Below are 136,611 nucleotides of genomic sequence, written 5' to 3'. Positions count from 1 at the left end.
ATTTCAGAAGAAGTATTAAATAGACTATAGCCTAATCAACAACAAATTGTAGAAATATATAACCATTAGGCCTGTATAAATCTACATCATATTAATAAAAAAAATAGTGCGAAATAGATATTAACTTGTTTACACAGGCTGGTTGTTTTTATTAAGGGGAATGTACCTAGGCTTTCATATGATTTGCATTAGGCCTATATAAATCTACATCATATTAATAAAAAAATAAATAGTGCGAAATAGATATTAACTTGTTTACACAGGCTGGTTGTTTTTATGAAGGGGAATGTACCTAGGTTTTCATATGATTTGATGTAGTAATTTGGTTTACGGCCATTGATGCTAGTTGTTTTTGCCCTTTTTACTGCAAAGGTGTATAAAATGGGCTGTTTCTTCTAAATTAAAACTAGTTTTTAATATTATTGGTCCCTTTTCCCACCAAAGTTACTTTTTAAAGTATGTCGGGTTGAGCAGAGCCCTTTAACGATGCACCCCTGTCAGAACTGAAAATGATTACCCCTTCCCCTTTTACAGGGAAAACTTGTCACTTTAGTTGTTTTAGAGGATATGTTTTTGTTTTGCTTTTTTATTCTAAATATCTAGTTTGATTATAAAATCAAATGCATTCTTTTGTACAAAGAGGGGGAAATCACATTTTTTTCTGTTTTTGTTGAAGGCAATAACACAAGGCCTTGAGTAGCAATGAGACATTGATCTGTATTCCATTTGATGGCCTCCTTTGTATGCGGAAGAGTTCTAGGTCTAAATTTAAAAACAACTGTTTGCTCAGTGAAGACAAAAGAGGTTCTCTCTCAATAGGTTGTGAACTGAAAACCCAATATTGCCCAGTAGCACATTCCATTCTACACCATCAGACAACCATAACTACCCCATAGTGATAATCAATTGTATTGGTTTCTGTAAAAATAAGAAAAGCCAGAGATAAAGTTTATTATGTAATTAATCAGGATGGGGATCTCCTTATAAGAAAAATGAGAAACATCGTACTAGTAGCAGTAATTTACACGTACATGTATTTGGGAATATCTGTAAAAGAGGTTGGATACATTACATCCATTTTTTATATTCTGGGGGGCATTTCATAAAACAAAATATTCAGTGGAAATCATTTACTATCTTTGTTTTATGAAATGCTCTACTCTAAGCCAATCAGATACAAGGATTTACAGTAGCTTATAACATCTAGCAGTAAAATAACATAATTTTTTTTTGTAAAACACTCCCCTGATGGTGATACGATTTTCTTTCTTATTCCGTTTGTTGAGGTATCACTATTCTCCTTGGAGGGTTTTAGTAAGAGATAAGAACCCTGTGCGGTGTAAAGTATTGATCAAATAACACTTTTTAATTGTCGTGTGGGTAGACCGTAGATGAGGTTTTCCATTAATATTCTGCTAGGAGTAGGAGATACACTCTGGCAGCTCCATTGTAGCGGTGTTTGCATGTACCACTTATTGATTGCAAACCCTAACATTGAAGATTCATCACAAAAGATCGCTTTTGAATGTGCTTCGTAATACTGACCCACATTCAAACAATGATAAGCATTGCTCGTGACTTACATGTACTAAAGAAATCTCAAGCAACATATTATACCATTGGAGAGGGGGGCAAGGAAGGACCTTGTTCTCAATGTTTGTTGAAAATTGGTTTCTCAACATATAAACTTTCAATGTCTGAGGCCTTTTATTTGTGGCAACGTTCTTATGGTATTAACTAAACATGGTTAAGCAGCAAATTAACATACAAGTTATCATGGTATTTTCAATAATGGCAAAATTACCATCATTGCTAGTCTTTATGAAATTTTTCTTACATGTCAAATATTCAATGATCTCAAGCACAGTCTTTCTATCGATTATTTTTTCAGATAGCCCTTAACGAGCTTGTGTTTTATTTTATAAAGTGGGACTTTCATAATTAATTTTGCTACTTCATTGGATACTATGTTATGCAAAACGTGCACTATTCCTGTTTCTCCTAAGTTGAAGTAGATTTCTATGGTTTCAGAAGATATGACTTTTCATGGGCTATAAACTTGCCTGTTATATTTATCATGGACATAGATTCTAAGTCTGTCTTGGGGGATGATAGGTGGTCCTATTCATAGTTTTTGTTGTATTGGTGATAAGTTTACAATCAAGTAACACCAAGCTGCGACGACGCTATTGAACGATTAAAGATATCATATAGCGAGAGTGGATGTAAAAGAACTCGGCCTATTCAGATAAGATTCACAAGACATTGGCCCGAATTCACAAAGGTGGTTTTTATAACCCACTGTTGAAACCATGGTTTATGCAGATTTCCTGTATAAATTGCACTTAATTGAGCGTGTATCGGGCGCATGTATAAATAATGTCCAATGCTGATGCGTGCTTTTATCATAGTGCGCCAAATTGACGCCTGTTGCCATGGTTATCCACGCTATTGAGTCCACTGTTTTTTATAATGAGTCCACTCTTCAAACAGTGGACTAATGAATAAAATAGCGTATCTACAACATGTAACCATGCTAACAGGCATCAATTTTGCGCACTGTGACAAAAGCGCACATCAGCATCGGACATTGTTGATATACGCGCTCAATTAGGCGTAATATATACAGGAAATCCGCATAAACCATGGATTCAACAGTGGGTTTTTTAAACCACCTTTGTGAATTCGGGCCATTGAGTTTAATCCTGAACAGGAGCAAAAAGTGAGTATGGTTAAAGTATAGTAATTTCATGTTCATGAAATAATAAATTTGTCTCCTCATCTCTGTGGGGGTCGTCAACAATAGTGAATATAGAGCATAACAAGTTTTAGGTTCCCTCTGAGCCACCTGATTGAAATTGGATTACAGGCAGAACATAAACTCATTTATCATGTTGAAGAAAAATTAGGTTTACATAATTCGCTAAAGGTAGTGAGAGAGCAATTTTTTAATGATGGATTGTTTCTTAATAAAATTCAGCATCCTGGATATTTTTTTACAGGAGAAAAGAAAAAGTTGTGTTTATTAAATGGGAAAAGGTTATAAATTAAAAAAAGAGAGAACTGCATTTTTTCTTGAAAAAAAGGAATGTTATCTAAAGAAAAAGATTTAGAAATGATAAACAAAATAGTAGTCCTATTCTTGCAGAATGAATAGATATTTCAGTGGTTTGTTATTCTTTTCTTCATATCGGTTGAAAGGGGTTGTTCAGATGACCATTTTTGTATCTTTCGACATTCCTTGATCCTCGATCCCACCGCACTCGAATGACACCTAGCAACCGTGCAGCCGTTGTCCACGTCCAGTTGCTATGAATTGACCACTTGAACGGTGACGCCAGGCTTCCTCTTAAAGGTCTCATCTTCACAGTTGGCGCCATGATGCTGTTGGAGTGTAACTTGTTGAGCAACCTGACCTGAATTCACGTTAAAAGGCAAGGCCTCCCTCCCCTTCTTTCTCCCTCTCTGGTCCCACATGTAGAATTCCCTGTATGCAAATGATGTGACTTTTTCTTCATTTTGCCTCCTCGTTTTTTACCCAGTCAGTGTGGATGGAAGGAATTTAATCCCATGTGCATGTTGCTTCTGTAAAATGTCAGTAATTACATCCAGTGAAAAAGGGCATTTCCGTTTCCTTTCCATGAAGAATTTTGTGGAATCTCTTCACAGTGACCCTTTTGCCTTACAGATGCCGTAGGGATAAAAAGGGACATAGTCATTACAGGTTTAGTTTCAGTTCTATACAGTTGAGGCCAAAAGTTTACATATGCCCATGGAATTCAGAGAAATTTGTTCATTTGCCAAACATCGTAAAATATGCTTTATCTTCAGAAATATAAATACTTCCATGACAAATTTGGTATCCAATGAAAGAGTATATAAGCTCTTTCACATGATCGGGTACCGTTGGGATTAAAGTACATTTCAGGTGGAATTTTCTTTGAAGAAAATAAAAAGTAATATTCAAGCCAAATGTATTGTTAGTTAGTCATTATATTTTCAAACATTGTTTCAAAGAAATATAAATGTCAAATCTATGATTAATATTACATTTTCTATCATGATATGTCACTACAGAACAAAAAAAGTGTTATCTGAAATGTTTTTGTTGAGAAGTAAATAGCACGAATATGAAATGTTTTTGTCAAGTTATTATTTTTAATTTGTCTAAAATCTGAAGATTTAGGGGGGGGGGAATGACACCTAAATATTTTTCAGCTCCTGATGACAAAGCAATGTGATAAAGGGGCATGACATACTCATTTGTTTGATATCATATTCATCATGATAGCACAAATAAGATACAGTAAATTGTAAGATGTTTGGTAAGTGTCAACTTTTCTTTGAATTTTCTCGGTGTATGTAAACTTCTGGCCTCAACTTTATCCTAGAATGGTGTAGATTAGTTGCGGATAATAGTTTCAGCATTGCTCATGTTCACCTTAGACTGTAATAACACTAGTTGATGAAGTATTGCCAAGGAAAAAAAAGCTGTTTGAAATCCCATATGCATGTAATACCTTCCATTTTTTAGTCAGTAAAACTAAAAAATAAAATGTTCATAACAGCCATTTACCAAATTACCTATTATGAAGTCCACTGTAAATGAAATTCTGATTGGAGAGATGATCTAAGAATTCATTGACATCTAAAGTAGATTGTAACCAACTGGAAACACAAAGGAAGGCAATTACTTGTTCCCAGCTACTCTCTACATGTAGGTCCATTTCAAAGAAAAACAAATTTTGAACAATAGGATTAATTCTCAGGGCTATCAAAAGTTTAAATGCAAATGACATTTTATGCAGTAATTCTGCCTATTGTACCAGTGAGGCAATCTACCTGGAGGGGATAAAAAAAGCAAGAGTGATTAAATGGAAAGACCTGTGTTTGACAGAGCTGATGGGATATGTCTTTCATATGTTAAGCAGGATTCAGATGGTTTATAAAAGAAAGTGCTGTTATTCCTGGCCAGGTAGAATGATAACAGGAAGGGCAAGGTAAGATATATCATACACAAGCCGTAAACATTAATTCACTGACGTGGAACATGTCATCTTAATTCTGCTAGGGCTCCGCTGTGGCTGGGTTTACACTTGAACCTTGCTTTGCAGTCTTAATGAATTTCAACTCTTTGTTCTCTTTTAACTTGCTTGTATTCCTCTGGTATGGTTAATAATCAATATTCATTCTTTGGTTGATAAAGAATTTTAAAGGTTATAAATGGACATGAAAAAATGCAATGCATGTCTTTGTTTTGAAGTGCAGAGAATTCCTGATCGAAATACTGTTCGCTTGTAATTTGGAATGTTTGATTGTTTTTTAAGTGCTGTTTTGTCGAACAGTTGCCTAGATCAGCCTACACTTGAACTGTAGATGCTTTTAGCATGCATGCTAGTCAGCGAAATTGGGCATATGCAACTGGGTATGTAGGCTATGTGCAGTATGTAACAGGAGGGGTAGTGACAAACGGGAGATAATTCATCGGCTGACTAATGATTAACTCTGTAGTGTAGACACACCATATCCAGCGATGAAACGATATTGCATGGCTGGTAGGCCATAAACAACATCAATATTTTTGCAACACCCCCATGCCATGCCTTCCCTGTAGGGCCATAAATCACCCACACTAGGACATCCACCAATGGCTCGGATGTAGTCTTTGAGGGTCAGCCTTTGGTAGCGCCCAACCTCTCAAGTTCATTGCCATCGACCGTGCATAGCCGGTGGCATCGGCCATTTACACGCCTTCATGACCTGAGCATCTAGACTAGTCAACGGGAATGGTAGATAGACATGTTTCATCTCTGTTCTTTATAATGTCACATCCCATTGCCTGGTTTCGCAGGTAAATGGGGACACTCCAAGGCACCATCACACCCACTCCATACTGGTCGGGGCCACGGTCATTGTCTTCGTTCAAACTCCACAATGTACTAACATGTCACTAACTTGTCGGGTTGAGCAAACAAAAAAGGTGGGCACATTGAATGTGTACATACAGGAGGATCTTATTGATATTGGGTTGAAAATAATTGCAAGAATGGTATCTCATCAAATAAATTGGTCACTATCTCTTTTGATCAAACAATGTAATATTGAATTTGTTGGTTGTAGTTGGACTTGAAGTACTTCAACCATGGATCTTCCATCATATCATTTAATTAATCACAGATGAAAGCTTGAAGAATGACCTGTGGTCTGTTTTATTATTGTTGTTAAAGGGCAAGTCCACCTCAGAAAAATGTTGATTTGAATCAATAGAGAAAAATCAGACAAGCACAACGCTGAAAATTTCATCAAAATCGGATGTGAAATAAGAAAGTTGTGGCATTTTGAAGTTTCGCTTATTTTCAACAAAATAGTTATATGAACGAGCCAGTTACATCCAAATGAGAGAGTCGATGATGTCACTCACTCACTGTTTCTTTTGTTTTTTATTGTTTTAATTATACAATATTTCAATTTTTACGAATTTGACGATTAGGACCTCCTTGCCTGAAGCACAAAATGTTGAAATAATGGAATTCCACGTGTTCAGGGAGGAATGAAACTTCATTTCACATGACAATGACAAGAAAATAAAAATATTTCATATTTCATATAATAAAATACAAAAGAAATAGTGAGTGAGTGATGTCATCAACTTTCATTTGGATGTAACTGGCTCGTTCACATAACTATATTTTTTTAAATAAGCGAAACTTTAAAATGCCATAACTTTCTTATTTTACATCCGATTTTGATGAAAATTTCAGTGATATGCTTGTTGAATTATTCTCTTTTTATTCAAATCAAGTTTTTGTTGGGGTGGACTTGTCCTTTAAAAAGCTACAAATGACTTTGATACGAAAGACAGGAATATGGCAAGCCAACAACTTTATTAAAGACAGGAATATAGCAAGCCATGATTGCCTCTCAGCCATTTTTCATCACTTTAACCTAAGTTAAAATATGCTGATTTTAACCATATAAACACACATATATTTTAAATTGCAAAGTGTATTATTTGCATGGATCCTAGTAGAACTATTCGTAATATCCATTAATATCTGCATTCAGTAATATTTGAAATGACATTGGAATAACAGTCTCATTTTGTTATACTTCAATAAAAAAAAATCAACTTTTAAATGCCATGCATATGTATGTTTATGATCAGCTTTGTGAAATTTCTCTGAGATCAGAGTAAGAAGTGGTTTTATTATGACAGAAGAAATATGTACTGGGTGGGTGGGTGTGTCATAAAGCTGTTCGTAAGATAAGAGAGACTTTAAGAACGACTGGTGAACCTTTCTGACACGCTAAATATCCACCAATGAACAATCAATGATGAATATCGTTTACCACAAGAAAAAGATCACCAGTCGCTCTTAACTTATGAACAGCTTTATGAAACGGCCCCATGAACCGACTGCGTATCGGGAACCCAATATTGTGGTATGCTACAGTCTCTGGTGTAAATTAAAACCAGAGATTATTATTCAAGCCAGTGGGTGTTCATTAGATTTTTCTTGATGAATTATGATCATGTTGAGATAATGTTTACCACACACTATGGTCGACATCATCATAATGCTAATGTTATTGCTCATCATACCACAAAAGAAATAGACATTTATGGAGAAAGGTGGGAGGAGAAAGTTATCTTCTTGATTGATGATTCCTCTTAACAAGAGAATGGGACAGAAAGTCAGTGAGGAATGATGAGCAATAAAATATTCAATCTATTATAAACATTGACATTCAGAAATTTTATTATGAATTTCATTTCACTTCAATAATCACTGCACTGGTACCATTTCTTATTCTTATTTGAAATAACAATTTCATTGTCATTACTGTTTAGGCCCAACATGATTTTATGATATTAGATCCTGATTTGTTTATATTTCAGGTGTTTATACATGTATGGGAATACGCATATGGTTTCAAATAATGATTTACCCATTCATGTCAAAATTTTGTAGATTCTGACATAAAAAGAAATTAGGGCCCTAGTAAGGGCATTTCTGAGCACATACTTTTTCATGTATAACTTCATACAGGGTATCAAAATTGATTATACTTTGTGTCAGGAAAGTACACAATATATATTACATTTAAACTATAAAGCATCCCCCACACACGTGCTCACACAATTTTTTTTAATAGAAATTTTCCAAGGTCATATTCTGTGCATTTTATTGCTCTTCTGTATGGAATTTTTAAGATTAAAAAAAATCAAGATTTCCATTTGTCTTTTTCCTATTTATTAGATTAAATTGTAAAAGGTTTTAGTCACAGTGAATTCTCACGTTTCTGCCATCGATAAACACTTGCTTGTCATGCAACCAGCACAAAAGTTTGACAAATTTTGTATCCATAAATTATTCTGACATGAGCTTTATTGGGGAGTTACTGATAGTGTATTCAGACTTGAGGAGGAAATTGAAAGGAGCAATATATTATTGAAATATTGACTATTGTAAAATGAACATAATGCATACTATAACTAGAAGTGTTATAGTATATTGATTTACTAAAACTTGGCATCTGAAAGTTTTGAGTGGCTTTTTCAAGAGTCAAGTTGCATCTGCCACTCCATACACAGGAGTAAATTAGGACTTGATTAGTATGAAAAAATGATGATGATCCTCATCATTTACATACATTACATTATTTCCAAAGACATTGCATTATTTCCAAAGACCGTGCATTATTTCCTAAGACCTTGATGTGGCTAGTTGATAGGATTGTGTATGCAGGAGATGGAGATGGTGTAATTTTACTAAGTAAAATACAGAGAAACTTGCATTAGTCTACCCTCCACAAATGGAATATTTGCCTCCAAAAAACTTGAAATAATTCTTTGAATCGGATGATGCAAACATGGGTGATCTTTTCTATTTCAAGTTCCTCCTTTATTAGACCAACAGATTTCTGTGGTCTCAACTCCCAAATGATTTAATTCTAAAAGACATACCACCCTTTGACACGGTAAAAAATATCATAATTTGAATTATGATTCCAGTGAAAAATAAGGCTAATGACCAATTTTTAACACGTGCGAAACCAAACTAAAATTGCGAACGCTATCACAATCACGTATTCAAATTCTACTCCGGAGGTGAATTCCAATTAAGTTTGACTAAAATTACAGTACAAATTTTCCGTGTGAAAGGTCCGATGATTCCAAAGACGAATTGCAATCATCATACAATCACGATTCAAGCTTCACGTGTGAAAAGGCCCATAGTTACCAATAATCATAAAGGTTTAAAAAAATATTGGATAAATCCACATTTTTTTAAATGCTAGTGTGAATGTACCAACTGTATTTTTTAACAGACAGTGGATATTATCTCGTATGACAGGGGACCTTTTTATGGTATCAAAAATAATCTTGAGCTGTCTCTTTCTAATGGATGGATCCACCAACCAGGCTGTTTATCAGATTACAAAGATGTTATATCATGATGGAGATACCCTTTTTGATTGATTTCACAATCTAAAGCTGAATTGCTAGCCATTTTCTCAGCCAAATCATTTTCTAATAGTCTGAATACTTCACAAGTACAAACATATTTTAATCATAAATACATTGTTAAGTTATGGATTTTATTGGTTTCATTTGAAACATTTTATTCTGCATGGGATAACTTTGTGCATAATACTCGAATGGCTTTTTGATTGTCACTGTATACTCTTTTTATGTGTGGTAAAACATGATTTTTCATCTAATTTCAATGAATACTACATATCTAACTGTCAACACCATTAGAGTCTCTTTATTTTAATAAATGATCTGGTATTAAAGCCAGCAGGCATGCATACATCCTTTACTATATGCCAAATATTTATGCTCTGTTAAGCTGCGTGACATACTAAATGTGCAGTTATAATTACATATGTAAATGCACAAACAGATAAAGTTTGACGCAGTACGTGACCACTTAATGGATTCTATAACACAACAGTAATACCCATCTAGCGTGTGACCCTCAGAGTTGCCAATTTACTGATGATTGACCCTGAAAGCTGTACATTGTAAATCAATCGCCATCTTTCAATTAGCATGTTATCTTAAATGAAGATTACTTGATTCAATATTGGCATTCTTGTGTTCAGGGAACATTAATGAAAGAGTATGAACCCATTCGGCCCTGTAACATAAAGCTTAGCAATTGATTGTAGGGCTTAGTACTATGATTGATCATCATACACAATAATACACAGTGCAATTAATCATAGAAATCAATCCTACAGTGTGATTAATCCTAAACTTTATTAGTTAGGGGCCCTGTTCACACTTTGTAACACAAAGCTAGTAGTTGATCGTAGAACAAACTTAAGTGATGGATGCATTAAAGTACAATGTACAATCAGTCTAAAAAAAAATTGAAATTTGCATGTTCCAGATATGCTTTCCTGAGAATAAAATTCATATCACGTTTTTACATCTACTTTGATGGCCATCATTATGAAACATGAAAATTCAGGTTCAAATGCAAATTTTATCTTAATCTGGGATTAAACTACATATTAAAGGCAGGCAAACAGGCTAAGTCTTGTTTGCCTCTGAGCAATCAGGGTTATTGATTGAATCAGACCCCCAAAATTCTCCTTGATCAAACCTAATATCTGCATTCATTTCGCAAACATTTCTTTGCCATTTCCTGGAGTAGTTGACCTGAAGATAAATTACCGTGCAATCCAACTCCCCATTGGACTTTGAAGTGCTTCCAAAACTCCAGCGACCATTGGTTATGAAAGTAATTTAGATGTGAGCCAGGATTATTCTTCAGAACAGCTCCTTGGCAGCCTGCCAGAATTATTCCATATAATACTTAATTTTAATGGGTCGCCACTAGCAACGAAGAGTTTTCTTTTTATCTTGTTTCATGATCGAGGGCCCCCAGAGGAAAGCTTACATCTCTGAATTCCATCTGTTCAACTTTTTTTTCTGTCTTTCGTATTCTTTCCTTCTCTTTCCTTCTCTCTCCGGAATATACACCATATAAATTCTGCAGATTTCGTCTCCTTTTTTCTCTCTTTTTTAGTCCATCATCCTCGTACTTGTTATTTCTCCTGAGGCAAAGGATACCGACCAGTAAATCTTTGCTATTATTGGTACAATAGCAGAGTGTATTTCCTTTGCCATTTACTGGGTATTCATGGATTTTAGCCCGCTTTACAGCCGATGCATGGTACTGTGTGGCTCTCACTCTATAAGCCAGGCTTCTCGGAGATGACGCAAATGAGTTCTGTAGCAGCTGCAGCTCAATCACGCCTAAACTCTTTCTCAATTAACCATATTTTCCCCCAGAAAACCCTTCCTGTATCTCATAATGTTCACCCTTTTGATCTTTTTCCTCCTTTTTCCCCCTTTTTTCCAGAGCTTACGTTAATAGTCAAGTTTATTCATGGGTCACTTACATTTCCAATGCCATATCGCATGGAAGTGTGCTTATTGTACGTGTGGGAATCGTTCGAAAAGGAATGAAAAGGAATAATTCATATCGAAGACCTATATAAATTGTGCTGATGTTATCAAGTATTTTCGTGGAAAGAAAGGAAATGATGGGGATCAACAGGTTACTTGAGAAAAGAAGGGCTACATTTCCTTGTCCTTGATGGAAGTTATATTAATGCTAAATAAGTTCCAAAGATTTTAAATTGTAAGTCTTTGAACATTCGTTTGTGACCTTTTAGCCCTTCCTTTCATGATCCTTTCTTTAGTTTTCACCTCTAGAGTTACTTCTTTGTTTTTACCTTTGGAGAGACGGCAGGAAAAAACAAACTTTTATTAAGATTATTGAGCATTAAAGAGAAGATTTGGTAAATTTCCAAGTCGTGGAAGCCTCTCCCATTTTCTTTATAAAGTAAATCAATTTAGGGTTTAAAGAAAGCAGTTGTATATTTCCTCTATGCTTAGTTTGGATTCTTTCTATCTCTTAACTTGCTTCCTACAAACTTCATCGAGATGTCTGCATTTCCCCCCGATCTGAACGATGGCAGGTCAAGTGCTGACAGCTGCATTGACTCTGCTTCAGCTACTGCGCACAAATTAAAAAGACGACACGTTCACTTGCGTGTGTTTTCAAGGGTCTTTGGAAATTTGTAATCGGATGGAGTGATTCTCATGACTCAAAATCTTAACAGTGTTTGACCACGTAGTAAAATGACAATGAGAAGTAATCAGCTGAGGTACTTTCATGGTGAAAATTTATGAGTTGGAAGACGAAATATAATTGACTTATTTTGGGGGGATACTATCAAAAGTTGAGAAAAATTGATCAAAATATAAAAGGTCACATTTAGCCATATCCAGGCTTGCAATAATAGAACCATTTAAAGTTTCCATAAATTGCTTGCAAAACCACCCTATAGAAATGAGTGTAACTGTTATTTGGCATTTTCAAAACATGTAGCTTGAATTGGTTGTTCATTTTATTTTAGAAAATAGAAAAAATAGCCTGTTTAATCCATCCTGCTCTTCGATAGTATAGGGCACAAATCTCTTTCACTAATTCTGTATGGGTCTGGATAAAACTATGCAGGATATGACTATGTGTGTTGTAAATAATAGTGCTTATTCAATATGGTACAAAAAACTTAAAATAAAAATTTTTGGTTTTATATAGGTGTTTGTCTGTCTTCTATTTCAAATTTATGTTTAAGGTGTGTGTTTATCCTTCCACATCACAGCGGAGGTGTAAGAATGAATGGGGCATTTAAAAAGTCCCACTGGGGACTATTCTTCCACCTCCTCCAAGTCTGTGTCCCTTGGACCTGATCTTGAATGGGTGAATATGAACCATTTAAACACTGTGGCCCTCCAGGCAGAACAAAGCGTTGGAGATCGAATGACCACTTGATTTCAGCCTCCAATGAAACGCGACCACTCCTGCCCATGCTTCAATTTCATCGGTCAACTCCCACAAAGCCCCCCTCGCTGCCGTGAAAATTCATCTGTTACGTGACTTTTGCGTGGAAATCGTAATTTATTAAACCCAGTTGGTCATCCATTTGTGTTTGCTGGTTTGCCAATAATGAGTACTTACCCACATTGCCGGCTCCCCTTTGCCTGTGACAGGTATTGATTGGGACTAGGAAAGAGATGAAAATGACCTAGCATAGACATAGATGGATGAATTATCAAATGATCACCAATTTGGCATTGGGTTTCAGTGTGGAGCTGTGAGCAACAGGAAATGAGATTGTAATGCCTCAACTTCTTAGCCAGCCTCGAGGAAGGTATTGACTGGAAATCATTTCAAAAGGAACATGCGAAGGTTCGATGACCTCCATGATATTTGCGTATTGAACATTTTGATAATCAACATGTCCATTCTTGTAGGCCAACATTGTATGTCCTCATCGTATTACCATCCATGGAGAAATGTTTCTGTTTTCCCCAGCTTCCCAAGTTCAACACACAGTCCCTAGTCGAATTAAAGTAATGAATTGTCTGGCATTGTGATTACTATTTTTCACCTTTTCTTTGTCTTTCCTGCATTATTCAATTGCAATATTAATCAATTTGAAATTGCATGGTTGTGTAGATTTTGTCGCAGATGGTACCGCATGCATGCCGACTAACACGCTACTGTCAATTGGAAAGTAGTGTGATGTATTGCATGCATTGACTCTGAACATTTCTTTATTCAAAAGGATTCATCATTATTTCTCTGACTATTCTCCTTCAGGTATCTTTTTCGTTGTCCCTTTAATACATTCATTCTGGCTTGAAATGAAAACAAAACAAATAGAAAACACTACAGAATAAACTAAAAGTGCTCTCACTGAAAACCATGAATGTTATGGATGAAAAAAAAAATCGCCTCATAATATCCTAATTCAAGGGTTGCAAGTCAATATCTTATCCAATATTAAACATGTGCGCTTCTACATCTATGTAGTTCTATGATTCATACAACGTCGTGATGATCTACATTTCATTGCTATGATTTATCATACAAAGTGTTTGGGAAAAAAGCAAAAAAAATATGCAACAACATGAATACCAAGTCTCTCATTAGCATGACAAATTTCTCCATGCAAAATGTATTTTTCATACGCATAGTTCAAGATGGAGGAAGAGTAGATTTTTTTTCATGTGAGCGGGAGCACTCCTGTTCATGCGCTTTATAATCATGTCCCAAAGGAGAGATTTGTTGAGTGGAATTGCGATGAATGTGGTATCTTGCATTCCTAAATCCCCTGCTTGCCCTCTTTGCTCTTCAAATAAATTGCAGCTTTAAGCAGTTTGATCTTTTCCATTTTTATATATTTTCTGTCTCTGCATGATCATTACTTCACTCAATAAGAGAATGCAGTTTCAGTTTTATTAAAATTTGTCATGGAAACATTCCCAGTACTTGAACTGATAGATACATGGGTGTGAGAGTTCAGATTTTTTTGGTTTTGATCTTCAGCTTAATTTCAGCTTTTTGGGGGCTTTCCTCTGTACAAAATGGTATGCAAGCTCTTCTATTTCAGACTCTTTCAACACTCACCAGCTTTTTCAGATCTTTTTATTTGTACAAATACAATTATAAGTCAATTTATTCTCTGTAGTATTAGTAGATATCTGAAAATGTATATTTTAAGACTATGTATTTATAAAACACAGTCAATGAGAGACCACACACAGTTCACTCCTCCTTTAAGATACATGAGTTTTACAAGCAAACTTTCCTAAGTTCTTTTCATACCGTAACGGTAATCTAAATGTACATCACTCCTCAATTATTGTTTTCCATCTTTGTTTCAAGCTCACATACATGCCTTCTTTTGAGACAATGCACGTGGTTCATAACTGTCTTGGCCTCTGCTGTGTTTAGTACATCACATAGTGTCTGCAATGTACCTTGATGTCAATGACTATGAAGATACAGCAGTGTTATCATGAGAATTTTCTTCTAGTTCTATTCATAATCTAAATGCACATCTCGGCTCTAATTGCTGTCTCTACGCTTTCAAGTACAAATCTCTCCTCTGCAAGGCATTGCATGTAGTTCTTATGGTAATAAACATGTGGTCGCAACGTCTACATCTACTGAAGATAGCTGAGCCAATTCCGTCCTGGAGATAACGCCAAGGTAGAGGCCTCATCCTGAGATAAATGTGATAGAGTATGTCATTTATCAAAAATAAAATGGGTCCTCTGCTTGTGAGTCATCTACCTAAATGGCAATTATTTCCAAACCACCCCCCCCATATCTGTCAATACATCAAGTTCGGAATAAGATTCATAGGTCTTTGATGTTCTTCTTCTTGAAGATGGGGTAATTTTGGTGGCTTTGACTGCTATACAACATATATTTCTTGGAAATGGAGTATCTGAATGCAATATTGACCCAAGTCCATGATAGATCATTTAGTGTAAATCAAGAAATATCAAACAATATTTGTATTAACCCAATAAGGATGTTTTTCATTCATTCAGGCACTTCTAGATAGAATTTCACAATATAGATTAATCACCAGATAGTGATGGGCTCATGTATAAAGCAACATCATCCCACATTTTACCGAATTCAGCCAAGAGATGGATAGGTAATACATAGATTCATATACTCAATTACATCTTGATGGTTATATTTGTTTCTTTCTTTGTTTCTGTTTGTTTGTTCATGACCTCCATAGTAAGTGCTGCTGTAGTCTTTTATTTTGTTCAACATATTTGGCAGAGTTAGAATTAAGATTGACTTCTTTCCTTGTGATAAATGGGGTGTATGATTAACAGACATATGAGGAGCAACTGACCGAATCCAAACTGTGAAATGCAGAGGACACCTACTGAAAGATGAGCCGCATCGCCCCTGTCTATTTCACTCTCTATCTCTCCAGGGCTGTGAGAACAGTGACATTTAATCCAACGTTTTCTTTATGGTAGGGGATCCTCCTTTAATTTGTTTATGACCTGCACGTTGCTGCAATAATGTTGTCTCATAGGTCAGGAAACGTCCTTGTCACACCCCGCTCTGTAAATTGGGGCACCCGCTTTATTAATGGACCCGAAAGCGTTTATGGGGAGCTGTCGGAGAGGAAGGCGCTCTTTAGGAGATTAAACATGTATCTAGGGCACGCAGATGGTCTGTTCAAATTAGAACAAATGTGACAGGTTTAGAGTGAGAGATCTTTAATGTTGGTTGCTAATTGTCCAGTTAAGCTTCTGATGGGTAAGCGGGAGAGATAAAGTAGGTCAACTGTTGGCTTTATAGAGCAGGGCACATGACGTACAGTATAATACTCAAGGTCTGCTGAGACAACATGTCGGGGCATGTTGAGATGAAAACTAGGACATCGGGGGCCACAGGACATCCCGTAATTCTAGCAGGCACTTGTACCTGACCTTAGTTGACCAACACACTTTTGCAGCGATTCCAGTTAAATGTTCTGTCATATATTGCTCATCATAGCGTCAGAGTTTTACCTTTTCAAATATTTATTTTGTTGCCAAAATACGAATAAAATTTTTTAAAAATCATTTAAACATTTTTCGCACATCCTTAAGACATTGTTCTTTTCTTGAGACCCTCCTGTGTTAAAATCCTGTGTTCAAGTGAGAAAATTGATCAATTATGGATTTTATTTACCGGGGCAATAGCCTTGCACATATCATCCAATCAGCCTTTATTTGCCATGATTTAGGTGTGGAGTGAAACTGGTTCAAGGGAAGCCATTCCATAATTGCTTCTGCTTTTTATAGACGGCCACAAGTCAAAATAATTGATTTACCCGGGGAGACAGCATAATAACTTCTCACCGTCCTTTTGAATCTCCTGGTTGCATTTCAAGTGCGATGTGCCAAGTATTACCATGACAGGTGCTTGGTTTCCTCAACTTGCCATGCAACTGTCATGAAGTGCTGTCAGCCATTTTATTTCACATCTTATATAATATCATGTGTGCAGGATAAGAGGAGATGGGGCTTTAAGATGATGCCACAAATAAACTATTTACCCCCCCCCCCCTCCCTGGACACTTCAGATTTGAAGACGAAAGAACAAGGATCATGATTAATAGGACCATTAGTTTGTACAAGTTAACCTGTTAAATACTGAATTCTATAATTTCCATAGGATTTGTACAGAGATCATCCAGCTCCAGTTGACACGGGTTAATAGCTTTGTAGCTCTTAGATGTTCTATCATGTTCCCTTGAATGCAGGAAATATTATTCAAGATGAATCAAGTGTTGTTATAATGAAAGTCATATCCATGAGATATTACATAAACACTTTCAAGAGGAGTGAAATGTGGATTTCTTGTATTAAGAAGACTAGTGTGTGGGCGAAGTTTATTGCCATCCAATAAATGTTTCCAGAATTGGATTTTTAGGACTTGAAAAAAGAAAATTTATGTTCTCTGTTATGAAAATAAGAAGAAATCATACATGAGCTTCATTGTTCAAGTCATACCCAGTGATGGGTCCTGAAACCTCAGGAAAGCAACATCATCAATGCCCTAGCACTTCTGAATTCAGATGCAGCATGCATTTGGCGTAACTGTGAAGTTGTGAAAATCATGGGGAGTTAAAATAAATTACCATGCCAAGCAAACATGCTTAATCTGTATGGAAGGCATTGGAGTCCACTTAAAGGTCAGATCCAATGCCGCTTATTTGATGATGTTGTTTGGTAGGAGCGGAGAGGGTAGATAGCTAGGCTTCTGGTGTTTGGCGCCAGCACCATGCCAGGGATTCAACACATTTAGAAATCGTACAGGAAATTTAATCCTTTCATAATGCATGCCTAATTCCAATTCCTTATTAAAGCGTAGTGTCCTTGAAGCAGAATAACATGCCAGCAACCCCTGGCTCCGTCGTCATTTTCGAACTCCATAAAGCAATGTTCTAGGAAACTTCATGGCTGAACGGTACAAAATTTTTCATAATGTTGAAGGAACATCCTGTTTAGTTTAGGGATTTATTTTTCTCACTTTGTGCAAATAATTGTAGAATAGGCCTATGTTTTAACATGATCATTCTTTTTATAGCTAAATATTGTTTTGTCAAACATAATCGAATCACAAATTTAGGTGTCATGGGACATAATGGAAAGTTAGAGTTTTTTCACTGGAATCATTGGGAATAGACTCTGGTCTCATTTAAGATGCTTTTGGTAATTTAGCAGGTGCGTGTAGTAACATTATTCTTTTGAGCGGGATTTTTGGTTTAATGGTTTGCAGGAAAATGCTATTTTCCGTTTATTGATCGAATGCATATGATCTCACATCTTACATTAGTGCTCCCCCCCCCTTTAGCTCATCCTTTTTTTTTTGCTGCAGGAGTGTTTCTTTTAATTTTGATCTGGGATTTTAATCTTTTTTTGTCATTTGTAATGTATTAATGTATCGCGCGGTGACCCCTTTCATAAGCATTGCTTCTCCAGGGTCTCCGAACCATCTATTTATTTGTTTGTTTTTTCTGATACTTTGTTGATACTGTATAGTGTACTGTTTTTATCCTTTTGATGGTTGAATAAATAAATGAATTGAATTGAATTGAAATGTCAGAGTTAGTGCGACATCAGCTTGTAATGCTCATTAATTAGCCCACAAAGGCACTTGGTAAGCCCCTCTTTGTGCATACCTGCACCACAAGTCCTTGTTGTGGTTCCTAACGGCATCATATGTCAACAAAATGGGAGGAAATTCACCCCTCGTTAACAGGGTAACCTCAAACTGCTTTCTTTTTAAAAAAAGATCTTGAATTTTCCTGTAGGCAGAGCTGAATTTGAGGCAATGTCACGACGTGGCCACGTTCCCACAGGTCACACTCAAGCCAACAAAAAGTGATGATAGTTTGGTTATGACGGATGCTGCTAGGAGTGTTCATAAATTCAGAATGAGAAACAAGGGAAAGGATGTACAGGACTTGGGTGGCATTGGTTCACATAGAAAGAACAAAACAGGAGAGAGTGGCAGAGAAAGAGAGAGCGAAAAAAAGATGGGGGTAGCGAAGATAGGATAAATGAATTAAGAATTCATATGCTTGACATTAAAGAGATAGATGGTTGGAAAAAAGATAGGGAAGGAGAGAGAAAGAGCGAAACTGAGATCTAGGAAAAGGGATTGTAAACATGCATATGCAAGATTGAATGCACCCCTGCCCATCTCTTCATGGAAACGCTAAATAATTCTGTCTTTCATGCCTTGCGCCAACGGGAAGTTGGCCTGTAGGTGGAAAATGTGTAGGAATCTGACACGTGGTGCATGGGCTCTGCTATCGAGCGAGAGGCAAGAACACAAGGCACAATGTTGTATGAGAGCCAGGGGCGTGCATCGCTCCTTTCTCAATTATTGTCAGCGTTTGGCACGTAGCCTGCCAGAACGACAAGCAGTTTTGCCAGTACCTAATGCAATATATCAGCATTTCTCTCTATCTTCTGCTCGCTGCCTTTCTGCTGCCAGCGAGCAATCTCAACCCTGCATTAGGCCATTTCCTCCCCTGAGTCGCTAATCCTGTAGTCCCATGTGTATGTCCTTTTTCAAAAGATCCCAGGGATGCTGGCTTTCTGCAGAGAGAAGATTCTGCTCTGAGGCAAAAGACAGTTCTGTCCATGTATCTCCCAGCCTAATAATCAGCCTTGCTCAAAAGAACTTCCTTTGAAGAAAATGTAGTTCATGAACATTCAATTAATTTTGTGACTGTAAATCTAAAATTAATGTATACACCTTAAAATGAATGCTTTGGAGTTTCATGCCCTCTCTCTCTTTCTCTTTTGGTATTGAAAAAAAATTGTATTTGAGTGCATCTCTCAAAATCAAATTCAATTATGCGCACATTTTATTTGGCAGTTACCGCAATCGTATTCCTAATGAAACAGATCAAAGACTTGGGGACTGGAACACAAAACTTAGCAATGATCGTAGAATATTTTTCTACGATTGATTCCATTGACTACAGTGTACAATCAATCATGAATATGAAGCGTACGATCAATGACTAACCTATGTGTTACAGGACCCTGTTCACAGTCACAAAACCGGATATCACGTGACGACACCAATATTCTGATAACCCAATTCTTTCTCAAGCATTATACATTACAAGCTCCAATCAATCATAATAAACCAGAATTATGAGGCTCTCATACACAGATTAATAAAAGTTCATCAAGGAGAAACCTGGCCCTCAACAGCATGTAGCAGTTGTAAAGATCATGGTCCCATTACACAAAGGTTAGCAATTAATCGTACGCTTGATTTTCATGATTGACTATACATTGTAGTCTATGCAATCAATCGTAGAAAAATGTTTTACGATCTTTGCTAACCTTTGCGTTACAGGCACCAGGCCTGTCAAAGGCCTTACCCACATACCTAACCCACACATGATCTTGTGCTTCACCTTCTCATATCGTGACGAAAACAGGAAGGAGACACACATTATATCTGGAAATGTTTTCCATCCATTTTGGAATTCCGTCACATTCACAGGGCCCTTAATCCTTGATATGCTAGACTTAATACAAAAGTTGACATTTCATTTTATGAAATTTGATCATTTTTTTTCTTCTGTTGAATGCTATATTGTCATATCATGGAGGTATGAACAATGATTACTATTTGCCTTAATGCTGTTTTACCACTGACAAAATATCTGGAAAGAGCTGTATCCCCCTCCCCCGTTCACCCAATCAAATTGATCCGGCAAATCAGCCCTTGTTATCGATTTCATGACCCCCACCTAACTGATTTTACTCAAACAATGGTGAAACATTTTTTTGAAGCAAACACCTCTAGATATGACTTGGCAGCCACATTCTTTGTATGTAATAGCCTAGATTTGTCTAATTTCCTGTTTATTGCTATTTGAGGAGAAAGAGTATATAAAATGGATGGGAGATGAGAGAAGATGCAATAGAAATGAGCAGAGAGAGAGACAGTGGGGAAGAGGAGAGAGAAAGGGCGAAAAAGGAGGAGAAAAAGTAAGAAGAAGAGAGAGTAGAGCGAGCAAGTTGAAGGACGGATAAGAGAAGATTGCTGAGATCGAGAGAGAGAGAAAGCAAGGAAGAGGAGGAATTATTTTGAGGATGAGGGACAGAGATAGTGAGCGAGAAAGGAGGATGAGGTATGAGAGAGAAAAAAGAGTGAACAACAGAACTCTCAAAAGGCAGGCTAGAATAAAATTTGTGGTTTTACATTTGCTCATCTTAAGCCGACCGATGATTGATATGTCTAAAACAATGGGACTAGGGATTTGTGCTTTGAAAAATACACGCTCTTTTGAAATCCATACCTAATCTTTATGTATGATATCTTTACCTGGAGGAACAACTTGTGGAAATGCATGTAGATGTTGGCTTCAGTACCATTTTTAACAATTTATTTGTCGTGAAGATGATTTTCACATCCATTCTGTCCAGTTTTGAAATAGGTGCCCCAGACATGCATGAATGCATGAGATATTCAATTGATCTTGTATTGTCTTGGGATTCAGATTAAGGGCTGATATAACAGAAAGGGTAGCATTTTTTGCCACTTATCAGGGCAATATCTGTTCAGTGGGAATGCATGATGGGTGTTTGTCATTTTCGAAAAGAACATATTTGCTCTTCATGGAATATAATGCAGACTGGGGTAGTGTTTCATGAAAAGTTCTATCTTGTATTTTCACACGAATGTTGTAAGCTACTATGAATCCTTGCATCTGATTGGCTGAGAGCTTATTAGACAGTGGAGATCACTGACAAAAGTTCTCGTGAAACACTCCACTGAATGATTGTTCATATTTAAAGTTCAAACACATGAGCATGAAAGCAACATTTCACTCTTCAGCTTTGTCAGCGATGTTCGCTGAAAGGTGTCATGTGATGCTGCAAATCGTTGCACCTGATTGGTTGAGAGTGAATTAGTCAGCGAAAAATCAATGACAATAGTTCTCGTGGAACACTCCACAGAATTGATAGCTGGTTTCAAACACGTGAGCATGAAAGCAACATGGGCACATTTTCCTCTAAGCCAATACTCATTCGTCACCGGCTAGGTCTACTCCCTGCTGCCTCCTATGTCTTGTTTGGCAAAGGTGCATGACCTGCTAATGTTTGAAGCAGATGTGTAACATTGGCTTTCGAACATGACAAGCAAACAGCAGTGGGAGGGGTACTATAGAAGAATGATGGAGAGCCTGCTCCAGATATCCTCGCAGAAGAGACAATGCACAGCATAAAAAGAAAGCTAATGAGCCTTTCTCTCCCATTATCAAGCCCCATTCAGAACAGCTAAATCGTTTGTATAAATAATGTAGTTACAAGTTATGACATTGGGCCCCTTTGGCCAAGAAAACTTGGACTAAAATCTATGGAATATTGAAATAAAAATTTGATCAACAGCTCTACTAGTTCTACTCTTGCTGCAGCATTTTGTGAAACTGGTTACGGCATAATTCAAGTAAAATTGTGCTGAACAAGCAGGGTCACATTTTGTTGCTGTGAATGTTGTGCCAAGCAGGTAGGACCGTCTATGAAAAATAAGTCGTTGAAAAACAATTTATTAAAAAACGTGTCATAATACTATTGCCTCAGTCCTACTTATTATTCAGGATGACTTCATATAGGCCTTCACGTTTAAAATATTTTGTGCTTTGAAGAAGCAATTAAAGACTTTTTTCTTCAGTAGATTTTGTAATGGGGCTAAATTTAAAGCATCTGCAATTCTGCATACAGGGAGTTTTGAACCCATTTCACCTGGAAACAAAACTATGCTACACCACTCAGTCATTCTTCCTATACAATGATATAATCTTCACTCTATTTGGGCCTATATTCATAATGTTAGCTAAGCTTTATAGATTTCTTTATTACACCTGTCTAGTTACTTAATCTCTTGTTGATCAAGCATCATTTTAGTTTGAATTTAAAGGTCAATTTTTCATATTTCTGAAGTGTTTCATCGGAGCTTAACAAAAAAGTGTGATATATGACAAAGGGTTAACTGGCTTTTGGGGATTTTAGTTTTGAATACCTCTAGTGTGAATGACCCCTTTGGCAGGCCGGAAATTTTGGGTGATCGATGTGGTCTGTCAATGCACTGACTGTCCAAGTGTGATACATTAGCCCCAAACTGAACCATCCCCTTCATTTCAGCTCCATTAGTTCATTAGCGTTGAGCCAGGCTAAATGTTTGGTGTCCCCTCACACCACGGGTTAATTTGCTTCCTCCTCAATCATTAGAGGAAGTATGTAGAATTTGAATGGGCCATTCTAAATCATCCATGTAATTTTCTGTTTCCATACACGTGTCCTCAGGGAGTCCATGTTTTGTTATGTTTTATGTATTGTGCAAGGTTAAAAGCCAATCATAAATTATTAATGTATACCATTATTATTATTGACTTAAAAAGAGGTTACCAGCCCCCCCCCCCCAGTTGGATGATATAGTTTGTTTTGTTTTTTGGAACCAAGGATTGTGTTCTATCATGGGCCTAAGAGAAGATCCATTGTTTTATCGACAGATTTTGTTTGTAAATGTGTTTCTGAATAAAAAAGCATTCCATTTTCTGAATACACACATAAATAATTAATTAAGATGCTTCAAGATATTACGGTACTCCATTTCAACCACACTTTTGTTTAGTATAAAAACTGAGTGTGACTTCGTACACCACTTTCAATTGGAAAAGGAAACGGAAATTGATTCAAGTCTTTGAAAATCTTCAACTTATAGATCGGTATATGTTTCTTGCAATCAAATCTATTGCATTTACATACATGTGACTGGAATAATAATATATCAGATGTACTTAGCTTTTGCCTTTTCTGATTTGCAGTTGCTGTTCATTTTTCATACTCAAGGCATCTTTACTTATCATTTTTCTTTTTATTCTCTTTTTCTTTCTCCAGGAAAGTCTCGAATGTCTGAATCCAGCCAGTGAGCAGAAAAAGCAAGAATCAAAGGTATTAATTTAAACCCTCTTTATATTGGGTAATCTGAAAATGATCTACTCAAATTTGAAAAGATGCATTATCAAACAAGAACATTAACAAAATCCTATTACAAGATAAACAGTTTCAACTCAAAATGAAGAAGAAAAAATATTTTCATGGTGATATAGAATCTATTCATTTTGAGAAGAATGTAGTCATTTCTTGATTGAAACTCGTTTAAAGGGGTAATTCAAGCTAAAACTAATAATATCTCAGTAAATAGAGAAAAGAAGACTGAATCATGGAAAATATCAACATCTTAATAAAAAAATAAAGTTCTTTATCAATATTTTGTGAGAACAGTTATACACATCCACATTGAATATACAGTTGGTGGGCTTGTGATATCATGTATTCATTTTCCTTCCTGATTTCAACTCAAATTTGAATCAGTTTTTAAAGTGTGAGATAAAGGTAGCACTCACAAAACTTGCCCCACAGATTTTAAAGGAACAAAGAAGAGTGTTATGAACAACTTCAAGTGAATAATTTGCACTTCATTGACAATTATTTGAATTTTCATTCAATCTTAGAATTAGCTACTATATGAATTGCTGCCATTATAATGAGGGCAGGGAGGAGGGAGAAGGGGCTATATATCCAGACAGATACCACAAAAAAGTGGAATAGTAGTCTTCATTTACCCACACAATGCATTTCATAGGAATACTGTCCTCTTGATTGTCAGATTTTGATATTTTCACCCACCCTCGAATATCAGCTTCTTCATTTTGTGTCATTGCTGCAATTATGATAAGAGCGCGGGGAGAGGGAAGAAAGGGACTCTATTGCCAGAGAGATGTCACATGGGAAAGCAATCTAACAAATAAGGCACTCAATCAAGCCAACAGCCTCAAATTGCCACAGTATGAAATATTATTAGCCCCCATCTAGCATCTACGTTTTATGCTAATGGTTCTCGGTCTGTAGAGGGATAGGCGATAGTTTTTCACATGTGGGTGATGAAATTATCTGTGCAGTGAGCATATCTAGAGAAATGAATTTACATAGCGGATGCATAAACTGTCAAATTAAGGATTGTGTTGTTAAAGATCTACTTTGCACAGGTGTATTTAAATTTATGGACCTGTTTCAGGAAATGATATGGGTATGGTAACTCTTCTGTAGAAACCGTGATGTGTTAAGCGGCCAAGCCATATTGCCGGGGTAGTTACCATAATTGCATTGCTGTCAAAATTTTTGTTTTTTTCTGAAACGGGCCCATGAAATTGATATAAACATTTTGTGTGGGAAATTTAAATCCTGGGCAATTGCAACCCTGGAACATAAGTGAAAATTTTGATGAGATTAATAATTAAGAGTCATGCCTGTAAAGAATTGTCACTTAATGTCCCTTTTTATTTCTTATTAATGTAGTTTGTGTACAAAACTTTTAAAGCTCATTGCTATGGGCAGTGTTGGAGGAGGGCTAGTATGAACTCATAGATTACCGTGTCACCCATTTTTTTTCATGGCGAAATGGTTACCGTCATCTGTGATGCTTTAACATTTACCAGTATATTGTTTCAATAGTGGGCAAGAGCCAGTGACTTCAGTATGTTACATTTACTAAATCCCCGTGGGTAAAGCCTGACATTTCCTCCGCTAACTTTTTCGTATGGACAAGGTAGCTGAGAGAGATAATGAGAGAGTGAGAATAAGAGCGAGAGAGTGGCAGTAAGAGACGGAGAGAGGGCAGCGGAGAGATGGACAAAAGAGACTGGAGTGAGAGTGGGTTATTAGTTGCTAATGATTTAATGAGATACAGTTGAAATTGCTTCATTGAGTTAATCAAATGTCCCTTGCATCAATTGTTATTTTTTATGCGAGGACAACCGGCCCCAAGTCTTTCTCTACACCTGTAAAAAGCCAGAGGATAATTTATTAAAACCACGGGCGCTTGGTGATAAATTCCCTTCGGGTTAAATTCAATAATTACTCTGCTTGATATCAGTTCACCTGTAGGTGTGCCTTTTGAATTTTTAATCGTTTTCATTTTGAAAAATGCATGAACGACACAAGTCGTCGTTGGTGCAATTGAAAGTTCGTGAGGTGTTTCATAAAGCTGTATTGCAAAGATACGCACAACTGGAATAAGTTTTAGGTGCGAAGACAGATATTGGGATACATCATTTGGCACAAGAAAGGGTCACCAGTCAATTGAAACAACACCCCCCCTCCAAGAAAATAAAAGAGAGAGAGACAAAAAAAGTGTTTTTCCTGAGTTATTGCATGTAAAGTCCCACCATTAGATATTTCAGAGTAACTGTCTATGTGTTTGTTGAGTGGAATGAAATACCATCATGTTCAACCAATGTTTGCTTCACCAAGTCAACCTACCGTGTTTTTGTGCAATATTTTCTTGACCTTTTGACACACCACATTTGTGCAAGCGAAAGGAGAGAACCGCACCCGTTTGTGTTTGTATATTATCTCTTCTTCCCCTTCACTAAACCAAGATTTGTTCTTAATTTTCAGCATTACTTCATGATTATATTCCTTTCCTTTCAAATTTATTGCCCGGGTGCATGTGTATTTGACTCTTCTGAATAGCTCTTGCAAAATATTTCTTCTGTCTTACCTCTGCTTTTTCTCTCACCCCTACCCCCACCCCATTTGTTTTTTCTCTGTCTTTTCCTGCCCCATTCTCCCTCTTCTCTAAAGCGTACATTATTATTCACTCTCTCCGTTCAGATGGCCAATGCCTAACCAATTCTCTGTCTTATTTTCTGACGTTCTATCTGTCTTATTTTCTGACGTTCTATCTGTCAACACTCTCTCCCCTCACTTCTCCTTCCTCAAACTTTCCTCCTTCTTTCTTCCCCTATTTGTCCCTTTGCCTACCTCTGTCTTTCTGTCTCTCTAAATTCTCCCTCCCCTCCTTTCTTAAACTTCCCTTCACTTTCTCTCTCTCCCCTTCTTTCTCTCTTTAGCCACCCCTGCTTACTTTAATTTCCAAGCTCTGGAAGAAAAGGTTGGTAAAAAGAAGGTGTTTGGGGATGGATCAATAGCAAGATGAATGTGCAAATTGATCGCCCTGAGAAAATGTTTTCACACGCTGATGTTACCCAAGAATTGATTGAAGTGTAGGGCTCCAAGTCTCTGCGGATGTGCCGTGCCCGGCTCTTCCCGCCGATGTTTCACCCTCTCTCACTTATGAGTCCCCAAAAGGAACAAATTTTATTCAGGATGTTGCAGCTCCTGGAATGGAAGGCATTTTAGATTGTTCCTTTATGTATTGCCATTGAACTTGGCACCAAATTTACTCCATTTACTGTCTTGACATTTGCATGTACATGAATGAAATTCCCCCGTAGTATGCTAACTTATGCTGTCATTAAATTTCATGGGATGGGAAAGGGGATCTTGATTTTCTCTCAAGCAGACTTATATTTAAAGGTTTTTGACAATGTACTTGCCTCTTAACCAATTTAGTCCATTTGTACTTTCTTTTTTTTGTATTTGATGGGTCACTTTAGTTGTACATGTACTTGTCTGTACGATTTGTTGGCAACAGGTGGGTCAGAGGAAGTCATGCTTGTTGTCTTTTCGTTAGAATTGTTTATTAAACAATTGATAACTTGGAATTCTCTGTTGAAAAGAATATCATTGAACTGTGATGCATTGCTTAAATTCCATCTTTTTCAAATCTTGGAAAAGCTTTTTCAAATTGTGGAAGTTTTTGCGACCAAATTTTGTCCACAATTGACTTTCATTTGATCTCTACAATGTGTGGTGAAAGTTGTTGCACACACTTTGTTTTAATTAATTTTCACTATGTCATGCTGACATGCATAAAAATCACCTGGAAATAATATGTATACCTAAATACCTCTTCCTGTTTATCCTTTTCCTTTATGTCCCAAAAAGATTACTAACGTTGACTTAATTTTTTAAAAGAAATTTTAAAAATTAGAAATAAAACTACAGTCGGTAAATTATCCAAATACACTGATCTTAGTTATTTTTCATATTCTTTTTATGAAAAGATACTGTAGCCGAAAATGAAAGAATATAATGCACTTGTATTAAAATCCACCATTCCACCTTTTTAGACACCCAGCATACTGTTCTTGTTACAAAGTGATTCTAGGAAATAAAAGTTCATTCATTCTAAAGCCTAGGATTTGAATCAATTCTTGTAAGATATCACATCTTCATATTTTTTTTTCAACATTTCTTGGAGAGGAGAGGATAGAGGCCTGCATATTTTTCCCGGCAATTACATTATGTGACATGCCTTGCTATTATTCCAATATGAGTGAAGTAATCTTGCGCTATTCTGGATCGAAACCAACCCCTCATCTTGTCTCGCATAGCTTTCTGGTTCACATGTCATCGGATACCTACATTCTGTGAGGGCTTCCTGTCCGACTCTCCTTTCCCTTCCCATCATGCAATGCAACTAAGGATCCTGTTCCATGAGCGAAAGATGCGATGGGGTGTTTCCGTATTCATTCATTTAACATAATTAAATCGTTAGTATTGGCAAATCTCTATGTTGCCTGATTTGAATTAATAGCTTCATCATAGTGATTCATGGCAAGAATTTTTTTTTTCATTAAAGGGATTAAAAGTCAAATATCAGAAATGTTTTCATATCTTCATTAGAAAGTACTTCGTATTTTTTTTCTTTGAAAGCAGCCTATTTTCTAATTGCCACATAATTCATCTTTGGCAAGTCATTTTTCATTATTAGCCTTTTCTTTGTTGGTTTCACTATGGAAGTGCTATTTGGTAAATCTCTTTCATTTCTTTTTTTCAAAGTGATCTGAAATATATATTCTAAAGAAAAAACAATGAATATCAAGTGTTTGATTCAGAAGTTGAAACTTGAGGCTAAATTGATTTTGAATAAAGCAGAGAAAAATATTTCAATATTGAAAAGATACCATGATGATTATACATTCTGCATGATACATCTTTTTTTTCTTCTTTTTTTTCTTTCTTCTCCAGTTAGTTATCCCTGTAGCTACAAAAACCGAATCAGAGTATAGAATTGACTTGACCCATTTCTAAGAGTGTTTTTAGATCATGTTGTTGTAAAGACGAGAAGGCACACCTTTGGTAGGTCGATATAAACCTGATAGATGTGATACCGAGTGGAGGGTCACTTCCTGGCTGGGGGCTGGGGAAGATTCTCCGAGAACTGACTCCATGTTTTCCCTTTTCTCCCGTGCTCCTCTGCTCTTTTTTGCTATACAAACATTATCTTCTGCATTCCTTCTTTTATTTACTCTCATTCTTGTCCTTCTCTTTTTGCCTTTGTTCCTATAATAGTGTGATATGTGGCTTCAGTTTTAATATGGTCTCATTTCTGACTTTCCTACTGTGCTTTCAGACTCCCTTGGTCACCTTCCTGGACTGATCCATTGTGGGGCTCATTGGAAATGTCCTTTGCCTCGTTCTCAGCCTGGGACATCTAGTTCTTGGTGTTGGCCTTGTAGGTCTGAAATCTTGAAGTGCTTGGCTTCAGGCCTGGTCCTGACCTTTCACACCCCACTCTTGGCCTTGACATCCACACCAACACTGGTGTCCACGTAACCTCATAAGAAATTGAGTGTAACAGGGACCCTTTGTGATATATTGTAATGCATGCTGCCTATCCTGTATATAAAGAAAAGGGGCCCTTTTACGACCACCTTTCAAAGTTTTGAGATGAGGAATCAGCATTTAGGTAGGCCGGGGGGGGGGGGCACTCAGTATATAATGCATAGTGGGTATGTGCCGCGGAGGGGACCCCCATTTTTACACTCAAATTTCCGTTCCAAGGCATAGCATTTTTGCCTTGTTGAGAAAAAGAACATAGAAAGCCGCTCCAAGGCATAACATTTTCTTCTTTTCGAGAAAAAAGAAGAGAGAAATCCGCTCCAAAGCATCGCATATTTTTCGTTACGCCGCTCCGATCGCATTGAATGAGCTGCAATTTTGGTGAAAAGCGGCTGCAGAGCTCCACCGGCGAAGGCCGCGCTATCTGCATCATGCACGTATGACCGTTCCATAGGGATGCATACGCACTCACACGCTGGTGATCCGTTCCAAGGACCCCCGTTTTCACAAACATTTGTCGTTCCGAAGCCCGTTCCGAGGACCCTCCTTTTTACAATAAGCCCGCTCCAAGGCCCCCGTTTTTTGTCTCGCCCGTGGCACACCACACCACTTTTTTGGTCGAGTGCCCCCCCACCCCCCCCCCCCCCCCCCCCGAGGTAGGCCCATACTTCGTATGATTTTTGAGATTCTATTTCCAGTCAAATTTCCACTGTCTCTTGTTTTTTCTTTACGTTTCTTCAAATTAGGTAACAATTTTGCTGCAAAATAGAAGGAAGGCAATCTTTTTTTCTTCTCTTCAACTACATGCACCCACCTCTATCTTTCATTTTTCATATTTTGTTGTGGTTTCCGTCTTGTATGGTTCTCTTTCTCTCTCTCCACCTATCCTGTTTTCTATCCCTCTTGTCTTTCTCTATATACAAATGCAGTCAGAGTGTCTCAAAGAGAAGATTGATCCTTGTTATTCTTGTGCATGAGTTATGAAAGGAATACTCTATCCGGAAGCATGATACCAGATCTAATACGAATCATACAGCTTGCTCTCCCATTTTCAGATAATTATCAAGCATTGGTTAAAAACATGTTTCGTGTGGTTTTCATGTATTGTATATGCATATGATAACCGCAAACGCATAAAAACTGTAATATACGAAAGGTGTTCTATTACTTATGCAGGCCATATAAGAGAAGTAATAATGTTCAGTTTCGTTTTAGTTACCAATTTATTGTGACCCCATTAGATGATGTATTATGTCAAGAATATTCATGAAGAAAATGCTTTAGTGTCTGCCATTCATCAAATAAATATGTTTTAAGGGCTTTGTTTAGAGAAATATTGCCTGAAGAATACACAAAGAAAGACTGTTACTCAATGCTGCGTTTTTTATTCTGTCGGAGATAGAAGTGCTCTTTTGTATTCTTCTCTTGCAGTTGTTGTTAAAAGATGGACAGATCGCCCCACCCCTGTCGTCTTACAATATTCTGTATCCATTTAAAGTAAATACTGGTACAATATACATATCATTAGATTGTATTGGAATTGATAATATTGTGATCAATTCCAATCAATTCTATTTATTATTCATTAAATTCCTACATAAAACAGATTGATACGGCAAATGATAAAGCAAGAAAAGTGTATGAAACAAAATGCAATATAAAAAAATGTAAACAGACAGCAATGGAACAATTACACATTATTTGACTTCATTGGTTTATAAAGAAACCTTTAATTTTGTTACATGTTGTTGCTCTGTATATTGTTTGGAATAAAATACATTAGCTTCCATATTTCACAAACTGTTGCATTATCCATTTCATCATTGTCATGATTATTTTATTACCTTTATGCATCTCATTGCATGGCATGTACCAGTTGCCGTGTGATATTTACTGTGGATGAAAGCAATAGACATGCAATGCTGATCAATAATGAATGATGCTATTGATACTCAATAAACATATCCAATAGATTGTCAGGAAAAATAAAACAAGTTAAGTATGAAACACTTATATAGATTTCTTTATCTAATATACCCCCTTTTGTCAGATACATTGAAATATGAAATAACTGATCTGTGACATCAAGAATGGTAGATTCTAGAGATACTATATAGGTGACTAGTTTCTGATATCGTATTTTCAAGAGCCTTTTCTATAATTCAATTTTTTCAATGATAAAAATAAGAATAATATAAAAATAACTGATCTGTGATATCAAGAATGGTAGATTCTAGGGATACTATATAGGTGACTAGTTCATGATTTTATATTTTCAATAACATTTTTAATAATTAAATTCTTTCAATGATGAAAATAAGAATAATAAAAATATAATAGTAATAGAAATATATTTTCAGTAATTCTAGTTCAATTGTGTTTTACCCCCTTATTAAAGGAGAGAGAACAACACTGTAAAATTAGAGTGTTAAAATTGACACCACTTGATGCCCATAGAGGACCACTCCCTGTAATTACAGCCTAGAGATTTAGCATAACACCAACAGACAAAAGAATGTGAAAGCAACATCCACGTATGTTGTAATTAACACCCATGTTGAATTAACACCAAAAATTAAGTCTGGATTGAACTGGCTATTGTATTCTTCCATGTCCACCAATCAACATTTTTTGTTGTTGTTGTGAAGTTTCATGTGTTAGAATGGGTATTACATTAAGATTGATGTTTTCTTGAAATGGGAGTTAAGCCCTTCAAGTTCTCAAAGTAATGGTTAAAGGGGAAGTTCACCCTGACAAAAAGTTTATTGTAAAAATAGAAAAAATAATAATAAATATTGCCGAAGGTTTGAGAAAAATTCATCAAATAATTAAAAAGTTATTAGAATTTCAATTATTTGATTTGTGACGTCATATGCGAGCAGCATTCCTACATAGCGAATGGTAAAAAATCAATGAAATGTCATTTTCTCAGAAAATTGAAAATGGTTTTCACTGTAACTATTGTATATCAATAGAAAAATCTTTTCACACCCGATCATGAAAAGAAAATAAAATTAAGCCATCAGGAACCATACAAAATTTGAATTTCATACATTTTATATTACATAACACATGGGGCAGCTGCTCGTTTATGACGTCACAAATCCAGAATTTTAAACTCTAATAACTTTCTTACTCTTTAACGGATTTTCCTCAAACCTTCACCAATAATTTTTACTATTTTTTCTGCTATTTTTACAACAAAAGTTTTCTTCAGGGTGAACTTCCCCTTTAATAGATGAAGCAATCATCAAGGGGTATATTAAGTATATTAACACAAGTTGCAAACAAATTCCAGCTCTAATTTTAAGGTTCCTTTATAATGAATAACATGGATCTAAAATCATCAAGCCAAACTGTACATACCCATTGGGATTAATCCTCTTATAAATATGCGTGGGAGCTTTCTCATTTCTCTTTCTGTTTGCCATTCACAAGTGCTATTTAAGGGGCCATTGTGAATGCCTATAAAGGTGTAGAAAGCCCGCCCTTCATTTATACAATGTTGTGTAATGTTCACAGGTTGATGATTCCACTACCTGTTTGGAATCTGCATTGAATTAATTAAAAAGAGGCCTCAGTTTGTTTTGGAGACCAGCACATCATAACACAAGGATTTGCAATTAATTAGAGATTTCAAATGATGGTTTTGATTGGCTAAATAAATTCAAGCAATTTACTTTGAGTAATATTTACTTTTACCAATTTTACCAATTAATTACAAATCTTTGTGTTGCAGGGCACTGGAGAATATATTTTCAGACTATTTAATTATCTATTGTGGGTCTTGAGGTCAAGACCAAAGGGTAAACTTGAAACCAAGATTGTCACTATTGACAGCTTAAACTACCCGTCAAATTATGAGCACTTGACTTCCTTTTTTTTTTAACCTTCATACAAAAAATGTGTTCAAAATCACTTGTTTGAGAGACGACATGGTAAAATGGAATTATGGCACTTTTTTTTCATTTTCTTTAAAATATAAAGTGGGGTTTGATGTTATTGAATCCTATCAACCCCCAAGCTGGGATTTTCAACATAAACATGTGATCAGTAATAATGAATTTGTGGTTGAAAGTAAGATTATTTATAGAAATGAATATGTAAATAAAAATGAACATATCAAGCACAACTAGGAGTTGACATATTATAAAGGGTTTGGGGATAACTCTTTAAAGTTTCATAATACCCCCCCCCCCTCTGCCAACTTTGTTATTGAAGAGTGTCAGGTGGAGATTCATCAATCAATGCACCTTTTTTTTCAAAGTAAATGCAACTTGTATAAAACTGGACCACGAACTGTATCCTTTTTACATACCATCATCTTAATATTGATTTACGAAGGTGTATCCCACTTACATCTTAAATATGTAATTTACACTCTTTCTTTGTGGGGGATACTGCTATTGTTTATACAGAGTACCTTATACTGTTACTTGAAATTATTTTCAAGGGTTCCATTAAGTCCTTGATTCAAACAGAAATTTGCCTGGTACTTATCCATGCTGAAAATTACGTGATTTGCATTAAAATAGTAAAATTTGAAAATTAAAAAATGTAAAATTTTGGGAAAAATGAGATGGAAAATAAAAGCATAAATGACAGTAACACAAAATAATGCAAGATTTAAGGATTTGATAACTTTGCTATTCATCGTAGTTTGGTGAAAAAAACCCCATCAATTTTACCCCCTTTTATTTGGATAGTATTATATTTTCATCCGGAATTACCATTTTAACTGCATTCTAGCTTAGAAAAGAAATGGTGATAAAATGTAGGCATTTATTTAAAGCAGCTCTTCCAAACCATCTAGTACATGAATGTCGCCGGAATGTCTGAATAAAGCTGACAGCACTAACAATGAAGCAATCATGACCTATTGTCTATATCTCTCATTGTCTCATTCTGATAAAGATGCGAAAAATAAATATGATGGTATGATAGAGAGAACACTGCTGTGCTCAATTTTTATGCCTCTGTGATAATCATAAAAGGTTCACCCACATGCAAATGATTATATTGTCTGTATACAACCAGAAGAGTAGAGTCGACTGCCTGCCACAAGGACTTAAATGACAGTGACAGTACATATTATTTGTTGCTTCTGTACATGTTTATATGTACATTGTCTAGTGATATGTATCACCATCAGTAGTACATTATATGTAGATACACCTGTCTAAATTCTTAACTTGTAGGTATCTTAATAATAATAACATTTCTATATAGCCCCATTTCTTGGAAAGGTATAAAGAGCATTACATTTAGAATTTGTAATGAAACAAAACATAAACATATATTTATCTAAATGTGAATGAAAAATTGAACTTTGAAAGACCAATTATCAATTAGTGATCATAATCCTGATTTAATAAACCCCAAGATATTCATACAATGATTTTGTGTATTACAAGAATCGGTTTTAGTATAGAGGGGCTGGTAATGGTATTGAGTGATATTGACCAATGCAACAGTGCATGACAAGAGCAAGAGAGCTGCTTTTTAAGGCTTACTTTTTCTAAGGCTTGTTTTTATTCATTTTTGTCTCACCTGCATAGCAGAGTGAGACTATAGGCGCCGCTTTTCCGACGGCGGCAGCGTCAACATCAAATCTTAACCTAAGGTTAAATTTTTGAAATGACATCAGAACTTAGAAAGTATATGGACCTAGTTCATGAAACTTGGCCATAAGGTTAATCAAGTATTACTGAACATCCTATTAGAGTTTCATTGGCCCAATCTAAGGAGAAACAGCATTGGAATAAAGGTCGTATAAACGCTGATTCTGTGATATTGTGATTCATGTTTGTGATTGTGAATCATGATTCAAATCATGATTCTGGCTTGATGTGGCATAAACGCAGCCTAGAGGTAACATACATAAGCCATTTTATTTTGCCCAGAAGTTGCCGTGCTATATATTTTTTTCTTAACCCCCCCCCCATTAAGAGAAAACCCCAATAGAGCATGTACAGTTGGAACCATTTAGGATACCATTCTTTTTCACAATACTCTCAATGATATAATGCTGAACAATGGGCTATTTGAAAGGAGATAAGGAATAGCTAAATCTTCTCAGATCATTGGCTCTGTATACTCAAAAGGCACTGCATAAAAAAATAATCAATGATGATTTTCGTGTTTTGGAGCATGTACAGGGGCGGGATGACAAGGTCTAAAGTTCATACGACGATAAATACTCCCGTTTTTGTCTTCTTTGTGTGACAGTGATCAGCTGACCTTCGTTTTCCTACCTCCTGCTGGTTATTATGCCGAAAAGAAAATTGCTCTTGGGTTGTTGGCAAGCAACATGGCAATACCATAACTGTGTCAAACTCCAGCAATACCTTGTGGTGATGAAGAAAGTGGTATGAATTTTCAAGCCCAACCCTCTCGTAGTAGGTCTTCTCCTTCATATGGTTTATTATTATTTGGTCTAATGCCAATTCGTCCACTTGCCAACTCGTCTTCCATCATTTGGTCTACCATCATTTGGTCTACCATCAGTTCGTCCAATATTCACATGGTCTGATTGCCATTTCGTCCACTCAACATTTAATCTAATAACCAGTTGGTCCAATAGCCATTTAGTCCATATATCTTTTGGTCTAATTATAATATGTGTTAACTGGGCAAAATGAATGAAAATAAAATGGATATTAGACCAACTGCTTAATAGACATAATGGTCATAGACAAACTGGAGATTGAACGAAGTGATGATTGGACGAAATGGTTGTCAGACGAAATGTTGATGAACGGAACGGCATTAGACTAAATGAAGGTAGACCATATGGTGAGTAGATGAGTGGGCAGTAGACGAAATGACAATTTACCCTTCATATACCACATCTCCTTTCATTATCAGTGAAGCAGCAGATTCAGATAGTGGATTTCATATAGTGTTTTCATATCCTCTCAATTCAATGCCCATAAATCACAAGAAATTATTCAGACCTAAAACTACCTGTTTCATATTCTGTGTTCTAGTGTGTACACATTCACATGAACCGGATAGGGTTCCCATATATTACCATAATCCTGCATTCCTTTACATAATATATCCATTCTTTTGCCTGATATCTATTCTAATTCTGATATCTATTCCAAGTTCTTTTAATATACCATCACACTGCAAAAACCCCTTCAACCTTAAAGAAATTTCTGAAAAATTTATTGTACATTTTGAAAAGTACCCACTACATTGTGAGTATCGGTATCAGCATAGGAAATATGTGAGGGGTGACTGTGCTAACCCTTCACTCTAGTAAAGGGTCTGAATTGCAGCCTACTCATGCCTCGTGTACTGAAGGCCCTCTCGCTGAATTGAAACGGCAAGTTTTGTATGTGCTAGTCTTTGCGTGGAGACATACTTGTTGATCAAAGTTTCAATCAGGGTCTGTGCCTGCAGACTAAGGGTGACCAGCTTCATCACCCTAAATCACAGCCAAAATCACATCCTAAAAAATTTCCCAAATGTAATGCTTCAAGGGAACTAACTACTCAAGAGTCACCCAAAGGTGTGCCAAAAACAATATCCAACAAGTTTTAGAAAATCATTATGTAGCAGAAGCAGAATAATAATATTTGTTTTTACAATATAATTGCTTCTTGTGCAGAAAGGTAGCCTTTGAAATGAACGAAACAGCCCCAAAAATTCAGCAATTACCTTAATGTGAGAAAAAATATCATCTCTAAAAATAGAAATGGTTTCCTACCCTGAATTGAATTAAGTACTTATATTCTTCCTCTGCTAAATCATTCTATTTTTTAGTTTTCAATAATTTGATGGCAAAAGAAGCTGCTGAAAACTGCTTATCTAAAAAAAGAGCCAATGGAGTAAAATAGAGAGTCAAAAGGGGCCTAAGCTTTCGATCCTAGCAGAATCTTCTTCGGAGGCAAAATAATTTAGCAGTTTACCTGCGATCCTTTCATCTGACAATGACAATGACATTTATTCCCATGTCACCCATAGCGTGGGTAATGGAGAAAACAATCGTACAAACGAGCAAAATCATCAATAGTATTTCATCAAGTAATTTGCAAATATAGTACATTTTATAAAAGTTTAAATAATAATTTAAAAAAATAAAATAAAATAAAAAATACAAATTTTAGCATTAAAAAATAATGTGATAATTATGGTTTACATAGTATATCCTTCAAAAATATGATTTAACACACAAAAAAGAAGAAAAATGCAAGTAACAACATCATGGTTGGCTATTCTACCACAGTTTAAAAGCTCAAAATATTATATTGCGAGCAAAGCAAAGTTTTTAGAAAATTTAGGCCTACAGTTGAAATAATTGATTAATGCCCTGAAGCTTAAAAAAACACAGCATTTAAATAATTAACATACTGTCTAACAGAAGGCATGTGATCGCATAAGCATATCATTGGCTGTTATACCACTATTCAATTCAAAGCTCAAAATATTGAATTTTGAGCATAACTTATGAATAGAAACAATGCATGATTTTCTTGCAAAATTTCACAAGGTTGCAATGGATGTCTGGTTTTTCACAATCAAATAGCTGATAGCTGATCTGACCTTTAATGTTTTATACCTCCATTTGTATTTTCTTCTGACATATCATACTTGGCATGTACGCTAGTGCTACCTGTATGACAGATCAATAGTAGCTTGCTATAATGATATTGATTATTGAGTGGGAGTATGATTTCAATCGAGTGTACAATTGGACCCCTCTCTTATGTAACCACAAGGTTTCTGGGAAACACACTTAAAATATTGGTTGAAATGTGATCCAAACGTTGATTAAAATATGAAATGACCAACTGTTGGCTAAAAAATTCCTGTTCATTTAGTTTTAATAAGGAGTTACTGTTTTTTTGTCAGACCTTTATAAGATGACGCACCCCATTGGCTGCTGCTAAAAATCAAAACTTATTGTTTTTAACCAACAGTTATGGGAGTTGGTTAAAATATGAACTGACCATAAACTGTTGGTAAAATAAAAATCCCACTTCATTTTGAAATAGTGTTTTGTTGATAGATTTATGTTTGAACCATTTTATTGGTTGGTTAAAACAATTTCTGGGAGTGTATGAGCCATATACTATCCTGTACTGTAGGCTGTACTTGTTCATTTTTTCATAAACTAATGAGTTTGCATTTTATGTTTTATCATGCTTGCTAGTGATATTGTCATCACCCATTGGGATTACTGAATGTCCAGATAAATTCACCTTTGCCGTTAAAAAAAAAAAATGATGAATTTCACAGCATAAAAAAATCTATTTGATGCAAGATGTCTATAAAGAGACTGAATTGAAATTTATAGCAATCATTTCTACCTTTTACAAATGTTTTCGGTACTAATAATCAGTAGCTCTAGGTTACAAAATACAAGTTTAGGTGTACACATTAAATAAAATGAAACATGCTTTAATTCATTTTCAGGTAGGCCGTAGCTATCTTTAGTTATTTTTTTTTACTGGATGTCTGCCACGTAGATCGTATGTTCCAGAAAGTTTTGTTGACATTTCCATAAACCACAGAATAATTAGCAGTATTAAGCACCATTAGCTAATTAAAATTTTGATAATTTGAGCTTGATCCAAATCACATGTATCATGTGATTTTCTCTGCTGGCACACACAAAAAAGGTCCTTGATATTATTAATTGTGTTTCCCTGTTAGAAAATAGAAACATGATATTAACATTAATACATGTAGAATGTTTCATTGGCCAAGGCTCAATATTTACAGGGTACCATTTGGCCCTTATCCAATTTGAAATGAAGACCCCCACCCCCAATAAAGATGATATGAAACAATGTGCTTGTAGGTCTTTGTGAAATTTCAGAAGAAACTCTTTAATACAGTCATGGACTTCCAACAAATTGCTCTGTTATGATGGCAGTTTTTCAATGTACCATTGAAAATTGTTTTCTGGTAGTTATTAAAGGTAAATGCTAGTTTTGGTAACGATATCAAAATGAGTTTGTACAGAATCCAATGAAATGACCACTAAAGTGTCTGTTTGTATAAATAAAACGCATGTGCCCAAAGGATTCTGGAAGAAATCGTGTAATTGCTGAGAAATCAGCAAATAAGCACGGGGATTCGGGTAGGGCGTCGGGCCCGACGCCCTAAGCAATAATTATACATTGTCCCACGTGCGCTTATCTGTGTTGGGGATTTTCGGTGTGAACATTTTTCAGCGTAGATTTCAAGATTTCACAAAGTCCAGTTAATGTAACTGTACCAGATCTAGATCCTCGATGATATACTGGCAATTAAGCCTTGTTTTACAGACTTTCTCATGATATCAGTGTTAACTGCAACTACTGGAATTTCTCTTTAAGCAACTAAAATTGTGATATTCAAGGAATGATTAAATAGGGCATAAAAGAAGCCCCTCACCCTTAATAATTGGATATTTGGGAGTGTTATGCCCTTCTACCAAATTGTGTTGACCAAGAGGTGAGAACTCCAGCAGATGCTGATAGGAATTTGAGCCCGTAATGGACCTGTTTGCTAATGCGTGCAAGCACATGTGGGGTCAGCGCTGACAGCAGGGATATGTGCTTGGCATTGCCATGCAGACCCAGTCTCACGAAAGCAAAACAAGCAGGCCCATTCCAAATCTTCTTCCCCGGCCACGTTCTCACTTCCAATAGCCCTCACATGACTTGGTAATTGGGGCTTGGAAGCGGGGTTGCTAAAGCCCCCCCCCCAAGATTTTCCTGGGGGTGCTACGTGTAATATTCTCCCTATGCAGCATGTCCTGGAATGATGTTAGGTTTGACAAAATGAAAAAATGTAACCATAATGACCTATATTTTGTATAGAAACCTTATTGTGCATGTGTTCTTGTCAACTTTGTCTGGACCATAATGACTTTTTTTTTTGAAGCCCTTTCCCTTTTTTTGTGAAACCCTTTTTTTTTGCTTGTCAAATTTACATCAGCACCCCCTGTAGAAAAAAAAATGTTCCCAGGGCTCTTGGAAGCGTCATGGTGTAGCGGTTTTTATTCTTTGTTCAAATCCCACTGCAGCCTAGCATCCTTTAGCACTCTCCACCCAGGTGTTAAGTATCCGGTAGGATTTAAACCCAAAGTTGTATGCCTAACTATTGAGTTTGGAAACTCATGTTGCAAATACTCCTCAGGGAGTGGAGAAAGTGTATACATTGTATGATGGCAAGCCAGGATCTGATGACCGGGAAAAGATATGAAAATGCAGTTGCGATGTATTTAAGTGCTATATAAAAGCACAATGTAACAATAACATCTCATCTGCACGATTGGCTTGTCCTCTGTCCAGAGAGGGCATCCGCTCCTGCTTCAAGAAGTGAGGATCCCTTTAATACTTGAGGCAATGGGAACGAACCCTCACCTTAATGCTATGAAATTCAAGTCATCACTATCAGAAATTGTTTGGCAGTGATGGATGCTACTCCTCATTTGTGGCCAATTTGTTTGACTTTTTTTTTCTGCCAAACACCGATCTTCCATCAGTAGTTCCCCTGTGACTTCCTCCAAAAAGATAGGTATCTACAAGATTCAAACTAAAAGAAGAGAGAAAATATTTGACTTTTTTGTAAAAGTCTTCAAACACTTTTAGACATAATTGATAGAGGTGAGTTTTATCAATTCATGTTTGTGATTGAAACAGCAGTGTGTAAGCCTATATGATTTGAAATGATCCATACAAAATTCATTCTGCAGTAAGATTTTCAATTTATTTCATTTTCAACAGAATAAAGTAAAGTGGTTGAAGTAATTACAATGAACTTTTACAGACAATATAAATTGAGGCATGTACAATATCTGAGATTGCAACGGTATTGAGCCCAAAATATCTGGAACCAAGTATATTTCCATTAAAAAAAGAGAGAAAATAAAAAGGAAAAAAATCAGAAAAAAAATTAAGTACATGCAAATTTAATTCTAAACAGAGCTTTAGCTGTCCATTTGCAATTTATAATTTTCAATAATGCCGTTTTCCGTGACAATCTTAGAAACCATTCTCCAACAAGAATTGCCAAAATATATTTGATATTTGATGCTTCAAGTTCACTTGTAGATCTATAGGCCTATGGGTTCTTTCTGTGTTTAGCCCCTTCATTTTCTTCTTTGATTTCTTTTTTATTTCATAATTATTTAGCCCCTTCATTTTCTTCTTTGATTTCTTTTTTATTTCATAATTATGCCATCATCATGTCGTTATTACCTCATCGTCAAATACGGTTTTATGATTTGGGAGTGCTTTGATATCCCAAAGTCTACAAGGCTTGCCATGCAACCGCATCAGCGTTAAGGGGTGCCCCTTTCCAATCTGCTAGAAAGCGTGTGTTTATGAGCTCTAATACTGCTAAGTGAGGGCATTTATTTGGATAGAAGGGTGGGAAAATAATCAGAGGCAAGGCTCTGTTGCCATTGTCTCCATTAAATAGTAGATTGTGCATTTGAGAGAGACATGCAATGGGGTCCCCACGTATTCATATGTATTGTCATTATCTTTGAAGTAGTACATTTGGACAGCGACACAACGTATGCTCTTGCGACATTTGCTCCTTTCTAGATTTCTAAAAACAAAAGGAATAAGAGTTAGGATTTTGAGTGTTTTTGGCCAGAATAATGTAAATATAAGGGTTTATTCCTTTTCTGAATTTAGGTTTTATGTTTGGCTTTGATAACATACAGATTATTCATCAGAGCACATTGTCACTGGAACAAATGTCATGGTACCAATTTGGACGGAATGTATCTGTATGACACCAACTATTTAAAAATGATGGTGATATTTGATAAACTAATTCCCTTGGCTGTAGACGTTGTTCTTGGAATTTCTACTTGGCATCAAACCGCAGTCAGTATACACATTGGCTTGTTTTATTGTGTATAAAGCCCAGCTTCTCTGTGATTATTATTATGAGATCTGCAAGTACGTGCAGAGGGCAGGGTACCTGAACTGTTGGAATAAGAAATTGGCTATTTGATAATATTTTTTAAGACAAATTTATGTCAAATGCAATGCCCCCCCCCGTGATATCTGACAACATTCTCGCATCTTCTCAAGAATTGACAAGGGAAAGGTGGTCTTGAAACTACATTTTGATAATAAATTAGTCAAAATGACTAGATTTGTAGTCAACTAGGTGCAACTGTCTAGTCATATATCAATTTACTATATTCTGGTCAGAATGATTTTTTTTAAGTCAGATTTGAAGAGATATACTAAAAATATGAAAGAAATACTTATTGCATCCAACTGACCCTTTTATAGTCATTTTAAGCTATTAAACTAGATTTTTTCTTTCACTTTTATAGAGTGTATGTACATTTGAAGATTTGAAGCATTCACAGATAATTTGTAGTGGGAGTTTGTCTCGACTATTTATGGTATTACCTGGTGAATATAAAGGCCATGTAATGTGTGAAAGTAGACATTACAAAGCTTTATAAAGTGTCAAACATATTGGCTTCTCCAGCTAATTGAACCAATGGGATTGGTTGGTAAATAATGCATGAAACGAAGGTATTGTGCTGAAAGCATTAGGCTACCTTTCCGACACCCTTGAGCTGTTACTCTCACATAAACAGGGGGCGACTATGCTACCTTGTACTTAGCACCAGTTCACACTCTAAAATTGAAAAAAGACACGTAAGGTTTATATTTTCTGCATGTGAACAGAGGTATCCTATTCTACCTGTGAACTAGGTACCCATTCTCACTCTGAATTCAAATTATTAAAGAAAAGAACAATTCTTCATTTGAATGAAAAGTAAGGCATTTGCAGTTTAAACCCCTTTCATAAACCCAATTATGAGGCTAATAGCAGCATGATTTGGTCGTAAAATTGGAGGAGGACCAGAGTTATCCGCATTATTTTGATGCTGCTATTATCGGCATAATAGCAGCATCGGGACAAGATTTTGAGTTTATGAACGCATTTCCAAATAATGCGGATAATTGCCATGGTGCGGTCACAAGGTCACCCTTTTCCAACACAACCGCATCGGAGGGGGCGTGTCCAGTTGTCATGACGATTATCCGCCTATTTCAGGACGGGCACTCGTAAAAATAATGCGGCTTATTTTCGGAGTTTGTGAACGCAATTATTATTGAATTATCTGCATTACTCTTAGGTGGCTAATTGGAGGATAGGTTTATTAAAAGGGTATAAGACTCAACAGTATTGGTAATTTTATTGATTGTCATAATGCCAGAAACTGTTTTTTTTTTCTAATTGAGAGGGTGGGGCTACTTTACACAGTCTAATGCCTAAATCTGCAACATTTGATAAGCCTTAGCTTTGCAGTGAATAGGATTTCCAGGTTTTTTTATTTATTGTACTGCTAGGGTCCTTTTTTTTAAGCATTTGGGGGCAAAATTGCCCCTAGACCCTGTTGGGTCACCCTTGCCAAAAGGATCACCAAGAACTGAACAAGCAAATACTTATTTTTACCTAGCAATTTGACTCATTTTTAGGGAGGAATAATGTAGTGTAATGTTTTTCCAAATATAATTTCATATTTATCTTTTTTTCAACTTCAGGTTGAACAGTCAAGGCCAAGAAGAACAGGGTGTCATAAATTCCAGGTAAAGATATATACCTCTCTACAGGGGATTTTTTTTCTGGAGGGGGGGTTCACAAATAGTTTAATGTGACTTAAGGTCATGCATAAGTGCCAAAATGCACATGATATGTAATGTCTATCTTATTGATAAATACGTGTCACTTGCATCCTCTGGACACAATCTAACCAATGTGCAACCTGGAATGATACAATTTTCATTTCCACTTTATTTGGGAAGTTCACCCTGCGGATGAGTTGGTTTTGATAAAAGCATGTCATATGTGTGCAGCGCCTTCATATACTATGCGATGTAACTTCAGAATTTTTAATGGTACATGATGAAAATATTTTCATTTAAATATAAGGGGGTGTGAAATTGTGTGTCTGATTATATATCCCCATATAAATGAAATTACTCTCAATTTTTTCTCTGAGAAAATGGCATTTTGGGAATTCCCCCGTCAACTGTGCGAAACACCCCATGATCATATCCGGGTCTAATATCATGACATATCATCTGGAGGAGAATAAAACACATGTATACTGGTCCCAGTAACACGTAGGTTTGCAAATATGAGAGAACAACCGTGATTGGTTCCTTGACAGTGTTTTGAACAGAGGGAACTTCCAGCAATGAATTTGATTGGCTAATTCCATTTCGTGATTGATTGCTATAAATCTTTGTGTAACACTCCATGATCAGATCCGGGTTCTAGTGTCACATGAAGCATCCTCTGCGGGGGACTTAAAGGGGAATGAATCCTTTGGAATAAGTAAGCTTTTGTCGAAACAGAAAAATCAAAGTAACAGATCTACGAAAAGTTTGAGAAAAATCGGACAAACAATGAGAAAGTTATGAGCATTTGAATATTGCAATCACTAATGCTATGGAGATTCTCCCATTGGCAATGCGAGAAGGATGTGTGATGTCACCTGTGAACAACTTTCCCTTTGATGGACTATAAAATACCCCGAAAATGTCTCTCTTTGCTTTTTCTTATGGTGATGCAAACTCTTTATCCATGATTTATTCTTTAGAAATATGTAATACATGCCCTCCTATAGATAAAACACATGATCTACTGATAAATGTGATAAAAGAGGCAATTTAAGTGAAATATACTAAAGTAATGGGGGAGTTGTTCACAGGTGACATTATGCATCTTTGTCACGTTGCCAATATAAGGATCTCCATAGCATTAGTGATCGCAATATTCAAACGCTCATAACCTTCTTATTATTTGTCCAATTTTTCTTAAAATATTGTTGATCTGTTTCTTTGATTTTTCTGTTTTCACACAAGCTATCTTGTTCTGAAGGTTTCATTCTCCTCTAACTCTTACTAGGCCCTGTATCACAAATGTTTGCATATGAAAGAACAATCGTGATTGGTTCCTGGTCGGTGTATTGCACAAAGGGAACTTCCAACAATGAATTTGATTCGCCATATCTGTTTTAGTGATTGATTGCCCACCTTTGAAGCAAAGGGCCTTGCTCTCATTACAGTCACTTTAAAGAAAAAATAGCAAAGTTATGGCATTTTTAAGATTCACATTTTTGTTTGAAATAGTTTGTTCCTGTATTTTTTATTTATACATACATGCCCTTGGAAGAGCAATACTGGATATTGAATACCTTGTATAAAGAGGATCGAATAAATCAATAAAATTCATACCTTTTTCCTAATTTATGACATGAAATGTAGAATATATCAAAGGCATTTGATGTTAATTACTGTGTATAACTTTATATAGCAGGTCAATGCAAATCCCAAGTGTGCCAAATTGAATGTGAGTACCTATATAAAATGGTGACTTTTCAAATAGGTCAGATATCTATGTACAATATCTATAAATTGCAGTTATCTTTGGTTATACTGCAATGCCTGTTATCCTTTACAATAACCAGAGAAGACCATTGTAAGCTTAATGATGGTATTTATCTCTCTATCTGTCCTTTGTCCAGAACAAGAAACTCCTACGTAGTATGGGCATGACGTCAACCTATTCTCCTGAGGAGTTTGTCGGTCTGACCACCATCGCATCATCACCATGTGAAAACAACAACCTGCCCCCACCTGCAGCATTCCTTTCATCGACATCGTCGTCCTCGTCGTCGTCATCACAGCAGTGGAGCATTATGATCACGCCCACATCGAGCCCCACCAAAGAAATGGAAGGTGTCATCAAAGAACCACGGAAGGTTGATGAGGTTATCAACGACAATGCCTGCTCATATTGCAGCGACGATGACCACCACGACGACATCAACGACGATGACAGTGATGCAGATACGATGACAGAGCGAGGAGCGGATAGATTTGTTTTGGATCCTTGCAACGAGCTTGATTTAGAACAAATTGAAAAGTACTGAAATGTTGCAGAGATAAAGACAAAGGGATGTTCATAGTGTACTGAGAATGAGAGAGAGAAAAGAGAGCAAGAGATAAAAAGAGGAAGAACAAGTATCCAGATTGGAGCCTGGAAGCAGGAAACAGATGGGTCGTCGTTTTTTCTTGGTGTTCTTTCTGATTGGCTGATTCAATAAAGCAAGGAGTATGGACTCTGCATGTGTGAGAAAAATACTGACAGTATTACGACTAACGCAATTTGGGCGTATCATTATTTTCTTCTCATTTGTCAAAGATATAAAAATGTCAGTCGGGAGCTTTTTTTCCTCGACGCAATTGAGACCAAATCGAATGATGTGATGATTAGAAGATGAAATGAAGAAAAATTGACTTTCAAACAAAATGCATTTTTGTAGGCCTACAGCTTTTGTAGAACAAGCATTGTAGTTCTTGAATTGTGTGAAGATTGGCAGTTCAAAATTTAACGAACATGACAGTCATTTTTTTTTACAAAAATCTTTTGTTTCATGTTCATAGTAACAACAGGAAAAGAAAGTGCTTTAATATTTTTAGAAACTGTCTGTATAATTGACAACAAGTGTTGCGATATTTTGCTGATTATCTGTGTGCCTATGCAAGACTTAACTAAACAGTTTGAAAGAAGAAAAAAGAAAGAAACGTAGGAAAATATATTTTCCTGAGGCATGCAGATGAAATGAAAGGAATAAAATTATGGTGCATGCTTTGCAATGGTCATATGGTATTCATTCAAATCTGGTATTACTTATGGTTCTTTTTTTTAAACATTGCTGAATTATATTGTGAAAAAAATATATTACTTCAACCTGCATTATGCAGTTTGTAGCGCTTAAGTGAGATATAGGGAAAAGACAGGCTGTTAACCAATCAAAGATGATTTCTCAAAATGACTGACGATATTTTAGATAATTGCATTTCCAGGACTAGAATCTAGAATTAGGAGGTTAAAGAATGAAACAGTTACAAGTGTTCAGAACTTCAGTTTTAAACACTGAAATTATTAGCCAGAATAATACATCACTTTGGTTTGCAAGTAAAATGCTTGCTTAAATAGCATAGCAATATACTATAAGATGTTAGTAATCGAGTCAAAAGTGATTTACTTAATCCATTTATTTCATTAACTGATTTGATATACACATTTAATCCAAGCAGTTTTAAAAAGCAGCCACTGTCTATCCCATCAGGCTCATGTTTTCCTCCGTAAACATTCAATCAATTTGATTTTAACCTGCAAATATGAGTTACTAGTAATGGGACTATGACATTCAATGAATTTGATTTCAATTTGCAAACATAAGTTACTTGCTGTGGGACTATGAGAGAGAAACCTTATGATTGGTACTGACTTTTGTCTATCATCTCTACCTCAGATTTTAGCTCTTTCACAATAAAAGAAAGGACTATCTTTCATTCAGACTGCTCTGATACTAGGGCAGCTTTTGTGTGTAGGCTGTGTGATTAGTCTCAGAGGGTTGTTTCACAAACACTTAGTTCCGACTTAAAGTCACACTTTTTAAGTTCCCAGTTGCATCATGCCATCAGAGGTGTAATCATTGATGCTGTCGTGTGTTGGATATCATGTGCGCATTGGCGCTTGAAGCGTGACTTTAAGATTTAAAGTCTTGGTGAAACTCCCCACAGAAACGTCTGTTTTTATGTCTTTGTAGATTCATTTTTCTAGGGTCTGATTCCAAAGACTTGAGTTTGTTCCATTTCTTTCCTTGAAAGGGAAAGTCTCTGATTCATTATTTGTGAATGAAATTTATACGTGTTAAAGCTGTAATTCAGTAAATGTAACCATAATATTTTGATCGATGGTATAATTGATGCATTTCTCCTTGTAATAATTTGATAATGTGTAAACAAGAGAGATTGTGTACAGATTAATGCAAAATAAGTTGATGCATGTCAAGAAGACATTAAGTTGATTTTTGTTTCTATTTGTAGCAAATGCCATTTAAAAGAAACTAGTGCAACCATTTTATAATAACTTACAATAGGTGAAGTGTGTAGATAGTCATACCAAATAGATTATATATTTGTTTTGTTTGTGAGTGCAAAGTCCTTTTTCTATCCCTTCTTAGGAGCTGTAATATGCTTCCTTGATAAATATTTTTTTTCCAAACAATGCTATTGCTTTTTTTATTATCCCTCGAGCAAGACACATTTTGTGTCCAGCCAATTTTGCAGTGTTACAGTACTATTCTTCATTATTGTATGTGTTATAATAGCTTCTTTTTGAGCTACGTTTGAAATATAGTGTGCAAAAAAAGTTTTTGTTTGTTTTTGAAAACATTAAATAAGTAATAATCAATAGTGAGAGACATGTATTATGTATTGTGTGGATGCAGGATGCATTTCGAGCCCATGATAATGATTAATTTGTAACATGTTCGGTGTACGACAGATGCTTATTGAACAATTGCTGAAGACGTTTATGTACCATCATATATGTTTTGTTACCATTTTTCATTCTTAAAAAAAAGCACTGTTTGGGTATTTAGTATATAATTACACATGTACACTAATAACAATCAACAATCATTTGTAATATACTTATATTGTGTGCTGTGTTTTGCACTAGTTTTTTCTCAGAATAAGATGCAATTTAAATTTAACCTTGAGTAAAGTAGCCCTTAGTAGATAATTGTGAGATAATTCTTTAAAAAAACACCAACAAATGAGATCAATATAATGTTATTGTGCATATTGCTATAAATGTCATTAGTGATAGCAGATACATGGTGTCATAGTTCATTTATACTTTAGCTGACTTACAAGCACATGTAACAGAATGAAGGCCTCATCTTATTATTTTCTTTGTGTCATTTTAGAGGCATAAAGACATTAACCTAAGTAATTGTGTAACATTGGCCCTTCTGTCTCTTCTTACCGATTGATGTTTTTTTGAAATATTTTGTATTTAGCCCGTCAGTCAGTGCATTTCGTGTGAGGGTGTGTGTGTTTCTCTCTCTCTTTTTGATTTTGAATAATGTTTTTTTTTTTGTGCCAGCCTGTCTTTGTTAGGTAACTTGCCAACTACCTAGTTTCCAGTAGTAGGGCAAATCCACATGGGGAAAAAGCAAAATATGCATAATCATGCAAAAATTTATTGTAGTTTGTTCTGAATACCTTCAACAGAAATTGAATGAAAGTATTCATATATGGGAAAGTCAACACTGATGTCATTCTAATTTGATGAGGTCAGAGAAATGAGAGACTTCAGACTTTTGTGATCAGTGACAATTGTGAGCCTTTTCCTTTTACACAGTATCATGAATTTGTATGGGTTGCCATTTTTCATGTTGCTGTATTCCATGAAGAATGAATAGACTTTTTGCATGCACTATGAAATAATTCAAAACTTCCGGCAAAAATGGCAATTTATGGAATTTCCAAGGAAGCTCACAAATGACACACACAAAAAACTAAATATGACTCCTATTTCTTTTGATGGACTTATATCGAAATTTCATTTATATATTACTCTTCTTTCTGTATTTATATTATACAGATGTCTGGGTTGATTATTCCTTCAATCAGCATTGGGGGAAATAAAAAAAATCTTCAGAATTATTTCTCTTGTAGTAAAAGAGAATGCAATTCCTCTGCAAGTGTACGCTAGAACTGTCCTACCCAAATGTTCTGGCCAGTGTGCACCGATGTGTATATGGCAAGCCATGTAAACATTAATTATATCCTATTTCCTGATAAGAAATAGGACGATAATGATATTAATAGCTTGCCATTGGTACGTTGGCATATGTTGGATGAAACATTGAGGTGTGACAGTGCCTATTTTCAATATTTAGCTTCCAATATCTAGGTATGGTACTGTTGAGTACTACTCATCAATGAAAAATTCAGAATCAGTATAGACTCCTAGGCCTTTTGATATCAATAACATCCATGTGGAATTGCCCGTTATGGTTGCGTCTGTAGTAGAGCCTTAACTCTTCAGGGTATTTTGTGAACCAAATCAAATACTTATTGTCGATGTTAGCCTTTCTTTCTTGTCCATATGAATGTGTGATGTAGATGTTTTTCTCACTTCTTTTAAACTCACTTCTTTTAATAACTTTTATATTGAGCCATACACAATTTCTTTATTGTTTCCAACAAAAAAAAGAACCCTGAATTTAATTTTTAATCTGTACATTTTTAGCGTGACTATGTAAAATGTGCAAATTACGAATACAATTTGTACCAAACTGGCTTTGTTTTACAGGAAAAAAATTATCCTGTTTTGTTTTTAACGTTTTTTTTTCTTATATACATTGGTTTTTATTGGGTTTCCCATATGTCATCAGAATAGCACTGATACAGAATTTACAATCAATGTGTACATTGGGTGATTCCAAGTGCGGTGTTGGCCTTGTTGTTAGTGTTGAAATTTGGATTGCTTCCCCTGGCTCGAAAACTTATTCAGAGTTTGCAAAACTGATCCAGTTCACATTATTAACACCTCAACAACTAGTGACTTACTTTTCAGGACCATCTTCAGGTGTTGTAATCGTGTAAAAATTTACATAACACTAACACCAAAAGGTCAACACCGTACTTTAAATCACCCATTGTAGTTTATATCAAGACACCTTTACTCAAACTTCCTGCTCCATGCACTGTTGATATGATATATCAGTGAGATTGAACTAGCGGTAACATGTGGATGTACAATACATAACTACATGTATAACAAAGACAGTGGGAGAATTGTAAATGCTGTGTTATTTCATATCTAATTTTAAAATGAAATATGGTGTAAATGTTTTGGATAGATATTTTTGTACGACAACAAACTACATAATATACACTAAGTGCATGAAAAGTTATAGACATACCATAGGCCTTCCCACCAGTAAATGTTGATATATATATCACCTGTTGACACAGTTTATTGAGCCATGTACATTAGTATTCTCCAAATTCTGAAATTCATTTGGAAGGAGTTTACATTAAGCATAAGACATTTTGGCATTAAAACGATGTCCCTTCCTTGCAAAATCCTGTTTTTGCTATCTTATTTTTTATTTTGAGTTTATGACCTTTTCACACTGAATCTGGTCATTTTTTTGGAGCGATGAAGTCTTTAAAAACATCCCTTTAATTTATCTTGCTTCATGGCTCATAAGTTACAAGTCTAAGATGAAGACGACATATTGCAAATCATAGATTTGGAAGGTTTTGGCCTATTTGAAAACATGCATGAATGGAATGAAATTGAATTCGAAGCTCTTACTTTTCTTTTTCATATGCATCATTTTTTTTTAGTATTCATCTAATGAAACATTCAAGTCACATTGCAAATAAGTGTGGCCAGACTTTTAGATACAGTTTTGAAACAAATTGACACTTCCCATTGTTCACACTTCACTCAGGGATAAATCTTAAAACAAGAAACAGATCGCTTTTTCTTTACAACAATGAAATTCATGATTTATTTACTATAAATTGAATTTCATGTATGCCACAATAAAAGTTTCATAAAGAAGCAAGCTACAATTAAAATACATAATTTTTAAAACATAAAAAGATGTTAATTATATAGATCAGTTCAAGCATCAGTTAGTCTTTTTAAAGAAATACTTTCAATATGCTCAGATCTAGCTTTCTAAAACCATCTATGTTTTAGGTATAGCTGTGTGGATGTTTTTTTTAACCATTTAAAGATTTTAAACAGGTTCTGTATGCTATATATCACTTTTTATGCCACATTGTGTTTTTCTTGCTAAAATGGGGATTTGTAATGGACTGTGGTGATTTGTGTTTTTTGTTTGATGTTTTTCTGGTGTGAAATCATATATACTGGTTTCTTGTTGACAGATTTTTAATGACAATTTTAGACCTTTATGCAGAGATAAACGGGTATAGTCATGTGATAATGAAATTTAGAAGATATTGTATGAAATTTAAAATACAAGGGCTTATATATTAAAAGAAAAGGATTTATGTTCATTGATTTCTCCTCAGAGACTGAAATGTGACTTTTTTTAGACAACCTTTTTGTTTATGTCGCTGTTATTTGTTTGATTGCAATTTTCATGAAATCATTTCAGGCAAAATAAAATCATATTGTAAAGTCTCTAAGAAACATGGGGAACCACAGCATAATTATACAAAATAAGCATTGAATATAACAGATAAATTGATTCTGTTCAGCTTTTCTAAATGAGTCTTCGGCACCATGAGTATACTCTGAAACAAGTAATTTTTATGGGGTTTTTTTTAATATATTTGCAAAGTCTGGGGTTAGAATTGTGGTATAATTGATAGGACTTATTTCCTCTTCATTTGCAAACTCATTTTATCGCACATAAGCAGCTGTTTTCTTTGTTATCCCTATACGAAGTCCGAGATTGTAACCCCTTAATTTTGACTATGTAAGGGTTAATCAATCAGGTCATTTTTACACTTCAAATTCGGGCAACTGATATACAGCATAGTGTGATTTTTTTTTCACCATCTTTTCAAAAATTAGTTATCTTGTGTTTTATGAGCCCTTCACACCCCTTCCTCTGGTGCTTTTTGTTTGCTATTTTAGACTTTAATTTTTTTATTTTTTTTCCATTAAAGACAGAGATGAAAAGTCTTCGTAGATCCTTAAAAAACAGAAAAGCCTTATAGAGAACATGAAAATGATAGGAAAGGTCGGATAGTACAAAGATGGATGTATATCAAGTGGAAACTGCCAAGATAACTTGTGAAGCGATTGACTGAATGTGAACCTGAGCCGATGAATTGAGTATAGTAATTAGATGAGGATTATGTATGATTTGTTTAAAACTATGTATTTGTAAGAAAATGATGTGTTGCTATTTTATATGCAAGTCTTTGATTTTCTCTGATTCCTTCCAAAATAACTTTTTCCCATTTGCTCATGGAATTTACAATGAAATGAAGTGACTTGTCTACCTTTTTCACTTTTTTTTCCAATGAAAATGGCCCAAGTTGTGTCTTGTATCTGATTAATATTGTCATGGATTTTGACTCACCCCTTTCTGTACACTTGTAGATTGGAAAAAGGGTTGACAAATTTTCCTCTTTTTTTTCATACACCATACGAGCATTCCATTTCTTTTAAATGTGACATTCATGAGTAGATACAGTTTCTTGTAGCTACAAATAACGTTTCTTTTTTTTTCCAGAATTTTTTGTGTATGAATTCGTAGCAGTATGTAGAAGAGACAGAGTTTAGAAGCAGATTGTGATTTAGGGTTATTTGATGAACTGAATGTAATGAAATATGAAGTATGATTGACATGACGAATGTAAATAGAATGGTTCTCTCTTCAGAGTTTGTACAAATGGTTTGTAAGCAAAAGGAGAAAAAATGAATTAATGGATAGAGACTGGTTGTATTATAAGAAGGAACGCCGAAAGACTTTGTAAATGCATTGAGCAAGTGTTTTTTTAGAAGCAAGAATTTGGATGGAATTTTTTATTGAAGAGATGAAATTTTTTTTAATGATGTGAATTTTTTCAAATTGAAATGAACTTAAAAATTTATCAGTGCGCTTAAAACAGATTTTATGGAAACTGGGAAGATTACAATTGCCGTTTATCTTTCACCCCCTTTCTACGAAACTCATGCCTGTATAAGGTGAATTATTGACACAACACATTCTTTATGTATCTCTCTCTCTCTCTTCCTATTTTTCTCACTTTTGTGAATCAACAACAAGGTTCATATATATCGTTGCCATGGGGAAAGGCTCTTTTTCTCATTATTGATGATGTGATTTTTTTGAAGTGAGGAACAAGGAGGTTTGCGATTGGCTCAGGATTACGTCTTTGTATTTTTGTGTGGACAACAATTAAAAAAAGATGCGTCTTCTTGAGAAAAAAAAAATGTTATGTCTTCCATTTGTAATATGTTTCATTATTGAGAGTGATAAGCAATTAAGAAAGAGAGGGGAAGAGTAGTAGAAATTGACTTGAGGTAAGGGAAAGTTTCATAAAAGAATTTGTGATTTCCACCTGATATGTTATAAGCTACAGCAAATTATTTCATCTGATTGACTTAGAGCAAATTAATCGGTGAAAATCACTGACGACCCTTTCTATGAAGCACTCCTCGGGTGCCTATAGGCACACTCTGATTTTGGGGAATAGAAAAGATAGATTTGTGCCCCTTGTACGACTTTGTTTCTCTTTGTAAGAGAGGGGGAAGATGATTAAAAAGAAGTGGGGAATAACTTGATATTATTTTTTGATGAAAGTTTTCTTTGATTTTTAACTGTCACTTATTCCTATTTATTAGTTTATATGACTGACAGGGAAATATGGAAAATGCGAGATAGTGGGAGATTGAGAGAGAGAGGGGGGGTAAAGAAAGGGGGATGAAGGAAAGAGAGAAGGGTAGGAAGGAGAGAGAGAGGAACGGAAGGGAACTTCAAGGGTAAAAGGAAAGAAAGAGGGAGTAGGTAGAAGAGGAGATGAATTCAAGTTTGTAGACGAAGAGAGGGGTGAGAAGAATCTAGAAATTAGTATAAAATGGGAAGAGGTATTAAAAAAGAATGCACTGTATACAAGGGCGCCGGAAGCTGGGGGGCAGGGGGGGCACTTGCCCCCCCCCCCCAAGAAAATTTTTGGGGGGCAAAACGAGATTTTGCCCCCCCCCCCAATGTGCCCCCCTAAAAGTAGAAAAATTATATTATTTAAGGACAAAAGTAACGATGAAGGCACTTTTCTGCCTAAGAATTGTCATTTCCATTGTCAAAAATGAAAAAATTTCGCCCCTGACGGGGCAATTACACATCATAGTAAGCCTTGCGTCTTTTGACGAATATCTCCCTCTGCGAAACATACCTTTGATAAGCCCCTTTTCCATCTTATTACAGTGTGATAACGTTTAACCTTTTAATGAATACATTTTAGACTAAAACCAAATGGCAAATTGAAAGTGGTTCAACAATGCTGTGTCGGCTAACAAACGTGCGGTCGCCCAGAAACGCTCAGACCGGGGTGGTGTTTCATCAATATTTTCGTCCGACAAGTTGTCAGATCTGACAACTTTCCTGTATTCTGATTGGTTGAGAAACATTGTTATCATAGCAACTGTCGGATAAAACGTCCGACATTAAGTCCTTTCATGAAATGCTCCCCGGACCCGATATCACCAACGCGCGTGAACGCTAGTTACTCGAGCAACATATGGAATCTGAAAATAGCTGTAAAACCGAAAAGTTTAAAGAGTTATAGAGGCTTGAGTAGTTGCTTATTGGATAAATGAGAAGATGCTAGCTTGAGTTTGCGAGTGGAGTGCAGAGCAGGAGTACTCATCTATCAACTAATCAAGCCTCTTCAAGTCTTCAACCTTTTCTGGTTTACTGTCTTTATCAGGACTACGCTCATTTGAATAAAAAATTACTCGACTATCAACTGTCCACTTCCTCCTATCAATTTCACTTCTTCCTCTATCCACTTTTTCGAAAACTCCACATGGTGTACCGTCAACCACATCTGCTACAATGTAATTGGTTTCTTCTAAATAATGTTACGTAATGTATATTATGAACTGCCGTAGTTTGCTAATTCATGATTACTTACAAATGAATGTTTCCTGGAATTTGATATTCATCATTTCCTAGTTATGGTCACATTTTCCCCAGAAAATATGTAAAGAAAAAAGAAGATTTTTAAGGGGTCATCCAAAAGTGATTCCCAGCCATACAAAACATGCCAAAGGAAACACATAAATCGAGTAATGGTTTAAATTTTCAGAAACGTTTAAAATTGTTAGACAATAATTAAGCAGGTCATATTTCTTTTTCCTCCAGTTACAAAATTATGAAACGTTTTGCCTATGCATGGATAATCAGGGACTGACTATCTCCAATGCTGAGGTCAGAAATGATTTGCATAAAATGGGGATTTAAGTGCTTATCGACGTCTGCCACGTCAGAACAGTATGACATTTTGAATTTAAAAAGACATTCATTAGAATGTATATTGTTTCTATTGTTACGCTTCTTCTGCTTAATACACTCCTTGAAACTTATGATGATTGTGCTCTCTCGCGTCGTCCGTGTATGTAAATGTACATAAATAAATATTTCTGAAAGGATAATGCATGAAAAATGTAATTTCTGGTATTTTTAGTCAATATAAGCGTATTACGTAATTTAGTTAATCAGACACAAAAACCACATTTTGCGCGTAGATTTTATAGGTTCTCATAAACTCTGAGTATAGTCTTTCGTAGTGAATTCTATGTTTAATTCTCAAGAAATTTATTTTTGAATTCTCTTAGAAACGCAACTTTTATACTCCATTTTTACACAAAGTCCTTACGGGGGGTCCAACCCCCTCTCCCGCTCGATCGCTTCTGTATCTCACGCTGTCGATTTTGCCCCCCCAAAAAAAAAAAACTGAAAGTGGTTCCGGCGCGCCTGACTGTATACACAGATAAACGATGATGGGTAAAACTATATTGCTACCTTTAGGACCAGGGCAGTGACGTATCAATTCATTATAACGCCTATGGGACAACAACTAAATTTACCGCCTCCTCCCCCCCCCCCATCTTAGCCACCTATCACGCGACTGCAGGTTTTTTTTTATCTCATTTCTGGTGTAATGGATTAACCGAAGCTCCCTAGCAAAGAAATTCAATTTCAATGTTTTAAAGATACATCGATATTGAACAGTAAAGATGACAAAGACTTTGACATTGAAATTGATGAACAATATTGTCTTTTTTTTCGAAATCTGAAAAATGATTGATAAAGTTCTTGACAAATACATTTTTTCCGTCACAACGTTAGATGTTTAACCGTTAACAGGTAAAATAAAATCTTGTGAGACCCAGATATATAACAAATATTTCCTCTGAGTGGCTGGGCGAAAAGACTGAGCTTCAGAATTTGAAACCCTAAAAAGTATTTGCCTTTGGTGCATTTAGCTTGTATAATAAATAGATTACAATTGTACCCCCCCCCCCTTTCCACCGTTTCTCTGTTTCAATACGCAGAGCCCGTCAAATTGCCGTCCTCAGATTCTGTAAAATGTTGAAATCATTTTACCCTGATCTATTAGATTTCAGAATTATTAGTGAAAGCATGCAAGAAAACGAACTGACCGAGCTTAATATTTTTATCCTTTACTGTTTCTATGATGAGTTTATCTTTAAGCTTGAGGATGGCTTACAAACCCTCTAAGTATAGTTACTCAATTTTCCTAAACCCCCCCCCCCCTATTTTCATGGCCCATTTTTGTAGGGGGTGCTGCGTGTATTATTCTCCAAAGGACCCCCTGGAATTCTGGTAGATGCGGAAAAATTGCTTGTCAACTCCTGTAGACCAAAATGACCCTTTTCGATTTTTTTTTTGGCTTTTTAGCTTTACATCAGCACCCGTTCCCAGGACCCTGCCTATTTTGCGTGTTAAAACGCAGCCCGATGCCTTTTACCTCTCCCTAGGACACGGGGATATCAAAAAATTTCCAGGGGGGGATGATAATAATAATAATAAACATACAATAACAAACTGGTCTTCATTACACCAAAATTTAGGTCATTTGTTCGAAAAAAAACACGTGTTCTTATTGGCGTATGCTTGACATATTCCTCTAAAAAACAGTATTTTGTGCCTCTAAAGTGGGGGGGGGGGGGTGGGCCGGAAGTGCCCCTACCTGGATCCGCCTCTGTCCTATAGGAAATATACTTTTTACCCTATTTTCTTCATGAATGCCTTGCTGATAATCTTCCCAGTTCGTAATAATTTTATTATTCTTATTCGTCTTCTATTTTCTTTTATTCAAGTAGGAGTGGGAGGGTTGTTTGTATTTTGATCAACATACTTAATATCTTATCAAAATTATACGCCTACCACGTGATACACTATTAAAGTTTTGTCCTACTATATTTGACCTTTTCACACGGACGCTTTTCCAGTTAAAATTTCCGGAAAGAAATTGCCACAATAATTTCATAACGTTTTTATCATCACGCCATTAACATAAATAATGAAATATCCCCCCGGGTGTTGATCTAGGGGATGGAGGAGGGGGGGGGGTATATCCCCCAATTATTCAGGAGGGCGGCACATATCTTCCAAAAGTAATTTATGGTCGAACATCATAATATTTATGACAAGAAATGATGATTATCAGGAAATACAATACAATCATGATGATGATATTAGTATTGATTGTCGTGTATACACATAATGACCATCATTTTTTTTCTTCTCGGAATCTTTTTATGTTTATTGTAATTGAATGGAAATATTTTTTCAGGAATTGTTAGAAAATGGGTGGAGAAATAAAATTCCACTATGAAATAGAATAACACGTTCGTGACATTATCTTTTCAATATTTACTCCTCCCCTCAACCAAGTGCGTGTCCCATTTATTTTACAAAAAAGTTTGAATGTCACTTCATTTTGTGAGCATGTTCTTTATCCAAGTTTATGATGTAAAATTAATGGAGAACAACCTAACCACAAGAAATGCCAATAAATATTGACATTTTTGGATGGATACAGGTAAAAAAAAGACAATAAAAAAGGGTTATCAACCAAAATTTTAGGGGCCGGGGGACACAATTTTTTTTGACAAGCAAAACTGGCGTACACGTGTGAGGCTTGGAAATCACGGACCCCCTAATATTTTCACAACCAAGAAGTTATCTTCAGTTTTATTAAATCAGGGTGGCCTCATCATTTATACAAAATGCTGTTCTCAAGGGCCCTGAGATAAAAATCAATAAAAAGAATATTTACAATAATATATCAATCGAAATGACATAGCTTTTTTTTTGGGGGGGGGATAAATTTTGCCTTTTACGCCAACTGACGTCTAAAAGTTTTGGAGTCGCTTCGCCACTGACTCCCCTAAAAAAATGATAAGAATAATAATTAATAAAAATAATAATAATAATAATAGTTATAATAAATTATGATAATAACAATAAATGATCGCATGATGATGATAAATAAATAAAGAGTAAAAAAATGAATAAATAGATAAATGAATAGATAAGTAAAATTACAAAAAAAAGAAAGAAAGAAAGGAAGGAAGAAAGAAAGAAAGAAAGAAAAATAAGAAAGAAGGATTCTTGAGTTGTCTTTATCATACTTATTCAATACAAGACTACAGTACCATTATCTTCGAGTGACATAATATAAATGAAAAAGACATAATGGACAAAATTTATCATGAAATAAACAATAATTAGGGCTTTTTATTTTGGGGGGGACACAGATTTTGCCCGGGACTCAGATTTTGGCACACTCAGCTGGCTAGCTAATCGCGATAATATTCGATACCGTTAAACGATCCTAAATTCAAAGATGGCGGAAGAAATTGTTGTCTGTTTCTAGGACGATCGAGAATAAGAAAAATTGAAAATTGCCATCTAAGGAACAAAATGCCACCGAAAAGACCATCTTCAGCTCGAAGGAACATCAAGCATGTCACCTTTTCACCATTTGTTAGGTATGTTAATCCTTTATTTACGACGATAATATAATATTTATTTTCAACAAGTCGCACACTGAGCTCAGTCCCACTTGTGTATTTTTATGTTTGTAAAATTGAACTTGTTTTCTGTGCAATTGAAATATGGAATGAAATTAATTAGATCTATGTTTAACTAGCCAGTTCAAACGAGTCTTTCTGTGTAGATCGAGATCTGATGAATATGCAAATAGTGAAACGATCGGATGATCCTTAAGACTGGGCAATATTTCATAATCATGATGACTCGTGTATGTCTTTTTTTGTCAAAAGACCAATGAGCTGAGGTCCAATTCCAAACATTACATGTATGGACCTCATAGGCGACAACAGCGCTATTTTGGGGTTAATTTTTTGTGGACTTAAATTTATTGTAATTTTCACAAAAGTACTAGCTAAATTTGAGACTTTTAATTTAATATTGATTTATTGAGATATAAACTTTAATGCAAATAACAAAAAATTGAAAGAAATGAAGGGGAACTTACATTTTGACGACTTTTTCCTGATTTTCTTGGCAGTTGCCCTTCACTTCTGACTCGCGATCGGACCTGATATGCAGATCACGTGATACGCGTTCTCGTCAGGTGATCGGTCGGTTATTCTTTTCGCCAGATGTTGATAATTATATATTTCATAACGCAGCGTTCATCGCAAATTTAGCTGAAAGAGATTGAAGTTGAACAGCGCAAGCTTTAATTTATTTCAGAAATAACGTTTGATTGCACAAGTTTCGCCTCGGACATATAGGATCATTTGGTCCCATATTGGCGTAACTACGGGGGGGGGGGGGGGGGGGGGGTGTCCCTACCACTACCGTCCACAAGCCAGCAATTATCTTTTTTCTCTTTTTTTAACCAAAATGCTTCCCCCCCCAGAAAAAAAAAGAACCAGGGTTAAAGAGAAAGATAATTATGATAGAGGAACACAAAATACTTTATTTTTTCAGCTTTTACTGCATCGACTTATAATCAAATATTAAATGGGGCTTAGAACATATTTTTAATAAGTCAATTAATAAAAATATTCCTCCTCGGGATTTGAGCTTTCATGAAATATCAATCTTTTTCATGATTACCGAAAATACTTCAAATGTCCAAAAAAAATTATCGGTGTATTAGCCGATACCTTGCGCCCGCCTTAATTATTATAACTTGAGATACTTTGCTTTAATTTAATGAATTCCTAAAAACATTAATTCTCAGATCATTTGTCGCAATCCAATGATTCGATTGGTAAGCTAATTGAATAATTATTATGATTCATGAATTGTTTAAAATGTGTCTCTCTATCAGTTTTGAATATTAAAAAAAATGTTAGCTCGTGCTTTTTGCTCGCAATATTTTGATTAGTAAGAAATTCTTGTGTATGCGAGTTTGATAATAAATAACTAGAGAGAAGGGGGGGTCCCTCAGCTACTTGTCCTTGCTTATTCCATATTTTTTTATTATGCTCGTGTTGTGAGTATTTCAAAGTCTTTTCTTTTTCTCACCCTTTTTATTGTCTCGGAGCTTCCCTCTATTTCTTTGCTACGATGTATAGCCCTTCCTACTTGTTTCAATTTTTTTATGTTCTCATTTCATTGAAAACATAATTATTAAACTGACGTAGAAGACTTTACAACAAAATTTTGATATTGTTTTTTCTTGTTTGTTTGGCTTTCTTTTTTCTTCTCCTCAGTCCTTTTTTTTCTTCTTAGTTTCCCTTTCCTTATTTTATCTTATTTCATTTCATGAGGCATCCGCCAACTTATATACAACAACAAACGTATTTAGAGGCGGATATCCAGTGAGGGGGCGTGGTGTGCCCCTCTAAAAAGAGGAAAATAGGAAGGAAAAAAAGTAGGAAGGAGAAAAAATAAGAAAAAAAAGACGATGATGGCAATTATGATGATGATGATGATGATGATAATGATGGTGGTAGTGGTGATAAAGATGAGAATGAAGTTGGTGACGATGATATGATGATGATGACTAGATGTAATTTTGTTATTTTGTCTTTAAAAAAATAATAGTGCAAAGGCGAAATCATTTAAAGTTTATTATGAAAAAAGCAGAAAAAAATAATTTGAAAAATTGTACGTATGCGTATGGAAAATCCATCCCCCACCAAAAAAGAAAAAAAAGTGAGATTTTGTTTTGTTATTTGTGACGGCGTAGGCCTATGCGAGCAGCTACTGTATGTGATATAATTATGGTAAAAAAAGTAAATGAAATGCCAAGAAATACATGATAATGACTTTTATTGTACATTCAGTATATCAGTAGATAAATTCATACTCGTTCCAAAAAAGAAAAAAGTGGGTATATTATGGACCATTAAAAATGGGCAGTTGCTCTATATATTATATTACATAGAATATATAGAGCAACTGCTCGTGTGTAGCGGTAAGTTATTCACCTGATCTACATAATTCATGCGGCGCACGACGCGTGCGCAATGTTTAATAATTATTGATGTGAATACAATGAATGTCATCAAAAACATAATCTCACAGATCAAATAATGCCAGCTCGACGCGCAAACTCAGAAAAAAAAAATATTTTCTGCCCTGATAATTTGATAACCCTAACCTAACCCAATTTCTAAGTATTTTTATCATAAACAGGATAACTATAGACAATGATTGAAATTAACTTTATATTCTTTTGCGAACAAAATGAATATGAAGGACAGCTTTTTGATAAAGAACACAGTTTTAGAGCGTGATTTATACCTTCAACCGCTAACATAGGCGGATCCAGGGGGGCTGAGGGGCCCGGGCCCCCCTATTGGCGGAGCAAAAAAAGAAAAAAAAAGAAAGGAAAAAAGAAAAGGAAGGGAAAAGAGAGGAGAAAAGAAGAAAGGCAAACGTAAGAGGAGAAACATGATTAAATGAAATAACATTAGGGGAAGACTTTGAAAATATTTTTTTTTTAATCTATTTGTTAGGATACAAAATTTTCGCTCGCGCTTCGCGCCTTATTGTCTTTTAGGGTATTTGCATACATCTTGCTCAATATGGAGCTTGAAATATCAAACTTTGAAGTCAATATACAAAACATATTTCAGCTGGGAAATTGAACTTTCATTATTTTGTTTCATTTACAAATTGATTTTAAAAAAGTGCTCTGTAAAAATGTCTGTGTTATGGTCTGAACATTATCATTTTCTGCTTGCGCTGCGCGCTCGCAAAATTTGAATTTTCAGGTACCTATTATTTTCCTGTATTCCATAAAGTTCTCAAAAAGTTCCCTATTCAGGTCAGATTGTTAAAACGTATCAGCTAGCGCCGCACGCTAGCATTTTGATTAGTCGGTTATGTATATCCCAATATTAATTCTAAATCAAACTAATTTGATGACAGTTTATCAAAAAATTCGACTCGCGATTTCTGCTCGCATTGATATGCTTATGCATAATTACAAAGTGCTTTAAATGTCCAGTTTTCAGGCCATAATATTAACACATTTCGCGCTCTCATGCTTAGGAAGAGAAATAGGAAGATGGTCATCATTTTCATATGATGACATAATGCCCTCATAGAATGTTCCGGTCCTATGTAAAAACTCAAAGTAATAATAATAAAATACATCAGCTCTTTTTGAACTGTGATCCATCACAATTCACAATTTTCCCACAAAGTGTTTGCATTACAGAGCTTAAATTCACCCTTTGTTATATCATATATTTTTAGCTCGCGCTTTGCGCTCTCTTTATTGATTTTCATGATAAGAAAGTTACTTAGAATACCCAAATTCTAGGTCGAAATCTAAAACACACGTTAATTCAGATACGCAGATTGTTCTCTATTTAAATCATTATCCAGTTTCAGATCACAATATCAAAAAGTGTCTACTCGCGGATAAATAACTTATCCTTTTCATGATAAAACATGAATAGTGTGTCCAGAATTTTTCCGCTCGCGCTTCGCGCTCGCATCAATAAAATACTTAGAGTCATTCCAAGATTACAAAAAGTGCTTAGCATTTCATTATTCAGGTAAAAAGGGTCAAAATTTTTCAGCTCGCGCTTCGCGCTCGCAATATTTGAATGTTGAAATTTGTAAAGTCTTCATGGCTAAATGCAAGCAGTCCATAACAGGTACAATTTTGAGCAGTTCAAAACGTATACACAAAATTTCTGCTCGCGCTCAGCGCTCGCATTATTAATGTAAGGAAGATCCCCACTTACTCATCCTTTTCATGATTTACAATACTAATTGAATAGAGTGTCTTGTTCAGCAGGTCTAAATCTCGAATTTTTTTGCTTACGCTTTGTGCTCGTATGTTTAATTATATACCTATTCAGTTAAGTTACAAAACGTCTAAGAATTTCCATTCCTTAGATAAAAATGTCAAAAAATTGCGGCTCGCGCTTCGCGCTCGTATTATTTGATTTTTTAAAATGTGTAACGTCTTCATGGCTAACTGCAAGCAAGTATCTAACAATACTTTTTCCATCACTTCATTTCTGCTCACTCTTTACGTTCGTAGTAATTATTAACTTGCATACACATCTTTTTTTTCAGGAAAACAAACATTTCCCAGAATGTTCAAAATTTTAGGAAAAAGTACATAAAATTCCCAAAAAAATTTAGCTCTCGCTTTCCGCTCGCATTATACAAATAAGGGTTATGGTATTATACATTTATGTTTCATAAGAATAAATCTAAAAAGTGACCATTTAGGACTACCCCTTCAAAGAAACAAAAAAGTCCCGGCAAAAATCATATTCGAGCGGCCAATCGGGGAAAATATGGCTGAAAAAAATTCCACCCCCCCCTATTGGCGAAGGCTGGATCCGCCCCTGGCTAAATCCTGTCACTGTCGGTATACATGAAGCAGTGATTCCTCCATCAGCTTACGGTAATAATTTTTGCAACACGAGCGCCAGTCCGAGAAATAGACAGGCATTTGCCCAAACGGACAACATGTCAACCTCTGCTAATTTCTTTTTGCACGGGCACATGAAATCTCGACGTAACCCATCACATTTCTCCCTATTTTCTCCTCCCTTTTATTTTCCATTAATTTTTCTTTCGTTCACTTTTTTTCTGTCCTCTTTTCCCATAATCTTTTTTACCCATCACATTTCTCCCTATTTTCTCCTCCCTTTTATTTTCTATTAATTTTTCTTTCGTTCACTTTTTTTCTGTCTTCTTTTCCCATAATTTTTTTTACCCATCACATTTCTCCCCATTTTCTCTTCCCTTTTATTTTTCATTAATTTTTCTTTCGTTCACTTTTTTCTGTCGCCTTTTCCCTTCTATTTTTTTTTCTCGTCTCACCGCTTTTCCTCATCCCCAGCCCTCGACGCCCATGCAGATTCGAAAAACAATATCAAGAGTATGTCTACTTGCAAGGGCGGAAATCTCTCCCCAAAGGTAGGGGGACCAGGGGCTGGAAAATTTGACAAGCAAAAAACAAACAAAAAAAGAAGGTTTATCACCCTCTAAAGAAGGTCATCTTGACCAAAAGAAATTTGACAAGCAAACAAGCAAAAAAAAGGGGGCATCCCAAAAGTAAGATCGTCTCTTCCAGTATTTCGATTTTGAACGAAATGACCAAAAATAGTAGGGGGACATTTCATAATGTGCCCCCTACTATTTTGGGTGAGGGGACATGTCCCCCGGCCCTGGGGTTTGCGCCCATGTGGGTGGGGGTGATGCGCCTCCCTATCGGGATCATATCACAGCGAGTATAGGCCTACACTCTTCCATATGGAAGAGTGTTTACTTGCTGTGATTTCGATCTCACACATATAAAAAAAATAGAACAGCTACGCCTTGAACACAGGCCAAAATGCCTAACGATTTCTCCGCGGCATTAACAACTCTCGTAAAGGGCGCTCCATTTATAAATAAAGTTGCATGAACAGGTGTCTATGGCGACAAAAATTAACGCGGAATTGTAGCCAGAAGCGTGGGAAATTGGCAGAAAATTCAAGAAAAGAACCGGTGAGTACCAATTTAACAGTAATCATATATTAAATAACATTCGTTGAATCATAAGAATAATTTTTTTTTTAGGAAAGAAAGCTTAGTTCTAAGTTAGGGCGGCCCAAATGCGCGTGAGTGGAGTCCCAGTTTCTTAACACGGGTAAGTATTGCGGTGTCGCCTAGAGTGGCAGCCGTCTGTTTCAAGGAGTTTTTAAACATTTAAAGAAAATTTTCTCCTCATACACAGACGGCTCGCTATCATGCAGCCACCATTAGGGGACTTGCAATGCAAAATCCCCCGTCGGGGCTTTTCAATTTTTGTCTTTAATTAATAAAAATTTTGAAAATTAACATGACCAAAATGCAAATTTATAGGGCCTATTCCCTTGTCTAAACTTGGCATTAACTGCCAACAAAACGGAGAAAAATGAAGTTAAAAAGAACATAAACAGTGACTTACCTCGGCTGTTGCGCAAATTCACTTCCCCGTTTTATCCAATCTTAAGTACATAAACATATGGCCATTGAGCTGAGTCCCCTGTAGTACTGTACAGATCACGCTTGTTCGGTCTCTGTATTTGGTGAGCTGAAGCCCGGGGGGACCACTTACATTGACGAGTGGATACCATGCGCGACCAAAAAAACACGTAAAAAGGATGTCTTTTTCACGATTGGGCACGTTACGTACGTAACGTGATAAGGGTGTCAAAAACACAAAAATAATGAAAAAAGGGTATCTATTTCGCTGGGAAAATTACGTGATTAGGGTCGAATTTGCGGGGATGATAAAACAAAGTTAAAATGTTTTATAAAGGATGTCTTTTTTGCCCCAACACTTCGTGTTTAGGGTCCGATTTGCGTGAGGTGTAGAAGGTGGGGTCGTACTAAACCAAATGAAGGTAAAGCCGACAACAGAAGGACCCGTAACAATAAAACATTCCTTTACTTGTTTAGGGGTTCATTTCAGGGAACATTTGCCAAGGGTATCGTTTTGTTTCCAATACTTGTTAAGGGTAGGGTTTCACACGCCAATACTTGTTAAGGGGTGCATTTTCAAAATATGGAAATTACGTGTTTAGGGTGCTTTTCGAGACCCCATGGTCGCGCATGGTATCCACTCGTGAATGGAAGTGGCCCCCCCGGGAGCTGAAGCCAACAAAGTTCAGGTGTTCAGCTGAACAACCAACAAAACAGAGACCGAAGCTTTAGGTCTATCAAAAGATTTGAGTTTGAGCTGCGAAATTCCGAAAAGTGTGATCCATATCCCGCGCGCTAACCCATGCCCAGTTGTTGTTGTACTGCCCAGCAGTAGAGGCACTTGTCAGAAAATTGGGATTGTCCCAGTTTACAGGGACTGTCTCAGTTTTCAAAGATTTTTCCACACAAGAAATTTAGGAAAGTTCATTCACTTGTAGTGCCGACATCAATTGAGTGCGCGCGCTAGTCAACGTAAACAGGTTTCGTAACAAGATCCGGCAAGTCATGAAAAATAGACGATGAACTGGGGGAATTGAGGTCACTGTATCTTTTTTTAGCACTATCAATCCCCGGATTTGCACTCTGCAGGGGTAAGTGAAATCCACATTTTATTTAGGGTTTTGAGCCCAAACTTATGTAAATGGGCTACAATATTGTTTTGACCCTATTGGCCAAAAATTGTGGGTTTTTTCAATACAATTTCACTTAAATATATTATAATATTAAAAGTAGAGGAGCGTTAATTCACAGTCTGTTATTGTCACCATCTTGCCGTCTTATCGTAGCCTAACTACAAGACACGTATAGAGAATGACAATATGAGCATTCCTTAGGAGACAATGATTGGAGGGGCACTGTATTGTTTGTGAACAATGCTGTGTCCCTCCAATGCTTTGTCTCCTCCAGGTCACGATCCGCCACTGGTGCCAGCCAATCAAGTCTGTGTTTACATTTGCAGTTCATGAACTGAAGTTAAGTAAGAATTGCTCACGATCATTCCATTTTGAATTGGGGGTGCTAATTGTTATCAAAAGTAATATCTCAACGCATTGAGAGGCTTTGAGAACGGAGCGGAGTCGTTGCACTTTTCATACTTGCCAACCTTAGAAGAAAAAAAAGAGGAATCCATTTTTCACGCAGAGTAACGAGCGTGTGACATTTTGCGCTGGAAGGGTGTGGGGGTACCCCCCTGCCACGGTTAGAAATTTTTGGAATTTTAGAACATGAAATGGGGGGCTTTCCTTCACTTTTGAAGTGCCTTTTACATGTCCACAAAGAAGAAAAATATCTTAATTTTGTCCCAAAGTAATGAAATATGAAACAGGAAAATCAACAGGATTCATTTCATGAAATTGTACCATATTTTTTTACTTCAAAAACATGTATTTCCATTACAATAATAACTGGATATTTCTCAGAATACTCCTTGTATTTCTAAATAATTTTGACTTTTTTTCACGAAAACAGACTAACAGTCTAAATAAATGCATATGTAACTTACACATGAACTTATTATGCAACTGCAAATGCACCGGTACGGCACTCACTAACCCAGGGAGCTCCGACCCGGGAAGCGGGCGGGCCGCGACTAGGCTCGGTACCGGTACTCAGTCACTGCACTCATGCACTGTCTGTATAACGATCGGAATCACAGTCACAACTCACATTCACAATCCAAACGACGCATTGGCGACGGTATCCAGTTTCCACACACTAAATTTGTAATTTTGGCTTCGAAATTTCACGGAAAACTATATCCTTTGGCCATTAATTCGACGATCGTTGAGCTGGATCTTACGTTTGCACACGTATGCACTTGCAGCGCGGTAACCCACGGAGCTCTGGCCCATCGGTAACCCGGCACAGACCGAAGCTCCCTGGGTTAGCAGCGAGGTATACTCGCGCTCGCGACGTCGCAGGATGCATTGTATTTGCATGTGTTGTCGCTCTAGCTGTGTTTGCACGCGCTTCTGCAATGTGCGCGCCATGTGAGATAGGCAAAGTGAAAACTACGTACAAGAGTGTGTTCAGTTAGTGGAAAAATAATGCTATTTGGGATATCGCGATATCCAGGTGTCCGCAAGCTTCAGATTGGTCTAACCTTCGCCCCAGCCGTTTTTTTCAATATTATCAAGATGTAAAAATTAATGAAAATCGGAATTATGGAGTTGATATTCGTAATGCGGAATTGGCAATAAAAAATCGGGATGATTCCGCCAAAATCGGAATGGTTGGCAAGTATGACTTTTGTGTACGTTCAATCAACGCACTATGTGCGCTTGCGCAATATGGTTGTGTACATGTAGTAAATGTATTGGATGCATCTGATTGGTTCACCCATCATTACTCTGCCATTCCTGGAAGTGCATATTCATGTTTTTGTTACTTAAAAATGGAGCAATTTCAGGAGAAGAGTTTTTTTTTTCATATTGAGAAGAAAAATTCTGGATACTCTCAAGTCTCAAGTCATACAAAGATTTGGTAAAAGAATTGAGCTTTTTTTTTCAAAATTGAAGGTGGAAGATTGCTGATTGTTTTCGATGGTGAAGTAACAGGAATACACATCGCAACACCCCCCCTCCTTTTGGCTCTTACAGTTTGTAAAGGAAAGATAAAGTTACACAATAGTACATGTGACAGGGGGAGTGGACTGTGTGTTATTAGTAAGTAGTCTTGAAATATACCTTTTTGAGACAACTATCGATAATTAATATGCCAAGAAGGCGACCAAGAAGCCAGTAGCAAAGAAACCAAAGGCTTTGAACTCCAGGAGAATAGAATAAGCCTACAAGTTTATAGAGAAAAGTTTCAGAGGGAAAGTACTTGTTTACGTACATGTACCTGGTAACATAATTATTATGGAAGGTTCAGGCTTTTGCTCATGCTGGCCCTGTTCTCTGGAATGATCTCCCCCTGGCAATCCGTGAATTCACTTGCATTGGCACCTTTAAACGTTACCTTAAGACTTGTCTATTCAGTGCTTCCTACTCTTAATTGTTCCTGAATCTATTACTATTATATTTGTACTTTTTCCTCTTTCTTTCTTGGATGGCTGCTGGGTTGTACCTTCTATATTCCTATAACGATTGTTTTTCTCTCTTTTTCAGCTGTGCCAGGCTCCGTCATGTCCAGTCCTTGTTGAGAAATCCAGGAGAGGTAGACTCGAGCAAACCAGATGCTATCCTCTGTATCTTAGGAATTGATAGCAGGTAGGCATACAACACTATCAAATACCGTTGTCATCATTATTGGAATGAAAGCCATCATTTTCTCATCATCTTATTCTTGGTTATCAAATACTTCATTTTTTTCTCGCATGCATAGCAGAGTGAGACTATAGGCGCCGCTTTTCCAATGGTGGCGTCGTCAACATTGAAATCTAAACATAAGGTTAAGTTTTTGAAATGTCATTATAACGTAGAAAGTAGATGTATATATACCTAGTTTATGAAACTTTAACACATGGCTAATCAAGTATTACTGAACATCCTGCTAGAGTTTCAGGTCACATGACCAAGGTCAAAGGTCATTTACATGTAGGGTCAATGAATTTCAGCCATGTTGGGGGGAATCAACATCAAAGTCTTAACTTGAGGTTAAGTTTTTGAAGTGTCATCATAACTTTGAAAGTTTATGGATCTACATGTAGTTCATGAAATGTGGATACATACAAGTAATCAACTCTCACTGATTGTCTTGCACAAATCTTAGGTCACATGATCAAGGTCAAATGTAATTTAGGGTCAATGAACAGAGTATTTTGTTATGATATGAATGGTGTATTTTTTGTGAATAATTATAGTCATTTTCAAAGTTAGCACTGATTCTACATGTATATTGAATCACGTAATGCAGGCAAGATTCCCAGAGGTGTTCCACTTGTATAGTTGCCAATATGTAAAACTTTATTTTCATTATCAGAATGTTATTCCATCAGCATCATCACCATAGTCATTGTCATCATTATCATCATCATCATCATCGTCATCATCCATGTGATTGTTATCATTGTCATCTTTTATCATTTTCATGATCATTGATATCATGATCTCTATGATCACCATCATTTTTCTATACATACATGTACAGGTACATACACTCATTGTCATCGTCTTTGCCATCATTATCATCACCATCATCTTTATCATTATCACCATGTTCATCATCATTGAATATGATGATTGGTATTAGATGTTCATCATCATTGAATATCATCATTGGTATTGAATATTCATCATCTTTGAATATCATTATTAGGATGAAATATTCATCATCATTGATTATTATTGCCATCATCACCGTCGTTCTCATCATCTTAACCGCTGTTATGTTTGTGAAAACGTGTACATGTATGTTATTCCAAAATTGTATTTGTTATTTTTATTTTTGGTATAAAATAGGTACAATGAAGGAAGCAGAGAGCTTAGCAACTACCTTCTGTTTGGATTCTTTGACACAAGACAGGCAGAACTTGAAAGGTTTGTACATGTATCTTTATTTGATATAATAGTTACATATATATAGCGCATCATACGTTAGTTTCCATAAAGCACTTTACATTGTAATTATAATTACCCCAGTCATAGGATCCATCACTGTTCCACACATAAAGTGCACCCTCTCCACTCCCTGGTGGAGTATTCTAGCCAGGCAACTCTTTTATTGGTGCACACATTCCAATCTACATGTAATCATATTGATTTTCACATCCTACCACCTACCTATTTAACACCTGGGTGGAGAGTGACAAACATGGATAAGTGCCTTGCCAAAGGACATTTGCGCTGGGCAGGATTTGAACCCTCGACCATTGGTTTAAGAGTCGAGTGACTGAACCACTTCACCATGACACCTCCACACTTAGCACAATACTTAAGATTTGATTTATTCAGATTCCACATTGTCGTAGATACTGACTGGCTTTGAGCAAGGAGTTTTAAGAGATGGAGTGAAAACGAAATGCTTATGAATTAAAGTAGCTTTCGATTTTTAAGAAGGACAAGAAATAAGACAGGTGCACTGCAGCCTTTGGTGGCGACCTGTTATGCTGCCAGTTTCATGGACAAGAAATAGCAATGTGTTTGCTCCTGATAATATGCGGACCAGAGGCAGCAAAAAGTAATTCATTTCAAAATCATTTTACGTTGAGAGATAATCAGTTTGAACGAATAAAAAATGCCCCATTCAGGCTAATAATCACATACATACATATACGTATGTATGGCCAAGAATACATTGTAACAGTAATATATACCGGTACATACATTTATAGCCTCTGCCTTATTCATACATTTAAGATTTATTCAATTTATTAATTGAGTAAAGTTCAATTTGAAATTGTATATGGCATGCACATGTATAGCACTATTAATAGCATGCACTGTGATATTAATACACAGCATGCATTGTGTGTAATGTTTTATGTACACAATGGATGTTAGATTGTATACAGCCAAGTGTATTTCCTCAATTTCTATAATGGCTCTTCTTTGTCATGTATCCTCATATTTCACTAATGGAAGAACTAAAATGAATTGAATGTGTTTGCATGCCCTGGAGCCAAATCTGATATGTATATTTTGGGTACCAGGGTACTTTTATTTGAGAGATGAAATGTAATCGTAAACGTATAGTATTCGATCAATTTGCAATAGATACACGCAGTATAAATTGGAAAACGAATTAAACAATGAGATACATGAACATGAGGCCATTGACTTTCAACACCCTTTTCCATTGCTTTGGTGTCTTGTACATGTACGTTTAAAGACGGACAAGGCATTCTACGTTTGTTTTTCTAAATAGATGATCAAGGTTCAACTTTAGTATATTATAAAAAATATAGAAGTAAGATTTTTTTATAAATTTAGAAAAGAAGTTATGGTGTATTTTTTTTATATGGTCAGTAGATATTCGGTCATTAATAAAAGCATATTTTGTTGGCAAGTTTAATTTTTTTTTTCCAGAGCCTTGATGTGTTATCCAGATGTAAAAATTTCTTCACACACTACATACGTTGTATAAGACTGTTTTGCTCACTATGCAAGTAATTTCAGGGAATCGCGGTATCATTCACTCACCATGTACATGTATGTGTCTTCAGATATTTACAATGAAATGAAATTTTTCTCTGAAACTCATTGGCCCGAATTCACAAAGGTGGATTTGGAAACCCACGGTTGAGTCCATGGTTTATGCAGATTTCCTGTATAAATTACGCTTATTTTACCGCTTATGTAAAAAAAAATGTGCAATGATGATGCGCGCTTTTGTCCCAGTGCGCCATATTCATGCCTGTTGCCATGGATATCTACGCTATTTTATTCATGAATCCACCGTTTTGAATTATCTAACCATGTTAACATGGGTCAATTTGGCGCACTGTGACAAAGTTTGCATCAGCATTGGATAATTTTTTATACACATGCCCAATATGTGCTAAATTGAGCATGATTTATACAGGAAATCTGCGTAAACCATGGATTCAACCATGGGTTTTCACTTTTCAAAACCACCTTTGAGAATTTGGGCCATTTTGTCTCGAGTGAATTGAAGGGTAGTTTGGGAATTTTGGTATACCCAGTGAACAGGAACAAGGAGTGAATGCATTATTTTGATACTACAGTGGTGGTGGTTGGTTGTATAAAAAATGCTACAAATATAAAAAAAGAAAATATCCTTCACCAGAAAAATCAGGGGGGGAGGGGATTTACAGGGCACATACCCCCTTTCCACCCCTCCCCCACCCCAGAAATCATGCCTTCAAATTGCAACAATTACGTATTGATCAGAGAGCCTCAAAAGGTCTATTTTTATTAAGTTTCACAACATTCCCAAATTTACCCATTTCTTAGAACTTTTGTTGGTTGAGCCTGTTGCAGTAAAACACTTTTTGTTTTGAACAGTGTTTACTTAAAGAGAATTGAGCATTGTTTTAACATGCAATTATCCTTTCTATAATTGTCTTGTAGTTCTGGTTTCGCAGAGGAAACAATTGATGGTAAGTTTAACAGCCAATATTTTCTCACTTTACACATACTGTACAAATGGTTTAACTAAGGGTGTGTTTATGCTTCCATTGCAAGGACAGAATCAGCGTTTTCAAACGTCGATTCAAAACGCCGATCGTAAACGTGGTTCTGGGAGTGCTGTTTATGCTTACTTTTCAGAGGCAAAATCACGATCTCCAGCTGGCTTCGCAGGAAAGCGAGGTCAAATTGGGCGCGCCTTTTTTTGAAAGTTTTTTTTCCGAGTGTTGTTATGTGGAGATAACATGGAGCAATGCGACTGTATTTGCCCGCGGATTTTCATCTCACCGGAAGCATGTACGAAATGACGTCATTTAAACACGTTTTCAATCGTGGTTCTGTTTATGTACTTCCCCAGAAAGCCTAATTCTGGTCAAACGACGTTTACAAACACACCTTTTTGCGTGTTTACGATCGGCGTTTTGAAACAGCGTTTAAATGAAAGTAAGCATGGACGCAACCGTGTTTTGGACTAATAACGTTTAGAAACGCTGATTGTGGCCTGAAAAGTGGAAGCATAAACACGGCCTTATTCCAATCGAATTTTGAAGCGTTGTTCTGTGTTTATTGAGAAATTGTCTAGGGTTCATTTTCTGAATATAACCCTGGGCAGACATGTACATTAAACAACAGGTTCAGATGAGAAACAAGAAATCCAAGAAACCTTGATAGAATATGAATAGATATTTGTCTACTCTACATGACACTATGATAAGAAAAATCCCTTTACTGTTCTATGGCACCCTATAGATAGCCAATGATTATTTATAAGAGCAGAGGTGTTTTTCAAAAAGATTTAAGTATGACTTAGAGTCGCAATCTGCTTAAATGCCTAGTTTTGTGTGGTATAAAATACATGACCGCATTGGTCACATCATGCCAAGAGGATGCGCACTATTGCGTATTGATCAATAACATTGCGGGTGGTATATGATGTCCGTGTCGCTATTAAAGTGCGTCATGCTTAAATCTTTGTGACCCCCCCTCCCCAGTATAATCTTCATATGTACAGTAGTACCTTCATGTATAGGCCTACCTTTTACAAGTATTTTGGTTTCATCTATATGTACCCAAGTGGTGTTTCATAAAGTTACACTCTAGTTTATGCATGACTTTTCATACACAATTGATGTTTTTGTAATAAAGTACCAACATTTTTCTGTTTTCTGGATCAAATTTTGAGTATTTGTAAACTACATTCAGACCTGTGCGTTTTTACAACAATTTTTGTCTACTACGAAGGTTGATTTCACCCTCAGCTTAATATCGTCGTGAATCTCATTTCGCACCCCAGAACAGACCACCAGGGCCCTGTCTTTTAAAGAGTTGCGATTGATCCAATCAACCACAGCTATGGAAAGCCAGCCAATATACATGTACATGTATAAATTGGTATTCATTCAAAATGTATTGTTAGTGTGTACATATATATTCATCATTGTCGTCCTCATGTATTTATTATTGTGCAAATTTGGGGAAGGAAAAATTATGACAATTATGGATTTCCATACAGATGAGATTGATTGAATCAACTCTTTGTAAGACAGGGCCCAGTTGTGCTTTAAAATGAACAGTTTCATGAAATGACCCCTGCCCCATCTTATAAAGAGTTATAATTGATTGGATCAAACTCAAGTTTATGGAAATCCATCATTGTCATAATTTTTGCTCTAGGAAATTTGCTCATTGTCCTTTGAAAACAAAGGGGAGCATACTGAATTATCACTAAAACAGTGAATATATGAATTAGGGTCATTCATGAAAAAATATTTTGAACAAACATGTATTTTAGATGTTGACGTGGCTGGCTTTCCATAGTTACGATTGATCGGATCAATCAGAACTGTTTGTATGGTACTACCCATGAGAGAATACCCAGTGGGGTATTTTCCATGATGGGCTTGGTGTGAAAGATCCTTACAAACACAAGTTACTTTGTAAATCCCAAAATTACCGTAAGTAACGGTGTATTAACCGCACCCGTGTATTAACTGCACCCCCAACTTTGGACTAAAAAAAAAAATTCTTATCACATTTACATGCATATTTGAGGTACGAAGTAACAAAAACTAAGTTTAAGATTTCAAAGTATCCAAAGAGATTACCGGTATGCGGAAATCTGCTGTTCTTGATCAATTCATCTACAAATGTTAGAAAGAAAGAACGGTCCCGACAATATTGGCCACTTAACACTCACCTCACAGTCACAGTGTACACGTACACACACACAGTACTGCCATTACATTGCAAACTACGATACAGTAGCAGTCATGCCAGTTCATCTTATAAAATTATTATCTGTGTCTTTCCCAGCGTAGGAGGAAGAAACATTCACATTTCTTGCATCACAACCTCACAATCACTTTCAGAAATTTGATGTCTTAGCATTAATTTTGGATACAGGATTACAGGAAGGTTCAAGAAACAAAGGAATTGACATTTTTTTCCAGTTATTTTTATGGCTTCGTGCCGTCTCTCTCGTGCGTGGTTTACATGGTATCTTATGAAAAGCAAACAGGAAGGAAAAAAACAAGCTGGCGCGAAACAGAACTTTGAATAGCACCAGCTTAAGTCGCACTATAACCATATTACAACGCAATCTCTAAGCTCACTCAACTCTCGCTCAGCGGTGCCAAAATATTACCGAGTATGCTTGGCGTCTCTTTTAACTTAGCTAGGGAACTTCACTACTAAAAAATATGTATTTTGACTGCGTTTGTTTTGGACAATATTTAATTAAGATCGTAATAATCGCTTCCCATTACCCGCGGCTCATACCCCTCTAAACGACAGTGCCTGGGCGGCTACGCCCGGCCACTCGATGTGTTGTGAACTGGCAGACATCGTACATGTACGGAAGGGGTTACGGCGGGCTGGCTCAAACCCATCACCGTGTATAAACCGCACCCCCGACTTTTGCTTCTATCCCGCCAAGAAAAAGGTGCGGTTAATACACCGTTACTTACGGTATAAATGGTAAAAGCAGAAAATGAGATTAACAGGTCACTCATATCGGAAAAATGTTGTCATTTCTTTTCTTTTGAAGGATCTCAGTAAGCAGGCCTGATGAATTGTGATCTACCACCACACGGTGAAAAAAAATGACTCATTGATTAAGCCTGTCTCTCTAACAACAAGTTGTTCAAACTTTTTAAACTTTTTTAAACAATAGTTGTTAGAGTGACAGGTGTGTGGTATCTAGCTCCGTGATGACTGATGGGGGCTATAGTGTGTTATGTCTCAATTGTTTTCAAATACTGTAATAGGGAGGGGGGGTTCAAGATTGTTTAGGATCAGTCTCATTTGGTATTTTGTTTATTATTGTAAAAAAGTGTTCCTTTTATATCAATGTAACTCTTTGTTTGGTCATTTGTTAAAAAACGTCGTTGATTGTGATCCTTTGTTTGGATATGGAATTGATATCATGTAATTGAAACTTGATGCCAATAAGGGGGGGAGGCAGTGGTAGCCTGCACAGTGATGTAGGCTGTAGTTTGTTACGCACTTTATACATGTATACCCCTTTCATAAACCTATCCTCCAATTAGCCGCCTAAGAGTAATGCGGATAATTCAATAAAAATTGCGTTCATAAACTCCGAAAATAAGCCGCATTATTTTTACGAGCGCCCGTCCTGAAAAAGGCGGATAATCGCCATGACAACTGGACACGCCCCCTCCGATGCGGTTGTGTTGGAAAAGGGTGACCTTGTGACCGCACCATGGCAATTATCCGCATTATTTGGAAATGCGTTCATAAACTCAAAATCTTGTCCCGATGCTGCTATTATGCGGATAATAGCAGCATCAAAATAATGCGGATAACTCTTGTCCTCCTCCAATTTTACGACCAAATTATGCTGCTATTAGCCACATAATTGGGTTTATGAAAGGGGTATTAGATATTTCTATCCTTTGGTTCAAATGATACCGGGGGATACAAGATCACCTATTGATTTTGACTGATGGTCCATTGATATCTGTAAAGGAGGGGGTCCAGGGGGGCGGGGAATCCATGGTAGTGATGTACAGTGAAGTTCATATATGCCTTCATCAAACAGCAGGAGGGGCTATCCAAGATCACTTTGCATAGGCCTAATGTGTTTTTTATCCATGGGTTCCAGTAATTGGGGGGGGGGGTAGCCAGGGCAGTAATGTTTTGTCTTTAATGCCTCGATTGGTTCAAATAGGGTGGGGTGGGTTCCAAGAGTGCCCAGTCTAATAGCATTTGATCTGTTCCATTGATTCTAATACCAGACCTTGGGATCAACCACCTCCATCAATACCATATGGAATGCACACACCATTTAATCATCTTTCAATCGTACTCGTACATGATATATCTCCATCTCTGCCGTCCTTAACCTTGCTACATGTACAAGTAATAATTTCTCAACATGCTTGGCTGATACTTGCCCTCTAATGACAGCCTGATAGCATCAGTGAATGACCTATCCTGAACCGCTAGTTGGGCCTTTGTCTCAATGTGGTGTTCAGACGATGGATTTACACTACATGGAGATGTATGAGTAACGGTTGGAATAGGATTTTCGTCTGAACTGAAGTTGATTATATTGCATCAACTTACCATGAATTGAAATCCTCATGTTTAACAGGCAATCAAATTATATTACATATCTATGTACCATAGGCCTAAGAATTCACTCAAGTCAGTTCGCCTGGTTGCTTTCCACATTCTCTTATTTCTTAATTTCTGCTACATATCAAAACACTATCTATTTGGAAGTTGGATAACTAAAAATGTGCTGTATGCACACCTACATGTAAAACAGTTAAGAATCCTAGCAAATACACACAGCTGGGTCATGATCATTGTTGTTATCTTGGGTTTTAAGGCGCGTACCATTCAGATATGAATTTTAACGCCAATCCAAGACTATTAGGGTAGTCTAATTTCCAGTCATTTTGAAGTGCAGGCTGTGCTTGGGCAAGGTTTGATGGCTGAAAATTATAAAAATCAATCAAAATTGTTGTAATGATTGAAAAAATATGTGAAGTGAATGCTGATGAAAAAAAAATTGTTGTTAATACTTTATGCATTTGGGCCCCATCACATCATCTATCACTCTGATATGTGCCCTGTTACAATTCAGTTTAGTTTCACACATCAAATGCTTGATAGATGATGGCAAATCATGTGAAATTTATGTTCATTTTAAATGGGAGCTTAAAGGAGAATGAAACCTTTGGAACAAGATAGCTTGTGTGAAAACAGAAAAATCAAAGAAACAGATCAACCAAAGTTTGAGAAAAATCGGACAAATAATGAGAAAGTTATGAGCATTTGAATATTGCGATCACTAATGCTATGGAGATCCTCAAATTGGCAATGCGACAAAGATGTGTGATGTCACTTGTAAACAACTCTCCCCATTACTTTAGTACATATTTCACTTTAAAATTACCTCTTTTATCACATCTATCAGTAGACCATGTGTTCTTTCTCTAGGAGGGCATGTAATACAGATTTTTAAAGAACACATCATGGATAAAGAGTTTGTATCACCATGAGAAAAAGCAGAAAGAGACATTTTGAGGGTAATTTATAATCCATCAAAGGGAAAGTTGTTCACACGTGACATCACACAACCTTGTCGCATTGCCCATGGGAGGATCTCCATAGCATTAGTGATTGAAATATTGAAATGCATAGCTTTCTCATTATTTGTCAGATTTTTCTCAAATTTTCTTTGTTCTTAATCTTCGATTTTTCTGTTTCGACACAAGCCTACTTATTCCAAAGGTTCCATTCCCCTTTAATGAAAAAAAAAATCAGAATTCTATTTTACTTCATAGTTGGGATCCTTGATGTAATCATGTATATAGATGTCTAATATTACAGTCTAGTGATTTCACACGTGAAATGATTGGAGGGTATCCATTAAGCGCAGTCAAACCAAGGATTGTCTCTGTTGATGCTAAAGGGATTGGAGGAACTCCTACATGTACACGTACCTCAGATCAAGTTGATTGAAACACCCCCCCCCCAAAATCCTCAAAGTTAAAGTATAAAAACACATGATATTTTGGCATTTTTCATGATAAGCTTTGAAAGCTTAATTGTTGTCCATTTTATATTTAATTCAATTCTTTATTTCATTTCCATTCAAAACATAATACAAAATAATATAAATCATGATACAAAATAATGTAAATGTGGAATTGTTGATGAAATATGTTGCTTATTAAACAGAGGTGTGGTTTAATGTAAGTATTGTTACCTGTACAGGTATTTCAACTGACTTCTTATTTAAGAAAACAGCTGCATGCAGCAAAAAAAATACATAATACTATTGTTTAAATTTTTTGTGGAGCTTCTTTTCACAACTTTCATGTAATGCCAATATCTGTAACATTTGATGAGCTTTAACATTGCTGGGAATTGGGATTTTCCATTACCACTTTTGAGCATATCAGAGGCGAAATCACCCGAGCCCTTGTAATTTTTTTGCCGTGGCTGCACGTCAAAAAGCATTACTAGACTGAAAATTTTAGGGGGATTCCGCAGAAATGTCTTTTGTTATTCAGGGTGAGTAGATTTTTGGTCAGCCAAAATGAAATTTGGACCACCAAAATCCTGTTCTTGAATGTGAAATGGGTACTGCATGTAGAGATTGAAATATGGAGCCGATATAAAAGAGAGAAGATGCCTCATTATGCTCAGAAATCGGGGAGATAAATTGGCCGTGTTGATGGTCTCATTTCGCTGTGCCAAATGGGAGAAGGACAGTCCAACTAGAGCGAGGGTGTGGATGAGGTCCTTCACCTGTAAAATAACTCATGGTCTGCGGGGCGATTGTAGAGGCTGATGCACTCTTGGGGTTGGCTTCTGATTTCTCCGGGGACCCATCCACAATTAGAGAAAGAAACATGCCACAACCTGAGATAATCATTACGCCAAGCTTGAGTACTTACCACCATCGGAGGTGTTCACACAGAGGCGTGATTCATCATTTCTAATCATTTTTTTTTATATTTGCTTCAAGTATGTATGTTTTGTCTGTAGTTCTGGATATTGGTAAAAAATTGTTATAAAAGATCTGTCATGTGATAACAAGGGTTCAAACCTTGGTCATATCCATGTACTATCATAATAATTAAAATCATGATAATCATCATTGTTATTGTCATATCATCATGATTATCATCAACATTGTTATCACTATCATCATTGTTGTCATAATCAACAATTCACCATCCTCATCATCATCCTCATCATAGTCATCATCATCATCATTACCATCATCATTACCATCATCATCATTATCTTCATCATCTTCATCATATCATCATCATTGTCACCATCATAGTCATCATAATCATTGTCACCATCGTAATATCATTAGCATCATCATTCATGTAATTATAAAAAAAGAATGCTATCACAAATAATCTGTTCATATCTAATTTAGATGTAGAATTTGTAATAAAGAATTCTTTAGATTCAGACTCTGATCTTCATTGAATTGGGCTGAGGTGCTCACATTTAGAATTTATCCACCTTATTTTACGTTGTTTTCAGTTTTCTGTAGTAGTAGTGAATGAAATCTTGTTTTTTGTGTTGGGCTATATTTTCATACCCCCGCCAAACAAAGTTTGAAGGGGTTAGGAATCAGTGTATGATCGGGCAGTTGGTCAGTTAGGCAATTTGGTCATTGCAAATCTTGCGGATCAAAGTACATGTACTTCCTCAGTTTTAACCAATTCTCACAAAATTTTGCAAACATAATGGTGTTGGAGGCAAGATTTGCAAAACACATTTTTCATATGTGTTGGAAATGCAGTCGCCATGGTAACAATATTATAGAAAAAAATAAGGTAGAAATCTTGCAGTTGAATTATTCTCCTACTAGTAGGAGAAGTTGAAAAGAGAATATGACTATTATGTACATATATGGCAGTGAGTCCAAACTTTGCACATGTCCATACTTCGCGGATAGTCATTATCTAAAAAACTAGCCAATATCTTTAAAATCTGACATCATCAACGTGAAAAGCGACCTAAAGTTACCCTTCGGTGAAAGTTTCTTTCGGATGAGGTCAGTATTCATGAAAATATTGGCAAAAGATCAGCAAATTTGTCACCACTAGCGCCCGTTTTGAAGAAATCAACAAGCATCACGATATCACCATTTTGCAAGCAGAAATCATCAAAAATGTGAGTTAAATGTTGTACTAACTGATTCTATAGCATTTTGTCATCAATCTGTTATGACTTTTTTACTTTTTGAGCTTGAGTTTTTGTTTAAATCTCCACAAAAGCTTTGGTGCACGAAGTTAGGTCACACTTTTTCTGAACAGTTTTCCAGCACAGCCGCATTTTGAGATTGCGATACCGGCGAAACCCTTGACCTACTTTACATTTTCATCCATGATTTTATAGTTTAGGACCTTGCCGTCATTGTGGTAACTATTTCTGGAATTGGTTTTGTAGAAATTGAATATTTTGTGAAAAAAATTAAGCCTGATGAAAATTTTTGAAAAGTGCGCGAAGTTTGGACACCCCATCATATAAGTGAGTGAGTGTAGGGTTTTCCAAAACAAATTACTACTACCATCCAGATCTAGACTAACTACAACTATGCCTACATTATACTGTAATCAAAGGACTTAGAGAGAGTGGTCAATTGATTTTATTATTCCCTTGTGTGATGACCGGTCATTAGAAAGTGCTAACGACCAGTCATTAGCATTTTCTGATGTAAACTTATACTGTTATTTCATCTGGGTTTCAATATTTGTTTCAAGCAGTGATTTGTTTCAAGGCATTGATTGATGCTATTTGAGAGTTTTATGATGGATAGACCCTTTTGTAAGTAAGGCGATGATCTACTTGCATGTATAATCTCATCAGAATTAGAGCATGTTAAGCATCAGCCCATAAAATACAGGTCATAACCAAAGATTGAGGCTGGACAGGTGACTAGACATTAAAATTCCCCCAGGGTATGATGATTAGTCATTAGAAAGTGTTAACGACCAGTCATTAGTATTTTCTGATGACTGGCTAGTTAATGGAAATATTTTGTCAGTTGACCCAAGATCTATATTTGATGTGTGATTTATAAGTTTGTAAACTGTAGAAATTCTAATCCATGAGACAATAGTTCTTGCTATCATTTTAGCGGCTTTCATAGATCTTTAAGAACATTTGGGATGAAAATTTGAAGCAAATGCCATCATTACATTGGACCTTTATATTGAATCGTAAATTTTAGATTTTATGAATTACAGTAAATTATGCTTAATTTATTTCATTATGTAAATGTATTTTGAGAAAAAGGACCAATGATAAATGCATGCCTGAATTCGTCACAGGATGTTTACTTCATGTTGGTTGCTGTAGTTTGAGTCCACTGTTCAAATAAATTGGAAAAAAGAGAGGGCTTCTTAATAAATTCATTAAAAGGCCAAGCCCTCCTAAAAGGAGTTGAGTTGAATATGGTATGGTGGAATTAAGGTGCCACGCACGTAAAACATTCCCCATACAGGACTTGTGTTTTAAAATAGCACTTTTAAAAATATCAGTAGAAATGAACGTGAAATTAGAGGGTTGAATGTTTACTACCATTGGATAGGATATGTATCTAGTATCTGACATATCTGACTAGAAAAGGGTATTGTGGCCAGCTCATTTTTAAAATAATTTGCCATTTATGAAGATGACTATGACAGGATCAAATTATCAACTGAAACAGTAAAATAGCCCTCATTCTTCCACCAGTCAAAAATAGTTCTTAAGTCATTGATATACTGTATCTTACTAATTTGGGCAAAGGGAATTCAGTAGTTATTATTTCTAGAATCAGTGTTAGATTTTCAATCATATTCATACACTTTTGTCAATCAGCAATATCAAAATGAAAAAATAATGAATGGGTTGGGTAGAATGAATGTCTTTAACCTTCCTGTTTATTATTAGGCTCATGGCACCTCCAAGCAGAAGTGGACATTTTCCAAAAATTTATATTGGCTCTATTTCAAATGTGGATCAAAATTTTCTATCTAAAATCATATGGAATTTCATAAATACAAAAGGGCAACATAATTAGCCACAAAAAGTTTTTCTTACGCTCCTCCTTATAGGAGAATCTGAACCATTTAAAAATATATACATGTGACTACATATATATATATTTTTTTTACTTAATTTCAATTTATCTGAAAACTATTGTTTGTTTTGTAAAATTTTCTTTTGGATAAGCTGAAGGGCATCACTTTACATCATATGAAAGAAAATTTTCAAATATAAGTTCCGGGAAGGGATATAGAATGTCAAATTTGTGGTGCCGGACTATTATGTGATGTGACCGATCTAAGAAAGAAACTTGGAGTTGCTTCCCAAATTTAAATGTCTTATTTGAAACTTCTATATGTAAGTCATGTTTTGCACATATGGAAATTGGTAAATGTGCTTTGATTTGAAAGAACTATTAAAAAGTAATCAGTCACTTTTTGCCATGTCCTTTTTGTGTACATGTACATGTAAAAATGCGACTGACTGATTTTTGCGACGTCATGGCATCCATAATCATTGGCGGCGGAAGCCAAAAAATTTTCCGGGGGGGTCCACCAGAAATTTTGGGATGGACACAGGTGAAAAATTTGACGAGCAAAAAAAATAAAAAAAGGTCATCAACCTAAATTTTAGGGGGGGACCACAAACATTTTAGCGGGGGTCCACGTGAATTTAGGGGGGGACGTAGGAAACAAAATTGACAAGCCCCCCCCTGCTTCTGCCGCCTACATGTATGTCCATAATGTACAGCATACAAACTTTGTGTATGTATTGTTTTAAACAGTGTATATGTCAAGATAAATTGGCAATATAAACTTGAGAGAAAGACTCCCCCCCTTTAAAATCTGACAGCACCAAGTATTAGAATCGATATGTAAAAGTGTAATGCGAATTACTGTGGAATCGCCCAAAAAGTATTTGTTGAAATTCACATCGAATTCGCATGCCAAAGTTTATATTAACATTCTTGAAAGTGTTTGCTTCATTTCTCAAAACATTTAAAATGCATCACATTGCATCATAGATGAAAATTAGGGTTGTGATGATTTCACTATACTGTTGCTTCCTTTTTAAAAATCGTATTATAAACTTGACGGTGTACACACTCTACTTTTAACATCTAGAAGTGCCATTGTTGATTTAGGGAAAGTGTTCAAAATGAGCTTTTATTATAATTTCTTGAATATACGCTTTCAGATCATGTGGAAACACTCCCTGCAATTCAAATCAATATGTCAAGTATGATTGATGAAGCACGTTATCAGTATCATAACATAATATTAAACCCAATATTGTGCCCTAAATAGCGGGAATCAATCATCTCTATGACTCTCACATTGTACATACATTTACATTGCATGTAAAAATTCAAGGATCGATGACTTATGTTCTACTGAATGTATGAATACAATACATGTACATGTGTTTGGAATTGATTCTAATTAGTTGGATTTTTTTTTCATCTGAAAGATGAAGAAGTTGAATACAATGAAAGGAGGTTTTAACAGATTTGTGCTGGAACTGCTAAAATTCTCTCTATCGTGCTTTCAAAAACAAAGCAAGCCCTTTTGATTACAAGATCAAAAGTTTGTCTAATAAATTAATACTTAGCTGAAAGCATTGACTGTTTTATTGACTTGGCATGCTTTTCGAATGAAGTGTACTTGAAAGAGGATTTATTGTAAAATGACTCTCGTATAGGGTTGATTAAACTTTGTTGAATGCTTTGGATAGTATAAAAAAAAATTCATTAATTTTTCTTTGTGAAACAATTCCATTTCCACATGGTTATGAAATGAGAGTAAAAGTAATTTCGTAAAGATAAATTCCAGTTGTGGTAACAATCTCAAAATGACTTTTTACAGAATCCAATATAATGACCACCCCAGTGTCTGTTTATATGAATAAAAAAATATGTGCCGAAGGATTCTGAAAGAAATTGCTGAGAAATAAGCAAAATGAGCGCTGATTCGGGCACTTCGGTCTGGTCTTTATTCCAGCAATATAATATACACTGTCCCACGTGTGCCTATCTGTGTTGGCGAACTTCAGTGCGATTGTTTTTCAGCTTATATTTTATGATTTTACCAAGTTCAGTTTATGTAACTGTACCATATCTAGATCAACGATTATATAGTAACACTTAACCTTGGTTTTAAAGTCTTTCTCACGAAATCAGTGGTTTACTGCAACTACTGTCATTTAGCTTTAAGTGCTTATTTCCACTCTGCAGATTGCATTAGGTGCTAAACTCTTGAATACACTGTAATATGTCTCCAATTTTTGTAGAAATTAGAGTTGAGTGCACTCATAAAATGATATTTCATGTATACTTTCAATGCAATCTTTTGTTCAAGGAATTTAGAATTTCTTGTAGTTTGCTTATGTATGCCCCTGGCAATTTCCACTTGATTTGAAAGAAAGTGTCTGCTGAACAAACTCTCTGATAGTCAAGATTTTATTGTTTTCCTCGAGAGTACATTTTACATAGTAATGGATCCTTTGAGAGCCAAATTCAAAATTTGTAATTGAAATATGCAGTTTTTGCACAAATGCACAAGTGTTCCCCCCCCATTCGAAAGCCACAGCATATATTTTTGTCTCACCTGCATAGCAGAGTGAGACTACAGGCGCCGCTTTTCCTACGGCGGTGGCGACTTAGAGAATATATGGACCTAGTTCATGAAATTTATACAAAAGGTTAATCAAGTATCACTGAACATCCTGCATGAGTTTCACGTCACATGACCAAGGTCAAAGGTCATTTAGCATGACGAAAAACTTCCATGTGAGAACACTATACCCCAGTTCCCCTTCTCATCAATTCTCTTCTCCAGCCGTAACTGCCTCAAGAAAGCAATTTAAGTATCAAAACACCTGTTTCTTGACGTTGGTCCGAAGATAAAACAACCTGGCATACAGTCACAGCAGGGGGCCACACACGATGGGATGCATGCGCAGCGCTGAGTGCGGTCCCAGTAAGCATGCCGTCATTTTTATTCGATTACTTTCCTTATTCCGAGGTCGATTTTCTTCGTTCGAAATTGAAAATGGACTAACATTGGGTTACTGAATACAATATGCCTTTGAATACGTGATTAAATATGGAATACAATAATTTCATTCCGAAGGCCCTACTACAGGCAGAGAAGTCTTACGTAATAGCGCAGCTGTTGTTTATCTTTTCATCCTTTGCTCAACGCTCATATACTGGCCTGTGGGTGTGAAATTGAGACAGTGGGGATTACCCTTGGATTACTTGGCCAAACGCGGTTGATAACGGCTTGGAAATTAGTTTTAGGAGATCCAAATGGAAAATGGGGAACAACACCGCAGTTCGGATTGCGAACTGCGGTATTGTTTCAAAGGGAAGTTTGACGTATTGGGGTCAATGAACTTTGGCCGAATTGGGGGTATCTGTTGAATTACCATCATAACTTTGAAAGTGTGTTGGTCTAGTTCATAAAACTTGGACATAAGAGTAATCAAGTATCACTGAACATCCTGTGCACATTTAGGTCACATGACCAAGGTCAAAGGTCAATGATCTTTGGCCATAATGGGGGTATCTGTTGAATTACCATCATAACTTTGAAAGTTGATGGATCTGACTTGTGAAACTTGGACATAAGAGTAATCAACTATCACTGAACATCCTGTGCGAGTTTCAGGTCACATGATCAATGTCTAAGGTCATGTAAGGTCATTGAACTTTGGCCAATATGTTGGGGGTATTTGTTGAATTACCATCATATCTCTGTAAGTGTATTGGTCTAGTTCATAAAACGTGGAAATAAGAGTAACCAAGTATCACTGAACATCTTGTGCGAGTTATAATAGTTTTCAAAATCAGCACTGCTTCTATATTGAATCGCGTGATGCAGGTGAGACCACCAGAGGCATTCCACTTGTTGATGGGAATATGTCATTAATACACAAGTGAGGACCTTTTTTTTTGCTTGTCAAATTTTAAAAAATGTGCTCCCCCTTTTGGAAAATCCTGGATCCGCCCCTGCATTTTAACATGGTATGTACATGTTGCGTTGAAATTAATTAATTTTGACCTGTATATTTATTACCTGCATGTGCATGGGTAATGAGCTAAATGTGCCCCGTGCAATTAATTTTGATAAATAATAATGTGTATAGATAATTGTCCCCATTTATTGAATATAGGCTTGTCTGCAAACGAGGCACATTCTCCATTCCCTGAGGTACATTCCTGTATTGCTCACATATTGTGATACATTTCTCTTCATTGGAGAACGGTTCTAATTGATATCACAGTATATGACACACACAATGTTCTTATTTTTTCATGAAAAGTAAAATCAAGTCATTCATGTTGATGCTATGTACCTGTGTATCTGAGATCAGAGATACCAAAATGTACATACATGTAGGTATTGTCAACATTTTCATGAACTGTCCCAAAACGTTTAAAACATTTTTTTATTGTTGAAAATTTAAGCTTTTGATTTTTGGCTTTGTTGAAGAGTTAATAGTGTGCAATGGATTTTAATCCTTGAGTAAAGGCTGCTTGCGCTAAAGATTTGCTTGTGAAATATAATTTTCTTATTTTAAAAAAATCCATTTTGGCCTCTTAAGACACTTGGTGGAACTGGTGATGATATGTGTTTAGAGCTCTACGATTAAGGCTGCCTTTATGCAGCCTCATATTATGAAATGATTCATCATCATCATATTATTTTTTTAATTGGTCATGAATTGTAATTTTCCCACTTTATTTTTGTTTATAGATCTGATGTTTGTGATCAAGAAGAACAGTGTTCACATTTACTGCAATCCAACCAACTACTATTACATCCTGCCTTATGTAGCACATTGGCCTGGATTAAGGTTTCATCTTATGACAGAATCTGAGGTCAGTTTTGACTTAATGTATTTTTGTTTTATTTATTTTTATTTATTTATTTTTCATTTATTTATTCATTTACTTACTTGTTTGTTTGTCTATCTATCTACATGTATCTATCTATCTATCTATCTGTCTATCTATCTATCTATCTATCTATCTGTTCGTCTGTCTGTCTGTCTGTGTATCTATCTCTATCTATCTATCCATCCATCTATTTATTTTTTGATTAATTTCTTTATTCATTCATGTATTATTATTGAATTTTTCATTCATATATTTCTTAAATAATTAATTAATTCATATATCTTGCTTTTGAAATCTGATTTGGCATGCTGGTATAAAATACTCCAGAAATCCCCAGATTACTGACATTTAGCTTTTTGCCACATTGGTGTCCTGCATTTATTTTCATTCTCTTGCTTAACAAATCTTCATAAATCTTGTCTGTTTAACAGTATGATGAGGAAGAAGCCGCCGAGGAATTCAAGATTGTTAGTTTCTTGGATATGGTCAGAGGCTGTGCTCTTGTTGGTGTTCCTTACTTTGCTAAAGGTAAAAAAGACCAACAAATTTTCTTTCTCTTTCTCTGTAAAATAAAAAAGAAATGAATTATTTATATACTGTGCAACTGTAAGCCAGTTTTTCACCATATATTTTCACCAGATATTTTCTTGATTTTGTATTGAGTCATCATATTCATGAGTGTTTTTTTTTTCTACTATAGTCCGACCTCTCTTATCCGGCCTCCCCTTATCCGGATCTCTCTATTATCCGGACGCACACTTGCCGAGATTTTTTTTTTTTTTTTTTAATCTAGTACAGGTACGTGATGAAATGAGATTTCAATCTAAACTCAATCCTATACATAAACCCACTCTGGTTACATATATTTCCCAACATAGTCACCCTACACCAAACATATTTTTCATGAAAATATCTCACCCAAATCACCAAAAGAACTTTAGGAATGATAATTTCCAGTAAATCAGGGTGCAGCGCAAACATTTCATCACGTTTCTCTTTTTGCTTCGCGGGAAAGACAGCACATGTCTTGCTAGATAACTTTAGGCCTCAATACGGACAGCGCCATCTATCATGTTTGAGCCTACAGTCAGTGGAACAATGGCTGACATTGCGAAGCTGCGATACCCGCCTTGATGATCTAATTTTTAAACTTGGTTTCATCGAGTCATTCACTTTCTTTGGAAGTATGCTCGATGTTTACCTCAGTCCTTTTAGCAGGTAAATTATCCAAGAGTTTTGGCCATCGATCGATTTCATTTCAATAAAAAACACTGCCTATAATTTGCACTGACTCTGCAGTGAATATTGTCTTTACCGTACGCCCACTACAACAGTGCAGTGTAGCTACCGCTGGTGGCCTGGGGAGGCAGCCGGCAGCGCAGCTGCGTGTATTTAATATTGGGTCTCCCAGATCCGGATAAATCCCTTATCCGGATTGGTGCTGGTCCCAACGTGTCCGGATAAGAGAGGTCGGACTGTAATTTGATTTTGCTTTCATTAATTATGCAGCAGTGGCATAATGATGTGGAAATTTTTTATAGTGATTTTTTACTTGGGAAATTAGCAGAAATAAAACCACCTCGAAATTAAGCTCATACTCAGGCGCAGCATACGTAGCCATAAAGTGCTCACTATTTTTGCATTTCCTTTCCATAGTCTTTATAATTCTGTAATGAATGTATAGTCACAGATTTTGATCATCTGGAGCCCTGTAACATGAAGGATAGCGATTAACCGCTAATTTGGAAGAACGATTCTGATTGGTTCCCAGTTGCTTCTACCAAGCAAAATGCGCATACAACAATGATTGTGATAGGCCAATACATTTAATAGCGATTAATCGCTATAAACCTTTGTGTTACAGACCCCCGGGCATTGCCTGCATGGAAACATTTTATTTTACAACTTTATTCCGACTTTCACATATTAGATAGGTCTGTCATCAATCATTTTGGTAAATTATATATTTCAGCTTTATGATGACTTTTCGGGTATATACATGTATTGCATCGATCACCAATCATATTTGTTTACTAATTGCTCCCGGGGGGGGGGCCACTTACATTGACGAGTGGATACCACGCGCGACAAAAAAAAACATGTAAAAAGGATGTCTTTTTCACGATAGGGCACGTTACGTACGTAACGTGATAAGGGTGTCAAAAACACAAAAATAATGAAAAAAGGGTATCTATTTCGCTAGAAAAATTACGTGTTTAGGGTCAAATTTGCGGGGATGATAAAACAAAATTAAAATGTTTTATAAAGGATGTCCTTTTTGCCCCAACACTTCGTGTTTAGGGTCCGATTTGCGGGAGGTGTATATAGAAGGTGGGGTCGTAATAAACCAAATGAGGTAAAGCCGACAGCCGAAGGACCAGTAATAATAAACATTCCTGTACTTGTTTAGGGGTTCATTTCATGGAATATTTGCCATGAGTATCGTTTTGTTTCCAATACTTGTTAAGGGTAGTTTTTCACACGCCAATACTTGTTAAGGGGTGCATTTTCAAAATATGGAAATTACGTGTTTAGGGTGCTTTTCGAGACCCCTTGGTTGCGCATGGTATCCACTCGTCAATGGAAGTGGCCCCCCCCCCGGGTAATTGTTGAACATTGATAAGTTTGAAATAAAGGATATGTTCTTTTTGAAATATGGGTGAATAACATGAGGAGATGTATGCAATTAGAGAAAGTCAGAGGAGGCCCTGAGCATTTCATACTCTTTTACCTAGAGAATAATATGTGTGGGTAAATTGTGATGTGAGAAATTTGTTGATGCATACCATCATAGCATGAAAGTTTTAAGTTAAGTGTTTTGAACAGTTTTTACATGGATAGGAACAAACATGCATGAATTACATGCATTTCCTGTTTTTCACCCAAATCAAATTAAATTAATTAAACAATAAAAGGTGTTCATTACATCATTAATGATTCATTGGATGTAGCATCTCCTCTCAGTTTTAAAAAGGAAAGGTCCATTTGATGAAATTAGCATTCCAGCTCAATATAAAATTCTTGTTTTTATTTCATTACCAGAAATATGAAAAAAATATGCCCCTAAGAAATAGGAACTTGTGTAAATTTTATGTTTACCTGCTAAAAATGAATACATTGTACAGAGCTGCCAAGTAGTATGGATTTTCAGTATTTAGTACTGAAAAAATGAGAATACTGATGGTTTCACGCAAAATACTGATTTCTCAAGTTTGAGTTTTATGTGTTGTCCTATGGTATTTCTTTGAAAATACTGATTTCCTCGCCAAAATAATGATTTTGAGCTTTAAAAATACTAAAATGTTCTTGTTGAGGTTGGCAGCTCTGATTGTAATTTGCTCGAAAACTTTATTGAATGTTTCACATATAAAGCTTCATCAAATAACTATAAATCTGCTTGTTTTCCCTATATAGTGATTTTCTAAGAATTCATTTTCTCAAGATTCTTTATTGGTTTCTTGAAAATAAGAGACAAATGTTAGAGGCATATCTTGGAAAGTTTAATTGATGTTGGATTTGAATTGGAACTGTTTGAGTTCTCAACAAGGGACGATTAATAGGTCACAGAGGACGTCTGGAATATCACTTATTATGGTAGTTTGACTAATAATGGTCTGCCAGGGTATTGGCACTGGAACGAGGCTTTGTTTCCTTATATACTTCATATGTGTAGGTAAAAAAAAAATGGGGTTATATAGCCGCCATAAATTGTAATTTACAGACACATGGCCAAGGTTCATTTCAGTAATGAAGCCATGTATTATACAGTGAGTCCCACAAAAATGAAATCGAGATTTATCGATGATTTATCATAACTTAATCACAAATACAATAGACAAATGACCTACATGTACCATTGTAAAGCTTAGAATCTCCTCTTTTGTCTGAAATTACATAGATTATTTCTCATTCACGCATGAGTGAGCAAAAACAATTTGGAGAGGGGATACCAAAAAGTCACTTGATGGGCTGTATCTGGGTTTCAAAAAGAAAACCACACTTTTAAAAAGTTCAATATCTGTTCTTGAATTTGATACCTCAATTACAGAAAATGGTTAAGAAATAACAAAGTTCTGGTTATTTAAAAAATGGCTTGATTTTCAATAATTTCATAAAATGAAGAGGTTTTACAGGCTAGCGTTCAAACTCACTCGACACTCCGTTTTGTTGACAATCAGCCATGCATTAAGTCTTTTGTTAACCATGTGAAAGCTTCTGTGGGAAACCAGTGAAAACACGTTTATTGAATGAAATTATGGAAATGAAAGCGTTGTTTCAAGGGAACATAACTTTTTCACCTCTTGACCATTAATTGTGATAAAGGTATCAAATAAAAGAGCAGATATTGAAATTTGTAGTCATGTCACTTTCTTTTTGAAATTCAGATACCCCCGCCAAATGAGTTTTTGGTATCCTTTCTTCAAATTGTTTTTGCTCACTCATGCATGAATGAGGACTAATCTAAGTAATATCACTTGGAAGAGGAGATTCTAAGCTTTACAATGGTAGGTCATTTGTCTATTGTATTTGTGATTAAGTTATGATAAATTATCGCTTTAATAATCTCGGTTTTGTTTTTTCTTGGACACACTGTATATGTGCGACTTGTAAGGACAACCTGGAAGGAATTTGTTCATCATTTCTTTCCAAAATCTTTCCATATTCGTATACATTGTAATGTCCACTTTTAAACATTTTACACATTTTCTGAAATAAATTCCACAGAAATTTGTGGTCGTGTTGGCAACATCAAGGTTTTTTATTGACTATGAAATTAAACAATTCCTATTTATCATAAATATATACATGTATTACATAAACCCAGCAAAAGCAAAAAAAAAATGTCTCAGAACTTTCATCATACATTCTTGTATTTCATACATGTGCATGTACCCTTTTTGACAAGCCATCAGGGAAAACCCTGTTGTGGAAATATTATGATTGCCCTCGGCACTATATTACCTCTCCCAGGCATTGAAACGCTGAAGTCAAACGATATACGAGTTCATTTCTAGGCATTGAAACGTTAAGTGAAACGATATATGGGTTCATTTTGAAGGGGAATGGAGCTACTTAGTGGCCTTACACTGCCATTGATTCTCTTGTACTTTACAGGTCACTGTCAGCCCTTCAACCCGATGTTTGTGGAGAAATGGCCTATTGTACAAGCATACGGATTAGAAGGATATGCAACGTAAGAAGATTAGCCAGTAGCATGGCCCGTCCATTCTCCCTGTTTATGCTTTCTTGTAACCCCCCCCCCCTATTTAATCATGATCGATTGGATGTGTTTTGATGTTGAAGTTTGGAGGAAATTGCATCCTTTGGCGGAAAAGGGGAAAGTGCATTGGTGGTATATGAACGAGGGGGGCAGAGTGACTAACACTCCCCTCTCCTAAAAATGATTTTCATATAATTACATGATGAATTATGACATCAATTTCACCCTCTGACTTTATGTTCCTGTAGTAAGTGGGTATGTCGCTCGTAATCGTCTCAAAACATGTAGTAGTAAAGGTCATCAGTCAAATTTTTCTTTTTCAATTTCATGATAATTTATAGGCCTTAATATGTGTATTTGTTTGTGCAGTTTGGGTAATCACCACCCCTACAGTTTGAACAAATATGCAATTGTAATTAGTGAATATACAGAATTCTAATTTATAGGTGTGTGTTTTACATTATGTCACACACTTAAAATCTAAATCAATCCACTCCCTGAACTTACAGAATTCTGATTTATAGGTGTGTGTTTTACATAATGTGACACACTTTATATTTAAATCAATCTGCTCCCTGTGTTTTATATGGTTTGAAAAAGAAATTTTTCCAGCAAACAATTTCTTATTTATGTGATAAAATTTTGTATGATAAAAAGTATGAATAAAAATTTTATGAACATACATTTGATACCCTTTTCACTAATTCAAAATATTAATTTCAGTCACTTCTAATAATGTTGCAATAAGAACAGGGCCCTGTAAAATAGGGTGATTTTATTTAATGTTCCTTTCACACCACTTCCAATTATTTTAATGTTATAGTATGAACAGGGACCCATAACACAGAATTATGCAGATTACAAAGAAAACAATGAAAAAAAACCCCCAAAACAATGATCTAAATCTTCCTTTCAAGTAACTTCCAATTATTTGATATTGCAATATGAACAGAGTCCTGTAACAAAAAGAGTTATGATCAATTACAAATTAAAAAAAAAAGAATCTGATTGGCTCATTGGTTGGCTCACTGAAGGATATGCACATGCCAAGCTATCTTTTGATAAGAGGGGGGGGGGGCATTTCATAAAGCTGTTTGTAAGTTAAGAGTGATTTTACGTACGACAGGTGATCCTTTCTTGTGGTAAATGATATTCACCATTAAATTTTCATTGGTGGTTATTTTGCGCCTGAGAAACGATCGCCAGTTGTTCTTAACTTGTGAACGGCTTTATGAATCACCTACCTGGACTCTGTCTTACAAAAAGTTGCTATAGATTTTTTTTTTATCAAACTCAAATTGCGATAAAGCTAGAATTACTATCTCTTAACGGCACAAATTGAGATCAATCGCAATTGGAGTTTGAGTTGAATCTATCACAAGTCTTGGGGTGATTCATAAAGCTGTTTGTAATTTAAGAGCAACTAAAAGAATGACTGGTGATCCTTTCTTATGTGCTAAATCATCACCAATGAACATTAAGTGGTGAATATCATTATCCACAAGAAAGGATCACCAGTCATTCTTAAAGTCACTCTTAACAACTTTATGAAACACTCCCTTCGTAAGGTGGAATCCTGGGGGCCATTTCATAAAGCTGTTTGTAAGTTAAGAGCGACTGGTGAACCTTTCTTACGCTCTTAAACCATCGCCAATAAATATCCATTTTCCACATGAAAGGATCACCAGTCGCCAGTGGCGTACCTAGGATTTTCCTCGGGGGGGGGGGCAAAAACGTCCGCCAAAAAATTTGACAAGTAAAAAAAAAAAGGTCTTCAAGCTTGTCAGTGGGGCAATATAAAGGTCTTCAAGCTCGTCAGGGGGGCAAAAAGGTCTTTCAATCTCGTCAGGGGGGGGGGCAGGGATACGTCCTTTGCATGGGTTGTGGCTCGTCAAGGGGGGGGGAAGACTGCCCAGTAGGTATGCTAGTGGCAGTCGCTCTTACGAACAGCTTCATGAAACGCCCACCTGTGGCCTGTTTCATCAAGATTTACAACTGTCGTAACTTTGCCATTTTGGCAACTACCATGGAATCAGCGCTCATCACCAATCAAAATCAAGGTTGCCTTGATAGTTGCCATAATGGCAAAGTTACAACAGTTGTAACTCTTTATGAAACGGGCCCCTGGTGGGTGTTTCATAAAGCTGTTCGTAAGTTAAGAGCGATTTTAAGAATGACTGGTGATCCTTTCTTATGATAAATGGTATACTCATTGGCAATGGTTTAGGGCGTAAGAAAGGATCACCAGTTGTTCTTAAAGTCGCTCTTAACTTACGAACAGCTTTATGAAACGGCCCCCAGGTCTAATCTTTATTGCCTGTCCTTAAAAAAAAAGCATTTAAAGATGATTCCCCCCCTTGTATTCTAGTTCAGCCAGCATATTTGATTGCATCATGCTTGCTCGATATGCTTGTTTCTTTTATTAACTATGATCATTTTTCATTTGATATACAGGGGAGGATTCTTCACTATGATGCATGAGGTAAGCCGTTAATGTAGGAAAATTAGGCCACTGGATTGCCGATTAGTCATTTACATTTCGGAAATTCATGGTATACAGCATAACCTATCCTGGTTTGCAGTATATGAATAGCTGTCATTAAATTCTATATTTTTGCTATCATATGATTGGTATACATGTATATTAGCTTCTTCGTCATTACGAAACTAGTAATGTTGCTTTCATATACATGTATGTTTCGCTTTGATTTTCTTTCTTCTTCACTCTCCTCAAATTTATCAGCTGTCGTGATTTATACTCCATGTTGCATGTACTATAAAGTCTTGTGCACTTCAGCCAGTGGGCTTCGCCAATGATTATCTCAATGAATATCATTGTTATTATTGTATGGACTTGATAATACTCAAATGTTACTGTTTATATTTGAAGTGAATTTAATGAACTAAAAAAATATTGATCTAACTAAACATTCATCTTATTAATTAGTTATGTTAGATTTCACTGTCATGTTATTCTCTAAATTTACAATGTGACTATATATGAAATTTTTTTATTCAATAATTGATTTGTTTGATTGATTGATTTGATGTATTTGATTTATTGACAGGTTATTGACATTAGTAGTCCTCTTGCATCTGTTTATGACATTGTTGACCCTGTTGCCTTGGAAACCATCGTGACCAATCAACTACCCCTCTTTGAGCGTCAGTGGTCATCTTTGCTGACAAATGTGGATGTTTCCTAGTAAGATTTTAGCTTTTTTTTCCAGATTGAATTAGAAATAATAATAGGCATTTATATAGCACCATCTATCTAGAAATATTCTATTCCGAGGCGCGTTATTATTATTACAGTGGCTTTAGCTCGAGCTGCCTTTCAGCGCTCATGCATTCAAGGAATTAATCCTGCCGGGTACCCATTCACCTCACCTGGGTTGAGTGCAGCACAATGTGGATAAATTTCTTGCTGAAGGAAATCAAGCCATGGCTGGGATTCGAACCCACGACCCTCTGTTTCAAAGTCAGAAGACTAATCCACTAGGCCACAACGCTCCACATAACGTAATATAATACAACATAATACTGTATGCTTAATTTGCACAATATAATCTCATGAAACAGAAAATGATGAGATAAAAATATGATATATATCTTATTATACAAATAATGAATGTTTATGAGTGCAATGGACAGAAAACTTCATGAGATGAAAGATGAAATGATCCATTCAATGAGGTGTAGCCGAGTTGATTGGATCATTCATTTCATCTTTCACCGACTGGAGTATTTTGTCCATTGCACGAATGGAAATAACATTCATTATTTGGTTTATATGACACCTTAAAGAGATTCTTGTTCATATGAATTTAATGAATTTCGATGCAAAATATACTTGTGTGAGCTCGGTCTAATGATTGTCAAACACGAGTGGTTTTACTTGTAGTGCCTGCAGTCTCTGTGCGCGTACAATGGACAAAAGCGTATGGATCCAAAATGGCACGGTTGATGACGTCATTGTAGAATGGGCTAAATGATTGATATCAAACAACCAATCAAATGACAAGGATCTATCTAGGTGTCATATAAATGATGATAACGATATATATAAAGATGATGATATGTATATTCTTCATGAAAATGGATGGAATGTCAATTGGAAGAAAAATGAATGTTTAATTGAATGAGTGAATAATTGTTTTCTCTTCTGCATCGGAAAGGGGACAGTCATCTTTATTTCATCTGTCAATGATAATAACTTAATAAACTACAGAGCTAGTATGTGTATGCAATGTACATTTTGATTATATATTCTAATTATTTTCACAGTAAAGCTAAAGCCTTTTCAACACTTCTCGAGGGGATGGTAGGAGAGGTAAGATCTTTGTGCAGAGATTTGTCAAAGGACAAGTCCACCCCACCAAAAAGTTGATTTGAATAAAATGAGAAAAATCCAACAAGCATAGCACTGAAAATTTCATCAAAACCAGATGTAAAATTAGAGTTATGATATTTTTAAGTTTCGCTTAATTTCACAAAACAGTTACATGCACATACCGGTTGGTATGCAAATGAGGGAATTGATGACATCACTCATTCACTATTTCTTTTGTATTTTATCATTTGAAATATGAAATATTCTAATTTTCTCTCCATTGTCATGTGAAACAAAGTTTTATTTCTCCCTAAACCTGTAGAATTACCATTGTTTAACATTTATGGTTCAGTCAAGTTGGTCCTTACAGTCAAATCTGTAAAAATATTGTATGATTCAAACAATAAAAAACAAAAGAAATAGTAAGTGATGAACATCATCTGTTCTCTCATTTGAATGTGACTAAATTGTGAATATAACTATTTTTTGAAAAATAAGCGTAACTTCAAAATGTCGTAATTTTCTTATTTTATATTGGATTTTGATAAAAATTTTCAGCATTATGCTTGTCTGATTTTTCTTAAGTGATCAACATTTTTCTGAGTTGGACTTCACCTTTAATACTTTTAAGTTTTGAAAAATTATTTATTTTGGTAGAACCCAAAACTTGACTGTCTTTTCAATCCACATTCATTTGGCACTTAACAATCACTCTTTTTTTCTACTTAATGTGAAGTGCATGTATGTAATGAAGCTTTTGACATCAAATTGTCAAGGTTTCCTCTTGAAACATCACTGCATGCACTGGCAGCACGGTTGAGCCCCATAACTCAGATTTATGCAAACCTCCACAAAATTACTCAATCCCTTTAAGAGAGAGACAGAGATAGAGAAACAAATTATTTCTTAAAATGATCTTGGTGTATGGAGTAGGAGAGACAAAAAATACCCTCTTGTCAACCTTGTATTCCTAACACACTGAAAAAACTTTTATGTTTGTGTATTTTGTTATCTTTCTCTGTCTGTATTTCATCGCTATTGGATTATGCTGGTATTAATTTAGCCTCAGTATATTTCTGTTTTCCTACATCTGGATGCAGAAACATGTTGATGTTTCTAGCTCTTGGAATATGAATATGTATATTACAGTGTATGTGACTTGGATTCATTCTCTTGGAATTAACCTGAAAATCACTTAATCCCTGCAAAGTTCTCTTTTAATCTTTTTTGCTGCTAGAAATCAAATGCACTTGAATATGGTAAGGCATGAAAAGACAACCCTAGAAAATTGATGATAATAGATAAAGGGAATAAGAAAAAAAATCAAAATAAGATAAAGTTGAAGTAGATATAAAATGAATAAAAGATAAAAATATGAAAATAAAAATAAAGAAAGATAAATAGATTATTAAAAATTACAGAAACATTTTACAAAACAAGAGTTGAATGTGTTTGGAAGTGTGCAAAGAAAAATCTGAGTTGATTTGCAACTTTCATACGTAAAATTTAAGAGATAATATTTATCTACAATATTTCTTCATTTTGATCATAATATCAATTTCTGTCGTATCTGTAGCCACTTAAGAGTTACTACAGCCATGGGAAGGTGTCCAACTCAAGCAACAATGAAGGGTAAGAGAGTTGAATTACTAGGTTGAACATCATATCGGTTTGACTTTGACAAAAAGTTTGTTGTAAATGTAGCAGAAATTATAAATGATATTGGTGAAGATTTGAGGAAAATCCATCAAAGATTAAAAGAGTTATTGGGATTTCGATTATTTTATTTGTGACATCATATGCGAGCAGCTTCCCTGTATTTCGTGTAGTGAAAACAAAATCAATCAAATTTTATTTTTTTAAATGATTGAAAATGTTTTTTATTGTACTTTTAGTATACCAACTGACAAATTATATAACACCTGCTTTTTATAGAAAAAAAATATTAGTTGTAATGAACCATTGATAATTCAATTCAGTTCAATCCAATAATGATTTTATTTTCAAAATTTCAGGAGGTTGCAGCCAGTTGGCTGATATTTGCTTCCCTTTATAAATAAAAAAATCACATTGTTTATAGTTGATTAAGGATTACTGAATCAAAAGATCAATTATACCATTATCTTTTTGTTTCATTTTTACTAGTCAATAAACCAATAAGTCTCAATAGGGTGACTAGTTGTCTTTGCAAACACCTCACTCCAGGAAAAACATCTATTTTTGCAGTATAGAAGGTGTATTTTTGTGCTAGTCTTGTCACAAGATCTACTTGTTGATCAACGCTTCAATCAGGGTCTGTGCCAGCAGACTATTGAGAGACTGAGCGTAGGTGGAGACAGATTAGGGTCTATGGGAAAATGTGTGTTATAGCATAATCAGCCAGTCTTGAATGGGTTTGACTAACCTGCATGGGCCCCGTCTTACAAAGAGTTACGATTGATCCAATCAATCATAACTCTATGGAAATGCATCAGTGGCATAATTTTTTTCTACAGGAAATTTGCACAATGTCCTTTTCAAACAAGGAGAAGCACAGTGAATTTTCAAGAAAACAATGAATGCATGCATATACATTGTAGATAGAAAAATATTTTGAACAAACATGCATAATGGATGTTGATGTTGCTGGCCGTCTATAGTTGTGATTGATCGGATCAATCACAACTCTTTGTAAGATGGGGCCCAGGGGGGTGTTTCACAAAGATTTAAGTATGACTTAGAGAGTCATGCTCAAACGCCCTAGTTGCGTGCGGTATAAAAGGCATGACCGTATTGGTCAGATCATGCCAATAGGACGCATACTACTGTGTATTGATCAATAAGGTTGCGTGTTGCAAATCATGTACGCGTCAACATTTAAGTGTGACTCCTACTTCAGTCTTTGTGAAATACCCTCCCCAGAAGTAATTAACCTGGGATATAAGGGGGGGGGCGATAACATCACCTTCATGTGACAATAATTTTATTCATTTAGGAAACAGGTAATGTAGTTGTTAGTCCTAGAACCTCTTGTTTATATTTTTCTTTCTTCCCTTTTCGTCCGCCATCTTTTTATTTCCTTGTTGTTTTCACTGAATAGTATTTAAAAAAAATTGCGGCAGAGGAATTGGAGGGGGGGGGTGCAGTTGCCCCTTGTGAAGATGCCCAGCCACGCAGCCATTACCCCCCCCTCCCAGTAGCACCGCCCTTTCGATAAACTGATGATTAAATCAATCATGTGATTGTTATATTCCATTGTCCAGGCAATCTGGTAGGAAGCCGTACGTCCTGTTTGGTCAGAACTCAATGAAAGCTCATATGAAAGTAACCCAAGAGGGTGGGTTTCTACCAGGTAAAACTCTTCACATATCGGGTGTAGGGGACACTCCAGCTAAACATATGGTAAGTACATTATTGAATCTGATGTAGTATGAAACCCTCACCCTTTTCAATGAAATGAAATACAGGAGAGAAAAAATTGGTAAATCTTCAGTCCAGGTGATGGTGTCACTATGAAGCATAATGCGGTAAGCTGGTATATCCATGTATATCAAAAACTTAAAAGCGATTAGGAGAGCTACGAGGATGCTCTATCTCGAAGCATTGCAGTGTAGCGGCTCTGCCTCTTGCCCTGTAACCAGAGGCTTGTGTGTTAAAATCCCACCGCAGCCTCGCATCCTCAAACAAGGCATCAATCCAAACTTGACCACTCTCCGCCCTGGTGTTAAAGAGGTATCTGGTAGGATGCGAAAGCTTATGTAGCGTGCCTAGCATTTGAGTCCCGAAACTCTTGTTGGAATGCTTCTCAGGGACTGGAGAAAGTTCTTAAATTGTGTACACGGTACATTTGAAAAACAGTACATTTGTAAAACATTTAGAAACATTCTGTTGTATTGAGTGCTCTATAAAACTTTCTTTGCATTGAAAGAGTTCTCTACAGTAATTGGAATATGGTTTTCAGGCATTATGAAGTTTAATTACCATTCCCATAGTTCTAAAATACAGCCTTTTCCGACCTGTCAAACAAATTTGTAAATGTAGAGATACACAGTTTTAACAACCCACCAAAGATATATCTATATTGATGTATGAAAATCAACTAGAACATACTGAACCTAGTTTCTGGAAATGGCTGGGAATTATACCCTCTATTTGTTTTGATGATGGAAGTGAAAGTATATTATATCAAGTACTATCTTCCTTTAAAATGAGAATAATGTTTGTGACCCCTGGAAATACCCTTTTTTTCAGGGTACTGTCAGTCTTTGTTAGTGTTGTGAAAGAGATGAATTTAATTTGTTAAAAGACATTTGTTTTGACTGGATGAGTAGTAATAGTGTACAAATATACCGGGTTTGAGAAAGTATAGTGGAAATATTTTTGTCCGAGGTTGGTTCGGCAATTACTATTGCTGAATGAACAGAGGATAAAATATTTCCACTACACTTTTGAAAGAAACGCCCGGTATATTTGTTTTATATCCCTTCCATAATTAAAGTTTGAGCGAAAATTATTGATAATCTAGTCCTGATTGGCCCATCTCCATGATCTGGACAAAATCTAGATCAGCTTAGCTCTAATTTAATCAAAGTTGGCTAATCATTCTAAGCTAGCCTGTTCCTAAATAGACGGTGCGCGGCTACCGTAAGGGATATGATAATATTATACAAATAATGCATGCAGCCCAGTGCGTTAGTGGAAATGCAGAGCACGCGAGGTTTCTTTAGATAGATGCCGCACTGTGCATGTGCCGCTTGCGGCGAGTGCCCAGTGTGCACCATCTGAAGAAACCGAGCTTTTTCTGCATTTACTTTTATGCACGACAGAGCAAGTGCATTATTTGTTTTATTAAACAGCAACACAGAAACAAATTCTTAAAAAGTTACAATACAGTTTTGTTGGACTTCTCCAAGGACTTCTACCGCACTGGTTTCCTTGAGCGTGCAATGTCAATTTTCGTTGCGCACTTTTTGCACTGCCGTGCAGTGCACAAAAAATTGAAAGTCATGTGACGCATGTTGGCAAATCGCGATGCTTGAAATAATACACCTATTTTATAAACTCTATCAGTTCCTAGCAGTGTTACCTGACTGGTGTTTCATAAAGCTAATTGTATTACAAACAATTTTATGAAAGACTGGTGACATTTTCTTAGGAGGTGGTTCAACATCATTGCAAATTTACAGGGGTGTGAGGGCTCAGATTTTTAGCTGATTTCAGATTATGTTTGTTTTGATTTTCAGCTTAATTTCAGCTTATTTCTGGCTTTCCTCCAAAAAGTATGGGAGCTCTTTCCATTGCAAACCTTTTCAACACTTTCAGCTTTTTATTTGTGACCACTCACACCCCTGAATTTAGTGTATACCATTTATCACAAGACAGGATCACCAATTGCACAAAAATTCCCTCATAAGGTATGAACAGCATTATTAACCCCCAACAGGTCTCAGTGCTAGGAACTGATAACTCATATAGCTTTATTATACAGATAAACAGAAAGCTGAGGAGGAATTTCAGAAGAAAGGGAGAGAAAAAAAGATCAAGAAATAGTCATGGATGATGAGTGAACTTTGATATTCAACAATATTATCTAAATAACATCATTGTTCGGTTGACATATATTCGGCATAGTTTTGGGATATTACGGTGTAACAGGAATGACAATTTTGAATGATAATATACAGTGCGTCCCAGAATAAACGAAACCGAGATTTAGCGACCATTTATCATAACTTAATCATAAATAAAATAGATAAATGACCTACCAATTTAAAGCTTAGAATCTCCTCTTTCATCTGATACTACTTCGATTATTTCTTATTCACGCATGAGTGAGCAAAAACAATTTGAAGAAAGGATACCAAAAACTCATTTGGCGAGGGGTGTCTGGGTTTCAAAAAGAAAACCACATTTCTGAAAAGTTAAATATCTGCTCTTTAATTTGGTACCTCAATTACAGAAAATGGTCAAGAAATAAAAAAGTTCTAGTCATTTAAAATAAGGCTTGTATTTCCATAATTTCATGAGATAAACATGTTTTCCCCAGTTTCCCACAGAAGCTTTCGCATGGTGAACAAAAGATTTAATGCATGGCTGATCGTCAACAAAACGGAGTGTTGAGTGAGTTTGAAAGCTAGCCTGGAGAACCTCTTCATTTTATGAAATTATTGAAATTCAAGCCTTATTTCAAATGACCAGAACTTTGTTATTTCTTGACCATTTTCTGTAATTTAGGTATCAAATTAAAGAGCAGATATGGAACTTTCCAGAAATGTGGTTTTCTTTTTGAAACCCAGATACCCCCCGCCAAATGAGTTTTTGATATCCTTTCTTCAAATTGTATTTGCTCACTCATGCGTGAATAAGAAATAATCTAAGTAATATCAGATGATAGGTTATTTGTATATTTTATTTATGATTAAGTAATGATAAATGATCGCTAAATCTTGGTTTCGTTTTTTCTGGGACGCACTGTATATGTATGAAAGATTTGTTTTCGCTTTTTATTTGATGCCTAGGCTTTGTTGTTTACCTATTTAATGATGGAAAGTGTTTGCACATTTTGTTCCAGTGCTCAAAAATTCAGCAGCTACCGGTATATTTAATGCTTGGATGACTTACACATTACAGTATAGCACTGCATTGTATTATTGTGCCCATCAAACTTTCAATATGATTCTTGTTTTCCTATGTAGATTTGTCAGTTGGTTGCACCCAGAAGCCCTCTGTGCTGTGCTCGAACCTACTTCACATCCAGCGGGCACGCCCCCTACCCCATCACAGGGGGTTCTGCTCAGGCACCACGCCCACCAAAGACAGATATTGAGTGAGTTATCATTGGTCAATCTAGTTATCTCATGATCTGTATTGTCACACATAGATTCTAGTAAAGTCTCTAAATACTATTTGAAAATAAACTTATCTAGGAGTACTGTAAGAAATGGGAAGGGTAATTGTAGACACATGAAAGTGAGCCAAATAAAAAGGAGAGAGTCTGTTTTTCTTGATGTAACCCCTTTCCTTGTAAAAATAAAATGAGTAGAAAACTTCAGTTTTCAACATTTTTGAAAATTTATATTTTTTTAGAAAGTAGCTTGTTGGAACATCATCCATATTGTGAGTGGACTATACAAGAGTCTGACCATTCCAGGAGGTCCATCTTATGTGTCTTGTGCATGTGCATTACTTATTATGGAACAAATTCCCCTCACAAGCTACAAAAAAGTGAATAATATTTCTCAGAGTTTTTGTATCATTCTTATAAAGACTCCCAAAACCCAACAACCCACCCCACCTTCTAAGAAATCCTGATGCACCCCAATTTTCTCCCTCTTTTACAGCAAACAAACATTTTTGTATGTGTCCAAGTCTGATGTCTAGACGTTCCCTGTGTAGAATATCTCTAGATATGTTGAAGTCATTTGCACCAAAGCTTTGTATACTGTTTATTGTTAAGTAGGTCTTAATAAGAATAATACAAACAACTCTTGAGTTTACATTTGTAAAAATGGAGCCCCTCAAATAGTCATCTATTAAAATAGCCTGAATTGATCTGTAATAAAGTTTCATACCTATGACGTATGCAGATAATATGAGCACCTGAGTTTGCTTTCAATTTCTGATTTACAGACTTCTCGAGAGACTATATAAGGTCGTGATTGGTTCTGTTTTGGCATCAATTAATGAGTATTGCAAGACAACTAGCTACTCAAAGGTAACTAGCTTTACTTTATAGTTCCATTATGTAAAACAGTATCATATGCTGATGCCTTAAAGAAATTAAAAGAAACTGTTTTTGCAGTACTTTGTTTCTTTCTATAAAAAAGATAATGAAATTTTAGTCTTTAAAAAAAATTTGTATTATAATGGATTTTGTTCATTTTTATTGAAAATCAGGTTGTTATTGAAATGTCTTATCAAAGAGAATAGACATAGACTTAGTCGTCTTTACTCCTAAACTGTATATAGAGGTATTAATCATTATGTCAATTTTGAAATTTCCCATTGCATCTACCTGTAAATTTGTCATAGCAATTCTGTGGATGCCAATGCAAAGTCCATTGATTTGTTGTAGCCAAGGTGCTCTGTCTTCTCTCTATAATGATAGTGAATGTGCCCCCCCTCTACAGGTACGCAGCTTTTATAGGGTCAAAATTAATCTTTTGTTCCTCAAATTGGCAACAGCCTTTATTTCTTGAAAATTAATTTCTATACCTAAAATAGATTAATATGATATGAGTCAAATAAATGAAAACAAAGTGAAATTTAACAAAAACTTGCAATTTTTTATTTTAATAAAGTGATTATTGTCATCACTTTGCCAATTTAGAGTGTATAATGATTAGCTTCATTTAAATTGCTTTTATTAGGAATGGCACCACATGATGTAATGTGCATGGTATCAATGTTTTCAATACATTTTTCTCTTTTTGATTATATTGAATGTATCATTACTAGTTTCCAGGATAAAGGTAAACTATCTTTATGGGTTGAAATGAATTTCAACCCACCTTTAATGTGTTACTGGAATCCATGTGAGATAAACAGGCATCTTGCAGGAATTTTTTGCCTTATAACGCAGAGCATATAACAGCTTCTGTGCTAATACTGTGGTAATTCTGCATTCAATATAGAGCCCTTAGAGACTTCTAATAGAGTAAACATTAAGCACTATACGTAACACTTATAAACAAGGTAGGTCTCATTAATCGTCAATTATTATAAACCCGGAATGAATCTGTCCTCTGTATTTATATCTAACCAGGCTGAAGCATGTTGTTTGTCCTCACTGAAGGAAGGATTTACAGAGGAACACCTCAAACTAGGACCTGGCTTCCTCACAAACAAGTAAGATTTTACTCTAGTTCTTTAATACCTGAGCATTTTCATAAAATAATAAACCTTTTTGTACATCTGACCACCAATTGTCTACACTCTTACTTAAGAACGGATTAAACCATGATCCAATGCTTCCTACTCTTAATTGTTCCTGAATCTATTATTAATGTATTTGTACTTTTCAATCTCTTCCTTTCTTTCACTGCGCCTTGGGCACTCTGCTGAGTGGGTTTGGCACATTACAAATCCCATATACTGTTATAATTATTATTATTTAAGAGTGCTATAATTTTTTATAGGAATTTGATTTAAAAAAAGACAAATTTATGGAAAGTTCTGTATATACAGGATTTGACATTCATACTTAATAGAATGGGATGCCTTGGAAGAACGATGCCATTTTGTGAATGCCACTGAAATGGGCTAGACTCCCTAGAAAATCTTTCTACATTTTCATTTGTTTTACTTATGATTTGTACAGAAAATCAAACATGGAATTACTTGCCTATGAATGGCATGTTCTTTATATTGAAATATGACTACACGAATGATGACTCTTTTAGTGTACCATATTCTGATTAAAATCATGTGTTCTATTTATAGGTAAATGCCAGTTTTGGTAACAATATCAAAATGAGTTCGTACGGAATCCAATGAAATCACCACCAAAGTGTCTGTTTGTATGAATAAAAAAAAAAGTGCCAAAGGATTCTGGAAGAAATTGTGTAATTGCTGAGAAATTAGCAATTACACAATTAGCACAGGATTAGGGTCAACCGTCGGGCCGACATTCAAAGCAATAATAATACACTGTCGAACATGCGCTTATCTCTGTGTTGGTGATCTCCAGTGTGAATATTTTTCAGCGTAGATTTCAAGATTTCACTCAGTTCAGTTTATGTAACTGTACCAGATCTAGATCCTTGATGATGTACTGACAATTAAGGCTGGTTTTACAGACTTTCTCATGAAATCATTGTTTACTACAACTACTGGTATTTCTCTTTAACGAATGTTGTGAACCCCCTTTCCACTTAGGGGCCAGTACATACATGTGGGTTTAACATTTGATACATTTTATTTTTATAGTTACCACATAGCATTGGGTTTGAAGATTAAGGCAATGAAATCGCCTGGCTTTTCTTCATGTACTTGTACAAATTCATTGATTTTTTCTGCTTTTGGAGGCTGACATAATGCATGTTTATTTTTGCAATCGGAACTGCTTGCAGTATCTACTCTATATCATGATCTAATTAGGCTGAAGAATGTGCATTGAACAGTCATAGTATTCCTTCCTCATTTAAATGTTTGGAAATAGATGTAAAATCATGTAAGAAACTTGAGTTGAATGTATCTAGGGAGATATTTCATGAGCACAATAGGAGGAAAAGTGGCTGTAGTGCTAAACTGCTGATTTGTCTATTGCCAACTCCTCCACTCATCACATGGTCTACCTTCATTAAGTCTAAAACCATTTGGTCCATCAACATGTCATCTAACAACCATTTGGTCCAATCATCATTCGTCTAATCACCAGTTGGTCTATGACCATTTCATCTCATAACCAGTTGGTCTCATACCCATTTTATTTTCCTTCAATTTGCCCAATTAACACATAGTCCAATTACACCAAATGTTATGTAGACTAAATGGCTATAGGACCAACTGATTATTAGACAGAATGGTGAGTGGATGAAATGGCAATTAGACCATGTGGATAGTGGACGAACTGATGGTAGACAAAATGATAGTAGACGACTTGGTAAATGGACAAATTGGAATAATAAACCTGCCATTAGCACAATATGAGGAAATGTGGCTGTAGTGACCTCCCAATCTCACCATTGGAATTGAAGAAAACTCTGCTGACTCTGCAAACCTTACCATAGCCTGGGTGACACTGGCTGAAAGTATACAGTCACAAAAGGGCTGTTCATGTTCTATGCTTCTTCTTTTTATTCATCATATCATGTGTCATGGTTTCTGTATCTATTCTTAGAGCCAACATTGACTTTACCCTAGAAGCCCTCACCCAAGAAGGAAACACCATAGAGCTCAGAGATGACAAGGTTCCCCTCATCAAACTGGTAAGACCCTTAACCGTTGTAGGACAGGATTCAATCTAAGAGCTTGGGTTTATCATAGAGATGTCAGTTTGACTTTTAAGTCATGCTTAAGTGCCAATGCACATAAAGAACACTGGATCTTCTTGATATATAGGCAGTAGGCACAAAGCCCCTATAGCATGATCTGACCAATACGTTTATGTGTCTCATACTGCAGGCAACTTAGAATTCAAGTGTGGTTTATAGTCAGACTTAAATTTTTGTTGAACTTCCCTCCCCCATGATTTTTAACATTACTATTCTTTTTTTAAACAAATAAAGTTTATGTATACTCTCACTGCTAAATTGCCATGATGAATTGTTTATCTTTAAATATTTCACCCAATTAGATATTTTTCTGTTGGAAAATTGACCAATTTGACGGAACAATAGACTCCACCAAAGCTATTGAATCTTTCACTCTACTGCCATCTTTTTCAAAATTCCAGACACATTTTAGTAGTTGGAGCTATCTTTTCTATAATTCTAGACACCAATACATTTTTTTCTAAGAATTTTTAGATAAGGAACTACTCAGAAGTCTTAATGTCAACCTTAGTTTATGTAAGCTTAAGATATTCATCTGTAAGCTAGAGACCAAATCACTCAGCCTATGCAGCTTAATCCTTTACTATTTTCAACAGCATACAAATGCATTTCGGATTTCGGGGTGTAGACAACTCCTGTTTGGGATAGATTTGACATTTTGTTGGATTCATAAGAAGCCCTTTTGAATTATTCATTTTCCTGAGGGGTTTTCCCAATAACTAGGATAATTCCTGATAAAGGTTTTCTTCCAAATTAAAGGTTGTACAGGGATAATCATAAGAAATCAATGTTTAAAAGTTATCTGTGCTATTAAGAGTTCTCAAGAGTAAGTCACGTAATTCTATACATGTGGGTATTTAAGAAAAGTCCAGGTAAATTTCAAAGGGTATACTTTCTGTATTAAAATCGATAGAGGAATATTTTTACATCAATATTATGAATGATGAATGTTGAATACCAGTGATACTGATTCCCCCACTCCCTGCCTCTCAAAATGAAGGAAACTATATAGCACTGGTTGGGGACTCATTCAAATTATTCATGGAGAATGTTTATAAATCTGAATGTATCCGTCCACCACAGATGGCTGTCAGAGGCATCATGTTTTCAGTATGTCCATTTGTCTGTCTTTCCATCACATTTTAGTTCCCTATTAAAGTCCTTTCTAATTTTAATACTATTGTTAAGCTTGGATACATTAATTCAAGTGTCATTGGCTGTGCATGCATTTCCTTGGTGTTTAGCACCATTAGGTGGTGTTTCCAGATAGCTAACTTTCAAGTCCTTTCCAACTCTAACGCCATTGTTAAAATTACAGTCATTTCAGGTGTCTAGTAGTATATAATCTTCCAAAGTGTTGATTACTCCAAGATTGTGATTCCTGATAGCTCCCTATAAAATTTCTTCCCAATTCTATAATATAAAAAACATAATTAAACTTCATTTATCATTCTAGCATTGGTTTTGCATACTCTCCCTTGGTGTTAAGCAACATAAAGTCGGTATTTCCAGATAACTCGCTATCAAGCCACTTTTCAATCCTAACACCTTTGTTGCACTTCATGCCTTATTATCAGGTGTCATTGGTGGTGTATGATATTCCCAGTGTTGAGCACCCTAATAACAGCCTAGGATCTGTAGTGTTTGCTGAAAGCTTCTTGGACTCTGCCATTCCAGTGCTACAGAAAGGTAGGCTAGTTAAATGGATGTAAATCAATTCTGTAACTTATCTACAAGCCAGGGTAGAAAACGGTTTTACATGTATTTTGAGGGGCTTTTTTTTCTCGTACAGTATGTCTATTGCTGAAATTTTAGGGGCCATTTCTTTCATTTCAAGTGCTGCTTATCTGTGCAGCAAGGAATTATGCTGTAAAAGCATTTTTTTTTCCTGTTAGTAGAAAATTGATTTTTCTAAACTTTCTGAAATATTGTTAATGGCAGTTCTTGGGGTGACTTAAAAAAAGATGGTAAATCCAAGGCGGCCATCTTGGGAATATGATTGGTGATTTGAGCTGTCATGTGGGCAAAATCGTGTGTTGCTTTCCAACGCTGCTATTGACCATATACCTTTTTGTGGTTTGAAAACTATTAGCTGAATTATATACAGTACCCGTCAACAATTTTAATGCACTTGTTACAAGAATTGATTATTTGCTTTTCAGTTATCAGATATTTTCTTTTCCAACATTCTGGTATCAAACAAAAGAATATACTTCATCCCCACCAGCTGACTTTATATTAACCGTAGATAGACTAGGCTATTTTGCCACCTAAGAAGCAGGGGGGGGGGCTGAATTTAATTTCAGCCCTCCCGACTGATCTCGGCGGTCAATTGCGTGATTGCAAAGAAAATTGTCAAGGGCGTTACCCATGGCATAATCTACAAAAAAAATTTCATTGCTAATTAATTATGCTAATTTATGCATAAAATCAAAAGTTTGCTCTAATTAACTAAATAATGCCCCTAAAATGCTAATTTTCAGGTCACAGACTCTTTATAGGAATCTGATCAATTTTCCTTTAAAAAATTTCAACACAACATTTATTTTCTAAAGTATTTTATTGTTTTCTTTGTGTATTTTCTTGTTTTTCCACTTTTTTTTCGATAGAAATTGTCAGGCACTTATTTTGACCATAAACAAGATGAAATTAATTGATTTTAATCAGCAAAGGAGAAATAATGATACATTTATGGAATTTGGCTAAAATTTGTACACAAATTAACATTTTTGAGCAATTTTAGGTCTGCATGCACTTACGAAATGTTGTGTAATTTCGGAACCATGTTCATGGAGGTCACAATTTTGGTCTCAAGTTGCATGAGACTTGAAAGTTGAAAGTAAAAAGTCAGTGAGCGACTCGGTCAAAAAATTCTGCGCAGCAGATTTATAGTGAAAAATGTCAGGGGGAGGGGCTGAATCAGCCCCCCCTAGTCTTACTAGGGTTAAAGCCCATTTTAGGAGGCAAATCATGTGTGAAAAGGCAATCGACCTCCAATATGGTATAAAAGTTTGTTGATGATTTTGGGATTTGTGCTGGCACATCGTCAATTTTAATGTGTTTCTGGAGCTAAAACTCTTTATATTCTGATGAAGGTTATATACTCAGGAAATTATCATTACCTATGCAGAAAACAAACTTTGAAAGTTAAGAAGAAGTGGAATCATGGCAAATTTCTTTCCAAATGAATTCTTGAAATAAATCATCATGTCGAATGTTTTTATCCTCATAAACATTGATTTTTTTTTTAATTTAGATATTTATTCTTAATTGTGAATTTAGCCATGCTCATTATATGAATCAAAATCAAAGTGAGAGTAAACTAGCATACAAACAAAGCTCTGGGATTAATAATAATAATTCATAATTGAACTTGCTTATATAGCGCCTAACATAATTGTCAGAAGTCTCTAAGCGCTCTACAGTATATGCAGCATAATTACCCTGGCTTTAGCAGTGCAGCTGTTACGCGCGCTGCGTTTCAAGGAATAAATAATAGCAATATTGTGCATATAGTTGGTCACCTACAGTACTGTTTGATACTTTATTTATGTATATAAATTATGTTCACCATATTTTGCGCAAAAACAATTTTAAAAGGTCATGCATATGTTTTGCAATTTTGTAACACGCACATTTATTAATTAATAATGAATGCAATGAATAAGTTTAATCTCTCTGCAAATGTATTGATACATAAAGTCATTGTTTCTAGATGAAATACTTACAGCATGTATTACCCAGTGGATTGAAATATTGTGCATGTTTTTGCCCTTAAGCACTGGTTTTAGTCATTCTAGAATGAGCAAAACAAATGTGGTTGTGCAGCTGAATCTGATATCGATTAACATGTTTTATCTAATCTACTATATCTATTGTTCAGATGGAAGCATCGAAATGAATGCAGAGTGTCTAATTCTGACGAGGCACCTCCCCCGCACTGTCACTTGGGCTGTAAGTACTCAAATTAACCATAATGTTTGAATCTATGGGTTGTTTTAAATGCTATCACCATTCTTGATGGGTAGCACTTTCAATCACTGGTGGCGATCACTACCAAATAATTCACACATTACCACTTGCAACGGATGGTGCCATCAATAACCAGTGGGGATCAGTAACATTTCATTCATACTTTCATTCAAATTGTGATGAATTTTTCAGGCAAAAGCCTGAATTCAGGCTCTGGCAATTTATATTTTAGGCCATGGTTATAGCATTTTTGTGTGCAAAATATTGTATTCTAGGTGATTTTCAGGCCCTCTGATCAATTCCAACTGGCATCCCTGTAGAACTTTTCATTTCTTGTGATGGGTAACACACTTAACGCTCTGCGTGAGGTTGTTTAAGATATACACTGTGTTCGGATTCTCCTCCGCTTACCGGACATTCCTTGAGGATCTGTGTGTGGCTGTGTAATTGTTCCAGCAATTTAAAACGTTGATGCTATTTTTCTGTAGCTTATTTGTGATTGAACCAATCAGGCATGCCCTTGGAAGACATGTGTAACAAACTGGGAAGTTTGCTTGATCCCATCTCATTTTCATTGGTCTTTCTTTGGCCAGTTTGTCACTTTGGATTTTGAAACCAATCGATGTGAGGGGCTATAGCGCCTCTCTGTAATTGAACCAATCTCTTACTTATTGACATGTGCTTAGTAAAGATTATTGAAGCTAGCCTGTGTTAAAATATTGTTTGTTTTGACACAGTGGAATGTGTGCACTGCCGATGTAAAGTTTAATTAGTTTCTTTTGGAACCCTGTTTATGTATGTGAAATATGAAATAAACATTCTGGATACTTATATTCATATGATGTATATTCCTGTTTGGGGTCCTCTTTCCAGTTCTCGACCATAAATCAGCTATTTTTAATGCTCTTCGTGTATGTATTTCGCATCCCACTTTTGATAAGAATTTCTTGTTTTCTCTATAGGCGGACATGAAGCCATCTGACATTGAGAATAATATCAGTCTTTACACCAAGGTGAGAATAAGTTGTAAAAATCATTGGAAAAATCAAATGATTCATTCGTCAATCATTGATGATGATGAAAATTATTTGTAAAAAATCATTGGAAAATCAAATGATTCCTTCTTCAATCCTTGATGATGATGGGATTATTTGTAAAAATCATTGGAAAATCAAATGTTTCATTCTTCAATCATTGATGATGATGAGAATTATTTGGGAAAGATCATTGGAAAATGAGAATTATACATTCATCAACCACCGGTGATGTAATGAAATGTGGTTCTAGGGTGAAATAGGTGTTAATTAAGCATACCCAAAGTGATATCAAATGCCTGATGACCCGAGAGGGGTAGATTGAACAGTACTGTTGAAAGCTACAGTGAACAACAATTGAATTGACATAGGATAGAAATTAAAAAGAAATATTTCCTGTTTACTTTTTAAGTGATAAAAACTGATACTATAGATCTTGAGCTCGTACATACATATGTGTTTCGTTAAATGATATCCTTCGTAATGATTTTAAGAATAGCTGGATTCATGCTAAAGTAATGAAAAACACATGACATTTTACTTCATGGCATCATTTTCTCCAATAACTTTCCCTCTCACAATTCTACCATTTGGTATCTTTATCTCTAAAAATTAACTTTATCTTTCTCCATATTTCATCTGGATTTATTTCAGAATCCTGAGAGTCCATTCGGCAGTGTGCTATTGCATGGTGTGAACTGTACGATGCTCGGCAGTGTGGAGCTATCAGCACCCAGTGATGGTAAATATAGCAATGCGTAATCATGGAATTTATTATCATGTTTATATCATCTTGCACTTGCCATGTAAAAGATTATGCATTCGGCTTCTGGCTGTTAACAAATTCTTCAGTAAACCATTACCATTAAATTACAAGAAGACAAAAGATATCACAAATACTTTCCTTTTTCACAATTACAGTGGTTTATCTGTTTTGGGTAAGCTTTTGTGATTGTGAAAAAAAAATTAATTTCTGCGTCATCCCTCCTACTATACGAACCTTTCAGTGACAAAGAATGTGCTTTAGACTGTAAAAATGGCAGCCTCAAATATGAACCTACATATTGAGTAGAGAATGCACGTAAATAGAGCTGGATCAATCCACCCATTACAGAAATGTTGCCATAAAAGATACATTTTCAATGTCTGTTGCACTTTTCAAATGGCAAATGATCACACTGGAGGATTCATTGTTGAGGTTCTGAGAATAAAATGCTGAGTGTAGATCCTAGAATTTATCTTTAGATGCAGACTATGGATTAGCTCTGATTTGGAAAAAAAAAACATAACTTGATAACTTTTCCATGAATTATGAAGCATATTGCATTCCTGTCAGCTTATATAGCCAAATTATTGCTTTTTTTAAGTATTTGGCAAATCCATTAAGTGTGTGTGTCCAACTGCATATATGTGGGACATTCCATAAACCATCTGTCTTCATTTTCTAGTTTATGTGAAAAGTAAAAATACTCTGAAATTATTTTATGAAGGGACATAAAAATTAAGAAATATGGGGTTGGACGGAGAAAAGAGTTGACTATTTAAAGGAAGTAGCGTGATATGCTACATTTCGAAAACGAAATATGACTTCTGTATTTTGTTAATTAAATCATGCTTTATGTTTTTTTATGTTTATGAATAGGTGTGCTATATGTCTTTGAGAAAGGTATCATCTTCAGTCATCCACGCAATGGCCTGACAATACTACCTAAGTCATACTATGAAGAACTCCACTTCTATGATGGGGTAAGTTACAATGTATATGCATCACGTAGCTCAATTTAAAACATTGTAGTTATAAACGCATTCATGTTCATTCGAGACAGAAGTGGTATGTTGATTTGTTTAGAGCTTAATTTTAACAGACATGAATTGTTCTAATTGGATGCTTCTCTAAACCATCTATCCATGGCTCCACTTCTGCTAAGATCCATGTTGTTAATGTTATCCACATTCATCCTTGTGCATTGTATGTTGTTTTTAAGGGATTTGAAAGTAAGTGAACTTGAATTCAAATTTGAATTATTATCCCATCTTTCCAGGATTTATCCAGTGTGTTAGCATGTTTAGTGATGACCTACTGACATTTGTTACAGTGTTGTCAATCTTTTTCTCCATTGTTGATTGTATTCTCTCATGTATCCAATGTTCATTCAGTGTGTTAGCATGTTTGATGATCACATAGAGACATTCTTTACTTTGTTGATCCCATTCTCCATTGCATTCTCTCACTTTACAGGTTCATCCAGTTTGTTAGCATGTTTAATGATCACCTGCCGACATTTATAACAATTTTTTTTTTTCAATACTTTTGCCCCAATGGGCAAGTGTTTAGAAAAAAAATGAACACGTTTACAGAAGTCAAATCATATACATCATTCAAACAAATGTTTCAACATACTCCATTTCAAATTAAAATCTTTCCTTTTTCCATTCAAATTATAAATGTAACATTCATCTAAATAATAAGTTTGTATTACCTGTAATGTATTTATTACAATGTTGTCAATCTCATTTTCTATTGTTGATTATATTCTCGCACTCATCCAAGGGTTATCCAGTGTGTTAGCACGTCTGATGGTCACCTGTAGACATTCCTTACAGTGATGTTGATCTAATTCTCTGCTGTTGATTACATTCTGTCTCCTTATCAGGGTTCATCCGGTGTGTTCGATGATCACATACAACATTCCTTACACTGTTGTTGATCTCATTCTCTGTTGTTGATTGCATTCTCTCACCTTTCCAGGGTTCATCCAGTGTGTGAGCATGTTTGATGATCACCTACAGACATTCTTTTCAAGTTGTTGATCTTATTCTCTGTTGTTGATTGCACCCTCTCACCTTTCTATGGTTCATCCAGTGTGTTGATCACCTGCAGACATTCTTTACATGATGTTCTCATTCTCTGTTGTTGATTGCATTCTCTCACCTATCCAGTGTTCATTCAGTGCTTCAGACATTCATCACAGTGGTGTTAATTGCATTCTCCCCCTTTCCAGGGTTCATCCAGTGAGTTAGCATGTTTGATGATCACTTACAGATATTATTTATATGTTGTTGATTGCATTCTCTCACCTTTCCAGGATTCATCCAGTGAGTTAGCATGTTTGATGATCACCTACAGATATTATTTATATGTTGTTGATTGCATTCTCTCAACTTTCCAGGATTCATCCAGTGTATTAGCATGTTTAATGATCACCTACAGACATTCTTTAAGTTGTTGATCTCATTCTCTGTTGTTGGTTGCATTCTCTCACCTTTCCAGGGTTCATCCAGTGTGTTAGCATGTTTGATGATCACCTACAGACATTCCTTACACTGTTGTTAATGTCATTATTTGTTGTTGATTGCATTCTTCCCCTTTCCAGGGATCATCCAGTGTTTGATGATCACCCACAGACATTCCTTACAGTGTTGTTGATCTCATTCTCTGTTTTTGATTGCATTCTCTTACATTTCCAGGGTTCATCCAGTGTGTTAGCTTGTTTGATGATCACCTACAGACATTCCTTACAGTACTATCAACCATTACAGAATCACAATGCCGGAGACATGGTCATGTTTGCCTTCCCACCAAAGACTAATGCGTACAGAATGCTCTATAAAGAAGTGAGTGTTTGGGTCAGTTATTAAAACTTGTTTGGTTTTAGATGGACAGCAATATTGACCTAGTTTCATTTAACATACTGTTGTTACCACTGGTTTTAAAAATTGCATTCTTTAATATAATATTTGATGACATGATAATTTTCTTTCACCAAAGATTAAATATTTTATGAAGCTCTTAAAATACTTGGCCATTCCTTCTTAAAATATTGATGTCAGTCATTGGCAACATGCAGTACTTCATGAATCCCATAGAGCTACAATTTATCTTGCATGGTTAGAGTGATATTGTATTTTTCTGTTGAAAAAAATGCTAAAAAGACATGATTTGAAGGTCCAAGGACCAAGACTGAGCATCTTTATAACAATTGCAGTATAATCATGATAAAGGCATATAAAATTATAATAAATAAAAACAAAGAAACTTTGGTCATATTGAGATAGGCAAATACAACATATGATACAACAAAGAAACCGGTATTCTACATGAATAATTTCCCATTTACTAGGTGATCGGAAGATGGCAACAGGAAAATCAATCACCGGTCCTGAAGCAGTTAGATGCCATGCCTGAGTATTATACCAATACGTAAGTAAGATTTTGGATGTTGTTTGAAGGTTTGCATGGTGGCATGTACAATTGCTGATGTGGTTTACGGTACACCATGTGGAGTGTTATAGAAACAGTGGATAGAAGACAAGAAATGGATAGGCGAGAAAGTGGAGATTTGAGAGAAGAGTATTCTTTCTTGAAAGTAGTCCTGAAAAGGAATGTATAAACCAGAAGAGATTGATGAGTTGAGAACAGCTTGAGTAGTAGAGCTGATGAGGCGATGCTGGCTTGAGTCTACGAGTAGAGATGATGATTAGTAGAGAGACTCTACTCTCAAATCTCCACTTTCTCGCCTATCCACTTCTCTTCTTCTATCCACTGTTTCTATAACACTCCACATGGTGTACCGTAAACCACATCAGCAAAAGTAAGATTTTATTTTTCAATTCAAAATTTATTTCAATCAATCAATCATAAAAATACAGGTATATACAGATTAGATACAAACATGGGATCGGAGCCCCTGGAGGTTTTCATTTAAAAAAAATGTGGGTGGGGCACCACCATGATACAAGTAAATACAAATCAATATAAGACATACATAAAGAGTAAACAACAAATAACATTGAAATACAATTCCAAAAACAATGGGCTAATATAGGAGAATAAACAAACAAACAAAATAATAACATACAGTGTGCTATTGGCAGGATTTTCATACTGAGAGAAAAATTCAACGTTCAGAAGTTTTTAAAACTTATTTAGAGTTTCACTTAGCTTAGAATCATTATTCAAATCATTCCATAGATTGGTTACGTAGAGAATTTTGTGAGTAATTTTAGTTTTTGGAAGATATTGGGTAAAATAAACTGACTGACTCGTAAAGTATGAATGGTAAGGATCTTCATTATTGATGGATATTTGAGCGCTCCCCTTGTCTCAACCGTTTCTGTTGGGACTGGTTTGATTTTAGCAGAAATTATGTCATGAAAAATCTAATCATATTTGGTTGAGAACCAAATGTTGTTTTTCATCATAAAATTTTGACATGATGTTAAATATCAAACCTTAAAGCAACCAAACAGAACTTTGGAAGCATGATCACCATGCTGGATTTCTTAATTTTCTTGCTTGAAATTAGAGGCCTGTCATGGGGGCCGTTTCATAAAGCTGTTCGTAAGTTAAGAGCGACTTTAAGAACGACTGGTGATCCTTTCTTACGCGCTAAACCATCATCTGTGGTGTATACCATTTACCAAAAAAAGGATCACCAGTCGTTCTTAAAGTCGCTCTTATCTTATGAACATCTTTATGAAACACCCACCTGATGTTGCTCTCTGTTCTTTGCCCTCTGTTCTCATCCTGAGATGAGGATATGTTTCCATCTTGGGGGTGAAGACAGAAGAATCGGCAGTAGTTAACAAATATGGCGGTTCCCTCAAAGAAAGCAATGGTGCTGTAACGAAATGAGGCCGACAATGGGAAGCACTTCCCTGTTGGAAAAAAAAGAGAAAACAATTGCCCCCCAAAATGTGCCCTCCCCGCTTGGATACATGCCCTTAATCACGGTCTTGGTTGAACACTCTGCTGAGTAATTACCATGCCATAAACACACCGTTAGCTTTTTTATGGTCCGAATAGGGTTGTCTCCAGCAGGTTATTATTCTAAAGTATAGTTATCAATATTCCATCCATTTGTGCTAATTAATGCACTTTCCTGTTTTTGAGAAATAGTGGAACCTGCTCTAATGACCACCTGTATAGAACAACCACCTGTCTAAAAAGACCATAATTATTCTATTTCACTTGAATCTATCCCCATTGGAATGTGTATTATTGAGACTTGTCCATAAAGACCATCATGTCATAAGGACATTTATTCTGGTCTCCCTTAATGGGTAGTCCAAGTTATATACAGGTTTGTCTATATAATCTAGAATAGGCCATTTATTGTGGATATATTTTTATGTTTGACTGGAGATTTTTTTTTTGTTTAGATACAATGAATTACAGCATAACTTTGTGACAGATGCGAGACTGCAGAAACAAGTACCATCTCTGACCCAGGCCAGTGTCTACCTATCCACTCTCAATAGGTGAGTGTCCAGGAATGCCTCAAAACTGTTATTGTACCAGTTTATGCTGAAACAACTTTGCCTCAAAAAAATTTTTCGCTAGAAAATCATCTAAGTCTCAAAAAATTTTGTAAGATTTCTATCTATTGTTTCACATCTGCAGTGTGTTTTTGTCTCACCTGCATAGCAGAGTGAGACTATAGGCGCCGCTTTTCCGACGGCGACGGCGGCGGCGTCAACATCAAAAACTAAACCAGAGGTTAAGTTTTAAAAATGTCATCATAACTTAGAAAATATATGGACCTAGTTCATTAAACTTGGACATAAGATTAAACAAGTATCACCAAACATCCTGCATGAGTTTAACGTCACATGACCAAGGTCAAAGGTCATTTAGGGTCAATGAACTTTGGCCGAATTGGGGGTATCTGTTGAATTACAATCAAAACTTTAAAAGTTTTTGATCTGATTCATGAAACTTAGACATAATAGTAATCAAGTATCACTGAACATCCTGTGCAAGTTTCGGGTCACATGATCAAGGTCAAAGATCATTTAGGGTCAATGAACTTTGGCCAAATTGTGGGTATTTGCTAAATTACCATCATAACTTTGAAAGTATGTTGGTCTAGTTCATAAAACTTGGACATAAGAGTAATCAAGTATCACTGAACATCCTGTGCACATTTTAGGTCACATGACCAAGGTCAAAGGTCAATGAACTTTGGCCATAATGGGGGTATCTGTTGAATTACCATCATAACTTTGCAACTTTATTGATCTGACTTTTGAAACTTGGACATAAGAGTAATTAAGTATCACTGAATATCCTGTGCAAGTTTCAGGTCACATGATCAAGGTCAAAGGTCATGTGAGGTCAATGAATTTTGGCCACATTGCGGGTATTTGTTGAATTACCATCCTATCTCTGTAAGTGTATTGGTCTAGTTCATTAAACGTGGAAATAAGAGTAACCAAGTATCACTGAACATCTTGTGCGAGTTATAGTAGTTTTCAAAGTCAGCACTGCTGCTATGTTCAATCGCGTGATGCAGGTGAGACGGCCAGAGGCATTCCACTTGTTTTTTTTAACAATACTTGTCTCTATGACTTCATTTTGCCTACCTTGTCTCGCAATTTTAGCTAAATTTGTGGTGGGCATTGTATATTGTGTATGGAGTGCATATCATCTCTAATGCATATAGAGTATGATTCGAATGTCATGTGTCAATTAAGTGTCTGAGATATACTCAGAAGAGATAAAGACCAGGGCAGAAGAGATAAAGACCAGGGCAGGGGAGCATTTCATGCAAGCAGTTGTCGGATGTTTTATCCGACAAGTCCCATTTTATCAAACAGTAACCATAGTAACAATGCTTCCTAGCCAATCAACATCAAGACAAGTTTCAGGTCTGACAACTTGTCGGACAAAAATGATGATGAAACGCGCCCCAGGACCGAAACTAAGACAAAGACACTTGTGTAAAAAAAAATATTTGTATTGACAGAGACAAGTTATGGCCGTAAAATCATTGCCTCAAGACTTATCTTAGTAAATGAATAAAGATGCTTTAATAGGAGAAATTACTTTTTGTAAACAAAGATGATTGAGGGTATTTGAATTCCAGTTCATCGTGACTTAGCCGTGAACCAGAATAGCCTGGTGGTTGAGTCGCTGCCCGGAAAGCAGTAGATGGCAGGTTCGAACCCCACTGGTTCCAATTTTTTCTGACTTATGATTGTCATTACAGATCGAGCATGCGATCTCAAACACATAGGAGTAATGCCCAAAATTTGTTTACAAAAAGACTTGATGGTGAGAAATGCTTTACTGCACTACACACCGACAGACTGAAGTAATTGAGTCAGATAAACTTATTAAAATTGAGCTCATGATATTTCTCTTTGAGCCAGCTGCAGAGACAGTAGCATTTAACATATACCATTAATTGTCCGGAAAGTTGCAGCCTCCTTGGTCATGGCTCTTCGTTTTTGATCGGGACTCTCCGGCCAATTTCTGTCCCCTCCCCCTCCTGCCTCTGACCTTTAAATGCTGTTGGGATGGGTTCCCTGACAATTGCTCCGATAGAAAATCTGTACGTTAAGCCAAACATAAAAACCTAACCTCCAAAACTAAATAAACCAACATCCTTTTCTTTACATTATTCTGAACCAAAGACTCTCTCATTTAACTCTAACCCTATGCCTTCTGAGATATTCAGATCGAAGCTGTTGTCGCAGGAGCAAATGACGTGTCACCGTCGGGATAAGCCTGCCCTTCCGATTCTGCAGGAACTAGACTCCATAATCTTTGCTTTTTCTAGCTCCTGCCATGTTATTTACTAGTTTAATCAATGTTGTACGTTCTGTCCTTATATGTAACAATTATGTATTTCTTTTGTGAAGCCCCTCAATTGTCTACAGTCTACTGTTGACTATACAATTAGTATTTTGCTGAAATTCCTTCTCTCTATTTTTTCCTAGGCGCTTAGAAACATGTTTTGTGATAAGCACCATACAAATATTGTAAATTATTATTATTCTTTGATTTTGATGGTTTTTAAAGTGGAATAGAATTATGAAAAAATGAAAAATTAATATGAATTTTCTCATTTCAGTTTTCTGACTCACCTGTCAGTAAGCAGTGTTGACCCTGACCCCGTCCATGAGGCTGATCTACCCTCCATCCTCGACCCAACCACTGAACAGTCTCAGAATAGCTCTGATGCAGATGAGGTAAGATACTGTCGCACTTGTTTTAGTCGCGACCAGAGTAGAAGGACACTTGTCTATAAAAACGACATATTTGGCTTTTCCTGAATTGTCAATAGTTATGTTCTGTGCATTTCCCAAGATGAGCAAAGGTGCTTACAAGCACCAAAGCTTATTATTATTATTTAACATCCTATCCAAGGGATGGAGTGTTTTCTACTGTAACATAGCCTGCATCTATGGAACAGGGGACATGAACCCACCACCCTTTGTTCGACAAGCAGACGCTTTAAGGCCACTGCACACCTTACCACTGTTTGCGATCCGATTTTGGAATAAATCGCATTTTGCTCATTTTCTGAAAATGTGAATGGAACATATCATTTCATTTGAGGTTAGAATTAATCGAAAGAATACTAATATAACCATTTTGAAAGATTGCAAGCCTTTATTTTGGAGTAAAGGCCAAATTAGTTTCAAATCTTAGCCAATAGTACGACTGCTATGACGTCATTACGACGAGATATTAGTTTTGCTTTTATTCTAAGAACGATGATAGCATAGTCACAGATTTGAACATAGGTATTTGTACGATGATTTCGAACATTGCACAGTAAGATATTGCATGTCTCAATATTAGCATCAGATTCTGCTATGTTTAATTCCAAAATTGAGTCGCAGACTAATCGTAAGGTGTGCGGTCGCCTTTACCGACTGAGGCAACTTCATTTATGCTCCTGATCACTCTTTCCATGCCCTTCCTTCTCTCTAGGTTGTGATCACATTGTTGACTGGTATTACAGGAAGCCACAAGGAGACCCTATGTACAACCCTCACCAACCTAGCCAAAGATTATAACAGGTAGGTACAGCTTACCCTAAACTAAGTTAGATGGAGTGAACAATGTACATCATGTTTTTCAAAGGCTCCAGGACATGTGCCCAGCCACAATTGTTCAGCTGCAAATTCCACACATTAAATGATCAGCTTCAACCCTGGATTGAAGTCATTTAACACCATACCCTATCCTAAACCTGAACTGCATTGTCCCGATTTCGCTGATGTCACAACCCCCCACAGAGATATGGGGAGTATGAGCAAAATGGCGACCTCCATGGGTCTTTCGAATATCAAAATATTGATAACTTTGACTTGGCATATCATGGAAAATAGGAAACTGTTCTGCCTCATTTTAATTTTATTTCAATTAGTGAAATGTCAGATAATAAATCTTTCCTTTCATTTTCCTTTGTTACACTTTTGAGGGCAAATTTAATACTAATTTTAATTCAATACTATGTAGTAATATATTGGGCAGTGGCGAGCTCATCTGAAGGTGGCCAATAATTCACATTATTGGCATGATGGTGTGTCTTTGTTTACATCACTCTGAATGATATCATCACATGCTTCTAAAATACTGACGTGATCTTGTGTTTTTTTTCCTCTTGGACATATAGATTTATGCAAAAGAGAGAGTACTGAGGTGATTCTGGATCTGAACCTTAAAAGAAAAAGGATTAATTTCTTTTTCAGGAATCTGATATTTATATGACTTCTTCAAAGAAATTTATAATACTTTGTGGCACATATGAAATTATGACTTTTTTGTCAAAAAGATGACTTTTGAACTTCTGAACTACTGCTTTTTACTTTTAAAGGTTGGCAGCTCTGTGTATGTATTATTATTGATTTTATTTTCCATAGATGGGCCGTTCTGAGAGCACCGTTTGGCGTCCCTCATGCGTACAAGAAGGACCAGCTGGAGGCTTCATTGACAAACATCGTGACAGCAGCAAGGCGACAGAAGGCATCTATCAGGGCTTCCACAGGAGGGAGAAAGAAAATGAGAGTGCTCATCATGACACCGGGGTAAGCAATATCAATTTGCTCTGGGAAAATCTGTATTAAAGACCAAAATCAAACTGTACTGCTTATTTTGGTAGCCCTCGCAGTAAGCCTTTGAGAGGGCAAGGCATTTTTTGGAAATCATTTTATAACCACTGTTAGCAGCAAAGCAGGTGTCATATAATTCAGCTATAAGTTATTATATTGTCTGCTTAAAAGTGCCATTTCATTAAGATTAAAACATCACTGATGCTGTTGTGTGTTTCAAGTTATCTTTTCATTGATAGTTTTACCAAACACTTGCTTAAAGCAGTCTTCTCTAAAGTTGAATATTCACCCAAATTATAGTGGGTCTTTTTTCAGCTTATAATAGGTTGTGCAAAGAATGTGTTATTTACTTTGTCTCAGTCTGATTTTGCCCGAGTTGAACTGATTGTATGTTGTTGAGTTTGTTTAGCAAGAAATTCATCCATATTGTGCTGTACTTGACCCGGATGAAGTAAACTGGTCACCTGCCAGGCATTATTTACTCCTTAAAATCCTTGTGTGCCTGCTGCAAGATGACCAGCCTGGCTAAAGTCAGAGTGATGATGACAACAGCACCTAGAGCACTCACCAGGGCGGATATTTGTGCTCTGTAATTTGCATTATTATCATTATTGCTGTTGCTGTTATTGTTATTATATTATATTGTTTTCAGGTTCACAGATACAGTCTCAGTGGTGTCGGCCATCTTGAATCACCCCAACCCTGACATTAGAGGATCACTGAAGATAGGGGCTGTAACAACCTGCATTGATCCACTCCAAGCCTTCATGGAACACAGGTATGCTATTAGATTACAGAGTATAGTCCCATTGCCTGAAAACTGTGCTAGTGAAGTATCAAACAGAAATTCCAGGAAAATATACATGTAATCCTTTTTTTTATGGGGGTTGGGGTTCCCTGCCCCAAGGAATCTATTCAAAGAATTTAATTTGATATTTTTCTTTTTTATTGATAATGTTATTAGCTGTTCACTTTGTTCTCATTATACTTGTGATCTATGAAGTTGTGTTCAGTATTCCCAATATGATAACTCTGTGATATATTTTGCCATTCATTAAAAAGAATATTTGTGTAAATTTGCAAAAGATAATTAATCACAATATCATAGTGCTGTGATTTATTTTGCAATCTATATGAATAATCATTTAATACAATGGCCTGCATTCTGCATTCCGCTTTAACTTGGATGTTATTAATTTAATACGTATCCCAATTAAACTGAATGATCAATTTATCCACAGATTTTGAGTTTTTGTCCTTATCAAAAGACGGGGAAAACATAGCCCAGTAACAACAGGAGGCATCCAGTGTAAACAATTTTTTTTTACACTTTCAACTTAACTTAATTGTAACCCTGACTTAGCCCATAGTTAAAGTTAACCAGAGTTTCGAATCCGGGACAATTTGCTAACATGGTGATGTATCTATCAAGCTGATTTATTCTCTTTGATTATATTTGTTTCAGAATGACGTTTCCTTTGTTGCTAGATCAGTGTGCTCAAGGATGGGTTAATAACATCCTCCTGACTAGCTGTACAGAGGGACCAGTGAGTATGATTCAATTTCAGCTTTAAGATAATTTTTGAGGCGTTCTCTGGATTTTAATCATCTTTTTGGTCATTGTTATTATTGTCAACATCGTTATGACTGTCAGTTTACACATCACCACTATCATCATTTTTCCAATCAATGATATCCATGATGAAGTAGATGATGATGACTGTTATCATTCTTATCTCTTTCATCATCATCCTTATCATTTTCATATTCATCACTAGCAACATTAGGATATTTTTTGTTAGGGGGGCAAGACTGGCAAAACTAGTCATGATATGTATTGAATAAAAAGGGCAATCATAATACACTACCATGCTTCCGTTTATTTTTTTTCCTCTTTCTCTTTTTCACTACTCTGCGGGGGGAGGGGGGGTGAGGAGGCAGTAGCTCTCACCCTCTGCCTTCTGCCCTTCCGTGCATCATCCAACTGTCACTTATGTCACCTTCATCTTCATCATCATCGTCATCATTTCCATTATCATCATCTTCATCTCCATTGTCCTCATTATCATTGTCATCATCTCATCATCATCGTCATCATCTCATCATCATCAACATCATTATCACCATCATCTCCATCTCCATCATCAACATCATCATCATCTTCATCATTATCATCATTGCCATCATAATTATCATTCTCATCATCACCACCACCATCATCATCATCGTAATTGCCATCATCATTATCATCATCATTACTATCACCATCATTATCATCATCATCATCAATATTACTATCATCATCATCAACATTTTATGATCGTCACTACTGTATCAATTTATCTCATATTTTCTTGGCTGAAAGAGATGAGATTCGATAGGTGTGTGAGTGAATTGCATTGATTTTCCAGCTTTTCCATGAAATATATTGTATTATGTTTTCTTAGCACCCAGAGCTCATGTTCATTCAGGAACTAATGCGCAAGGTCAATTCAGATGTGGCCTTCATCCTTGCCAACTATGGAGAAATCTCAAGGTAAAAAAAAACCTGAAGAATTCTTTCCACGTAGGGAAGGTCTGGGATGTCAGTGAATTTGAAAACGATATCATCCCATTGAAGATTGAGGTACACAGCTTCCACAAGTCAAAAATCAATTGGTCCTCAAATTGGCATCTTTCATTGGATTGCCATTCATTCTCGTAATTTGAAAAACATTTATGGATTTAACATGAGTGAAAATTAATGATATTAGTGATGTAGTGGGGGCATCGTGGTCTAGTGGTTCTGAGTCTAGCCTTTCAATCTGGAGGTCTAGGATTTGAATCCCAGCCAGTGAGTTTTTTCCCATCAGCAAGAAAGTTTTCCACATTGTGCTGCTTTCAACCCAGTTGAGGTATAAAGTGGGGAGAGCTGAGAGCAATTTCTTCCTCAAATGCATGAAAGTATCTATTCATTGTCATAATGTAAACAAATTAAATATGGATGCTAAAGCCATGATAACTATGGTGGCATTATTTATAGTGCTTCGATACTTTGATGAAGTAAAGTTACCCTCTACAGCACTACTGTCCTTTGGCAAGGCATTTATGTACATTTGCCTCTCTCCATCTACGTTTAGTTAATGGGTAGAAGGTAGGAAGGAACTTATAGAGGGTCGATTGTCGCTGGAGCAAATTTCATGGAATCCTATCTGAGCAAGTATAATAATCATGATTATTAATGAAAAAGTTATGATTATCCGTACTATTTGTTATTGTTTCAGGAGCGGAGATGCTGAGTTGATTTTGTCTGAGACAGCTTTCATGGAACCCAGTAAAGTCAGGGCAAGGCATCTTCTCATTCCACAATGGTATGTGAATGAAATCATTGCTGTTATTGGGTGATTTCAAGTTCAGTGTTGATGTTGAGAGTGAAAAAAGGCTGCTGAACCGAGCTGGGTTCAGAGGAACTATATTGATTGCTTTATCGATAGCACATGACGTCACGCCTCTGCGCTGTTATATCATCTCAACTTCACGCGATAAGTCTCGACGACGAAAATGACATTGGAGAGAAATGCATTATGTTCTCATTTTACAGAATACAAATGCTTTAATTAATTTAAGAATTAAACAAAAGAGTAAACATTATTCTTCATCAAAATATATAAAGCTCAAATGATTTGTACTCATCTTTACTGTAAAAGCTCATTTTATGGGGATGTTTCATCGTGTTCACCACCTGTTGCTCCTTACTCAGCAATTACACATTTCTTTCCAGAGCCATTTGCCACATATTTTTTTAATTTATACGTACAAGCACTTGGGTAGTAATTTATTAGATTCTCTTCGAATTCATTTTGAGGTTGTTACCACTAGTCCACAACTGATATTTATCTTTAAGGGGGACCATATTGGCCCGAATTCACAAAGGTGGTTTTGAAAACCCATAGTTAAGTCCATGGTTTTTGCAGATTTCCTGGATAAATTACGCTTATTTCATTGTGTATATTAAAAAATTCCAGTGCTGATGTGCGCCTTGTCAGAGTGCACTAAATTGACGCCTGTTACTGTGGTTATCTACGCTATTTTATTCATGAGTCCACTCTTCAAACAGTGGACTCATGAATAAAATAGCATTGCTAATCATTGTAACAGGCGTCAATTTGGCGCACTGTGACGAAAGTGCGCATCAGCATTGGAAATCTTTATACACGCGCCTGATACACCGTAAATTAAGCGTGATTTAGACAGGAAATCTGTATAAACTATGGACTCAACCGTGGGTTTTCAAAACACCTATGTGACTTCGGGCCAATGGGTTACTTTTTTTGTTTCCCTTCAAATGTGATAATGAACTATTCAACACACATAATTTCGGGATTGGAAGTGCAATATTTAGTCACATTTTAATTTATGCAAAACACCATGCTCCTCCAGGTCATCACCAGAGTTCAGAAGACAGTTGACCCCCATCATGACGGAGGTCAGCTTGAAGTTTAGCCAGCCACTGGACCGGTCAAGGCTCTTGACCAAGATCAGAAGCCTGCGGTCATCCCTCGTGTCCAGTCCGTTCAAGGGCAACATCTACCACATCGAAGCTAGGACAAGATTCAATGGTATGAAATTATGTTTTAGTAAAGAAATGAAGGAGAGAAAATATGAGTACCGGTACTTGAAATAAATAAAATAATTGAATTAATGGATAAATTGATTCTGATTTGATTCAGTGTTTCACATTCCACAAACAAACAGATATGTTGAGCAAGTGAGAACAAAATGATAAAAATTACATTTACTGTTTTACAAAGTAATACAGTGACGTCAGATATGAGGAAGCTATTAAAAAGCATAGCTTGTAAGCATAGGTTCCCAGTCATGGATAGATTGGCAGATGGATAGATGATGGATGGATGGAAGGATGATAAAAACACATCAGTAAGCAAATAGAATACCGCCGAAAAGAACATCTCCTGATGGCTTTCAAATAAGCACCAATGTGATATAAAAGTGTAATATTGGAAAAGAGATACATTGCTTTTCTAGATTTTTGGTGTTTATATCTTTTCAACCTATTACAGCTTTAAAGAGAAGCTACCTAGATGTTGCATTTGCCATGATAAAATAGTAAATTGCCAATTTGTCTAGTGCCAACTCCTCCACTCATCACATGGTCTCCTTTCATTTCGTCTAATGCCATTCCGTCCATCAACATTTCATCTAACAACCATTTGGTCCAAAATGATCACTTTATCTAATCATCAGTTCGTCTGAGACCATGTCGTCTCATAACTAGTTGGTCTAATGTCCATCTTATTTTCAATCATTTTGCACAATTAACACTTAGTCCATTCTTTTCATGGACAAGCAGTGATAATAGTCTTACTTTCATTTCCCCCTATCCTGCTCTCACAGAATTGCAGCTCATAATGAGCACAAAATTAATTTTCAGTCTTGTTCATATATAATGTTATCAGCGATATTTTGCTGGTGATAATCAACTAACTTTGAAATTTGACCGGCAATAATGGTTACCCTACCCATAACCCTACTTAACCATTCTATTTAATTATTTTAATTTCTTGATTTATTCCTGTTTTTTTAGAATCAAACCAGTTGATGGAACTTACCTTCTCCACTCTGAGCGGCCATCTGACCGAGTGCCCCGCCCCTGAGCTACCTGCTGCCAGACCCCCTAGCGGTACACCCAGGGCTCCCCTCCCACCGGGGGCAGCCACCAACGGTCCCCCCACCGAGGCTGGAGGGGATAACAACGGTCATGAGGGTCCCCAGCATTGCTTCATGTTCACTGGCTGTGGTTTGAAGGAGGATGACCTCAAGGACTGGCTAAGGGCTTGTGCAACACCAGTGAGTAACATGTTGACATGATGATGTTGATGATGATGTTCATGATGATGATGTCGATGATGATGTTGATGATGATGTTGATGATGATTGATGATGATGGTGGTGGTGGTGATGATGTTGATGATGCTGATGATGATGATGATGTTAATGATGATGATGATGGTGGTGGTGGTGATGATGATGAATTTTGATAATAATAGGCATTTATATAGCATCATCTATCTAGAAACAATGTTCATTATTATTACTATTACTTCAGCTTAAGCTCGAGCTGCTTTCTAATGTTCAGTTTATTCAAAGACTTAAGCCTGGTGGGTACCCATACATCTTACCTGGGTTGAGGGCAGCACAATGTGAATAAATTTCTTGCTGAAAGAGAACATTTAAATTGAGTGTGTTTCATGTCATTTCCTTTATGTTAATTTCATGTTATCTTTCTCAATCACTGAGTAATTTATTGTATATTTTTTTTCTCAGAAACCAACTCCCAAAGCTTTGAAAACCAAATCATCTCTGAATGCAGCGGAGAAGAAACAGATACACGTAAGTCTTATCGATAAATCACAATAACACGTTTTTGCAACAATAATGCATCCTCTGTCATGTGCTAAAGATTTTATACTATTAAACTCAACTTTTTTTTTTTCTTCTTTTCAATTAATTATATGAAAGCTATATAAGTTTGTATCTCTTTCTAAATCTTGTGAAGCTTTAGATTTCATGGCCATAGTAATGTTTCAGTGGTATCTTTTTCTTCCCTTAAAAGTTGATTATTTTTAAAACGAAAATTTTGATCATCATGTTGATGTGCTTTAAAAGAATGTTTTCATAGAAAACAACTAATTTTGCTTTATATATTTATTTGTGCTGTATGATAATAACTTTTGTATATCTTTATAACAATTACATGTCTTATTTGATTATCAGGTATACAGATGTAACACAAAAGTTTAACAGAAAACTGATCTATTAGTATTTTTTGTAGTTAAAATTTATAGTCATTCAACACAGTATTGTGTAATCATATTTTAAGTATAAATGAAGTTTTTGAAATTTCATTCTGTTATTCCTTATAGGAGAAGCACCATCTAGCCTCCCTGCCAGCTGGCTGGTTCTACAACGGTAGTCAATATGTCAGCATGACTGGAGAGAAGACTAACACTCACCCAGGTTAGTCAATATTTAATCTGTAAGCCTGCATAAACGTCAGAATACAGTCGTCAACAGTTTAAATGTTTTATTACTTTCCTTGGTAAAAATGAGACTTGGCAAGAGAATATCTCTTTGATACATTTTCCTTACATTGCTCTAAGAAACCTTGCTTTGTACATTTTTTTCCATTAGCAGTTACCTTGAGAAAGTATTTGTTTTGATAGTCAAATAGTCAGAAGGGAAAAATTACACTAATTTGATTTTTCAAACACTTTGGGAATGATACTCACCCCCCTCCCCCCTTCAAGAAAATTTGTGCTATAACCCAATCCATAGCCCATAACCTTTTTTATAGTCATTCAACCCCCCCCCCCAAAAAAAAAAAAAAATAAATATTAAATGAATAATAAATAAAATAGGTTAATTGACCCCAATTTTCCTAAATTTTTTCTTGATTAAAAAATAAAATTGTAACACATGGTGAAATAGCTTTATTTCTATATCTTGCCTATGGGCAATTCCATAAAATAGTCACGACCCTTTTTGTATGTCCAACCCCCATTTTTCTAAATTCTTATTTCACTTTATAAAGTGACCAAGTAATGGTCCTTTGAGAACATTACAGACTGTCAAAAGAACAAGAAATCAGAGACAGAAATTTCATGAAGGTCCCACATATAGGGGGTAGGATGTACATATTTCTTGGAATTGCCCCCTCGGGAAGGGAGATTTAATTTTGATTGTCATGAAAGTGAACCCTCCTCTCTCACTCTGTCTCATCCTTTCTTTCACTCTCTATACATACTTACCTACCTACTTTATTAAAAATCATTACAGAAATGGACAAGTTCATATCAGAGTTTGTGGAGAAGAGCAACATTGCAATCAAGGAATATAATGATGGCATAGCTGCTCAGGAATACAGGGATCTCTTCCAGTGAATAACAGTGTATGTCTTCAGGAACTTACCTCATCAGTTATCAAGGGGGTGTTTCACAATGATTCAAGTGTGACTTAGAGTCGGATTTAAATTCCCAGTTGCGTACGGCATAGAAGACATCACCACAGTTGTCAGATGATGCACAAGGGACATGCAATGCCGCGTATCCTTCAATCAGAATACGAGTTGCATATCATGTGCACGTCAGCATTTAAATGCGACTTAAGTCATACTTAAATCTTTGTGAAACAGCCCCCCCCCCCCGGCCTAATTAAGAAAAAAAATACTAAAAAATATTGAAGGTGCGATGAAAATTCATAAAGATTAAGACAGTTACTGGAATTTCAAGTTTTTGATTTGTGACGTCATAAACGAGCAGCTGCCCAATATGTTATGTAATATAAGATGCATAAATTTCATTTTTAATGGTTTGTGACATCTTATAATTTATTTCTTTTAGGAGCTGTTGTAAAATCATTTGTATATTGATATGTGATATGTAGGAAAGCTGCTCTCATATGACGTCACAAATAAAAAAAAATTAAAGTTCTAATAATCTTTTTAATTCTTTGGTGGATTTTCCTCAAACCTTTTTATCTGCTATTTTTACAATAAACTTTTTGTAAGAGTGAACTTCCCCTTTAATATGCATCCAGAATGGTTTGTCAGGGGGAAGGTTCTTTTTTTGTTGTTGTACTTGAAAAAAAATCTGAAAAATATGAAACATGAGGTTCCTTCATTTAGAGTTGAGCCTTGCGTACACTATACGATTCGTTGCGATCTGAATTTCAAAGAATTTTGCAACATTTGATATGAACATTTCAACCCATAAAATCTGAGCGATCAGAGTTCAAAATATTGGAAGGATTATGCTAAAATTGAAATTCAGTCTAGTTCGAGCCTCGGAGTTCCAAATCTTAATGCCATCATCTTCGCGCATGCGAATTGAAGCCAGTTTGGACATTACTCTTTTCACAGTGCTTGCCGCAAAGGAAAATTATGATTTTGTTATTCCTAACAATTTCAAATAAATATAATTTTGCTTCTTGAACTTTGAAATTTAGTGCAAAATTTATTTGACTGAAAAATTGTGTTGCATCGAGTTGCATAGTGTGCGCTGGGCTTTACAACTGTAGTACTTTGCCATAATGGCAGTTACTATGGTAACTGGGCTCAGCAGCCAATCATAATCAAGGTTTCCATGGTACATGTAGTTGCAATAATGACAAGGCTTCCACAGCTGGAACTCTCCACAAAACAGGACAGATTGAGAAATTTCATCATCTCTTTACCTAATATCTTGTTAACTCCGGTTAATACGTAAAATGGAAATATGCATTTGGGATACCCTTAGTTCCTTTGCCACGTCATGTTTCTATAAAATAACCTTTGCCACATGGTTTGCTGATGTGTACCTTTAAAGACGTTCTATATATTCATGAAACAATTGAAATTAATTGGAATTGATTGAAAAGTTTTATCACCTCCATACCTGTAAACTCCATCTATACATGAACTAGGATATGTCATTCAGGGCAGGGGTGAGAAGAGTTCAAATTACATGCTTTTCGGGCATAAGAATGAATAAAAAATATCTCCCCTAAGTCAGTGGGGAAAGCCTTCGTGGATATATTTGTCCATGCCAATTTCAGCCATTTTGATTTGGGGATCATGTGTCTTGCACTAAATTTGCTCAATGTCCTTGGAAATCCAAGAGAAGCAAACTGAATTGTCAAGACAACAGTGAATACCGGTATGTGAATGTACGTCAATTGGAACAAACATGTATTTTAGATGTTGATGGCTTTCCATAGTTGCTATTGATCGGATCAATCACAACTCTTTGTAAGACGGGCCCCAGAGATTTGATACAGTCTAAATTGAGCTGTCAGTTGTAAAATTACTAGAAATTTGAAGTTGATAATGATTGCAATTTTTTTTTTTGCAACACCCCTTAATAAGAAGTGCAGCTTGAGGTGGTGTAGGTGATTTGTTCCCAGAATGACAACCGTTTTTGCCGTTTGATTTCACATGTATGTTTTAAACACTTCATTATTAAAAGCACATTCTCAAGTACAGCATTCAAGGTACATGTACATTATTTGCATGCAAATGGTGTAAATCATTCGGACTGTATAAACTGTTGATCACTTGTGTGTTATTTTTTTACATTGTTTCCTACATTGCTTTTGATCTTGAAATTATTGCCTGCCAGCTTGTAGGCCAGGTAAAGCAAATGATGACGTCTTACCTGAATTATGTTCATCACGACATTCAATGTTATTGCTGCCATTATCAGGATCATCAGTATACAAATAGTACACCTGTATTTGGCCAAAAACTGTGCCATGCACACTGTGCAAGACAACTGCTACCCATCCCTCTCATATCTCCGCATGTATCTCAAAAACATTTTTTTTTTGTCAATTCATCGTCCTTAGAGTATACCCCCGAGTGGCCACTTACATTGACAAGTGGATACCACGCGCGAACAAAAAAACACGTAAAAAGGATGTCTTTTTCATGATAGGGCACGTTACGTACGTAACGTGATAAGGGTGTAAAAAACACAAAAATAATGAAAAAAGGGTATCTATTTCGCTAGGAAAATTACGTGTTTAGGGTCGAATTTGTGGGGATGATAAAACAAAATTCAAATGTTTTATAAAGGATGTCCTTTTTGCCCCAACACTTTGTGTTTAGAGTCCGATTTGCGCGAGGTGTAGAAGGTGGGGTCGTACTTAACCAAATAAGGTAAAGCCGACGACCGAAGGACCCGTAACAATAAAACATTCCTGTACTTGTTTAGGGGTTCATTTCAGGGAATATTTGCCAAGAGTATCGTTTTGTTTCCAATACTTGTTAAGGGTAGGGTTTCACACGCCAATACTTGTTAAGGGGTGCATTTTCAGAATATGGAAATTACGTGTTTAGGGTGCTTTTCGAGACCCCATGGTCGCGCATGGTATCCACTTGTGAATGGAAGTGGCCCCCCCCCCCCCCCCCCCCGGGAGCATAATGGCTTTCGCTAAAAAAGTACATGTATACAAAATAGACTGCATTGGTTTTATTTTTCTGCCCTTCTGAATTTAGGGCTCTTATCTTCAGAAAATCTAAAGCAAGTTTGCAAGCACGATGCGAGTTTGGAGAATACCCGTCATTCTGGCAAGTTTCCATGTCACAGGATTAGTATTGCAAGTGTGGAGCTGCCTACTGGCTGAATAACGAAGAATGCGTTTCCACATAGAAGTGTTTCAGTTTCATTCTCAGTGGTGCTTTAAGAATGAATCAAGACGAGTCACCGCTGAGAAACAGAAAATAATCAACATTCTCACAAGGTCCGAATTTAGAGTTTTGTAAGATCATGCACATTTTGTAGTATAATCATAGATATCATTTTGAATAGCTTTGTCACCAAAAATAAAGTCATAAAATTTGTGACTTTACCATCCAGAAAATATTTCCATGTGCTAAATTCTAAAGTGCTTTGAATTTTCACAAAATAGTTTTGAAGTTCTGTTGTGTTAGATAGAAAATAGTTAATAT

The 136,611-nt window shown here is 35.9% G+C and overlaps 2 protein-coding genes across 2 annotated transcripts; both read left to right on the top strand.

The window, feature by feature from the left end:
* Positions 1–23,820: 23,820 nt before the first annotated feature.
* Positions 23,821–54,246, top strand: LOC121425133. The gene is made up of 3 exons (XM_041621125.1): positions 23,821–23,893; positions 44,005–44,049; positions 45,993–54,246. The coding sequence occupies exon 3, from the start codon at positions 46,014–46,016 to the stop codon at positions 46,398–46,400; it is 387 nt and encodes a 128-aa protein (XP_041477059.1). The 5' UTR covers positions 23,821–23,893; positions 44,005–44,049; positions 45,993–46,013; the 3' UTR covers positions 46,401–54,246.
* A 5,448-nt stretch (positions 54,247–59,694) lies between these two features.
* On the top strand, positions 59,695–133,435 carry LOC121425069 (uncharacterized protein C20orf194-like). The gene is made up of 36 exons (XM_041621029.1): positions 59,695–59,857; positions 69,884–69,985; positions 71,177–71,254; positions 73,748–73,776; positions 88,603–88,727; positions 89,177–89,273; positions 93,861–93,939; positions 96,421–96,448; positions 97,035–97,171; positions 98,254–98,299; positions 99,876–99,931; positions 101,542–101,680; positions 104,974–105,104; positions 105,908–105,992; positions 107,043–107,125; positions 109,119–109,206; positions 110,850–110,961; positions 113,156–113,226; positions 114,207–114,257; positions 114,933–115,020; positions 115,921–116,024; positions 117,747–117,893; positions 118,400–118,479; positions 120,441–120,539; positions 123,137–123,254; positions 124,003–124,091; positions 124,938–125,102; positions 125,779–125,904; positions 126,592–126,673; positions 127,574–127,662; positions 128,390–128,476; positions 129,546–129,724; positions 130,711–130,973; positions 131,451–131,516; positions 132,050–132,143; positions 132,963–133,435. The coding sequence occupies exons 1-36, from the start codon at positions 59,790–59,792 to the stop codon at positions 133,064–133,066; spliced, it is 3,585 nt and encodes a 1,194-aa protein (XP_041476963.1). The 5' UTR covers positions 59,695–59,789; the 3' UTR covers positions 133,067–133,435.
* Positions 133,436–136,611: the final 3,176 nt, after the last annotated feature.

Source organism: Lytechinus variegatus, chromosome 12 (genome assembly GCF_018143015.1).
Source record: "Lytechinus variegatus isolate NC3 chromosome 12, Lvar_3.0, whole genome shotgun sequence".
Classification (NCBI taxonomy): domain Eukaryota; kingdom Metazoa; phylum Echinodermata; class Echinoidea; order Temnopleuroida; family Toxopneustidae; genus Lytechinus; species Lytechinus variegatus.
This window is presented reverse-complemented; position numbering and strand designations above follow the sequence as displayed.

Bases quoted from the DNA above. Each gene is read 5' to 3' on its own strand.
- LOC121425069 (XM_041621029.1), top strand. From the start codon at position 59,790: ATGCCACCGAAAAGACCATCTTCAGCTCGAAGGAACATCAAGCATGTC. The intron at 101,681-104,973 runs GTAAGTACATTA...TTTCCTATGTAG, and splicing joins ACACTCCAGCTAAACATATG to ATTTGTCAGTTGGTTGCACC. The intron at 105,105-105,907 runs GTGAGTTATCAT...TCTGATTTACAG, and splicing joins CCACCAAAGACAGATATTGA to ACTTCTCGAGAGACTATATA.
- LOC121425133 (XM_041621125.1), top strand. From the start codon at position 46,014: ATGGGCATGACGTCAACCTATTCTCCTGAGGAGTTTGTCGGTCTGACC.